Source organism: Barbus barbus, assembly GCF_936440315.1.
Source record: "Barbus barbus genome assembly, chromosome: 25".
NCBI classification, from domain to species: domain Eukaryota; kingdom Metazoa; phylum Chordata; class Actinopteri; order Cypriniformes; family Cyprinidae; genus Barbus; species Barbus barbus.
The window spans coordinates 23,604,373-23,748,551 of record NC_136753.1 but is presented as its reverse complement, the minus strand read 5'-3'; the positions used below and the strand labels follow the sequence as shown (position 1 = coordinate 23,748,551).

General features: G+C 37.5%; 1 protein-coding gene across 3 annotated transcripts; it reads left to right on the top strand.

Annotated features, from left to right (window-relative positions):
- Window positions 1–49,511: 49,511 nt before the first annotated feature.
- LOC306845330 (E3 ubiquitin-protein ligase PDZRN3-B-like) lies at window positions 49,512–137,612 on the top strand. 3 transcript variants are annotated; one of them, XM_079378052.1, is made up of 10 exons: window positions 49,512–50,374; window positions 52,839–52,925; window positions 55,389–55,496; window positions 130,603–130,856; window positions 131,761–131,848; window positions 133,686–133,784; window positions 133,931–133,993; window positions 134,070–134,171; window positions 134,267–134,383; window positions 135,391–137,612. In XM_079378052.1, exons 1-10 carry the CDS (start codon window positions 49,661–49,663, stop codon window positions 136,924–136,926), a joined length of 3,168 nt encoding a protein of 1,055 aa, XP_079234178.1. In that variant the 5' UTR covers window positions 49,512–49,660; the 3' UTR covers window positions 136,927–137,612. The 3 variants fall into 3 exon arrangements, with proteins under 3 accessions (XP_079234178.1, XP_079234180.1, XP_079234179.1); XM_079378054.1 differs by lacking the exons at window positions 49,512–50,374; window positions 52,839–52,925; window positions 55,389–55,496 and adding an exon at window positions 80,751–82,536; XM_079378053.1 differs by lacking the exons at window positions 49,512–50,374; window positions 52,839–52,925; window positions 55,389–55,496 and adding an exon at window positions 118,113–118,426.
- The last annotated feature ends 6,567 nt before the right edge of the window (window positions 137,613–144,179 follow it).

Here is a 144,179-nt window from a genome sequence, read left to right as displayed (position 1 = left end):
TTTAATGTCTGAATAACTGTGTTGACCAGTTTTAAAGTAATACTTTTTGCTTTAACATCTGTAACTCAGTGATTTTTCTCTATTTATCTCTTGATTTAAAATAATTTTCCCACATCTGCTACAAAACAAAGTGGTTTAAAATCTATAATTTCCTAAACTGTTCAAATAATTGTGCATATAAACACTGTAAAAAAAAAAATCTGTAAAAAATACGGTAGCAACATTTTAGGTTTTAACTTAAATTTACAGTTAAATACCGTAATTTCATTAACTGATATAATGTTAATATACCAACCTATTGATGTACTGAAATCTGTTTTGTACCTTTGAAATACACTGATAACCAACAAATGCAGGTAATGATGAGAAAGTCACATGATGAACCAAAGTCCATCACAATCAGCTTTTAAATAATAACATATATAGACGGTACACAGTGTCATTCACACAAGCACTAAACGCCATCATGGTGTGACTCATTAAACAGAAATATGCAATAAACATTAATTTAACAACATTAGATGTAACATACATCAGAACATACATTCAAAAACTAAGAAGAAACATAGTTATTTCAAAGAAAAAACATAAAATTCAAACAAAATTTGAAATACAACGCAGGGAAATCTGGGAACGTCAGTTTACGGTTTTTCCCTGTAAATTTTACAGGAACTTACCGTTAACCATTTAACAAGTTTTTACTGTAGCATTTTCACATTATTTTACCGTTAAAATCAAGATTTTTTTTTACAGTGAAGTGTGTTGTTGTAACACAGTAGAAAACATAGATGTCAGTACCATTTTTGTACACGTTTTTATTTTGTTAATAATACTGTATTTATCAAAAAAAAACTTTTTACTAGTATTTTTTACTAGCAACTCCCATTAACCCTTCGCTCAACTCACATTTCAAGCATTTTAATTTAAAAAGGTAGAAAAAAAGAGCAAACAAATATTGAATAAATACATAAAATAACAGTTAACAACAAAAATAAATAAATAAAAAATAAATAACAGAGAAATTAAGTATTACAACCCTCCTCAAGTTAACATTAAATATCAAATTAAACAAGATAACCTGCTGATTCATATAATACCAGTTTTGTCTTTTAAGTGTTTACAGATACATACAGATCAAATTATAATCTAGATCTAAAATGATAATTTTTTTCTCATATTTTTAATTAATTAATTTTTTTTACTATAAATCCATAAAATAATGTATGATGTACCCTATTTCTAACTGATCGTAACCGCATGGTACAATCATACCAGTCTCCCTTTATTCAGTATTCAGTGAGGCCTTCAGCAGTGATGCGAACTCCTGCAAAAAAAGTTTTCCTAAACAGAGTGTGTTGTTAATTAGTCAAATCAAACTTCGGATTTATGGCAACGTCTGTAGATGATGTCCTAGAGATTAATCTAGTGCCACGCCGATCATGATAGATGTTAATATCAGGCAATTATCGTTCATATAATTCAAATACAGCTCCTGAGAAATGCTGACTGTGTGAATCAATCCCTGTGATGAATGATAATGCCTCTTTATTCAACATAACATCTGCCATTGTTCTCTTTATGAGCTATGAGTTATACCTACGGCTGGGAAAATTTTGTACATGCTTAACAGTTTAATCATGCTTTGTTGTACTCTTCTGAAAATTTATCATACCCCATTTGTACATTATGGAAAGTGTTTGTGAGTAAATTCAGTGCAACTGCCCCATATACATTATACGAAGTGGATTTCCACCGTCACTGAAAAAGCCAATTTCTCAGTGTTTTATGAATAGGCCCCTCCCTCAGTCGATATATTATTATTTCTCATTACCAACAAAGTTAACCACCATGGGATTATGTTTGGAAGAGCAGTGCACTTAGGTGATTGGCTTCCCTCTCTCTCTCTTTCACTCTCTTGCTAGAATTGATTACGTTTGTTCTCCCACCGTTTCTATTTAATCTCAAACTCAAAATTCATTGACCCCAATTTCCATGAGAAATGCTCTGTTAATGAATGTGGCCATGTGGCAGGTTTGGGCCACTTTTAACACAAATGAATACTTAATTTGCAAATTACACCTGCAAAGAGATCATGTGGATATTGCGTAACACAACAGCAATAACAGTGGATTGTGCTGCAATACAAAAATGTAGCTCCAGTGAATGAATTCATATTACTGATCTCCTACATATCTGATTGTGACTGGGAAATGAGGCATGCTGTTAGATTTTAAAAGATGAAAATTACCTATAAAAAAAGTGATATTCTCACTATGGTGCAAAAATGCAAGTTCTGTTTTATATTTAAGCAACGTAGTACCTGTGTGAAGCAAGCAGTGTGCAATAGTGTGAGTGATTTTGCTTTTATACACCAGTCCAATAGTCACTTAGTTGACTTGCATGTTAGATGCAACATTTCACGGCTGAATAAGTGTTGTGTATCTCTGAGCAACACAAAGTCTGTAAAAATTAGTTTTTTTAAATGAATAGGTTCAGTGAATAATTCAGTGACTCACTCAATCGCCAGTTTCGTTCCTGAATGAATCAGTGCTTTGAACAAATAGGCTGAATAAATGATTCAATGGCTCACTCATAAAGACAGTCATTGTCATCACAGTATATCAATAACCAGGTATCCATCCAAAGCTGTGAATTTAACTTATGCGCAAACTTATGAGCATAAAAAAACGTTTTTGTGAATTAAGTCATTTTTATTTGAAACTCAGCATTTCTTCATTTCTGATGCGATATTTCAAAATGTGCATAAAAGCAGGGGGATGGAAACATAGCTAATGTAACCTGCAGGAAGTCATTGAAGAAACCCCTACCGCTAATAGACAGAATGAAAGTCGGCTTCAGACTATAATATGCCATTGATGTTGTACATATCTGTAATAGGCTGAGACTTTCTTGAAATCTTTCTTGAAAGAAAAAATGGCAAAAGAAATAGAGTTAGATGGAAATATAAATAGCTTTTCTACCTGAAATAGATATCACAGTCACTATTGATGTCAATAGCAGCTGATTCATCATATTGTATGCAGTTTTTTGTTTGAGACGTTCAGTACTACACATACTTAATGTTTTTCACATATAGAACAGGTTAGAGTTTACTGATTAATATCTTGATCCAGGTAATATTTTTCCTGAAGTGGCACAAAGCAAGCTTTTATGAAGTCACAAAGCTACTGATCAGGAAAATGTTGATTACATTAACAGAAGGAGATCGCCTGGAGGGAAACTGAGAAGAGTATGGAAAGCGGTCTGTTGCATGATTAGAAACCAGGCATTATTGACGTCAGACGGAATATCAAAGTCTGACATAGAAATATAGTAGGTCTATTCCACCAGTACTCTTGCACGTAGAGAAGCATTTGGAAATGTAATCCACACTTAAAGGAATTTCACTGCATTAGATAACAAAAACCCAAACCAAATGGGATCTGCAAACAAATTATGTTTGACCTTTTCTTAGAACCAAATTCACTATTCTTAGCCTTTTTTGCAATTACTTTTAACCTCATCCCAATGTCATTTATAGTGGATGTGTAAGAATAATAAAAGCGTGAAATATATTAAGCTTTCTGACCACAATGCTCCCAATTACAGTATCTAGGGCAGGAGACACAGTAACAATTAGGCTCTAAGTTTTTTTGCAAACCGTCAAGACTACAGTATAGGGATTTAGTCTTATAGTAATTTAGAGCCTTTAAGCAATAACTTATGGTAAAGTATTAAAAGTGTCTTATGTGCTGAACTTTAAAGACCATGTCAAAGCTATAGCTAAAACTCATTGCAACCAAGTTCAACAGCATAACAAGCAGCACTAGGTGGCACAGCATGGTGTCTGCAGCAGTGAGTATCAAAACTACACCTTTAAAAGGGCAATGTAGCACCAATAACTAAAAACCTCTTAAAAGGAGTCAAGCACCACCATTAAAGTGGCATTAAGGATAAAGAAAGTTGAAATACAAGACTTTGGAGAAATGCACATCAACATGCTGTGTCAAAGACGAAGGAAGAAGACGGTAGTTACAAATGCAGCAAATGAGAGAGTGCAATTGAGCATGTTCACAAAGTAATATGCAAATTGGATAATTTATAATCATATCAGATTATAGTTAGTAACTCAAAGCCAAAAAGCCACCTACAGTGAACAAAATAATCCCCAAAACACTATATAAAATTACCACAGAATACCTCTTAATCCACACATGCATGCTATCCTTTTTTACATAAATGCCCTTTCACTGTAAAAAAAAGAAAGTTGAGCCAACTTAAAATTTTAAGGAAACAAAGAGTTTTCTCAACTTGTTGTTTTAAGTTTATACAACAAAAAGTTGAGAATCTCCTACAAAAATAAATTGAGAGAACTCAAAAATCTGCAAAAAAAGATGGTTGCCTTAAAATTTTAAATACAATGAAATACAATGACATTCATAATTTTTTTAAGTGTGGTTTGTTTACACTGCACACAAATCCAGTTTCAAATACAGTCTTTAGGATTGACTGTCATTTTGCAAGTGAAAGATTTTGAACATCAGCTGCTATACTAATGATGTAAGCATCAGCACAATGATAAGAGACTTTCTCATACCAGGACAAAACTGGACATTTGCTGAACTCTGCTTACATTCATCATGTCACGGCTGTGCTGAACTCACAAGATGCGCGAGGGAACATAAGCGGCAGAGACATTTTACCCATTCATGCATATATTTTGTCCAATACTGCTGACTCATGCAGTCTTTCACTATTTGCTACATAGCGGATGTCATATGAAATATGATGTGGAATAAAATAAAATATAAAAAATGAGAACATCTTGTGCACATTGTATGCCGTTACATGTGGACTTGATATTTCTATTTATTTAGAGTTATGAAAAAGCCTACAGACAGTGAGAGGCCAGTGTTTAGGCAGAGCCTGCAGGTTTGTGTGAGTGAGCTGACAGAGAAACCATGAAAGAGAGAACAGAAAAGAAGTGGGTGAATATGGACTTTTCCTCTAAAAGGTAACAGCAGTAGTGTACGACTAAAGTGGCAGGGGGTGAGCGAGCAAAGGTCGACAGTATGTTCAGGGGCATTACGTCTCCTGAAGAACCAGGTCAAGTTTGTGTGCCAGCCTTGTGAGGCGAGAGCTTTCAGCAAGATCAAAGACATGTGAGAGAATACTTGTAGAGCAGAACACTAACATCTCCTTGAGGAGTAAGTGTGGAGTAATCATTGGGGAGTGGCTGAGAAGCACGACTTCATCCAGATAATTGCCCAGTGGACCTGAACGAGGACACAAAACTACAATATTTTAGCTTAGAAAGGTGGGCTGGTAATTGAAAAGAGAGAATCGAAAGTTCAGATGAGTGTGAGATGAGTAAACCAGTGTTCTCTCGTGACTAGAAGGGCGTGAATGCAGTGAAGAATCTGTAAAGTAATTGAAGTCTCTGTGAGTGGCTGAAGATGAAGCTATCAACCTGGGCTGTGAGTGATTCTGTTTTCTTTAAGAGACATCCAATGACGTGACCTGTGATCGGATCACTAGCGCACAGAAAGGATGTCTGGACTATGGTTGAAAGATAGCAAGAGAACAACGAATACATACTGTGTTTTGAGCAGTTAATTAAATAAAGAAATTTCTTGGAACAAAGTTTTTTTTTTTTGATTGACAGCTTCAAATGCATCTTTTGTCCAACAAGGAGACAAAAGGAAAGGCAACTGCTATAAAGCACGCTTACCACTAGCAGTACTAATTAGTTATTTTAAAGGCAGATGTGAGTCTTTTTAACTTCTTTTTTTTTTTTTTTTTTTTACAGTGCTCAGCTCTTACCGAGAAAGCTTACAGAGAAAAATGACTTTTCATTAAAAATAAAAGATTTTAAGCAAAAATGTTAGCAAATAAAGCTAACCTAGCATGTTCAAAAATTCTAAACAGAGGTTTTTGATATCAAGACCACATCACAATGTAAAATGATATGAGAAACCTGAAAAAGTAATCTTCATCTTATTAAATGCAGTGATCACTATGTTTTTAAGATGTTGAAACACTTTTCAAACAAAGAGCATTCATTTAAAAATAATAATTTTATTGAGTCATGGAGTACTCATTTGAATTAAACACTCAATATGTGATGGTGGTTTTGTTTTCTCAGAACATCAAAAGATTTAGAAGAGCTTCTTTCATTTTCTGCAAGACATGCTTAAAATCTATTGTGTGTTGTGCCTTCTCTCAACCTAAACTTCTGAACAATCTTGAACAGTGTAGGAATATTCGAAAAGCACTGACATTTGCATTCTGCTCTTTTTAATCTATAGGCTAATTAAAAATAATATTTATATAATATTATGTTGTCTTGATCACACTTTGGAGGATAACGTTATTTGACTCAAGGCTAAACATTCAGGATTAAAACTAAATTCTGTCCTCATTTATTCACCCCAATGGCTTTTCAAACCTTTACGATTTTCTGTGTTCAGTGGAATGAACACTGAATTTTACTGTCATGCTCCAAAATGCCCAAGAGCATAATTTTTGTAGTGAAAGATAAAAATTGCAATGTTGAGTTTTCCTTGAGATGGCCTTGCCCTGGTCAGAGATACTATAAGTGGGGTATTTGATCTCAATCTAGCGTGAGTCTGCGTAGTGCGAGTGGGGTTAATGGAGTTCACGTTAATGATACATGCAGTTCCATCTGAAAAGACACCATGTCACATTCTGCAGGAAAAAAATACATTATGCAGTTTATTGACTAAAACCAAAGCAAGAGACATGTCACAAATTTAAAAGGATGAGCAGGCAAGGAAAGTGTAGTATCAGTTTCACTTTACATTTTAAGAATGTTTAAAGCATCATTGGCATGCTTTTGAACCGAAAGATCTAAACTATTTTGCCTTCTAAAATGCTAAATTATGAAGCAGTTAAGCATGCATACTTATAAACATATAGAGAGAGAGAGAGAGAGAGAGAGAAAAGAGAGAGATAAGATGGTGGATGAAAGACAGGGAAGACCTAAAGATATATTATGTATTTGACTCATTGACAAATATTGATATACCCTATATGTGTGTGCTATGCATTTTTTATTATTGTTAAAGTACTATATTTTTAATTATTAAAGATTAGCAGCATGTTAACATTTGTGTGGTGCACAGAGTTGCCAGCTATGTTGAGTGTTAAAAATGGGGCACTTATGAGGTTCCATGACAGTGACATGACTATGTAGACAGCAGGCGATGTGGCAGCTCACTAGGTTTTGGAACAGATCTAGCTTGAGATGCATGATTGGATGATTTAATTGGTGGTAAAACAGTGGAAAAAAACACTAACAACTGGCATTAAAATTACTCTTTATGTGTCTACCAAGTAATAACACAATCAGGCAAAACATAGTTTGCTCAAGTTGGCTAATGAGGTCAGAAATCTCAGCAAGACCACCCTGCTACCCCAAATTTGTCATGGAAATTAAAAAACACGAAGCAACATTCGGTTTCTGCCAACCGAATCAGGTTTGAGAAATTAGAGCATTAAATGACTTGATTAAGTTCATTCCAATACTCCGTGTGGGACGGCAGCCATCAAATTGATTCTAACGACACAGAACATTAAACATCATGCATAACAAGCAATGGGTATGATGTGTTGCATTAGCATTTAATTACTTCTGATTACAATTAAACAGAAACATTGCGACCAAAATGAATTCTCAGGACATTTTTCTAAACCTTTTCAGTTTTCCTATTAAGTACACCGGAAAAGAAAAAAAACATGGACTAAGAGGTAACTCACTTACCCAACAACGTGTAGACGACGTAGCGGAAACCGTGTAAAATTGATCATCCCATCTGTGTGGCACCCTCAGGAATAGGACTTCTCTATCAGTGTCGCTGGCAGGCTGCAAGTGCTAAAATATGATGTGTGCCCAGAAGAGTGTTCCATATGGTGTGTGTATTTTGACAGAACTGTGAACTTAAACAGATGTGTCAGTTTTTCAGGTGTGCATGCTGGGTGGGTGTCACACCTGTTTTCCATGACAATGCAAGCACAAGAACAGCAGTTTGTGTTCAATCTCAAACAATCACTGGCTTGCAACTGGTTTTGCTAAAGGACCCAGATTTTATGATGCAACACAGAACAAAAGCTTTTTATCTTACAAATGTGACAAAAAATCCTCAAACTCAAACATTAGGTTTAGTAATGATACTTTAAACTGTATAGGCCCAACAGCAATAGTTCAGCCAAAAGTTTGCTGTAATTTACTTCCCTTCAGCCCATCAAAGATGTACATGAGTTCGTTTTTTCATTGGAAAAGACTTGGAGAAATTTAGCATTATTTCACTTGCTGACCAATGGATCCTCCGCAGTGAATGAGAATTCAAACAGCTGATAAAAACATTAGAACATTCGACAATGATTTTAATGTGAGATGACTCAATTATGGACTTTCTCATGGGGGAAGTGTTGTTATAGCTTATGGACACTGTTTAAAGTTAAAACGCCTTGATGGATTTGTTTCTTTCAAACATGTAGCTTTTCGCTTCACAAATCATTAAAGGGTTAGTTCACCCAAAAATAAAAATTCTGTCATTAATTACTCACCCTCATGTCGTTGAGGACCTTCGTTCATCTTTGGAACACAAATTAAGATATTTTTGATGGAATCTGAGAGCTCCCTGACCCTCCATAGACAGAAACACAAAAAGTATTCTCATAACTTCGTAAAATTACGGTTGAACCCCTGATGTCACATGGCCTGTTTTACCGATATCCTTGCTACGTTTCTGTGCATTGATCGTGGTAATATCATTGCTGTCTAAGGAGGGTCAGAGAGCACTCAGATTCCATCAAAAACATCTTAATTTGTGTTCCGAAGATGAACGAAGGTCCTCAACGACATGAGGGTGAGTAATTAATGACAGAATTTTTATTTTTGGGTGAATTAACCCTTTAACTGATAGACTGGAATCATGTGGATTGCTTGTGGATTACTGTGATGTTTTTGTCAGCCATTTAGACTCTCTGGTGGCACCCATTCACTGCAGACGATCCATTGGTAAGCAATACTGAATTTCTTCAAATCCTATATATTTGTTTCATTTTAATTTATTAATAAACAACAGAATTGTGATTTACCAAATGGAACAGAGATTGAGCCAAATATTGTTTTTACATATTTCAGTGTAAACTCATGTTTTTTTTTTTTTAATTTTATCATCTGCCAGGGGAATTTTTTTAAGTCTGATCATATAAAAGTAATAGTACGCTACTCTTAATAAGCTACATAGTTTGGTTTAGCGGTTCAAGTCCCTAATCCTATGAGCAGCAGTACTAGTAATTCTACCCACCACTAATAATACTGAATGATCATAACATTCACCACAGGGAGCCTTTTTCCAACATTTATGGCTTGTGTATCAGTGATTTTGGTTCATGACTGCAGTATATTCTCCAGTAGACTAATGCTGTAAATTATTAAGCCTGTCAGTCTTGATTTAGTGCATTATCTCCATTTCTAACATAAGCAGGTTAAAAATTCATTGGACTGCATATGACACTTTATCGATATTATACTGTGAAAGCGCACAACAGCGTGACTAGTATACTAATTTCTAGTAGATTTTTTTTTTTTTGTAGTTCTTGACTGCATTAGGTATTTGATGCTAACCACAGGATGAAAATGAGGAACCGTTACATATGGTTTTGGCCAATATTTGCCATAAAGGCCAAAAGCAACCCTGAGAAAATGTGTAGAGCTAAATTTACATAAAGCAAACTTAAAAGCAGGATGAAGACAAACAACATTGAATCCAATTCAGGAGAACTATTTAGGAGAATAATCCTGCATTTATGCAAACGAATAGCCATTTAATGTGCAACTGACCATTTTAATTGTTTAAATTATTTTTTTTAATAATTTTTTTAACTTGACACAGCATGTTAAATCCATAGTGCTCATGACCTGCAAAACAACCAAAGACATTTATCTAGTGCATGTTTACATCGACAAACAATTAAATAACAGCACAAGAATGTATTCTATGTAAAAGACCCCTAGGAAGATTGCCTAGCAATGTCAGTGCAGGCTAATTAATATTCATGAGCTCAACCAAACCGCCTACCTTTGGCTCCCCCACACTGAATCTCCTTCAAACACCATGGTTGTACCAAGGAAAATATGATTTCCATTCTCACCTACACTATATGAAACCATACTGACAACTGTTCACAGCACACAAACATTTCTCAAGGATTTAAAAGGCTTTCTGAAGTAGCAGCTAACCTGCTCACAGGCTTTTAATCCAGACCCATTTGAAAGATGTATACTTGCGAAGGACACCGATTGTCACTTTAGAGGTGAAGAACAGTATCCTTTCCAGGCTGTTGTGTGAATACTAGGAGCTCAAGTAGCATGCTTAAAACAAAGCTTTCCAGTTTGATACATCCACCATGTGAAGTACCATCAGACAGGAGACACTGTGATGTGGATTCTACGGATCCATTGTGTATTCTGCGCACAAGTGTTGAGCGTTGTGAACAGGTGTGAAGTACTCCGGGCTTCACAGCATAATTTGTCTCAATGACACATCTGTCATCCGCAGCTCTTTATTGAGGTGTGTCCGTTATACCTCAGAGTGCATCCAACAATTTTCCTAAAAAACGGAGACAGAATCTGGAACCAGTTATGTGTGACGAAAACATGGGAGGTAGATTGATAGCTCATTGAGAAGTGAAGAAAAGGGGAAATTAGGGAGAGCAGATACAGTTTTGTGCTCGGACAAAAAAAGAAAAAAAAATCTAATCAGTATTTGATATCTAAACATCTTTACAACAAGATACATTTACTTGATTTGTATATATTTTAAAGGAATTATAAAAAAAAATGCAACCATAACATAAATAAAAAACTATAAATATGCACTTTCCAAAGTTTGAGGTCAGTAAGATTTTTTTAAGAATGTAATACTTTTATTTAGCAAGGACACATTGCATTTATCAAAAGATACAATAAATGCTGTTCTTTTGAAATTTCTCATCAAATAAGCCTGAAAAAACATAAAAATGTACCCCAGTTTCCACAAAAGTATTAAGCAGCACAACTGTTATAATTATGTTCATCATCATAATTATTTTAGTACAGGGTTTTGGCCATTTTTATGGAGTCAGTTTTAAGACTTTTAAAGTCTTTTTACGAAATTAAGAAAATTTAAGAAATGAATTGAATGGAGCAGAATACATCAATATGGTTTCTAAATTACAAGTCGTCTTCTGAGAAATCAGAAATCTACCAAAATAAAGTGCTTAAACAAGAACAAACATCTGCCAATGGAATCAGAAAAATCTAACAAGGACATTCTGCGCTGATTTTTAAGACCTTTTTGGCCTTCCAGTAATGGCACAAATACAAATGCATATGAACTAAGAATCAACATGGCCTGAGACCTACAGAGGGAATCTTATTTGAAGAATGAGGTATATCACATGTTGGTGATCAGGGATAATGCCTTCAATTTGTGCTGTATCCAATTTTTAAAAGAAGTAATGGAAATGACTGATGCTGCCTTTAGATCAGATAGCTGTTCATCATATAACACTCTCCAGTGTATTCCTCAACTTTTTTGAAATTAGGTGCATTCTACACTTTCTATATATGAGGAGGGGTTCCATATTTAAATCTTGTAATTAAAGTACAATTAAGGTCCACTAATAAAACCTCATCCGATTCCTTGATGATCGGCAAAGTCAATTACTTTGTATCTATGCATTTTATTTTCTCATTACAATTTCCAGCGCTCCCCTATTTGCCACTTTTAAATTAAAGCAAGCACTCAGTGCATCAAGCTCGGGTTTAATCAAGTGGAAACCTCCAAAGCCCCTCTGACTCTGCGGCATGCAATCAAATCCAGCCTCTCAACCTATCACCAGGAGCCCGAGCCTCATCAGGATCAGCCACACTGTGGCATATCTGCATTACGGCGGGCGGAAATATCAGCGACTTGCTGAAAAGGCCCTCGCTGTGACTAATGTCCAAAAGTGAGCTGAAATCTTGCCTGACTTTCAGAAGAATATGAGGTGGGGGAGAGGAGATGACCTCTCAACATTGTTTGAAAGCTATAATAACTTAAATGATGGCAGGCTGAAGTCTCATTGAATGATTTATGGCTGGCAAAGAGTAACATCTGTGGCGGGATGTCAGCTGTCAGCTGTCAAGAGATGAAAGCTTTCAGACAAGATTTGCAGCATTTGCCAATATGCCACAGTATCCTGCAGCCCCAGGATAGAGTGAGGGGCATGGGGTGTCTCGAGCAGATGTCATGCTTGAACGCAGCCTCCGTAACACATTATGATGTGGGACGTGGGAGGGAAAATGCTGGAGGACGCTAGCCAGACATGCTCTTGTAGAACATATCGCTTTTCCCAAAGGTGTGGTAATCCCATACTCACAGGAGAGTCTGCAGGTCATAAAATCGCTAAATGTGATAACAATGTTATGTATACACATTGGGGTGCAAAAACGCCAACTCTCCACATGCACATGTGATTAAAAGTCAGAGATAATGATCTTCAGATAATCCTGGTCATAACCAAAACTTCTTTATTACTTAATACTGATGTTTTTGCAACAGTTTTTCTTCAAGGGTCTTCATCTTTTAAAAGTACTAAGCTAAAATGTGCTCTAACTAATTCATTAATGCTTATTCATCTTCCTAAACAACAAATGCAATGTCATTAGGCTCTCTGCTGCCCCCATCAGCTCATCATGTCATTGCAGATAGGCTGTTGGCTGCTGGCTACTGTTCTACGGAAAATGAGTATAAGTTCATCTGAAGCTTGTATGCCTTAACTCTTTCCCCACCATTGACGGAGTTTTCCAGCTTTCCATGTTTTCACTGGTCTATGGTAGGAGGCGTTATTACGCATCTTCTGAAAGAGTATTGAATGTCTGGATCAAGACATGGCAAAGAAGCAGAAACAAGTTATCCGTATGCAAGCAGATGCATATGTAAAATAACACAATCATCATACATTAATCATTATATAAATCAAAACTGCTTAACGTTACAGAATGAAAAGCTAAGGATCCTTAGCTTCCGATAAGCTAAGGATCCAATTCTCTTCCAGTGACACGGCTTCAGTGTGGAAAGGTCTTAAAGACATCACCAATTACAAGACACCATCCCCCACCACTGTGGAGAATCAACAACTGATAGACGATCTTAATGAGTTCTATTGCAGCTTTGAAAAAACACCATTCACACCTCCTGCAACCCCCCTTTCCCCCACACCTACTCTGCAGATAAGAGAAGATGATGTGTGCCAGGTCTTCAAAAAGAACAAGAGAAGGAAGGCACCAGGCCCAGACGGTGTGACACCAGCCTGTCTGAAATCCTGTGCTGACCAGCTGGCCTCCATCTTCACACAGATCTTCAACAGATCACTGGAGCTGTGTGAAGTCCCCACATGCTTCAAACACTCCACCATAATCCCCATCCCAAAGAAACCCAAGATTACAGGATTTAACGACTACAGACCTGTGGCTCTAACATCTGTGGTCATGAAGTCATTTGAAAAACTGGTTTTGGCTTATCTGAAGGACATCACTGGACCCTTACTGGACCCCCTGCAGATTGCCTACAGAGCAAACAGGTCTGTGGTTGATGCAGTCAATATGGGACTGCATTACATACTGCAACACCTGGAAAGACCAGGGATTTATGTGAGGATCCTGTTTGTGGACTTCAGCTCGGCCTTTAACACTATTATTCCAAACCTCCTCCTGCCTAAACTAACTAGCTCTCCATCCCCACCTCCGTCTGTCAGTGGATCAACAGCTTCCTGGCAGACAGGCAGCAGCTAGTGAGGCTGGGAAAATACATATCCAGCACCCGTACGATCAGCACTGGAGCTCCTCATAGCATGCATTCTCTCCCCACTGCTCTTCTCCCTCTACACGAACGACTGCACATCTAAAGACCCCTCTGTCAAGCTCCTGAAGTTTGCAGACGACACCACACTAATCGGCCTCATCCAGGATAGTGACGAGTCTGCTTACAGGCAGGAGGTTAAGGAGCTGGCTGTCTGGTGCAGTCTTAACAACCTGGAGCTCAACACGCTCAAAACAGTGGAGATGATCGTGGACTTCAGGAGAAACCCCCCTGCACTCCCCCCACTCACCGTCATGAACAGCACTGTGACTGCAGTGGAGTCATTCAGATTCCTGGGCACCACCATCTCTCAGGACCTGAAGTGAAACATTCACATGGACTCTATTCTGAAAAAGGCCCAGCAGAGGTTGTACTTCCTTCGCCAGCTGAGGAAGTTAAACCTGCCACAGGACTTGCTGAAACAGTTCTACTCTGCCATCACTGAATCTGTCCTCTGCATTTCAATAACTGTCTGGTTCAGCTCAGCTACCAAATCTGACCACAGAAGACTACAGAAGGTAGTCCGGACTGCTGAGCGAATCATTGGTACAACCCTACTCAGTCTCCAAGAACTGTAGTCATCCAGAGTGAGCAAAAGGGCTGGTAAAATCATTCTGGACCCCTCACACCCAGCACACTCCCTCTTGTACTGTTGCTGTCTGGTCGACGCTACAGAGCTCTGAGCACCAGAACGACCAGACATAGGAACAGTTTCTTCCCTCAGGCAATCCATCTCATGAACACTTGAATTCTTAACAATAAACATGAAACACACAAAACTATCTTATTTACTATCTTATTTATTTTTTATTTATCACACATACTTATTTCAAATTTGCACCTAACACACCTGTACATACTGAATTGTCTGTTTTGTATATTCTATTTTCTGCCAATATATTTTCAGCCATTTTATTTTATATTTATTTTTTAGTATTAAAATGTATTTTGCACTATAAATTTCAATCATTCATTAATGTCACATTCGAAGAAAAACAAATAACTTACTTTACAATGTTCAAATGTAGGTATACTGTAAACTCTTTGGAAAAAAGACAAGGTTCTTAATAGGCATCTATAGTTCGATGAAGAACGTTTAACCTCCATGGTCTTTATTAAATGATCATCTGCTTCCTGTAATCATTATTTGTTTGATAAGGAATAACTGGCACTAGTGTCCATTTCAGATGGAAATTGCAATGAAATTAATGTATAGGTACGTTGAGTAAATATCATCTCATGTTTTCTGTATGTAAATCTTTTTGAATTGTACCTTTTGATGTCAGTGATATCTTATGTGTATACCTGAGCTGCATCCCGAATTAAGTTTTTCCTTGAGTCTCATTTAAAAGATTCATCTGTCACTCTAAAGTCACAGTTTATATGTATTTCACACCACCGCATTAATGACTTGTATTTGTGGCTTGTGTAATGTCAGTATTCGGTAAAATTTTTGAATAGGAGATGGAGGACAACCACAATAAGACAGCACACATACAAAATAAAAGGCTTTTATACACTGACGAGTGAACATCAGATCAATATGACTGCAGACTGTCATTTCAACCCAGACATTAATTGTGCCTTACATGAGACTCACAAAGACATATTGCAATAGCATCAAAATATCAGCACTCCAACAGCTAAATTAAAAAGAGAATATATACATTTACACACATTTATATATGATCTTAGTGTGAGACTGGCTAGTGTTGCAGTTTTTATACAAAAGACCTTCTTGCCCAAAGCAGCTCTGGCACTGGAAATCAGTAATAGCATAGCAAGGTCGGTATTATCCAAAGGTTGAGAGGAGGTCAGGATGTGCACTACACACTGAAACTACAGAGCATGTTGCCGATGCTATTTTTATAGAAGAAAATAACGGATTTTTAATTGTGAAGAGTCATTGCCTGGAGAGTTCTGTTCAAAAGGGGGCAAGCTGCTGAGGTCAGTTTATCAGATGCAGAATGCACAATATGTTAATTTCGAGTGAGCGGTTTGCATGAAAATGTCATGGCAGTGTTCCTCTCATATTGCGCATTAATCTGTACGCTCTTGAATGTGAACAAGGAATATTTTTACATTTTAAGGAGAGTGTGCCAGTGTTGGGAAACTACTCAAAATGTGTAGCTAACTATGATACCAACTATGCCACAAATTAGTTGATGTTAGCTGAAAGCTAGCATTTAGAGGACTACAACTACAAGCTAGAAAAAGAAGCCAGCACTTAAAAACATTATAAAAAAAAAACTAATTACTATGCACTACACACTACATGGAAATGTGTATGTATATACACTCACCTAAAGGATTATTAGGAACACCTGTTCAATTTCTCATTAATGCAATTATCAAATCAACCAATCACATGGCAGTTGCTTCAATGCATTTAGGGGTGTGGTCCTGGTCAAGACAATCTCCTGAACTCCAAACTGAATGTCAGAATGGGAAAGAAAGGTGATTTAAGCAATTTTGAGCGTGGCATGGTTGTTGGTGCCAGACGGGCCGGTCTGAGTATTTCACAATCTGCTCAGTTACTGGGATTTTCACGCACAACCATTTCTAGGGTTTACAAAGAATGGTGTGAAAAGGGAAAAACATCCAGTATGCGGCAGTCCTGTGGGCGAAAATGCCTTGTTGATGCTAGAGGTCAGAGGAGAATGGGCCGACTGATTCAAGCTGATAGAAGAGCACCACTCGTTACAACCGAGGTATTTAGCAAAGCATTTGTGAAGCCACAACACGCACAACCTTGAGGCGGATGGGCTACAACAGCAGAAGACCCCACCGGGTACCACTACAAATAGGAAAAAGAAGCTACAATTTGCACGAGCTCACCAAAATTGGACAGTTGAAGACTGGAAAAATGTTGCCTGGTCTGATGAGTCTCGATTTCTGTTGAGACATTCAGATGGTAGAGTCAGAATTTGGCGTAAACAGAATGAGAACATGGATCCATCATGCCTTGTTACCACTGTGCAGGCTGGTGGTGGTGGTGTAATGGTGTGGGGGATGTTTTCTTGGCACACTTTAGGCCCCTTAATGCCAATTGGGCATCGTTTAAATGCCACGGCCTACCTGAGCATTGTTTCTGACCATGTCCATCCCTTTATGACCACCATGTACCCATCCTCTGATGGCTACTTCCAGCAGGATAATGCACCATGTCACAAAGCTCAAATCATTTCAAATTGGTTTCTTGAACATGACAATGAGTTCACTGTACTAAATTGGTCCCCACAGTCACCAGATCTCAACCCAATAGAGCATCTTTGGGATGTGGTGGAACGGGAGCTTCGTGCCCTGGATGTGCATCCCACAAATCTCCATCAACTGCAAGATATCAATATGGGCCAACATTTCTAAAGAATGCTTTCAGCACCTTGTTGAATCAATGCCACGTAGAATTAAAGCAGTTCTGAAGGCGAAAGGGGGTCAAACACAGTATTAGTATGGTGTTCCTAATAATCCTTTAGGTGAGTGTACACTGTAAAAAAAATAGTTGTTTCAACTTAAAATAATTTGGAATATTGTTTTGCCTTAAAATTTTTAGTTTAGTCAACTAAAATATTCCAGTTGTCCCTTAAATTATCATTGAGTAACTTAAAATTTCAAGTTGACTAAACTAAAAATTTTAAGTCAGCGGGTAACAAATTATTTTAAGCTGTAAGAACTATTTGAAACAATTTTTTTTACAGCATATATAATTTGTTGATAATTTCTGAATTTTGCAACATCTATATTTTTATTGAACTGAACTGAATCAACATTGAGCTGATGAGCTAAACAACACTGCTGCAACGAACTTTGCTCAAATCCAGTGTTATTTTAGTATTATTGATATACTATTATCATTATTAATATTTCAAACTAGCTTTAATTTTTTTATATTTTGAATTTTTTATTTTAATTTTATGTGGTTTTAGTAATTTTGCTGTGCACTTTTGTCATTTTTATTGGTTTTTGATTGATGTCTTTTTTTTTTTTATTTACCTTTATTTAATTTATTAACAGTTATTGAACAGAACTGAACCAACACTAAACTGACTGGAACTGAATTAAAATAATGCCTTGCTACAGCTGTAGAATTTGGATTTCTCTCATTTGTGAAGTTTGCATAATTTATTCTGTTACTTTCCTGTTGTGTTGACTGTAAAGAAACTTTGAAACAATCTCTATTGTATAAAGCACTATACAAATAAATGTGTCTTGATTTGACTTAAAATGCAGGCATAGAAATTATTACTTTATAATAATATTCATATTTCTAGGGAAGTCGTGGCCTAATGGTTAGAGAGTTGGACTCGTGATCCAAAGGTTGTGGGTTCGAGTCTCGGGCCGGCAGGAATTGTGGGGGGAGTGAATGTACAGCGCTCTCTCCACCCTCAATACCACGACTGAGGTGCCCTTGAGCAAGGCACCGAACCCCCAACTGCTCCCTGGGCGCTGCAGCATAAAATGGCTGCCCACTGCTCCGGGTGTGTGTTCACGGTGTGTGTGTGTTCACTGCTGTGTGTGTGCACGTTGGATGGGTTAAATGCAGAGCACGAATTCTGAGTATGGGTCACCATACTTGGCTGAATGTCACTTCACTTGAAAAGCTATGCAATTTATTATAGTGTTGCTGCTAAGAAATTCATTTAAATTATAATAAATGTGACCCTGGACCACAAAACCAATTTTTCGAAATTCAGATATCTACATCATATGAAAGCTGAATAAATAAGCATTCCATTGATGTATGGCTTGTTAGGATAGGACAATATTTGGCTGAGATACAACTATTTGAAAATCTGGAATCTGAGAGTGCAAAAAAATCGCCTTTAAAGTTGTCCAAATTAAGTTCTTAGCTATGCATATTACTAATCAAAAATGAAGTTTTGATATATTTACAGTAGGAAATTCACTAAATATCTTCATGGAACATGATCTTTACTTAATATCCTAATGATTTTTGGCATAAAAGAAGAATGGATCATTTTTCCCATACAAAGTGTTTATGGCTATTGCTACAAATATACCCCAGCGACTTAAGACTTAAGGTCCAGGGTCACAAATATTTTTGCTATATGTTGCAACAATACCACTACTATGTACAGAAAGTCCTTCGAAAGTAATGTCTTGTGTCTAACATCTTCAGTGGACTCAAGCTCCTTTCTAGGGCTTCTATAGATGGACGATTTTTAAGGGCCAGACCTGAGTATTCCTTCAGAAAAAAAATCCCAACCTTTGGAAGTGTCTCTCACGAGTCTGGCATCAGGTTCACTCTCCCATATAGAAGCATCTGCAGAAATGTTTGATGCAAGCAGACATCCTGGTGCATAATTTAGTGGTCTGATGCAAAACGTCCAGCTATTCCTTCTCATCAGTTTTCTCCCCACTCCAACTCACCAGATGAACTAATACTTTCATGATCTTCTCAAACCAAAACTAATATCAATATGCAAACCATACAAGACTAGAGTAAATAAGCTTACATACTGGTAACATTTTGATTATTCTTTCAAATATTTCGAAATAAAAAAAGTAAATTTTAATTCATAATAATATTTCACAGTATTACTGTTTTTACTAATTGTAATCAAATAAATACAGTAATGATGAGCATAGGAGACTCCTTTCAACATTTTAAAAAGAACTGTGCCACACTTCCTACAGAACAATTTGTAGAAACATTTCTTGGCCTAGCATTTAATTCAGATGCCTGTTTTATCCTCGTACTGAATTTTCAAGATCACACAACTTAATAAGCACTCATGCTTTATAAACCTGTCTGGGAGAAAACGTCCTCTGGTCCAATAAAAGAGGAAGACTTGAGGTGTGTTCTTCCAGCTGACATTAATATTCCATATTAAATACTTCAAAACCAGTGCTAGATATCAGACGCCTTTTTAACACCTCTGAGAGATGTACTGGATAGGGACCCAAGCCATCCGACCAAGAAACATGAAAAATACTGCCTGGTAGAAAATTGAAGGATTTAGCAAGGATTTTAAAATGAATCTTTGGTTCTGTTATCAGGCAAGATCAGCCGCAGCAGAGAGATGGAGAATCTCATCCTTCCCCTGTAACATGAGCCCTCACATTCTCTCGGCTCTTCTCTTGATCTGACGACACACGTGTCTACTCAGCAGTGTGTAGGGAACGTGTTCCGCAGAACAGTGTGCCTGAAGAAATATATTGATCTGAAGAGAGGGGAATAAAACAGAGGAGCCCATCCACTAATTAGCTCCACTAATCTATCTATCTATCTATCTAAAACCAACCAAACGTTGCTCAAATCCAGTCTTATTTTAGTATAATTTATATACTATTATCATTATTAATATTTCAAACTAGCTTTTAATTTTGTATTTTGAGACCAGTCTGACCATCAGAAAGCAGGGTGGTGATGTTTTTGTAACATTTTCATGACTTTGTTTGATGTTTTGTCTCAGATCTGCCCATATTCGTTTTTTTTATGTATTATTCATTTGCTGATTGTGTAATAACAGGCATTTATTTAACGTTATCATGTTAAACAAGTTACATATTGTATAAAATATACAGCCTCTGTATTTGAACTTTGATTTGCTTGACAGTTTTGATGTAAGGGCAGCAGACATAAAGACAAGGCTAGGGTTTACATAGGCGTACATAACCTTTCTCCTCAAATATCCATTATTAGTATGCACCAATAATCTCCAAAAATATAACATGATGTGCCATCTAGAGTGTAATCACTAACATTAGAACATTGAGGAATCATATCACCCTCATTATCCTGATTAAAATGATGGTGCAATTTATGTGAGCTGTGAATGTCCTCTTGAGCCCTGTTAAGTTGCATTGTTGTATTTTTACAGCAGTGATCTTACCCCAGCTTTGAATCTACAAGGTCGAGCAATACGTATGAAATGTTGTCAAAATTCAGTATGATTAAAAATATCAGAGCAACACTTGGCCTCATAACATAACCTTCTAGTTTCGATTGAATGTCTATCACAGGCTAAAAACAAACAAACATGTAGACCTTCACCAATGTTCATAAACAACTTCATAAGAATTTGCAGGCATATACTTCTTGCTGGATACCTGGAGTCTTATCCTTGTGTTATTGTGGGCCAAGTAAGAACTAATAAATCAAACAATCCCATTTGGAGACCCCAAAGCTGGAAAGGAACTAAATTGGATCTTCAGTGAGATAAGAATGACCAGCTATCTAAAACAGCACCTTACAAAGATTAACAGAGGTGCTCTTTTGGGGCGAGTAACTAGAGACACTTGTAGTTCAAGTTGTGTTTTCTTGGCCACAGATCACAGTCTGTTAAAGTTTCTAATAAGAAAAAATAGCATCCATTACATACAAACCAATCAGCCTAACAAGAAGACAAACACTGCAAAGAGACTGATATAAATACTGCAGTTCTCTTGAGGTCATTTCTACTAACTGATAATCACAGTGCAAGAATGAGTTTGTGTTATAAGAGATGTGAAGCATGATTATCTGGATGAATGGATTGGTACACAGGTACAGCAGTGCCGTGGATGATAATTTGTAAATATCTGACTGCTGAATATCATCGACCAATCAGGATTAAAGCAATAGTTCACCCAAAAATAATTAAATAAATTAGCATTAAATAATTTGGATCCTCTGCAGTGAATGGGTACCGTCAGATTTAGTGAGAATAATGTCTTGCAAAGTGAAAACCTGCTTGTTTGTAAGAAACAAATTCATCATTAAGGCAAATTAAATATAGATTGTTGCATCTAGCCAAAATATGAGTCCATAACCCATAATAATTATGCAGAAACTACTCATCTCTTGAATTGCCTGAGGATAGGGACATTTTCAGCTAATTTTAATTTCTGGGTGAATTATTGCTTTATACATTTTAGACAGTGATAATTATAAAACAACAGTTCAAATGTACATTCAGGTTCATGTTTGGTATGTTGTGCTTTGTTTAGTAAAATAATTATAAATGTGGAAATAAACAATAATTTTAACATCTACAAATATAGAATTTAAATTATAAATACACTTATTTACGGATAAACAGAAATATTTAGTAATGTACATCAAGTTTGACACCTGCCCTGATGGCAGATTTAGTCAGTTTTACAAACAGTATTAATATCCTTGATGTTTCAGTAAGCTTTTATGATAATGGGGGTGGTAAATAATGAATTAAATATTCATTGATGCATGCCTGGCAGATACATAAGGTCCTGCGTCTTTGTCTAGAATAATTTGATTCAATATAACACCATTTTGGTTGCTTGTGAAGTGCTATAATAGTATACCAATCAGCACATTACTCATATTTAATGTAACCTTTCAGTTTTACATGTCAACCCAACCTTGAGCAAAAACAGCGTTCTGCATTTGAATGAAAGTTTAACATCCTTGATTTTTTTCCTGAGCTTTCACACATTTGCCCTTGCATATGTTCAGCTCTTTCATGCCTGTGGTTTTTTCACAAAAAAAGTGTGCGGTTCCCATTTGATGAAGAAAGTTAAAGGGTAGCCTAGTCCCTCATACAACTTCACCTGACAGGCTTTAATCCCTGCAACTCTTTAATCCCTGCAAATCTTCTTTTTTTTTCACCCCTCAACTAGAATTTCCCTTCTGCACCTGACTCTCTGACTTGAAACGGAATTTCGTCTCGTCAGCCTTGAATGTATAATACAAAGGGATACCTTTGTCCTCTCTGTAAGTGCTGGGTAATGAACTGTGTGGAATGCAATCTGGCACTAACTAAAAACCTCTTTTCAGCCCCATTTTAGAAGGACAGCGCTTTAGACTGAAGAGCCTGACTGGCTCCCAGCCCCCTATTTTTTTTTTTGTTTTATCGTCTTTACACTGAGAAATTCTTACCAACATGAACGTCACTATAGGCATTCATAGAAACATTCATGATACTTTTTCATGATTCTCATGAGGATATTTGAACAATCATCTGCCCTTGAGACTTGAGAATATTATACAATGGCTCAAGTAAAGGAGAAATAATTATTTGCTGGTGTCTTTTCAGAGTTTTCATGCCAAGTATGCCAAAGTTTTTAATTTAAACAAATTTATTCAACTGGAGGCAGTTTTTAGAGTTTTACTTTAGCTTTTAATGCTAAAATGATGACACATGAAATAAAAAATTTTGCATTTACAGATTAAAAAAATGTTGGGCCTTGACTGGACTGCGAAATATATGTTCTTGTAGAGGAGGGGCTTAAAAATATTAGGCCTTAATGATGTCACCCAAAAAGGAAAGTCGTTTCAGAGGTGAACCAAAATTACATTTTGATTAAATATTACTGCACAAAGGTGAATATTTTCTTCAACTTTAATCATATACACTAATAAAAAGTCAAATTAGTAATCCTCTGATCATGCTTACCAAGCTAAAGAGATGAGGCTCTTTCAGCACAAGGCTTTATCCTCCGAATACAGGCTGGAACAGGACTGCTAGGAGAAGGAAAGGACAGAGAGGGCGCTCCCTGATGAGTGATGCATGATTCTTCTTTGACAACCTGCTGATTACCCTCCCAGGGAACAAGCACATAAATCTAAAGCAACTGCCTGGAAGAGCAGATCAAGTGTTCTTATACTGCCCCCTTGTGGTTGCAATAAATACTTCTGGCCAATGGTTTGCATGGCTGGGATTCATTGAATATGTTTTGAACAATTGTTGAATTGCTAATTCAGTTCCTGAATTTGAACTGATGTGGCATAGAGGATACACAATTTAATTATTTAATTAAGAATTTAAAATAGAATTGATATGTTGAACAGCTATAGTTAATGGTTTTTTAAACATTAAACTAATAATAGCAATGGATAATTTTATTCAAATTACAACTCATGAATTTACCAATATCCAAATCTTAAATTCTGATTTGCTCCCAACCTCAGTAAGGAAGGACACAAGCCTCAACCAAACCTAACTAATCTAATCCCATCAGCAAAACCATATATATTTAATCCCGGTTTGCCACATTACAACGGTAAATCAGATTCATCACACAAATATGGAAATGGTCAGTTATGGTCTTGTATAATTTTGAAGACTGCAACTCAAATAAATAGACCTAACCTTCATTTATAGTGTAGAAACGAATTTTAACTGAAAGTGTAGGGATTTGGGATTTCTTAAACCAGTCCCAGATGTGCTCGAGCAGCCCTGTCCAAACCAAACGCTGCTGGAATGCATACAGTAGATGGTTACAGAGAGGTTCTGCAGCACAGTGCAGTTCAGCTGAGGTTGAGAAGACTGTAAAAGGGGTTTCTTGAGGTGGCCAGATCTAAATGCTGAAAGGTCAAACATGATTCTGGAAGTGACCAGACACAAGAGTGCTGTGAGTAGTTCACCAGAAGGGGGCGATATAACACTGTAGCTGTTTTCATGTCTAATTCACGTGTTGGCCCTTTTTGCCTCATACTCAGGACAAAAGTGCCCTCCAACATGGCCTTTAAGGGTTTAGGTTAAAGGCTCAATCAATTTGCAAGGGAACTTTTGCCAGTGGGCTTTTGCCTTTTCTATCTAGACCAACCAAATGAGACGGGGGCAATGAGCACTTCTAATAGTGATTTAGTACTTGCTTTCATTTGTTTGTTCTAATTTAGCTTTTTAAATTACACCAGGCTTGAACAGAGCAAATCCGCCTTGATGTTTGAGGCATGAGAGACAAAAAACATGGTGAGTTTGGATACGGAACAGAGGAGCAAAAGTCTCCGTCAGCTTAACCATATCCTCTACACGTCTAAATTTAACAATCTTGCACATTGATTATATATGTCATCTCTTTTTTAATGAGGGCGGTTTAACACACACGCACACAAGCACGATCCCTCAGATACACAAATATACCAATACACACACACACTCACACACACACACACACATTCTGACTCAGTAATAACCACCTTATAAATCTGAATGAGGTTGAGCATTCAGATGTCTTGGCCAAGGACACAATCCTAGCATAGACATTCAGCTGACCCATGTGCTGATTAAAAGATTCATACTCTACAATCTGGGCTGTCCCACAAAACTAAACATGCCAGCCCATTTTCATTAACTTCCAGAGGCCTATCAAAACACATTTGTGGCCAAAATATACTTAAAGGAGAGGAGAATTAAATCAAACTGCCTTCTTTCCATGGTCTTTTTGAAAGAGAATCTGGAACTAAATTTGTTGGGTGATTTATCTTATTGGCTCCTTAAAATGTTGAAAGGCGGCCATACAGTGAACACTCTCTGTTTCCCTTTTTCTCTCCTCTTTTCCACTCTTATGCGTTCAACAGGTGTTGTTTTGCTGACCTAGAATCCGGTACAGCCCTTTACATTGCGACTTTCCTCACACATATACAGAGAGAAGTGTATATTTACAACCACTCATTCATGGCTATATCTGAAGCTTTTGGCACCAAGCAATAATCTTTGATGTTTTATTTTGAGGTTAAATGTCAAAATGTGTTCAGTTAAATTGAGAGCACGTTAAAAAAAAAGTTCAAATCCACTCTTGCAAATGTGCCATAAACATTAGTAAACTGTTCGAAGAAAAAAATAATAAAAATAAAACAACAACAACAAAGCTAGGATTTTTGGGACCAATTTCAAACAATTACTTCAACTGTTATTGATTCCTAAAAGTTGATATGCACTGTGTCTACTGACACCTAGTTGTGTGAACACACATGTACTAACACAGTGAGTATTCAGCCCGGTTAAGAGATGCTGTGTGGATTTTCAAGAAGTCAGAGAGCGGAGGTCTGGATAAGATCAGTCATTAGTGCATTTAGTATTTTCTCTTGATGAGAAGGATCAACTAATCCATTGCCACCCAATAATGTTTATGACAAAGCTGAAGATATCAAATGCTCAAATTATGATAGTATTAAATTATTTAAATACATTTCAAAGTCAGAGTATTTCTTATTCCTTCTTAAAGAAGCTGTTTGATTTAGTTTACCCATAAATGTTAATTAATGCATTAACTATCATATATGTACTAACATGTAGTTAAGACTGCCTTTATTCATGCATGAATCCATATGACTCCAGGCTTAGTTAAGTAGATAGAAGATAGTTCATAATTAGTTAACTCCTTTAATAATCATTAGTATGTGATTGAATTAAGTATTAATTTAGGCATTAGTACATGATTATTCATGAACCCTTATTGTAAAGTGTTACCGAAATCTTTTGTAACAAATCCATATCCATGCATTTCATAAACATTACAAAACTTTACAACAGAAATTTCCAACTACGTTTTAATTTGGGGCGTTTTAATTTCAGTTTCTCTGACATTCAATATTTCATGGGTCAAACTGAAGCTTCACTCTGTTTCAGCTAAGTCCAACACATGCACATGCACACACACACACACACACCTCATAGATGAATGTACTGCACCTGGTCTCCATCATCCAAAACCGACACAAAAGGCCACATGACGCTTATCCTTTTAAGGGGTCATGTTTTAAGATATCTTTCCACCCTCTGCTTTTTTCCCTCCGCCTGTGCATGTGGAGAGGTGCTCTAACACTTATGAAAAAAGTGGCAGTTAAGTGTTTGGGAGACAAAAGCGGTTGCTGCATTTGAAGGGGTGGGTGGGGTGAGTTAGGACTCTATTCACAGTAGGTGCGGTGTGAAAAGTGGGATGAGCAAGGAAAGAGAATGAGAGAGAGTTTAGCTGCGGTAAATGGAGCGGCGGTTCAGTGAGGCTTAAACGTTATCTCTTTGGAGTTATTCATGCATGCATGTAGAGAGACGCGAGGTGGAGAGCTGTGGCGTCAAGTGTTCAGTTGATTACAGGAGTGGATGCGCTAAAAAAGGACTGTATGCACTCCACATACTTCTTTTAGAATTTGCTTAGATATTGCTTTGATAACCTAACAGCAATAAGCTTTTTAAAATGTAATCAAAATTGAACACAATCTATAAGGGTTTAATGAATTTAAATTGATGGATGGATGTTGGATGGATCTACAGCATTAATTGATGGCTTTTAGTGATCATTTAAAAAGTAAAATATTCACTAAAACTAAACTAAAAATTCATGAAACTTTAAAAGTAGCACACAAATATTAGCTCTAAAATGTCATGCACTTCATGTCACTATGGCACGTATTTGATCTATATTAGATGTCTCACATCTCTCAAATAGGGAAATCTGTGTGACTTAAAATATATTTGGTCGAGCTGAATGCTAACTGTAGCTTCTGAACTTTTCTGAAAATCTTCTGATACCTTCTTAAGTAAACAACATACTTAAGTAATTACAGAGCATGGCCCTGTGGCTAACCATTTCCCATGTGTTTTATTTTGTTTGTTAGTCTTTAATATTCAGCATATAAATTATATCATTATAGGTCAGACCCTGAAGCTACTGGGGAGTGACACTCAAACCATGTACTTATTGGCTGGATGCTTCTTCCTACTTCTGTTCAGACATGCTTCCATTTCCTACTCAGATCTGAATCTGTGTATTCAACCACATTCTTTTCACTCCAAAACCTGTGAAATCCCAGCATTCCACACAGTCATTTCTTTCCATCTCTATCTGTCTCTCCAGGATTGTTCATGCCGGTTTTAACACTGCAGAACAACTTTAGCCATACCTTAAGCATCTCCTATGGTTTTATGAGGTGAAATGTGTGCTTTGCAACTATGAAATCCGTCTTAGATTGTTCTTTAAGGCAGAAATATTGTGTGTTCAATACAAGATAAGCTCATTTTGCATCATGTTGATTACCAACATTTTAAAAGTATATTAATATATAACAAACATTTTCAACCCTACATTTCTTAAAATCTGGGCCACAGTGATGCATTTCAAATGGAAGCTACTAAAGCCAATCTGTAAACATAAAATGATTATACATTAGCCACAAGACATTAACTTTACAACTTTGTAGCCATAACAATGCAATGCCATAAACCTAAAATGACTGTAAAAATGGCAAGAACAACTTTATAGTTCAAAATAATGCTTAGCACACAAATATAAAATGATAAATTCCACATTTCTGCTTTCAGATCCAACAAAAAATTCCGCATTCTCTTCCATTGATAATACCTCACCATAACATTTTTTTTTTTTCCAAAAGTAGAGACACTTTAAAATGAATTTTTATTGTAATCAACTATCAATTTCGCTTAGATTGTAACCCAACATCAACACAACGTCTTTTACTAAGGGATTTATCCACCTAGCAGAGAATCAGGGCGAAGACATGGTATCCAGCCCACATTTATAAGATTCAGTTTTGTTCATTTTGTTACTCTTTATCTACATTACAACACAGACTTGTTTCCGAATCCTCCCGCTGTCATTTCGCAATTACAGTTCTCAAAATTCCTCAACGCTAGCCGATATCATTCATCAGGAATACTTAGGCAGATTTTCAATGTTAAATAATTTATATATATTTAGAAAGGAATAGCTTTGTCAGGATAAGCCTGGCTACCGCAAGCCACCTAGACAAATAAGAGGACATCTTTCTACCAGATGTGTGTTCATTTCCCCATTTTGACATTATTGTTGTTTCATTTTGAACCTAACTGACAGGTCTTGCTCATTCAATTGCATCTTAACGTTCAATTATTTGGTGCCGGAATGTCTCAGGCCTGCTTCTTTTCGCTGATTTTCACATTTAGTCATATCGAGCCGCCTGGTGGATGGAGTATTAGCTGTATAATTTTGTGGTCTGTAGACTGATGGATTGAGTTATCTGATATCTCCAGAAAAGAAAGAGAATTTTTCAGGTCAATAAATGTTTATTTTGAGAAACATCCAGATGGGATGAGAATAGAGAATGGTTGTGATGGAAAAGGATGATAAAGTGATCTTCGTTATTGAGAACGCTCGGTCTCTCTTCAAGTCTACGTCTCCTCGCTTCACCTCTCTCATATCAAGTCAAGTCAAGTTGAGCTTTATTGTCATTCCGCTACATGTGGGGACATACAGTGGAATGAAATGTCGTGCCTCGCAGGACCACAGAGCTACATAAATACAGACATACAACAATGAAGTAAAAAACACTATAAACCTATACACAACTAATATCTCTCTGGTTTCCTTCACCCTACACCTCTCGGCTGCTTAGCTTACTGTTTGAGCTTCTGTCTCCCTCTCAGATGAATGTTTTATCTGATAACTTGTTTCATATACTTGTAAATCTTCTATAGGCATTGTCAGACTCTCGCCACGGGGCCAAAGTGCCCACCCTCAGAAAGTGCACTCTTTGAACTTGGTCCGCCTGCTTGTTCGGCAGTGTGACTGCCGACTTTACGAGACAGAAATATTTGCAGCGCATGACGGCGAGAGACAGAGAGACTCTTGTAGGTTATGATTTTGGTCACTCCGTCAATACCTTCTTGGTAACATCATGTAAGAAGCCAGGAGGTTGGAAACGATCTAGTTAGAAACTGTTAAACGCATTAACTGTTCAAATCAACTGCACTGGCTATGTTGACCTCTGCGCCACTCATTTGCGTCCAAGCTAACCACCAACTCCTCATTGCTCTTTCTCTGTTGGAGAGGGAAAGTCCCCTCAATGATCTTTCAGTACGGCCTCAATGTTATCTGAAGTTTCTAATTAGTCTCAATGCAGTCCAGAGAGACGTTGGCGTCAAACAGACTTGGCTTGAATGTCTCTAAATGGCCTTTCAACATCAGAACACCAAAGCTTCTTTTAGTAAGCTTCTTTTTATTCTAAAACCTCTACAAAGGTTTCTTATACTTATTTGAGTAGAATGTAAAGAATGCAGCTGGTCTCACCAAACTTTATATGTTGCCAGCTATGCATGTTACATGCATGGGCTGCGCAGCTGTAAACGGACCCTAAACTTTCATCAGCTGCTCGGTTTCAAAGTCATTGGGTCCAAGAGCTTTGTGGTAACTTCTGAGCAGGAGCGCCATGAGTCATTTAGCCCAGCTTTACCTCAATCTTGTAATCCTCAGGGTACTTTAGTTTAGGTTTTTGATGTGGACTTTAAAGGATGGACATTTTTTCAAAGTCCAAGTCATTGTAATACTGTTCCATGTTATGCAGTCTCTAATAGGAAAAAAAATAATAATAATAATAATTACAAAACAAAAACATTTCAGATACAGAGTATTTCACTAGGCTTATTCAAGCAAAAAAAAAAAAAAAAAAACAGGGTGGGCATATTAAAAATATATGCCTGAAATCTTTTTTTTTTTTTTTTTTTTTTGATAAAATTAGGAAAAAAGTGGTAGTGTTTTGGCAACCAAAAAAAATGAAAGTGATGATAACAATAATGAAATTAATTAAATAAATGACAGATAACAACAATTTGTAGCGTTACTTAATGCAACTAACAGTATAAACAATCATTTTGGAGCATTTATATATAGGTTCATAATCTAACATTTATTTTACAACATATACAGTACCAATATATTTTTAACCTTTTCAGTTATTTCACATTTATATATGATGAAAATGTTAAGTTACTTAACAGTAATATGACGAATGTACACAAATATTACAAATTGACATTAACAGATCAAAATAAGATGTAAAAATAGTTTGTTAATCACCAATACTGATGTAAATTGTTACCAAATGTTTTAGGATTTTAATATAATGAAGAAAGTAGGTGGAATAGGGCATAGGATAATAATGTTACAGAAAACCAAAGCCTTAACCTACATAAAGAAAAAAATTATAATAATAACTTGCCTAAATATGATTACTAAGATCTTGATATTAAATGAACAAATGCTTCTTGAAATAATCCAAGGATTAGTTTTACTGCAGTCAAATGTTCAAGGTCAGTTCATTGCAGTCAGCTCAGTGAGGTGGACAGCTGCTCGACTGTGTTTTCACTCACCCTGCACCAGGAAGCAGATGTGTTCTGAGGTTAATCTGAGGGAAAACAGGACCTAACAACAGTCAACCAATACCTGTGCTCTGTCTGTATCCATCTGGTCCTTCAGTTCAGCCTAGCATTGTTCAAATGCAACCCCTGAATGGAACAGAACACATGCTTTTATAAAAAGTGTCGTCACCATACTCAAACACGTGTGGAACGCCATGCATTGGACTTTAACACAAGCATCTGTAAAGGGTTATCACCTCAGGCTGCTGATTATAAATGGCACTTTTTCAAAATAGAAAGTGTGATCAAAAGGAACAGGGACGCCCACGTGTTTACATTTAAAGTCTGGCTAGTGTGTCACGGTTCCCTTGTTGCTCAAGAGAGCCATCCAGCTGTTTCGGATCAGTTTGTATCACTCATTCTCTTTTGAAGGACACATAGAGTCCTCTCCGTGCTGAGGAGCTGTGTTTCAGTGCGTTTATTGTGGGTAAAGAGCGTAGGCTTTTTCTCTTTGCTTATCTAACCTAGCAGTCAACCTGAAGATGAAGTGGTGACATGTATAATAAAGGTTTATGACTCATCGTAGTGGTGGGAGATCCTTATTTTATCTTTTTTTTTCATAAACAAAACTATGTAATAATTCATATGTAAAGGTTCAAAGAGCTGCAATTATTCAAGTGAAATTTTATCAATTGCTTTGATTTACAGTATACTCTTATGCAGGGCAAAGATGTGTAGCGCTGTGGATATTTCTCATGAGACAAGGGAGGGTTTCATACTTAAAACAAGAATTTGCCCTATTGACTTCCATGATTATGATTATAGGCTTTGTTTTATTATATGAAGTGTCAATAAAATCTTTTTCTAAGAGCAATTCTAAATCCTAATTGATCAAATTGCATGCAACAGCAAAAATCATAAACTTTGGCACATTAAATGTTCTAAATGTTTTTGTTACAGACATGAATTAGACCTTGAATAATGAGTTAAGGAGAGATATAATAGTACTTTTTTATAAGTGATTGTATTTCACCCACTGGATGAAAAACAGGCAAAAAATCTCATAATCTTACAATAGCGGAGGGAATCATAGACCGCAGATACTAACTCTTCTAAATTGGGTCAAAAAGTAAGCAATAATGCATGAAAACCCTTAGCACCTTTGCAACCAGTTTTGAAAAGGGAAGCACCATAAAGTAAAAAAGTAAATATCTACTTCACAAATTAATATTGTATTGTTAGAACTGTACTTTTAGTTCCATTTAATGCATTCCATTTATAATTCTAATCAACAGGATTTCCTCTAAAATCATGCAGAAAAAGTCTGCAGATTATGTGGTGATGGGTGAGAAATCTGTGCCACCTGTCTGATTAAACCATCTGCAACGAGCTTCAACCTGACAGACTTTTTGTCTTCTCAATCTCCTAGCTCCCTGATACAAGAGCGGGCATGAGCACATCCCCGTTCCCCCGCATGCATCCCTGCATCTGTGTGCTTTTTTTATGTGCTGCATTAAATATGAAGATAGGACGTTTGATTTCTGCACAAAGAACAAGAGATCACTGATGCTTCTCATAACTCAGGCCTGATGGGGACCGACGATAACGTCTTCTCATTCCTGGACTTCTTCCCAAAGCTCACTCTGAATTCTTCCACGTCTGCTGCTCCACTTTGCATTTTTCTGTGATTACATTCTATGATAGCATCACTGTCATCAATTCATATAAGCCTTATGACCAGAGTTTGTTTTTGAGGTCATTTAAAATGACAAAACCACTTTGGAAATATACCACCACTTCTAACCAGATAAAGAATGAGCGTTTGGATTGTGGTTACATCTTGAAACTAAAAATTCAAAATTAAACTAAAAAACTAAAATATTTTACTATTTACTTTTTTTTAATTGTAAGTATGCTTGCCTTTAAAAAAATAAAAATAAAAAAATAAAAAAATAAATAAAATAGAAAATAATTTAAAAAAAATACATTTATTATTAAACATCATCCACCAGGCAAAAATCCAATATTTTATCATCTACCAGATAAAAATCACAAATCTAATCAGTTAGAAATGTAATAGCACAACTCTCCTCAACAAGCCACATATTTTGGGGTATTAGTCATGCAAGTAGCAAAACGGTGCATGCCTTAGTTTAACATTTAGAACAAACCTCTAATTGTAAGCAACAAAAATAGTGATACTTGCCTCAGCAAACAACTATAATAAACATACAAAATATGATGCCCATAATGCCTCTCACACTGAAACTCTCCATAAAAATACCACACTTAAAGTTTACATTCCACTATGCATGCTTTCTCTCTGTCTTCACTTTAGTTTACATATCCCATGGTTGTTCCAGATGTTGCAGATGATTAGAAGTATGCATTCTGATAAATTACTTAAAAAGCATATGTGTTGAAAGCTTTCATCAGTGGCACACAACATTACAGATGATGTCTACAACTGTGTCAACATCAAGTCATTCTCCATGGGATGCCGTAAACAGAAACAGCTAACTGCTGTGGAAAGTTTTACAAATGCAGTTGCTTTCATTTGTTAGTAATTTGCTATCAAAACAGTGGTGTCACAGTGCATTAATCCATGACCGAAATTTCCTGTCACATCGAACATCGCTGTGTGTTACAGAATGTCAGAATACTCATGTTAGCATTTTAACTCTCAGTAGTTTAACCACAAAGTCATAACGGGGGCCAAAATAAGAACTATTTATCATCTAAAGGAATTAAAAATCCTCCACAAATTGTTAATCATAGGTAGAAAGTGTTGCATGAAATAAAGAAGCTGTTTGGGGCATTTGCAAGCACATTACTCGGCAGAAAAGGATGCCTGGCATCTGCCACGTATTTAAAGATTCCAAGCTTATTTAAGACACAAATAATGATAATCGGACCACCCGTAGTTTGGCGTGCTCTGTTTGTTGATATGCCTGATGCGGGACAGACTAAAAGTCCTTACCAGATTTGGAAGGAGGCCACTTTGGTTGAAATGTCCTGATATGTTTGTCTGCTGCTGAAATGTATGTTACAGATATGCTACTCTTTTCATATGGGGGAGGAGAAGTGTGATAAATTAAATGACAACTATTCAATAAACATTCAAACTTTATGTGACTTGAAAATCTTTTCCTGACTGAAGCTATCCAATCATACATTTAAAATTTGTATTTCTTGTGCTGTTAATAGAAGGTTAGAGGAGATTTATAAGCCAAAAGAGAAGAAAAAGGCACTGAAAAATCAAAATTTACAGTAAATGGCTATGTCTTTAGAACAAAAATTGCTTAGCCTCTTCTGGAATTGGTTTAAGATGCACGTGTAATTTGAGACCATGTGGTACCTCAGCCTTAACCAAGACGTTTCAACTGCTTCTTTTGAAAATGTTCACTTTGGTGGTAAATGATGATGGCTCCCTTTTTCTCTCTTCCTTCCACTGACAACTTTGATGGTCTATTATATTTAATAAACAGTTTTAGTGCTGAAATGAATCAATTTCAGGAGTGCCTAATCCTCAGATCAAGCTGACTGTAAAGCCACAAGTTCTGGAGAAATGTTTGAGATGTGTAATGGAACACATGTGTCACAAGAAGAGGGCCTTTGGGAACCTTGTATCTACCAATATATAACTTCAGATGGTGGGGCTTTAAAAAAAAAAAAAACATTCAAAGTGTCTTAGATGTGAAGGAAGCCTCAAACAGACATCCCCTAGAAAAAAAGAAAAAAAAAAGTAATTGAACCAATTGGTCTAGAGATGGCATATGGTAATACAGTGGAAATTAGTACCATATTCATAAATTAATGCATTATTATGCCCATTCAATTAATAAAATATATGCCAATGAAATAAATCAATAAAATACAGTTACATAATGTCTGTATTTGAATCTTGGTTCCAGGGGTGGACTGGGACAAAATTTCAGGCCAGGAAATCTCACACTCGTCCAGGCCATCCCATACACCCACAACAAATTCTGAAATAGGACAACTCATACACTGTAAAAAAAAAAAAAAAAAAAAAAAAGTTGGTCAAACTTAAAAGTTGAAGGCAACCAGCTTCAGCAGAATTTTGAGTTTTCTGAAGTTTATACAACAAAAAGTTGAGACATTTCCTAAATAATAAGTTGGCTCTTTTTTTTTAACAGTGTATGCCCATCACATAAAAAAGGTTTAAATCCTTAGGTTGGGGATATGAAGAATAATTTTAAGTTCTCTCCTGAACTGCATCTTCACTTACATTTTCCTTTTCAGTCTTAATTTCCCCTGATATCTCTATGTATCTCACATGACTTTAATACTCGAGATTTAGCAAAACTATATTTTCTAAACTGTCCAATATCAAAATGTGTACAATAATAGCTACATAATGACAATATCTTTATAGAAAATCTATATTTAAATCTATAATTAAATTTGATTGCATTATCAAAATTAGCCATGTTTTTATTATTATAAAAGTACAGTAACCATGGGGGTGGGGGGGTTGGCAAATATATTACCATTTGTAACCATCATTTTACTAAAAGAAAATCCATGGTTAAGCTATGGTTAGTGTAACAACTCCATGGTTCATTTGTGGTTACCTTGGTTTAACTATAGTAACCATTGTTTTAGAAATTTTTTTTTTATTATTTTTTTTTTATAGTAAAACCATGCTAATTTTCGTAAGGGTTGTGTTGTTGTCTGCCCTAGCTCTTACTAAACCTATTATAAAATATTTGTCTGCTAAATTACTACTGTAATTTTACAGTAGATAATAATGATATCCTTTAGCATACAGTATTTTGAGTGATGAGTAATGGGCTGCTGCTACTACTAACAGCTGCTAGCAATTTAATACTTAACCAAGTAAACAAAGACAAAACTACAATAACCTATTTAGAGATGAAACAGACCTCCACTTGAAGTACTGAACAGGTCAGTATTTTTGCCTATGCTCCACCTGGACGCTTCCACTCCATTCTTGACTCTCCTGCATTGATTATTTAGATCGAATCCATTTGGCGGAGGCACGGAGCCAGTAACAACTAACTGATTCAATAGAGATTTATTATCGAATGGCGGAATTGGAAATAATCACTTGAGTACATTCGACAGGCAATTATATATTAATAATATTAATAAAAAAAAAAGAAAAACGGGGGGGGGCGGGCCAAATTGGCTGCTAGGCCACCAGGAATTATCCCAGTTCGCCCGATGTCCAGTCTGTGTCTGCTTGCTTCCCTTGCATGCTAAACAAGATATAAGACAAAGAAAAATTAAAAATACATGTCTAGAAAAACCACAGCAATAGGGTCATATTCCATTTCAGGCCTGTTGTATGTACAGTAAGCATTGGGATTTCTGATTAACCAGTCATCTCCTCAGCCACCATTGTGTTCCAGCAGCAAGTCTGAACTCATGTGGCAAGGACAGTTTACAAACTATTGGGTCAGAGGTTTACTCCTCACTGCCGCTTGGTTTAGCTGGAAAAACCCAAAGCTTCTTCTGGCACTAGCTCAATCGACAGCAGAGTCACTTTGAAGAGTCTCAGTAGTTTCTCAGTACAGAGAGTGTAGGATAAATACAGTAGGAAGGTCATCCAGACTTACTATATGATCATATTTGGGACTTTCTTTTGTTACTGCTGAATGACATCTTCCTCAGCTCATGATTACAGAAAACCAAGAGTATAACAAACTTTAGTATAACAAACTGTACTCAATGATGCCAATGGTTTCTATGATCTACTCACAATGCTTTCGGGAAACATAGCACATGATGATTGGTTGTACTGTAAATAGCTGTTTTGTCTGCAAATCTGCAGATACTTGCAGAATTAGTTAAAGTGTCCAGTAGAATGCAATATATTTGACTTATATCTGTTCCTTCACCAAGAGATGATACATTTCTTCTGTAATTAAATGCATAGAAATTATATGTGAGCACAGCCACTTCCTGAACTGGCCTCATCCTCCTCCCAAATGACTTAATGATTTGACTGCTCTGTTTTGTATGGTTGGTTTTGCTTTATTAAGCAACCATGGAAATGTTAAGTTATTGCTGGGGAGGATCCAGGAGGTTAATGAGAAAGGGGTTGACCACTGGGCTTTGCAATCTTTCCTGCTTATCCTTTGTGGTTTACTGTCAAATGTCTTTAGCATGCTAAAAATGGTGGAGGAGTGGGAATAAGATAATACTACTGCCAAACTGGAAGACACTAAGGATTTTCCTTCTACTGTACCAATCCTGGATAAATTATGATTATAATTGGAAAATTGTGCTGTAACAAAAAAAAAAGGCAAATTACAGATAGACAAGCCTAATTGGAAAATAATAATTAAACCTTCCTGGAATCAAAGCTACAAAAACCAAGATTAACTACTACATAGAGCCCTGGCCAAATGTTTGCTTACCAAATGTGTAATCCATAAAAACACAGCTAGTCCTGCTTAAACATTTTGGGCTCTCTGAAGTGTCCTAAAAAAAGGTATTTCTTTTTAATCTGGAAAATATTTTTCTATCTGTTTGTACAGAATACAAAGAAGCTGCCGTCAGCATCCATGTAATTTGTGGACAAGTGTGTGGCAATATGGAGAGTCAGTCGGCCATTATTGTAAAGTAAAGCTCTTATTTCTTATTATTTGTCACTTGGCAAATAAATGAGCAAATAAATGAATGAATGGACATGTTTACTGCTTTTGGGTTTACATGCCTTAAAGGGTTAGTTCACCCAAAAATGAAAATTCTGTCATTACTTACCCTCATGTCGTTCCAAACCCAGACCTTCGTTCATCTTCGGAACACAAATTAAGATTTTTTTGATAAAATCGGAGAGCTCTCAGACCCTGCATAGTCTGCAAGGTTACTACCACGATCAAGGTCCAGAAATGTAGACATCAGTAAAATAGTCCATGTGTCCATGGGCTGCTTAAGTTAACATGCACATGCGTCAGCACGAGCATGCATCGATTACATGAAGCGGAAGTAAGCGCATGCGTCGTGATACTCTCTTCACAATGGTGGCCCGCCACAGCATTAGGCAGGGGTCTCCAACCCTGCTCCTGGAGAGCTACCGTCCTACAGATTTTAGCTCCAACCCCAATCAAACACCCGAAAAAGCTAATCAAGGTCTTCAAGGCTACTTGTTAATTTCAGACAGGTGTGTTGGAGTATCTGAAATCTGCGGGATGGTAGCTCTCCAGGAGCAGGGTTGGAGATCCCTGGCATAAGGGATGAGGAGGAGAAGAATTGTTGAATAAAGTAGTTATTTTTGTTTTCTTTGCGCACAAAAAGTATTCTTATAGCTTCGTAAAATTACGGTTGAACACCTGATGTCACATGGACTATTTTACAGATGTCCTTGCTTCCTTTCTTGACCTTGATCGTGGTAGTAACCTCGCTGTCTATGGGAGGGTCAAAGAGCTCTTGGATTTTATCAAAAATATCTTAATTTGTGTTCCAAAGATGAAAAAAGGTCTTACGGGTTTGGAACGACATGAGGGTGCATGTGTAATTAATGACAGCATTTTTGGGTGAACTATCCCTTTAAAGGGAAAGTAAAAAAAAAAGTGTCATTTAATTTTAATTATTTTAAAACATATATGCACTTATATCTTCTGTAAAAAAAAATTAAAAAAAAGATGATATTTTGAAGACCCCCTTTTACTGTATGTACTTATTAGATATTTAAAATTTTTTAAAAATGTCTGTTCTTGTGTTTCACAGAAGAAATATTTATGCAAGTTTGGAATGACATAAATGGTAATTGATGACAGAATTTTCATATTTGGCTAAACTATTACCGTTACTCATAACATCAGTGGCAGATGGATAACTGGATGGATAATAAGACATAGATCAATGTAAGTAGAATTTCCCCCACTATAGAATCATAGTTCATTCTTATGGCCCACTGCATGCAGCAAGAAACACTTATTTACACTCATTGACCATATGATCCCTTCTTTCAGCAGCGAGTCAAGAATTTTTGTGGTCTGCCATGTTAGCTGATTAGTGCAGCTTTTATCCTTGTTGCTAAACTCCAAGCCTTTGATGTTTCATGCCCCACATATTATGTCCCTAACCCCTGGCATAAATACTTTAGCTAGGAGCTCAGCTGTTTTGCTTTTATTTTTATTTTCATCGTGAGGAAGACTTTAATTGAAGATTTCTTTAAAACCGTAAAACAGTGGTATTTAATTCTTAAACTATTTATTGTGGTCTCCGTTTTACGTGCAGACAATACAATATTTTGCAATATCACACCCTACGACTTAATTAGCGCAGATCTTAAAAAGCCTTTAATCTCTTAATTAGTCTTATTTAATCACTTGCGTTCACTCACAGCTGATGCTGTAGCAATTTTAATCCACCGCAGATGTTATGCTTGAGTTACTTTACCATATGTTGGTATGTTTACATTTAAAAGCATATGAGGCACATTAGTGGACAGAACTGTACGGGAGGAAAGCTTCCTGTAAGTATGAACACACTAAACCATATACCTGGCTGTCTTTAGTAAAACGTTTTTAACCTCATGTCACAGAATTATTAGTTTGTATTGCTACAATGTAGCCTTACCATAAACATTTAATAGCCGTTCATCCTTATAGCAACTGGCAGGAATGGCATTTCGCTACTCTCTAAAATGAGTAAATAAAACTAGAAAATAAGACATCAAGCAGGGAGGACATGCTTACATGCTGTTAATGTTTCCTGTTTATGTGGTCTGGAAAGGATGAACCACTTTCAATGAGCCCATATGCTCACTAGTGCTTCGTAAAAGGTGATGAGATGTCTGCCACATATGATTACAATATAAGTGTGCTTGTGCACCAGTGCATGCCAAGTCCATAAGTCAGTCTAATTATCTGGAGGGGACATGAAGCTGTGTGACAGTCTCACACTTACAGACAAGTGTAAAGTTCAGATAGGCCTACAGGTGAAATCTTCAAGCTGGGTTAAATGTGCAAAGAGCTATAAATATATTTAATATATAAACATTACATATTTTTCTTAAATATTTACATGCATGGGTTTGCATTTATATATACATAATAAATATACACAGAACACACATATATATTATGTGAACAAAAACTTTTATTTTGGATGTGATTAGTCGCGATTAGTCGTTTGACAGCACTAATAAATATACATCAAGCGATTTTTGCATGCAGACAGCAAATGGAAATTCTCTTCATGTCTGGTATGTTGTTTGTTTTTGTACTTTGTGCTGCACATAGAGGAAAGTATCACTATCTCTACTCTCATCTGGTTTAAAAGAAAAGGGCAGAGATATGGCAAGAGGAAACCAGAAGATGGAGTCCAGGTATTTGCTTCGGAGGCATCTTCCTGTCAGGAACCATCCACTCACAGAGCTGATAGCTACTCCAAGCCACAATAGACCAGAAGTACCCAGAATGCACCGCGGTGGTCATGAACTTGCAGTGTACCCTAATTTTTACAGAGTGTAGAGGACACTGACCACACCTAAAAAGGAAAAGATTTACTTAAAGCGTGCTTTGAGAAAATAGAAATGTGACCCTGGACAACAAAAACAGTCTGAAGTCACTGGGGTATATTTGTAGCAATAGCCAAAAATACATCGTATGAGTCAAAATGAACAATTTTCCTTTTATGCCAAAAATCATTAGCAAATTAGGTAAAGATCATGTGCCATGAAGATATTTTGTAAATTTCTTACCATAAATATATCAAAACTTAATTTTTGATTAGTAAAATGCATGGCTAAGAACATCATTTGGACAACTTTAAAGGCAATTTTCTCAATATTTTGATTTTTTTGCACCCTCAGATTCCAGATTTTCAAATAGTTGTATCTCGGCCAAATATTGCCAGTTTTGAAAAATTGACACTTATGACTGGTTTTGTGGTCCAGGGTCACAAATGTAGAGTTCAGATAATGACTATAAAGGAAGAAAGTGGTAACCTGTGATGTGGTGTATGATACATACATTGCATAGGTCATTCTATGGAACAAGTGTTTTTAATTTGTTTTTTGTTTTTTTAATTGAATAAGCTTTTAGACATCCAGAAGTTTTTAGGCATTTTATCAGAAAAAGGGTAGGCATTAATCAGTTTAATATATTTGAAAATAACTATTCCTTTATAATAAATTAAAATGGACTTTTTCAAATATACATGACAATTCTGTTTTAGCAACACATCTGTCAACCCCAAAAAGTTTTTTCAGGTATCCTTATTACAAACAGATAGACATATTGTAAAAATACAGTGACATTTATTTGTTGCTATAGCCAATTTATATTTAGCCTGACCTGCCAAAGAATTTCCCGCAAGGGACAGTAACAATGGTCATGACTTCAGCTCGTTATTTTTGTAATGGATAATTAGAGCAGGGTTGTTTCCGATTAGATCCTCATGTTACTCAGGCAGACTGTTTCCGTGCTGATTAAATTATACTGCTGTGAGCAACTACAACAGCACTGCAGCTGAGCATTACGCTTAATATTGCCCACTAGAACTTTACTTAACTGCATGCTTTTGTTTTCATGCACTCTGAAGCCTTTGAGCCAGATTGTTTATTCATGTTTGCTAACAGAATTTGTCTAAATTGTATAAATATGACATTTATCTAAGCACTAAAAAATAAAGGAAAATATTCTCTTTTGTGAATAGTTGTTAAAGATTCTTTGAGATGCTCCACCAGTCCTGAGCTATGTAAACATGATGAAAGAAGCTTTATGGCTCCTCAGAGCCGAATCACTTGTAAATACACATGCTCTTCGACATCTCATTCCCTCCAGCACAAAACCAAGGACAACAAAGACAATGTTTGTGTTGTTTACATAAGATTGTTCTCGAATGCTCAATGTCCTTTAGGCAGTGGTCCAAGGCCCGTTGTGGAAAACTGGTTCTACTTGACGCTGATCCTGTTCTTCCCTTTAACCCCCTTTGTGATTTAAGATTGAGCAATATTTGGACATACTTCACAGGAAGATGTTCAGGGTTTGTACTCCCTGGATCTGTCTACCACAATATTTAAACCTGGAATTCTGGTTGGATTCTTATATTTCATTTATATGTAATTTAATGTAAATCTGGCCTGTTAAATGCATGAACTTTAACCACTATAAGTAAAAAATACTAAATACAAAGGTGCACAAAAAGATGCATGAGTCTGTGAATAGGTCATTCCATCTGTTTCATAGATTATGTTACAAGCCTTGGAGACACAGTGAATATATGCCAAACTATTTAATATCAGAACTAATTGTTTTTACATATAGATGAAGGTAGCCTTCCTGCCTTTAACAAATGTGATCCCAAAGGGCAAAAAATAAAAATCTATGAAGACAAAATATAATGTTAGCTGATGAATGCTTTATGAAGGTGCTTTAAGAAGGTGTTGTGTCCCATAAGCGCATTTAAGTATAATGGTTTCCTCCAATTCAACACAAGCTCGCAGCACAATGCTTGAATGCTTTCCTGTTGACTCCTCATCAGTTTGAAAAGATCAGCTACTTACTTTCACCGCTATTCTCATCAGGAAGAGACACATGTCTAGTTCCAATGGTGTTATCACCTCCTCTCAGGTCTCTGCTGTAGCCACCAAACATCAGGATCAACTTCCAACTCACAAATCTGAGAGATGATAATAAGAAACCAGAGGGCCAGATCTGAAGGCTAAATGGTTAAATAAAACAATAAAAAATGAGAATTTGTGAATTAGTGATTTTGTCAGATTAAAGGGTTGGTTTAATGTATGAAGTGCAATACAGTCTGTCGTGGTTTATTGATTTTATCAAATGCACTGTAAAAAAAAAAAAAAGTTGAGCCAACTTAAAATTTTAAGGCAAGCAGCCTCAGCAGATTTTTTAGTTTTCTCAATTTTTTTTTTTTTTCATAGTGTGGCAATAATATTTTTCACCCATTGAAATAGTTACCATTAATATATATATATATATATATATATATATATATATATATATATATATATATATATTGCATTATTTTTGAACAATTTACATTACAAATTGTATTAATCAACATAACTTGAAGTTCAGAATCTAATATGCTTCTTATTCATGTTAAGCCATAACCTTTATTTGTTTTAAATTTTTCAAAACCCTAAAACTTTTTAAACTCTGTTTATTTCCAGGTTTAAATGAAAAGTACCACATTTTCAATGTGGTCTCAGACTTTCGGAGCCCTTTAAATTTAAATCATGTGCAGTCACCGGCTATTTTATGACGCCATCAAATGTGGCTTGTCTAATCAGTTTTTAGAGTCAGAACTGTACTTTTTATAAAGATTTTTATCAGCTGACTTCCAAAAAAGCATTGGAACATTACTGTAAACTTTTGTAAAAACCTTATTTTGATTCAGGGTTAGCCTAGTGTTTTGAATAATGAGCTGAATTTTGAAATCAGTTCAATCAAAAAGAAGCAGATGGAAGACCACACTAAAACAAGCCTAATCAATTCTTCCTGTTTCGTGTCTCAGGGATGTACCAAAACAGTGTTGTTTAACACCACAGTATTTAGTTGTTTTTCATATTTTGCTCTGTTTTAAGCACTTGGGGTCGTCCGCTTTGTAAAAGAAGTCATCTGTTTCTAATATTACACACTTGTTATTTGGGAACCTCTATGGCTAATGCACTACGCTAGCTCAGTTGCCAAAAGCATTTAATACAAGATCTCATGCAGACCCACTCCGCCGATGAAAGATATTGTGGAGGAGGTCCCAGAGTTCCAGGACCTATTGTGTTCCTGCATTACATCAACACTGAAGTCGATCAATGTAAGACTTATGTCATCTCTGTGTCTGACTTGAAGTTCATCACTAATCTCTCTAAGGAATAAAGGATGCTATTCATCTTTTCCCCTCATTCTTATTCTCTAAAACACAGCTGTCTCCTAACCACCCTCTCTATCTGGTTAGTTTTGGATCAGGATTGGTCTTTCCACAAAGAATGTATTTTGAATTTAATTTCCCTATAGACTTAAATTTGCACTGTCAGCAGAGTCCGTCAGCAAGTGCTTTGCCCAAAAAGCAACGCCACGTGTTTTGATTCTTTCTATACAAAGTGGAAATTATTGTACCTGATCGTTCACATTACTAATGTTCTCAGCTATCCCCACATTGTTATTAGTGTTGACTGGTTCCTAAAACTAAATTAAGATATCCACAATATTTTGTAATGTGGAAGTAATATTTTCTGTGAATGTGCAATACTTCCAGTTAATTTGCTGCTATGTAAATAACTACAAGAATAACAAATACCAATTTGTAGTATCAAGCAGCTAAAATAACTGAAAGCAAGTGACACCAGTAGCCTCGTACATTCAAGTTACAAATGGCCGCACACACTCTTACGTTAAAAATAAGGTGGACAAATATACTGCCTTTTCCTAAGAGAGTGTTTTTGAAAGTCAATTTATGTATACAATAATTTGTTGGCCAACCACTCGTTAATATAAACTAAGAAAAACAGTTTCATCTGCAGTATTAAAAAAAGTAAAAGTATTACGCTTGAAAGCTGTGTGTAGTGTAATGTCACCCAACAGTACACTCCCCCATCTCCCATTGGTTACACAATCAGACTCAGGTCATTGGTTACACCACTGTTGGCAACAAACAGAGCAATATTTTGAAAACACCAAGGAATAACAGTGTTTACACTTTTTGGGCAAATCAATCTTTGGCTTATTTATATATCCCAGCTTAATGTGCAGAGACAAGTATAAGTATTTTTAAACACTGAAAAAAAAAAGTAAAACTATTTTTCCTGGCATTGCATTTATGTGATGATTTTCCACATTGCTCCATATATAAACACAGAAATATAAAGGTGAGCACTTTGCTGTCATAAGTTTTGCTTACATCATCTGTCATCGACATCTTCCAGGAGACAAGTGTGGCCTTGCATGTGTTGCATCAAGGCCCGTTCCCTTACCAGTTCACAAGAACAAGATCACAAGGTCACCATAAGATCCGCACAGACTTGTCTAACTCCCACTGCAAAACAGAGTACACAACCTAAGCATAAAGACCCTAAAAAGGTCCATGAAGAATGCAGGAACAGTGCTTCATTTTTAAGCCAGTTACTGTACTGGTTCATCTCAACTGATTCTACGATGACCCGGGTGACTGAAAAACTTCACAAACAATTGCCAGACATTTTATAATAAACTTCAACTGGTACGAGAATATCAAGGAAAGTCAAAGAAAAAGCAGCAGACTATAGGAAACATCTGTGTTTCAACTTCAGGTGGACACAACATGGGCTCACCGCTAACAGTCTCTGATTGGGGTCAATGGCAGAGGGCTACAGACCTAATAAAATAAAACAAATGGATAATGAAGTCCAGTTGCTTTCAACTAAATTTAACTGACTCATATGCATGTAGTGTAACAATGTGTACAAGAGAGCAAATAAATTCAAAGAAAATCTGAAAATGCATCAGTGCATATATAGTATAAGCAGATGCATTTCTTAGCCCAGTTTTTACAACTGACTGCAATAAAGGTATGATGATAAAGAAAAAATAGCTTCAATGTCTCATTTCACTCATTGCCTTTTATAGCAACTCTGTCACAATGCAGGATGAAAACGTATATCCAGAAAAGCAATTAGTCTTTACAAGATCATGCAATCCCACATCGCCCTCATGTTCTTGACATATCGTCACTATAGCAGAGTGGTGATGACTACAGTATGGCTGGCATCCAAGCTCCAAATGAACCCCTCATCTAAAGAAAGGTAGACATTTCTGTATCCCTCTACATTAGGTAAAGCCTTCAGCAATTACAAGCCTATAACTTTCTACATAGGGAATCCACTATATGGATTTAAGTTCATTAGGTCCAAAAGGGTGGGGTGAAAGACTCTAGACATGTGAGCTAAGATGGAAGAAATGTAGAGCATGAGAAATGGTTCAGTAACATCCAATACAGCCCGGAGTCTAAGAGCTAGATCAAATCTTATCACAAATGATCTTTATTTTTAACCTTGCATTACTTGATCTAAGTCATCTGAGTTCTCTGCCACGGCCAACAAATAAACAAGACTCAAGTTCTTTCCTAATTTACAAGGATTATGTTTTTGGTAAGTGCACTTCAGTGACTATTATTTATTTTGAATGTTTCGTATTACAACGTAATGATGTGTATCCAAACTGCATCTGTAATGTAATTATCTGGTTGCACATGATCATTTGAATAATAGCTTGGCAGGTGGTTAAATCAAGGCTGAGACTTTAATGATACTACATCAAGGTCAACATTATACTGACTTTGGAAAAAAAAATTCCAAACTCGTATTAAAGATTTATGTGTTTTTCTATCATTATGATACTTGACAATTTACCAAAAAAAATGGAAGATAATATAATTAGTGTTGGCTGTACATTTTGGAACGTAATATTCAATATCTTTGACTTCTTTGAAGTAATGATTGGATCAGTTCTATCAGTGCCAATATTAAATGCCACTCCCCTGACATTTGTTTTTATGAGCTACAGACCAGAAAAAGACACAAATGTATGAGTGATTGCAAATGTTACTTTTTTCCTTTAATTTTTCCCCCATACCCTGGAGTCGGTAATGAACTTGGGAGTTGTTATTTAATAATGCACATGTGGATTGAATCGCTATGTCACGGCACAGCAATGATATTTGATTTCACAGAATATTGATGAAAAGAATTTCCCATCTTCAGATCAGTCGGAGAGATGCACGCTGTTCACAAAGGATAGTTAAGCTGCAAAAGTAAAGGCCTTTCTTGTCCCCTCACTGCACATAGCTGCCAGTGACCCTGTCTGTGGCTCTCAGTCATTTACAATTCAAATGCTTTTATGACCATGCTACTTCCTACCGAGATGGAAAATGTCTTTATTTAAATTAGCTGTATTTAAACTCCAGGTTTCTCTATACACAAAACACACTGAACACAAATACACATTTTTAAGCAAATCATACGCTCACAAGCTCCCATTCACTTATCAGAAAACAGTTTGGACAGATGATTATTTTCCGCCTAAGAGGCATCACTGGCCACTCATGCAAACCGAGAGGATGTGAAGCAGCATCTTTAGCTTTGGGGCTTTTAGAATTTGAAATCTGTAATCTTGCTTGAGCTTCTCAGCTGCTCTGCATAAGCACACAAAACATGTTTCTAATGGCAGGTTTATTTAGTTATTTATGTGTGTGTGTGTGTGTGTGTGTGTGTGTGTGTGTGTGTGTGTGTGTGTGTGCGTGCGTGTGTGTGTTTCTTTAGTTACATTTCTGAATTATATCTGAAAGGTATGTCTGATACGGTCCAAAAAAAGTATTTAGATACTTAAGCCACATTTAAAATGCATGAATACACTGCATTAAATAACAAAACATCAAACCAAGTGGCATCTGCATACAAATAATGCTAAATATTTCACAAAACAAGAATAACAAGGGTGCAAACAATTTATATAGTAAATGGTATAGTATAATACAATATAATACAAAATATAATATTTGGTTCTTTTTAAATCATGTAAAAACAGAGTATAAATGTAATTATTTATAATTTAAAAAAATATAAAAACATCATTAACGTTAATTTAATGACTTTCAAAAATAAAAAACCCGCTAATATATATATATATATATATATATATATAAGACAACTGTGACAACTAGCCCTGTGGCCCGTTTCAGAAAGGAGGTTAAGTGAAAACTCTGAGTATATGTTAACACTGACATCAGGGAAACTCTGGGTTTTCCGTTTCAAAATGGGAGGGTTGTCAAACCCAGGAAAGCAGGGTAAGTCAAGCCCGTTTCTGAAAGAGAGGCAACTTATACTCGGAGTTACTGTGGTAACTTACTCTGTGAACCTAACCTGGCAGGTTTTCTTTGGTAAACCCAGTTTCTTTCCGTCTCCTCCCCCTTTTTAAAGTGTAAGTGATGTTTTAATACCTCATTCATTCATTCACGCTGCAAAATTGCTTTTCTTATTGAGTATTTTTGTCTTATTTCAAGTACAAACGTTTAAAAATTCTTAAGTTAAGATGCATTTTCTATAGATGAAAAATTATCTAGATATTTAGTCTTGTTAAAATATAAAATTGTTCTCCATAGGGTAAGAAAAATAATCTTAATGCAAACGGAAACAAGGCTATTTTTAATTTCTTACCCCATTGCCATATAATTTGGAAAATAAAATAAAAAATCACTTAAATATATATTTTTTTCCCTTCATGGAAACAAGACTAAATACCTTAATATAGCCTATTATTTATGTTATTATAAATTTTTTTTTACACCGTATTCATGTGCGTATTTATTTCAGCGGTACCATTTTAAATGGTAGTTTTCTTTAAAACATCGGAGATGCAGAGCACATTATAAGTCCTGTATGCAGATTTTAAGGAAAGTGTGCATCGCTCTCACGCTCTTTCTGAGAAATTTTCCTGGGCACAAATACGTCAAAGAGGAGTTTTCACAGGACTGTAGGTCAGTGGGGTAGCAATGGGTTTAAATTAGGCTAATCTGATAAACAATGCTCATTTGGTAACATCTTTCTTTGACCTGTGGAAGTAACCCGAAATAATCTGAATTTCCTTCAGGATTTCCAGTGTGGTTGGATGCATTGATGACAAGCATATCCCCACCATCGCACCTTATGAAACTGATTACTGTATGAAATGGAAGGATGCCAGATGGAGGAGTAGTAGCCTACGAGCCATAATCACCACCACAGCTGTTAAATAAACAAATTATTCACAATTTTTTGGTCATCTTTATTTTCTAATACAAAAGCAAAAGTTATTCTTTTACTTTTGGATTTTTAGAAATCTTCCAATACTTGACCATCTCTTCATCTGTCAGTGGTGCAGGTTCTCCCTCTGCCTTCTTGCTGTCGACAAATCAGTAGTTAATTTTATTACTCTAATTAAGAAATGTAACAGGTTGGATTAGAGAATATTTAATTATGTGAAAAGAGTGTTAGACTATGTGGAAAAAGCTGCAGCGCATTGAAATAGACATTGAATGATATTTAATGTCAAATGTCTCTAAAGTCATTTAGCCCACACCCATGAACCTTTCATGTTTAAAGCTTTACCTTGATTGAATTGTGTTTTTATACTTCATTTTTAGCTGCTGCCACGTTCTTGTTTCTTTTTCAGTCTTTTTTCTTTTTTTTGTGGCCATGAGATACCATTAAAATGATTATTAGTTCAATAATTTACAGTTTTCACCTCTGATATTAAAACTTCAGTTATCAGTTATCAAGTTATTAAGTTATCAGTTATTAAGAATTAATGTTAGGCATTAATGGAAGTATGCGTGTGGGAGGCAGCTGTTGCCATGTGCTCTGCTGATCATGACTTTTCATAGTCGTGGTGCACGCGCTTAACTCAGAGTCAACCTACTTAGAGTTGAGTAAACTAACTCAGTTCAGCTGTTCTGTAACCGAAAACTCAGAGTTAGTCAACTCAGAGTTCAAGTTTAAACTCCGAGTTGGTTGAACGTCCTTTATTGAAACGGGCCCCTGATCTCTGTGTATATCTACTGTTTTATAATTTAAAACACAAAACTTTTTCTAAAGCGTTTCACTTGAAAAGTGTGCTTGCACTATATTTCTTTGTATGAATGTTTTTTTAGTGAACAACTTTCATACATTTTAAGTTTGGCTTAACTTTTTAGGCTAGTCTAAGCCACCTTGTTGAGTGCGCAGTTATTCAGATCGTTACGGTACCCAAATCTGCAACACTTCTCTCCCCCATAGGAAGTCTCAGGCAATTAGTTCAGTCAGTAGAAGTGCTCGTACTAGTCTACTCAGTTTCTCTGAGCTCTTCTAATGACTTAGTCCGAAGAGCGATTACCCCTGTGCTATTCTGTGGGAGTCCCGGTTCCGTTTTGGATTTTCCCTTTTTTTTTAAAAATATGGGATTTGAGTTGGATCGTTTCAAGGGGGCTGTGGACCCAGACTTCAAATGCAACCTGTGTAATAAAGTTTTGGAGGATCCGCTCACTACCCCGTGCGGTCACGTCTTCTGCGCCGGCTGCGTGCTGCCGTGGGTCGTCCAGCAGAGCAGCTGCCCGGTCAAATGTCAAAGGATCTCCACCAAAGAGCTCAACCACGTCCTCCCTCTGAAAAATTTAATATTAAAGTTAGACATTAAATGTGACAACCACGCGCGGGGCTGCGAGAAGATCGTCAAACTCCAGCATCTGGCGGAGCACGCGGAGATGTGCGATTATTCCCCTGCCAAATGTAGGAATAAGGGCTGCAGCGAAGTGCTCAACCTTAAAGATATGGATGCTCACATGCGTGAATCGTGTGATTACAGAGCGGTCGGGATATGCGAGAGTGGATGCGGATTGATGCTCACTCACAAGGAGCAGAAGTTGGACAACCACTGCTGTTTGAAAGCCCTCAAAGCGCACAACGGCGCGCTGCAAGGGAAAGTTGTCAGCTTGGATAAGGAGCTGAAGAAACAAGCTCTCAAATCGACTAAAAGAGAGAAATCACTTTTGGCTCAACTGTCGGCGGTTCACAACGAGCTTCAGATGACAGCGCTGAAGTATCAGAAGAAATTCACTGAATACAGCGCCAGGATTGACTCGCTGTCCAAGAGCCTCTCTCCACCGTGTAAGGTAAGAGAACAATATTCACAACAGCTTAGTACTCTTACAAACATTTACCATGGCAACCATAGTTTATTACTACAGTAAACCTGTGGTAAAGCGTAGCATTGGCCACCACTGTAATCAAATTACAATTTGAAAATACAAGTATTTTGCTGTTTTTGTTTTTTGCTCTAATTTTCCCTCAGAATAAAAGCTGTAATGTCATTTTGTTCTTTCTCTTTATTTAATTAGACGTTTATAGTCAGTTGTTAAGCTTCAAACTCTGCATTCAATTTCATTTAGACTTTCGAAGCGATGCCTAAGGCCTGCCATTCATCGAGGATTCCTGCGGGAATCGGTTGTGATTGGGCGGTAGGCTGCAGGTAATCGCAGCCCTGTTGACATAACTTGTCGATTGCACATGATGATATTGCTTTTTGTAGTTCTAGAAACAGGCTTGGACAAGTAATTAATATCCAGTGACTTACATTTAAGGCAAAATTTGGATAGTGACTTCTCCGCCAACGAAAATATTTCGGCCAAACCATGTTGTTATTATTATTAGACCTGTATGCTTTCTTGTTTATTTGTTGGTATTAATGTCAGATTTCTATTTGTTGCAAGTTGCAAAAACAAGTTTTTTTTTTGATTGATCAGACTTTTTATGTCAGAATTTCCTCCAGCCCCAAAATACACTTTGCTTAAGCTGGCTTGAAGTATAGACTTCACTGGTTTTAATGCAAACCTTCTAGTTTAGAGTGGGTTTCAGTGAAGAAAACGTTACATAGTGTGAGACATTTTAGGCGTTTGAAAAGCTTCATTAAATTTGGTTACATTTAGAGACCAAAGCTGCTTGAGGCCTTGTCGCTGACGGAAAACTCAAGAAAATTTATAAAGTAGGTATTATTAATTTGGATATTGCCTTAAAATGGTAGCATATTTAAACCATGACGAGATTATACAATTTAACAAAAGTACAGTATTTTATTTAGTACATCAGTACATGTAGTGTATATTTCAAACTCCATGTGCTAAAAAGAATACTTTGGCACATGGCCAGATTTGAAGGAAAAAAAAAATAACTTTACTATGGCACATTTTTCTTAGTGCAGTATGTCCTTACATCAAGTGCTATGACATCTTCTGGCATGTGTGATGCCCTTCAGATTAACCATAATATATTCTCACCTCAGGACACCATCGGAGCATGGAAAAATGTCAGTGAGTTACAGTTGTGACAGATAACCTCCCTTGACCACTCTATGAAGGAGCACAAGATGCTAAAGCAACCTCCCAGTGAGTGAACATGTTTACGGGCTCTGAATGATGTCTTAGTGCCAGCGACTGCCTTCCTGCTGGGGAATGTAGTCTCTCTTGCTATTCCCATCACATGGTTCATCAGTCAAGTGAGTTGAAGCAACGCAGGACTGGGAAAAGGAGGGCGATGATGGGGAGCTGACATTTGCAGGATTGGGCCTGTCTGCTGAACACTGGGCTGTTGATCCAGCTGCTCCAGAAGAAGAAAAAAAAGATATCACATGAGTTTTCAAATCATCACTGGAGCATTTCAGCATGTATTATTCAGTATATATATGTATATGTTTGTTTTTGCAATTCAAGATAATTTATTCTTTAGATGAGTCATGCTCTGACATCATTCCACACTTGTATTATTTACCAAACTGACCTGTTCTTATACAGTAATCAAACTGAAACAGCAGAAATCCACTGACAAAACCAAACAACAGTGATGTGCAGTTATTTGAAGTGGAGTCACTGTCTTCTACGGACGTTGTTTCCCATGGAATTATGGGACTTGTTCCCATGACCTGGTCCAGTGGGGTGCATTCCTAACTAGGAGGCATACATTGCATACACTCAGCAAAGATAGTAAAGAGGACACTGTACATGCATGCCATTGATGTCTGTATTATATTTAGACACTGTATTCTGTGGTCCACAGAAATGACAGCTGCTTTAGTCGCTGATCCTATGCAGTGCCACCCCAAGCAGGGAATAAAATGCTGACACTACACGTTTCTCCATGTTCCGTCGTTCATCTGTTGAGAGAGCCGTTTGCTGCAAATGTATTAATATACTCGACTGAATGAGCAGGGAACAAGGCATTGACCCTTAAAGCCTCCAGCCAGTTGACAGCTCCTTTTCCAAGATGCTTTAAGCTTAGAAGAATTATGTAGATTGCAGAACATAATGTTTAATGACTCTAACAGGTGTACCTCTTTACTTGTTTGGTCACACACCACTTTTGGTCACAGTCAAATGTAAACCGTGATACCTGCAGATGATTTAAGAGCTTGTACTATAAAAACACACCATGAAGGGTTATATTTGACATATTACGTTTGGAAGCTCAAATGTTGCTACTTCCCAAATGGAAACGCTCAGTAATTTCATTGGTGTTCTTCACTTTTCAAAGGTTTTAAATAAAATTATGTGTGAATTAATGGTTCATGGTTTCCTCTTTTAACAGGGTGGAGAGACCAAAAGTGTCACAGCTATACTCCATCGTGAGTCTGGATCTTTAGGCTTCAATATCGTTGGGGGACGGCCATGTGCGGTAAGTTTAGAAATATTTGGACCTTCATCTTATGTCATTAGCTATGTTTCTCTCACCCTGTTTTTTATGCGCATTTAATTGAAGTATCGCATCAGAAACGAGTATTGGAAACCCCAAATTTCTCAAATTTAATTTGCAAAAAATTTTTTATTTGGCTTGCTTGAGGTGGTTTTTGACTCGTTCCGAAAAATTGTTAATGCAAATAATGGGAGATGGAAACACATTTTATGAACAAATTCCTCATTTGAATCATGTGACTTTGCGCTATGGGACTGTATAACCTGACTAACCGGCGGACTGATCTCATTGCACCGCATTTGAAATGTTTTGATCATTAATAAATGGCCGAGCAAAGTCTGTCGTCAAAGAGGTTCTCTATAATTGCCTCCTACAACTGTTCCCAAACAGGAGGCATCCACCTCCAAAACCAATGACCACATTTATTGTGTTTCAGCTGGTCACTGAGGCGCAAGTAATTTATTATAAAAAATATTATATTTAGTGGCTTCTCCTACTTGGTGATATTTGGTGCCAGTTTATCAGGAAGTGACGATTTTGTTCTCTTTTGACTCGAAAAATGAAATGAAATGAAATTTCAAATGAAAATGGTGTTTAATCACAAATGTTTTATGTGATATTCCAATTTTGCGCTTAAGTTACATTCGCAACTTTGGGTGGAAACCTAGCTGTTGGCTCATTCTATTTCCTGTTTCAGCCCCAGGTCTACTCCAGGGTTTCCCAAACTGGGGTTTGTGAGTTTATGAAAAGCTAATAATTAATTAAATCCTAAAAAAAAAAAAAAAAAAAAAAAAAAAAAAAACTTTGTTTACCTGCATGTCATGTGACATTAACTGACAACAAGGAACCATGAACATGCAGATGTGTATAAATTATTAAAATAAGGAATTTAGCTCAGAGATGTTTGTCTAATGTAAAAAATTAGGAATCTCAGATCACACATTTTAATAAACATATTTTAAGTCCCTAGATTATCTCATGCCATACATACATTATCAGATTTTGAGCTAGTCTTAACCAAGCATCAATTATGATGATAAACAGCAAAATATGATTATTTCAGATTCTCAATGTATCACTGGATAACTAAGTTTTAAGTGGAAATGGCAACTGGGGAAATACAGACATAAATTATATCTAACATATAAAGTGCCAGTTTGGTACGTCGGTCCACCCTGAAGTGGTGGTTGTGGTATCCATATCAGTGTGAATAAGCACCAAACCCTTTAAGAAGTGTTTGTTTGTGGTTCGTCTGAAATAGAAGTGTGACGCACTTTGGTCTGAACTGGACTTTTGCAGCAAAACCTTCCAAAGGGGAAAACTACTACTACAGCCAAGTTTCCAAGGCTTCTTCTAAAACCCAGATGTTGCCTCATCACAAAGACAAGGCGTTATTTATTTATAAAAATTCACGACTGTTATAGCATATAGCACAAATTGCTATGGCCGAGTTTATGCTAAAGGGGAAGAGGTCAGTCACTAATGAGTGACACAAATGGCTGTGTCTCTTAGCAACTGTACAGCTACTTCAACGTGGCCATGACCCCTCCCTAGCAAATGTTTGACATGCCAGCCATCCTGTCTGCTTGTAAGTCTTTAGATCTGTTCCTAAAACTTCATGAGCTACCTATTTAGAAAGCATTTTAAATGTCAAAGGTGCCAAGAATTGTAGGAAGCAATGTTTATTTTTCTCTCTGGAATACTTTATTCTGATTAGTCAGTCACAGCATTGAGTGGGCAAATATTTTTGTATGTTATGCTTATTTAATTTTGTACATTTTCTATTTTTTAGAGTACTGCATCTTTAGTTTAGGACATCAGGTCACTTGATTTTATTAACAGAGTTCATGTAGCCTAATGTTATTCTACAACATATCTAAATCAGTTGGGAAAGGTAAATAAGGATGTTGTTGTTGTTGTTGCAGCGGGAAAGAGGGAAGGGCTTACAGTAATTAACTGCAGAGTTCACAGTTTGACTTCCTGCGGTTTCTCAAGTATTCCATTAAAAATTACAGCACAGTGTCATACAACATGGCACAGAGTTAATGTGGTTTGATGTGGCTGGGGGGTGGGTTTAGCAATATTTTGGCAGAGGTTTTGCTATAACCTTCCAGTCCAGGTTATAGTTTCATATAATGAATGGCAATCATCTTTTTTAGTCACTCCAATCCTCCTACGAACACAATATGCCTTTCATTTGACAGTGCATTTGCAGAGAAGCTAAACAATGGAGCACATTGCTTGTACACCTGCAAACAATTATTTGTGTTTTGGATGTGTCTTAAAGGGAGTGTGTATGTCTTTGTTATTTATTTAGTTTTTTTTATTTTGCAATTATTAAAATTACTTTGCCTATAACCAAAGTTTAAGAGGTTTATTGGCTGGTAATTCAGATCTATTGATCTTTTTTTAGCTAAATATTGCTGCCTTGTTGTTGAATTGCAGGATAATAAAGATGGCACTTCGAATGAAGGAATCTTTGTGTCGAAGATTGTGGAAAATGGACCGGCGGATAAAGAAGGGGGTTTGCTGATCCATGACAGGATAATGGAGGTAAATGCCTCTGTTTTATGCCAGATACTCTGGCCTAACCAAGATTCACTGCAACAACTTGAGAGATTTATTTAAGATTTCCTTTCCATGCTAAAAATGAAATTGTTGTGCATAGTGGCGCAAATAGAGCCAATCATAACGTATATGATATGCATTCACAGTTATGGAGATTTTGGACCAATTAGATGTGTAGTGCAATGTCAGTCATGGCTGGTTGGGACAGAAACTTTAAACGTGTTGCATCATGTCAGGACAAAGTTTTTGCCAATTACAGCTCATCCTGAAAGGAACAGTTGTACAAGCCGGTGTTGAACATAAATACCTGTAAATAAAATATTTAATGAATGTTATACCCTAAAAATGGCTTGGAGGTAAATGCTTTTACAAAATTCCTGTTAAAAACGTCCTGTTAAAAATTTTCCAGCCCTGACTATTTCAGAGTATCTCCATTTGGTTGTTCATTGAAATTTATTAGATGTTGTTTACTGACTTGTAAAGGAATCCTTCCTGGCTGGCTTCGGGTCAGAAGACTCTCTCTTACCTTGGAACAATCATCTGGACTGTTTACAAAGGCCAAAAGTTCCCAGTGGTCACTTTTAAGGGTGCATAGAAAGTCAGCCCTACAAAGGATGCTTTTATAGCAGCATGAAACTCAAGTGTGGTACAACGATTGCATTGAGTTCTCTGTAGCATGTTATAAATATGGCCTGGGTCTGTGCAATTGTTTAGCTAAGTTAATGTAAATATTTTCACTTTGTGTAGTCGAATCATCATTCAACGAAATGGTAGCTTTCACCGCAAGATTTTTTTCTCCTCGAGTTAGTTGAAAACATCACTTTTTGGTTGCGAGATTTGTTAATTTGTGCTTGACGTCAGTATATGCAGTATGTAGGATGAGGAAGTCATGCCTACTCTTATACTAACCTTTAAGTGCAGCCACATGCAGTGTGCTAACCGTAAGTGTCTTAAACTCTCCTGTTCGTTTAGATATGCCGTAAGCTCTTGAGACAATGGATAGATTGAGCCACCTAAGGCGACAGTAATGCACTCGGCGCCTGGTGACTTAAGACCACTAAACTGGGGGACGCTTGAGTCCCAGATTGGTTAATGCATTGGGCGGAAATTTGCTAGTATGTCTTACTTGGAGGAAGGGGCCAGAGTGAGGGGAAAAGCTTTGGATTGTGCTTAGCCAGCCAACTGCTGCTTTGCCGTGATATCCGAGAGTGTTCCTTGTGGTTTTTGCGGATGTCACCTACATCTCTGCTTTTTCTTTTTTTTAAAAAAAGGACATTAACTTAACAATACATAGATATTTGAGAAGGGTTATCGGTGACTGGTTTAGTATTTTCATTGTAGTGTAAGCTTTTTCAAGATATTTTGCTCTAGGATGGCACTAGACCTAGAAAGTCACTTTTTGTCTTTGTCTTTTGAATAATTAAGGTGAGTCAGCATGCGTGCCAGAGGATGTAAATGCATGAGGAACATGAAGCACAGAGCCCTAGGTCAGTCTATTGAGTAGACCCTTAAAATTTATAGTCAGAAACTCTCTCCCACAATGCAAAGCTGTTCCCACCCTGTGCAGTCAGTTTGGATCATGTGTACATGAGAATAACATTTTCTGCTTCCTTCAGGAGATTTATCGGCGATTTTGAAATTACTTTAATAATGTTTCCGCCATTCGAAAAGGATGCAATAATGCTTTTCTTGCTATCGTTGACACCTGAGATAATGTGGTATCTGAGATCCAAATATGGATTCTAGCGTTACTTTAGTGCCTCAGGTGGTATCGCATATTTAATTATATTGACTTGAGAAATGACTTTCTGTAGAAATACAATCACAGGGGAAGAATTAAAGCAAAACTGCTTACAGCACTTTTGTTTCCATTGAAATTTCACTTGTACATTTTTAAACCAACACCCTGTAGTCCTATCCTTCATAGCCCATGAGAGTTAGACTCAGCTGGAGTTTGCTGTTTAAAATATCTTCCTCCAGGCCCCAGCACTCCTCAGTCTCTCTTGCTACATCAACATTTTTTCATCCATCATACGGATTCTCCATTTATTTCCTTTTTTTCCCCCTCAGCTCATTTGGATACACATGTATTCCTTGGCAATTGTGTATAGATGTCAAAAATGTTACTGTCATGTTGAGGTTTAGCACCTTGCTGCATGTTGTTGATGTAAAATTATGATATCCTTTTAAGTTTCTTTAAAGTCAATTTTCCTTTTTTTTTTCAAAAGGTTTAATTAATGCCCAATATATAAGTTTCATCGTAGTGGCCAAAATTCATCAAGTAATTTTTTTTAAAAATCCATCAGTATTGTGAAGGCCATTTTATCCAAATTTTTACCATTATTTGCTGTAACGTCATCTTTTAGTAACGCTGTTAAATTTTAATCTCTAGCAAATCTAAAAATTTAATTTCACTTTATACTATAATGTTGTGATTCCTCAATTGACTTGTAACATCTAAACAACTAATTTTGTACTGCATTTTAATTGTTCAGAAGTAGTGCTGAAGTCCAACTAAAATATACTGAATATATATGATTGTGCTAAAGTGGAACTATCGCAAGTATACTTCCGGTACACTTTAAATAGTTTGCATTTAAAGTATGATATTTATCAAAGATCATACTATCCTCATCAATAGTGAAATTAAAACACATTTTAGGCTTAATATTAAGAAATGTGCATTGTATATAAGTGGTACTCCCAAAAATGTTTAATCATACTTTTTATATTGAGCGATATGTCCATAAGTTTGTTAATAGATTTGAACTATACTTAGTTTGAAATAAGTGTATTTTAAATATATTACTTAGCATTACATGAAAATAAGTATCAGCATATTATCAGGACCCATTTTTTAAACAACCAGCAACATCATAGAACACGTTAACAAATTGCATCGTAACAGTCGTGGCTCATTTAAACCTACTTTAATAATGTTTCTGCTGTTTGAAAGGGGTGTTATAATGCTATCTTGTTATCAAATATATGCCAGAGCCTCTTTGAGTTTATTTTATGCTGTTTACCATTCAAGCGAGAGACTGTTGGGTGATTGGTATTCACTGATCAGTACAATGCATTCTGGAGTTGCGACAGCATCTATGCTGAGAGCATCCAGGCGGAGCGTGTGAATTTTTGTCATAGGGTGAGCAGGGCCATCACGGTATTCAGTGGGCTTTGTGCACATGTTCTTGACAGCAGTAGTGATGGGTGACTCACTGAGCGAACATGAGAAATTTCAGTCAGGAACACACTTCACCGATCATCTGGCCCTTATGAACGAGCCCAAATTAATTTCACTGCCCGACTTTATAGAAAGTGAAGGAATGTTTAATTGCTCATATCTTATAGGGAGGGTATTGGGAAAGTCATGAGAAATCCCCTTATTCTTCATCTTCTTTTGGCCTCAGAGATGTTATGTGCACATACATGACATGACCATAAAGATCTAGAAGCTCCCACGGCTGTTCGATGGAGGAGTATCATGGCAGATGTCCCTGTTAAGCACCAGAGAGGCAGGCTCAGATAATTCAGCGGATGAATAGCGCCTTGTTCGCTGTAGACATTTATTTTCTCATAAAAAAAAGATGTAAAAAGGGAAGGAAAGAAACAGTGCTGTGTTTGCGCTCCACACTGTTCGAAAAGCTTCACACATAGTAGTTGTGTTTGCCTGCGACAGTTTTATGCATGATTGGATTTAACACAGCGCTTGTGTTTTGAAAAACATCTTTATTCCAGAGCTCAACTTTAAATTGTGATTGTTTGTATATCACAGGGATGCCTAGAAAAAGATTGCAGTCAGTTGTCCTCACATTAGAATAAAAAATGATGTACTTGTTAACATTTTTTAAACTAATTTGTGCTATTCTACATTTTTAACAGTAAAAAAAAGATTTTAAATTTTAAAAATGATGTGCACTAGCATCACCAAATGAAGTAGTTTTCCAAACATGGACCCCAGTCTGCCATTGTACGGTAAAACAGGTAGTCTTACACCATTCGCAATTGGTTGAGCCATAAGTTTACATTTCAGACCTCTCAAATAAACAGAGCAATGTTAAAGTGCTGCCGAGTTACAGTGTTTACACTTGTCTGGGAAATCAACCCACAAATGGCTTAGTCATAGTTGTCTCTAAACATCTAGCTGGGATAGAAAGTATTTTAACCACAACAAAATGGCACACACCACCTTTAAGTATACTGTTCGGTGCAGCTAACGCACATTTTCAATTTCATTTCCACCTAAGGGGTGTTGGGAGTACAGTACATGGCTATAGTACCTTTAGCTGCTTGTTTTAATGTGTTTTTGTCATAAAACCATGTCTTTTTTGATATCCAAGTGTAGGTCAGGGCTATTTTAAGGAGCATTGGATGTGTTGGGGTAGAAAGAGGTCATGGAGATAGACTAGGTTGTAAATGTCACCTTGTAAAAGCCTGCAAACAGACCAAGGTCAGAGGTTGAACAACAACTAGACTTTAAAAAGCAGCTCCACTGAGAAGCCAGTGTTTGCCATCTGAAAGAAGCAAGATCCCCAACATAACAGAAGATTGGTTGTTATCAAACAAGAGTTGAGTATGGCTGGGAATATTTGAGAAACATTTGCCATGATTTTGTCATTATAGTATATATTGATTATTGCTTTTAATTAGCATTTTATTTGGCCAATTACATTTCCTAAAGATCATGCCATGCTAGTTTTGCATCCTCCTCAAATACAAGAGCGCTTGGACAGATGTTTTAATAGCAAAATAACTGTCTTGTTTAAAATTTGTTTCAAATACATATAACGCATGTGCAGCCTTCTAGTAACACCAGTGGTTCTTTATCTTTTTCTGACTCTATATAGCTGTAAGGTTACCCACAGTGCACCACTTAACACCCAATGGTGCTTTCAGTTATTTTAGTGTGTGCTCGCTGTCAGATGTGGCGTTAAATGGCGTGAGGGGTGAGTGGCAACATGAAAAGAGTGGCAGCTTGAATAGATATGTTAAGAGTCTGGAGAGGATGGGGCCCATTGCTAGCATGCAGATGAGGCCTCAGTCCTTTGAACTCAGGTTGTTAGCATTCTTGTCCACTGATGATTAAGAAGAACCTTGTAGATCACCGCTGTAATGAAGGACAGAGCAGGAAAATATGAATAAAATGTGCAGTTGGTTTTATAGAAAGGGAGATTCGGGATGCACTGAGTCTTTGAGGGAAATGTATTTAAACTTCAGATGATATAGGCTTGGTAGTCCCTTAGGATCTTTCTTTGGTTTTGTTTTGGGTGGAGTGGTTTAGAATGGGCTTGGATTCAAAATGTTCCTAATTCACCTGTCAATCTTTGATCACAATTCTTAGTGAACACTAAGACTAAATTAGCAAAACACTAATGCAAATTTTCCAACACGTTTGTCATTATACTGCATCTGGAGTCTACACACTGATTTATGTATTTGTTCTTAATGACAATTCTTGGTAATATTAATACAAAATTTATAATTGTATTAGAGTACTGTTCATTTTTTTTACTCTAACTCATCCAGTATACTCTCCACTGAAACCGATATTAACCTTAATCTCTCCCACTCTGGACTTTATGACCAGTACATTTTTGAATCAGGAAAACGTGTTCTTAGTTTCCTCAGGGACACAAAGTCAGGTCAACCCAGCATGGGGCCGCCCTGCAGTGTCCAGTCTCCACCCTTCTTCCTTGACAACTAAGATATCACAGCACATGTCATCTTTAGCGTGGAATGTGCCACAAGGTTCTCTCGTGTTATTTCTGACCTAGTCCAACAGAGCTAATCAGAGGTGGCAGCTAGTTCACTGGGCAGTATCACATGTTATTTGGCATCTGATGGCAAGAAGAAAGCCTTTGTCAAAGACTCTATTGGATTTGTGCCTCTGTCTTTTTTCTAGATGGAAGTTAGCAGGGAGAAGGAGAATAGGCAAGTAAGACTGTTAGTCCCAGCGGAGAGCTGCTTTCCAGTTGACTGGAATGGCTGACTTAGCTTATTACAGGACATTAAATCCATTGGAAGTCTTAAAAGGGATATAATAGGCTTCTGGTCTTGGCTTCTTCTATAGCAGAGCATGTGTGAATGAAATGGACAGTGCTGTGGTGTATGTATGATTTTGTGTATACAGTGGTGGCCAAAATTATTAGAACAGTAGTATTTTCTCCAGTTAAAAAATGGTTTTAAGTCAGTTATTTCTATCTTTTGCTGTAGTGTGTCAGTAGGAAATATCAGTTTACATTTCCAAACATTCATAATACAGTAAGATTTTTGTTTGCACACGTTTTAGGCACTTGCATAAAAATGCTGTAAAATGAGGATCCTGTCAAAAATAATGTCATAAATAGATTTTATTTGTCAATTAACTTCTATTAACTAAATTAAATCAACATTTGGTGTGACCATCCTTTGCGTTTAAAGTGCCCTTGGAGCACTTGCGCATAGTTTTTCAGGTAGCTTTGCAAGTAGGTTTCTTAAAGCATCTTGGAGACGTTGCCACAGTTCTTCTGGATTTAGTCTGTCTCAGTTTGTTCTGTTTCTTCATGTCACTGAAGATGATGATGAGATCAGATCTTTATGTGGAGCTCTGGCTGTTGCCAGACTCCTTGTGCAAACAAAAAATCTCCCTAGATTATTACAATTAATGGCAAAACAAATGTTTGGAAATGTAAACTGATATTTCCTACTGACACACCACAGCAAAAGACAGAAATAACTGACTGAAAACCATTTTTTAGCTGGTAAAAAATACTAGTGTTCTAATCATTTTAGCCACCACTGGTGAAGACAATGGGCATTGCTAGAGAAACAGAGCATGTCATGTCTTTTAATTTTATAATGCTTAATAGCTTGCATTAATTGTAAGAAGAAGAAGAATGATGATTAAAATAACATTTTTGTTGTTAGTAGTAGTAGTTGCATTGTAACAATTTCTACAGCATTTGTCAACTGGCCACGTAAATTTTATCATGGGCCAATGCTGTTAATCTCAGATTAGCCAAGAAATTGCCAGATAAAAAAGCCATACAAGTTATATATCTGGATATCAAATATTATCACTATTCCTTTCAGACCAATATAGAACTTCTTGAAACTGCCTATCAAGGAGTCGCTAAATATGGCTTAGTCTACTGTAAATGTGAATTCTGTTCAGCAGGCTTTTTCTCTATTTTAAGAAGTTGTGGGTATAATTTATAGCTTCTAAAAGGTTTAGAGAGGGGGGATATGTAGGTATAATTAAGGCTAATTGTCTTTCCAATCAATCACCAGGCTTGTGTAAACATATCAGTAACAATAGTCTCAGGTTGCCTTCCCAGCTGCTTTCACAGTCAGACCCCGTCAACCACCCACCCTCCATGCAAGCCCCCCACCCCCATAGCCTCTCTAATTAACTACCCTCAATTAAACACTAATAGGCTGATTAACAGGCCCTCAGTTGTGAAGTAATAGGCAGTCGTTTCCTTCTTGTTGCCCTCAGTAATGCAGGCCAGGCCCCAGGCCTGTTAATTACAGCCCACATTGAATACCCTCAGCAGGACCTGAGAAATGTAGCCTGTCCAAGTCAGGAAAGTGTGGTAGATGTTGAAAAAGAACATGTCTGCATTATGGATTGTTTCAGCCATCTGTAATGCACAAGAAGAAGAGAAGGCTTCCACAAACTGCTCTCTGCGGTAAGGCCACTTGTTGACTTTCGCTGGGCTTTCAACTCGTGGCTCTGTATATCACAGTAAATCAATAGGAATGGACAAATCATTATTTTATTTTGTTCATATAAGGAAACTCGTAATTTTTTGGTGGCTGGGTATCTGAGTTGAGACGTCTTATCGTCTGTGATTTTCACCAAATATGGTATCAAGGAGTCAGATCATTTATGAATCCATCAACTTTTATGAGAACACATGAACACAGTCTTCCTGTTTTAAGACTTGGACATAAAGGTAATTTTCTGCTCACTCCCTCTTTTTATGGACGCGCAGCCACAGTGATCTTGTAAATGTACTTATTGAATGTCTGTTCTATAATTTAAGCTTGGTTTTCACCATATTTCAGCAGCTAGCTCATGATTAAAGTAAGCACGTTGCAGCCCAAGCTGAGAACTGAAGTCCTATTTCCTGTCATAACTCACCAAAGTACAAGACTACACTTATCTGTCCTTCCTCCCAACAGATGTATAGTTTTGCTGTACTTAACATGACTATTGCAATGCCAGAAGCATATGCAGACTTGAATACTTGCCCAGTGCAATGCAAACATGTGGCCCAGCTGTTGTTGTTGCATTACTGCACAAGTAACATTCACTAGTAGGGGGATATATATTTAATTTCCAATGTCTTAGTCTTTAAACCAGGTGTGTTACTATTCTGGTAGCTAGCATAGAAGAGAAATGCAGCAATGCTGAAAATGTAGTGGGTAACCTACTTGCTTTACATTGTAAATTGCATTTTTACACGTTTTGTTAAACCTAACTGGCATAGCTAAAACACTCTTACTTGCATAGTATGTTTTGGACTTAAGAAGACTATTGCATTTGTTGTATGTCTCACATCTGGTTACCCATCATAACCTACTACTACAAGATTTCTTGTCATTTTTGGGTGTTCCTGGTCTAGTGTTTCAGCTCAGGGACAAGTGAAGTCAATAATAGTTCAGTTGAGTCTTCCATTTGACTACAATTTAAACATAGCTGGTCTGAGTTCGATGGTTTAAGTCTTTGTGTTGGCAGGCCTCAATAATCAAACTCCTTTTAAATCCAGACAACATGAGTTGGTGGAGAATTCCTTCATTCCTAGCCTGACAAGCTTTCTTTTCAAGAGCCGTTTAAGAAAGCAGTCTTTCACACCCCAAACAAAGTGGAACCAGCAACCGCTGTGCACCCTTCTCATGTAAATGAGTGAAAGCAGTATTCCCAAGTCATGTTATTGTCCTGGTGGACCTACCGTGTGCGTCCCTGTTCCACTGAAAGAGATGTACTCCTTTCACACGTACCTTCTCCATTTGATTGTAGACTTCCTGCGTCTTTCAGTTTAGCAACAGAGAAATTTGTTTGACTTAATGTGACAAAGTGGGAACTGGATAGTCCAATATATTGTCCTGTTGTATCAGTAGGTACTTTTGTGTGCTTTGTAAATGCCCTATGTTCTCAATTCTCAATAGCTGTTCAAATTTTGCTTGAATTCCCCAACAAGAGAGTTGCAATGGACTACCAGTTGAGTTTCTAATGTCAAGAGCAACTATCAAATGTATAATAATTTTAACACTCAGATTTTGACCAGGGTTCAGCCTGAAACTAGGCAAGTAATCGGATGCTTGGGCAACTGCATGGTCCTGTTGTGTATTATTCTTGATGTGCGTTCTTTTGTTACTTCCATACACCTTCAGATGCAGGGGTGTCCTGTTCCTGGATGGCTACCGTGCTGCAGAGGACCGGCTAATCCAGGTTTGCTGGACTCTAGAAGCTTTCAGGCAGTTATATTGGAGCAGAAGCTGAACTGAGGAAGATGGCCATTCAGGAGCAGGATTGACATTTGATTCAGTTAGCTAGCTGTAGTCATGTTGACAGTTACTTTGTATTGATGGCAGTTGTCCTGGCAATGAAAACTGGCTGAAGAATACACTAAGTATACATTAATGCCTCCCGTATTGGCCCAGATTGTAAAACTTGCTTGCAAATTGTGTTGTGATGTTTTTTCGAAATGCAACAATCCATGTAGTTGCTAAGAGTGTTTCTCAATACTTAGGCTTTTAAGACTGTTGAAGACTTTTATGTGGTTAGCTGGTTGAATCCTGGATACTTTGCTTTATTGTGATGTACAGCCTGGTGACAGAGTGCATGTTTCTTGTGAACTGGTTATTTTAACTGTTTTTGATTGTTCTGGAAATTAAAACATGGTGCAACCGAAGTGCAATACTGTCCTCCAAGACCTTTTCAGACAATGAGTCACTGTGGACCACAGTTTAAACTTTCACCTGACCGCAGGCGAGTTTTAATTTATTGGTTTTCCGACAGAAATCTAGCCAAATTATTTCACTTTTATTCATACTTTTCCATTTGTCATCAACCTCGTCTGTTACTCTTACTGTGTGAAAATAATCATTGCCGTGTTTGAGTTGGCAGCACCTTAGAGCAATGTGGAACTGGATAAAGCACAGGAGAATTTCTGGACACACTGTGACTGGTTTGTGAGGGTCAAAAAGAGGCAAACAACAGAGGCTTGGGTCAAAGTCTTACACTCTTGGGGCAAAGCTTTCTGACTTCACACGGAGACTGCAGATGGGCCTTTGCAATGCGGAGTTCGGCAGCATTACGGGGAGTCATATTGAGGGCTAGACCTTGGAGATGTCGAGGAAATGTTGGGTCAGACATGAAACAGATGGATGGATAGCATGGCCGTAGATCACCATGGTGGGTTTAGTAGCTATAGAAGAGGCGGTTTAGGGTGGAGTATTATGAGAATGGATATAGTGGGCCCTTTTGGACTTGGTAGGTGGTGTTAAATAAACCTGGCCACATCTGCAGTGAGGCATCAGGTTTCTCACACGCCGGGCAGCTTGACAAACACTCCTTTGTAGACTCTCTCCCTTCAACTCAAACTCTCTCCGCACCACTGTCCTTTTCTTCCTCACTTTCTCCTGCACTGTCCCTCTCTCCTCCTTACCTCTCTTTTTATCCTCAGTTTCCTAATCCAACTTGAGAGATGCCCACCTTAAATTCAGAATGAGACAGTGTGGAACTAAGCCATGAACACCATAAACATGAATAGAAGAAATGGAGGCAAAATCCCTTTTTTATGAAATGGTGAGAGGAGACATGCCAAAATTGTCTTGCAAGGTGAATGTATATGTTGATGTGTTCTTATAATGTCAATATTGTTATATGGTGTGAGATATCTTATAATAGATACAGTCGGACTTATGTAAAACTTTGACTCTAAAATCAATAATTTCTGGGTTTTTAGTGTTAATAATCTTGTTTTAGATGAGTTGAACATTATAAAAAATTTGTTACCAAACTATGTGATACTGCTTCTAAATTCCTTGGTTTGGTGCCAGAAATACATAAATCCTCTTCCAGCTGTCTTCCGGCTCTACGTCTGCTCTGGATCTAAGACAGAGCCGAAAAGCACAGGAAACAGGACCATGAATGTTTTTCTAATGGCGTGAGAAAGATTAGAATCTACTATTGTTGGTCTTAATGTGCTTAACCTTACTGTTAAGGTGCTAGTTCACTACACATTTCTTCAGTTTGCACTTCATGGTTACGAGCCATTTGATTTGTTAGCGATGTTAATATAACAAATTTTTGTCCATGCTTTGCCCTCACATTTAATTCCCCTTAAATTTCCTGTTTTATTTTTAAAGCGATTTGAATCCATCACTGTTATATTTTTGAACATTATCACTTTAACTAAGCTTAGAAAATGAGAACCACATGTTTGGCCACATTCTGAAGGTAAAAGGTATGTGTTTTAAAGAAAAAAGAGAGACCAAGACCGTCGTTCTTCACAAACTCGTTCTTTTCCTAAGCAGATGTGTCCACATTCCTCTCTGAAGGCCCATGTTTTTGGTGTGATGTTTTTTAATTTGTACAACTGAGGATTAAATAATCTGTTTGTGTCTATGCTTAGACTTTCATGTCTTGACACGGAAATCACATTTTTAATCCATAAGCAGTGACCTCGGGTGAATGTCAGGGCTTTGATTTCTTTCTTTTTTTTTTGCGTATGTATTTGCAGTACACAAACCATGGTTAAGACGATTTCTGACTGGCTGTACACTCCGCTGTGATGTGACCCTGTTCCCCTCACACACACACGCACACACACACACACACACACGATGCGTTGCTCACAAAACTCTGCATTTGAACAGTCAATAGCAAATACTTGAACTAATAGCGAAACATACTTGCAGTCGCTGATTCAGGAGCGCCAGATTGTCATAGAAAAGTCAGAATTGACCCTTTTTTTTTATTTTTAGAAATAGCCTTCATGTATAGCCAGCCTTGTACTCTACTAGGTTCACGAAACTGTCGTACACTAAATACTTTGTACAAATTCGAACTTTTGGGTTGTGCTGTTGTGTTGTAAACATCTTAACCAATGATTCCTAATTGCATTTACTTTCGGAAGGACAAATAAAGTGCTTTTGCTTTGGCATAGAAACACACAGTGTCTCCCTGACATGGCTGCATCAAAACTACCGCGGTTACTGCAACCACGTCTTCTTACTTTGCGTGAACATTTTGGCAGCATTACGGCATTACGCCACATTGTGACGTAGACGTGGGGGGGAAGCTGTAGGAGGGCGTGGACGAGTCATAACTTTTATAAAGTATATCTCTTTGGGTTTGAGACTTTAGTTGCAACTTTAGGGATCTCATCTGTGCGCTAACAGCTTGAAAGACTCCAAAGAGAAAGGAAAACTTGAAATCGCATCATATGACCCCTTTAAGAGTTAACCATCTCCCCACTTAATGCATTCCTCTCACTTAATCATAATTATTAATATTTTAACATTGTGCATTAGAAAATAGACATTTTAAATGTTACCAAAGTGCATTTGAAAACATTTATACATCCAGCTTTTCCCATATTTAGGTTAGACAGGATGACATAGGTGCTTAAAAATTGGCAAAACATTTGGAAACATTTGCTCTATTTGATAATGTTGATAGTTAATGATTTATTTACCATTATTACAAAACATTTGTGTACTATAGACTACCTCAAATAGGCAAGTACGTTTTGGATGCAGTCCAGACATTCTCCAAGATTCATTGTCAACATTTTCAAAGACCATAACATCTTGCATGTTCTGACTATCTCCATCGCTTGTGTTTTGGGAACAATTTGCACGGTCCTTGGAACGTTGGTCAATATTTTTGTAAGCATTTGTAGTACGAATGAGCAGACTGCTCTGTGATCAAATGGCGCTTTCATGCGTGACCTTCGGACGACTCTGCTCTACAGGAAACCCTAACGAAGCTGAGGGTAATCAGATGACAAGGCGGGTGGCTGGCCTCCGAATCACCAGCCTTTCAGATGGAGCTCTGGTTGAATGGGACAAACAACAATTTTTAGTCTCGCCTGTATGCCAGGTTTCTGGAGGCTATGTAGAAACATGTCCCAAATGTTGGCTTATGCTTGATGTCCTTAAATGGGTTTATTTAATTTTTTGTACTTTTCTCTATTTTTTTTTAGCCAGATATTCACTTTATAGTAGAGAACATGCTAAGTAGAAATGTGTTATATAAATGTGCATATTTTTGTAAATTCATACTCAAAGGGTCCTTCGGTTTTGTACTCCATATGAGCATATCAAACTTGGACCATGGTTTGTTTAAAGCCACAGGTTGGTTTGCGAATTTTGTGGTGTTTCTGCGAGTTTCACTTATTCCACTGTGGCAAAGTCGCTCTCCAAGACGTGTAATCCACCAGGTCATATATTTTCAGAGAATGGCTTAGGAGGACCACTGAAGTCCTTTAGAAATGTTTGGCAACCATAAGGAGGGTGAAACATGCTCTTGCAACTCCTGGAAATGTTTTGCTTGTGGTTGGATGGGTTCATTTATCATGAAGTCAATTAGATAGAAGGCCACAGACTGGCTTGGTAAGTAGAAGAGACTGTAATTTAGGAATATGAGAGGCAGTTCTTTGTCAAATGCTTGCGTTTAAGTAATGCTAGTCTAACTCTCTGGCCGCACAGTAGTATGTGGGTGCTGGTGGTGACGTGTGGTAGATGAATGAGATGACGTGATTCACGAGCTGTGGGGATCCAGACTCCTGACTCCAGTTTGGCCCTAGTTCAGTCATATGCTGTGCGTTGCAATCATAAAAGTGGCCAGTGCATATTTCATTTTGCTATACATTTTTGTTTTTGTGTCTTTGCATTCCAGCCTCTGATATGGCCAGAGAATTCACTGACTTGAAATGTCTTTCTTTCTCTCTCTCGCTCTTTCTTTTTTTCATTTTTGGAAACTGTACTTTTGATTAATGAGGTATGATTCTGGAAGGAAATGTGCAACCTTGGGGTTCTCAGAATGAAAAGACCAAAACAGAACAACCTAAATGCTAAGTCTACAGAAATGGCTGCCAGAAACCTTAAGGACCTCTAAAGTGTTTTGACGAACACAGTTTTCGTTCCTGTGATGTCTTTTCTTTTCAACCAAGAAGTTGGGTACCAACCCAAAATCCTTTTTTAAATAGCCAGTAGCTTTTAGTAGACATTATCCAATGAGATTTTTTATAAACAAAAATCAGTCTGCGTTTTTATATTCATGAGTTTAATTTATTCCCTCATTAATGTTAAGCACATTGTCTTTTTCCTGATTTCCATATACTTTTTAACAAAACAGTTTATAATGTCATGTTTCATCTCAGAGCTGTTTGGGCAGTTATCCCAGAATAGAAAGATTCTAGATTTTAAATGAGTATATCTGCTAAAAGTTTGTATTGAAGGGTTGCAAAGAGGTAGAACATTTCTGGAAAAGTTTTTCCAAAAGTTCTCTAAAATTCAAAGTTTTATGATTGTGACTGTTTTAATGAATATATTAAGAACTTTAATAATGAATCATAATGTGAAAAAAAAAAAATAATAATAATTAATATCGGCCTATTATGATTCCAAACGCTTAGGAGAATACAATCATAGCCAATGGACATGAACTAAAAACCTAAAAACTTCAAACTGGTTCCATGAGGCATCTGTTCACTGCAGAACGTGCATCCAGAACACTCCATTTATCTAAATTATTTGATTACATGGAAGACTTACTCCCAAAATACTAACCTCTACGTCCTGACCTAGTACAGGGCTCAGCACGCAGCATCCCACAAGGATGAACATGTTGCAGTGTAAATGCACATTACTTACGCTTACACGTGCTCATTGAGTTGTTACATGATGAATTTCACATGTGGCTGCACTTCTGATGTGAACAGATCTACTCCGGATCAGACTGGGCATTTCTGTCATAACTGGACTTTTGTGGAAGGAAGGATTATTAGGCTGTTCTCAGGTCGCCTTGTAGTGAGATGTTTGTGAATGCTTGTTTGTGTTCTCGCCACAGCTGTGTACAGCCTATATGTGCTTGTCGGTGTTGGCACGGGGCAGTTGTGTAACTTCTGAGCAGGACTGCAAGTGGATTAGCCGCGTTTGACAGTTCTGTTTGTGTTGGCGCTGCTGTTGTTTTGGTGAAATTAGGTGGCACTTTGCGTTCCCTGGTGACTGTACATCTCTTCCTTATTCACTTACAGACTTCCGTTTTATGGCTTTTCTTAAAGGTCCCATGACTTGCTGTTTTTTGGATTCTTTTATATAGGCCTAAGTGGTCCCTAGTTCTTTATCTGAAGTCTTGTTCCCGACATTCAGCCTTGGTGCAGAATTTTAGCCACTATAAGCCAGTCCCACAATGAGCTTTCCTTAGGACGTGCCATTTCTGTGTCTGTAGCTTTAAATGATAATGAGGAGGAGGGTGGGTGTGTGGCCTTAACCAGCTTGCGGCCACGGTACCATGCGCTAATGTTGACAGTGGATGTAACGCAATGGCTCGTAGACACGCAGTCCTTCAAGCTTTTCAGTTTGACCCAGAATCTGATCCGGATGGAGAAGCACCGGATGAAGAAGTTGCAACTCAGCGGCTCTCCGAATAGTTTAAAATAATGTGTCTGGATACGGTCAGTGTTTCCCACACATAGACCGCAACAATATCCAACACCCGCTGCCATCAGCTCCCACGTCTCACACACACGAGCGCAACTTTAGAACAATATTTAGTAACTTTCAGACCCCTTTGGCGGCTTTTTTCCCATAACGGGTACATAATAGCAAACCTAGCGACCTTAAAAAAAAAAAAAAAAAAAAAAAAAACCTTAGCTATGATTCAGTTGGAAGATGTCTCCAGTACTGCCCCGCGAGCGCGAGGTCTCTCTCCCGGCACAGTGTCGCCTCTCTCGGCGTCTGTTCTGAGCAGTGAGCGGCAGAGAAGCAGCGCTTTCAGTTTGCCTTAAAGCAGCAGACTCATCAATAAATCATTTACAAAACAGCGTTTCCAAGCACTTGTCGCTTACTGGCTGTTTGGACTTTTAAATATGAACATAATTTGTCTGTTAATATGCTCAGTTTATTACTCAGACGCAAAACAGTAATATAGCCAAAACCACTGCATATAGTCGCTTTTTAGTGCAAGTTAGATGTATATTGATTTTATCAGACGATGTTGCAATTATAAATCAGGATTTAAGGAGTAAAGTGTGAGTGATTCAGGGTTAACATGTATTATTAATTGGTTTAGTTTTTATACTTATTTTATGAATGACAACAGAAAATATGTAAATGTGAACAGCTTTATTGGGCATTCAGTTGTATTACAGTATGTGACAGTTCATAGAGTAGAACAGATCTGAAGTGCCAAAAAACAATGCTTCGCTCGTTTGCAAGCCATGATGTCTCTCGAGGAAAAAGAAAATATTGCCCTCGCCTCGCACGGTCGTAGCTCATTTTCTCATGGGTGGACAAAGCAAAGAAAGGGGAGGTAACCTTTCCCCGTATGACGACATAAGATTTTTTTTTAGAAAATTAATATTTATATTTAGAAATTAATATTCAATTTTACATTTTTAAAAGTAAAGTAAGTTTTTTTTTTTTTTTTTTTTTTTTTTTTCTTACATTTTTCATACTGCACTTTATAATTCTTTTCATGTCAATATTCACTAGTAGCGTTGAACGACTCATTTTTGGTGCTTTATTTTTTATATATTAGGCCATAAATTTAAAATAAAAACCTTAATAAAGATATTGATTGACAATATAAATTATTAATTTACATATACAATGTTTGAGTATCATATTGGTTATCAGCTGATATAGACCTAAGAGTTTTTTCATCCATTGTTTTTATATTCCTTCTGTCTCTCAGTAGATGTCGTTATACTGCCCAGCACAACCATTTATGCATAGTTTTTTTTCCCCTTTTACTCTATATTATTCACTTTATGTTAGCATAGAAATGGTGTAGAGTTTAGCAGCAGCTGGTCAGAAAACACATGACGCTCTGACTCAATTAAGCCCTTATAAGTGCTTCTTTTTATATCCCTCCCCATGATGCCTTCATTCCTCATTCATACCAGAGACAAGCTAATAGACAGGGCTGATGAACACACAGGTCCCAAGGCTGCTGATCTCTGGGTACACACGAGTGGAAATAGAGGAGAGATGAGTTAGGAACAAGCAAAGATGGAGCAAACAAACCCTTGGGGTAGAAGTTCCAGTGAACCAGTTACAACATCCTGACATCGGGATCATTTGGAGGGAGTTAATTAATTAAACACATTTACAATACATCACACACATACACATACACACAAACACAATTAGAGTTTCTCTCCATTATGAAGTACCGAAGGCATAGACTTGTACCTAATGAGGCAGAATATTCCCCAGCGTCAACAGTGAGATGAAACAAAGCTTCTTAAAGCCCTTGAACTGCTGCTGGTGATTAGCTCAGTACATTAAACGTAATCAGAAATTTGTCCTGTGCTTTCCCCATGGTGGCAGAAGGTGAAATCATGTGTAGTAGATTTATTTAAAGACATTATAAGAGAGGAACGTGCACTAGTAAATCAGAGGATGTTTATCCGCTTCTTTTATGGGATTTTAAACAGAGGATTGGATTCCCTTTCTCTGAATGTTATTCAACAACAAATAATCAAAATAATTATTCATAGAAATTTATATTAAATTTACATGTACTGTAGGCCAGCACAAATTAACGTAGAGCTTGTGGTCTGCACCATTTTCTAATTTAATTTTTTTTTAATTGTTCAAAAGTTTTGCACATTGATAATAATTAGGAATGTTTCACGAGTACCAAATCTGTATATTAGAATGATTTCTGAAGGATCGCGTCACACTGAAGACTAGAGTAACAATGGAAGTGCATCACAGAAATAAAAGACATTTTAAAATATACTAAAATAGAAAACAGTTAAGTTAAATTGTAATAGTCTTTCTCAGTTATTAGCATTTTACTGCATTTTAATCAAATACATGAAGCTGTGGTGAGAATTCTTTCAAAAACATAAAAAAAAATGTTACCACAGATGGATACGTCTAGTATTGCAAGACCCTTTCATATCATTCTATGCTCTCCAGCTCTCTGAATGCAAGAAAATCTCCTGTGTGTATGACAGTGTTGAGCACTGATCCAAACTGAAAGTCATCAAGTACAGTTTCTGTCCTGATGCTAACCAGACCAAAAGTTACTGCCCAAAATGCCATTGTAACTAATAACAAAATTAAAAATGGATGTTTTAAATTAGAATAAAAGTCCATTTTTTGAGATTGATCAATGATGTCACTTGCTAATACATATTACCTTCCTACAGAATTGTGATGAAACCTTTTGGTTTGGTAAGGACTGTGAAACTGGTGGGAAAATCATTCAGGAATCCAAACTAAACACTGGAAAATTGACTGGAAAGTCTTTCTCATAGTTGGGTAAACGATGAGTCAAACTGCCAACAGGGCAACTTTTCTTTAAAGTGGATGGAGGAGAACCACAAGAATAGAGGAGAAAGAGACAAAAGGAAAAGCAAAAAGCAAGCATCATGGTTACTTTTCAAATCTTAGGCTTGAAGTTAAGAAAGAGGGGTGCAGGGTACGACCAAAGTCATTCCACTTGTTGGTGATCTTGTAGATGCTTCTGGGCATCTGATTTCTTTGTAGCTAATAGGTATTCATGTACAACTCATGTAAAAGTAAACCATTTGTTAGTATTTTATAATGCAGTAATGTAATTTTCTACTGGGTCTCTTTTAGAAACACGATTGGCTGTTTAAAATGAAAGGTGGGACTTCAATTCAAAGTCGCAATGCAAGTGTTATTTTTCCCATTTATTTTTATAATATCATGTGTTTGTTTTGTTGCGCAAAGCTGCCTGCTGCATAAAAAGTTTGAGCAAAAACTAAAACCTTTACAGTTTTCTTTTTACATTAACCGTCTCTCTCCCTCTGTCCTAGTTTCAACTGTTAATCATGTTCGAAATATGCCTTTGTCCTTCAGCTTTGAGTGAAGCACAAGAATTCCCTCCAGTTGTTTCACTGCTGTCAGATGTTTATCTCTAAAGACATCACCACACGCAAAAACCCACATCAAAATGTAGTATGTTGAACTTTATAATGGAACACAATGGGTGTGATTGAGTCACAGTGAGGGTTAAAGCTGCTCAGAGCTGGATAAATCATCATAATCACACCAGATGTCCCGCTCCAGCCTCTACTGAACTCCAACCCAGCATTCTCCTCAGCTGTTCCACTCAACCCGGCCAAACTCTTCGTGCTTTGCTTATCTGCTCATATCGGATTCAGTTTTGAATCACTGCTCACTTGAAGCCAAGCTCAGCTGCTATTCAGCTGGCTGTGTGGTCCACGGTTACCACACTGACACGCAGCACAATGAACCACCAGTGACAAGGAAAGATGCCCAATTTGCTGCCAGCTAGTTGATCCAACAAACAGAAGATGTAGTGTTTGTAGGATTGACTTTCTATTGGGATTTGCAGCATTTCTATTTGATAAGACATAGAATTGTAGTAAATTAACATTTGGTCGAGTGTTACGTCTATTTGACATTCAGCCATGCGGTGTAATGTGTGTTTGTGGTTTATAGGGATGTTTATTTATTTAGTTCATTAAATAGCTGTATTTTAGTGCACAAACTTAATTTTTCCATACTGAAATAACACGGAATAGTGAGTACTTTTCATTTTGTTGTGAACACGCTTATTTTATATATAAATTTTTGCCTTTTTCACAAATCTCGTTGCTATTTGCCTGGAGCAAGCAGGCATAGTTATATTTAAAAAATGTTTATGTGTGATGTTATGTAGTGATCATGGCAGTAGTAATTCATGAAATGATTATCAAATTATGGAGAAGACATGCATGGTATAGAAATTAATTTTTAACCATTTAATAAGAATTCAGGTGTCTAGATAGATTTCTTGATTTGCATAACCCCTATAGTCAGTCTTGTGTGTGTATGTGCAAACTTTAATGTGTATGTGCAAATAAATGGCACAATCAGCAAGGTACAATTAATTCTTAGGGAATTCTGTGGTTTGGATTTAGATATCACTAATTTATCTCTTACAAAGGAAAATGCTATTTTGCTGTTTTTTCCCACTACTCCAGCACAGAAACAGCTGGCACAGTGCTAACATTTCCCCACACAGCTGTGCTTCTCATATAACAAGGGTTTGTTTTTGAGTTGTTGTAAGGTAAAGTCAATAGAGAGTTTCTGCAAAATGAGTTTGTCATTTGGTGCCTTGATCACTGCACATGGAAAGTTAGGAGGAATTAATGCAAATATGCATGTGTATTATGTGTGTATAGATATACTGTTGGCCTATATGTATATATGTTCAGTGAACTGCTATCTTTCTTTTCCTTGAAAGTAGTAGTACTCAGAAGTACTCACCTTCAACACCCTAGCATTTTGCTGACAGGTTTTGCATGGGTAAGCACCACTCACCAGTTCCCTTAGTGTTACTAAATTATCTGGTTAATAATTCTAATTAGTAATGAGCAGGAGTTTTGGGTCAAAGCAGATACAAACTAAACAGCTTTTAGTCAGCTTATAGTCAGGCTACACAAGTTTTATTTTTCTGTCTGGTTTTTATTTTCTTTCCCTTGACTGAGATTTTAAATGATTTAATTGCTTTCCTTTGTTGTTTTGGATTTATTATTGTTTGTTGCCTTTGGTAGGATTAAAGGTTGCGAAATATGCTTACATAAATGGCTCAGACCGATGTGGAAAATTTGACGTCAGAAGTCTCTAACTGAACACTCCTCCACCTCTGTGGAAGATGATCGGCCCCTTAACACCACATCAGATGTCTTCAGCAGGTCAGACACATAACAGTTCAGACACTTAGGCCCTTGTGCCAGCCATGTGTTGATTCACAGATAGCCTTTCTGTCCGACAGCTCAAAAAAGGGTCATACTTTGCATTCTTGCCCAGAGCCTCTGTTCTCGGAGGATGACCTTCACGCTATCTGTCTATCAGAAGAGGCCTGAGTGCCAGTGACGGACGGGAGGGAGGTTGGGGGATGAAGGGGTAACTCGCTGACCTATGATTCTTGCACATATCTCAGCCATGAGCTTGTCACAGAGACTTGAAACAAAATAAGAAAGGCTAAATGTTATTGATGTAAGGCAAAATCCTGGGTGTAATGCATGGAGATTTCATTGAGTCTTGTCCCAATGGACTGGGCAGACGTTCTCCAAGCCAAAGAGGAAGTGGTTTGAGGGGAAGGGAAAGCCTAGTGGGGCTGGGTCCACTTCAGAGCCAAGCCTGGCCCCAATGGGACGTAGCAAGTCCGTTTGATGTGCTGCCACAAATGCAGGTTCTCATGATCTTCGCTGCAAGCGCACACTCATGCAAACAGCTGGATGGAAAATAAAGCAAACGAAAATGTTTTGAGCCATCAAGCGTAAAGCTTCCACATAAGTTGCTCAACATGTCAAGTCCGGTTTATTAAATCAGGCTCTTATAATCATGCAAATAAAACAAAAACTAGAGAGATTATGCTTCACTGTACGGTTATAAAGCCAAGGGGCTCGTCTCCAAATGATTTGATGTGACATTATCACATCTATACAGAAGGAGTAGGAACTGAGCTTTCAGTTTAGCTCCAACTCTAATCAATCACACCTGCCTTTAATTTTCATGGAATCCTGAGGACCTTAATTAGTTGCTTCAGGTGTGTTTGATTAGAGTTGGAGCTAAACTTTGCAGGACAGTCAATCACCAGGAACAGGGTCGGGCACTCCTGATGTAGACTGTCTATCTCTCTTAGGAAACAAACCTCATTCACTTTCAAGAGGTTTGAGCCTAGAGCATTGAAAACAACATGGGAATCAGACATAGGAGGGGAAAACATTTGTTAGTCACTATTTCAGCTTCATGATTTTGCAGATAGTCATCAGAAACTGATTCATCAGATCAGCAACAGCTTTTTTCTAGAAGATCATTAGTGTTCAGATTCTTCGAGTTTATTAAAACTCCTCTACCCCCATTATTCCCGCCAAAGCCTTAGGTGTTCCTGGAGGTCTTGTAAACCCTGATTTGCTAACATGCTGGAGCTAATTGAGAGGGGCTTCTCTCCTTGTACACAATAACAGCTGAGGTCCAGAGATGTCATGCCTGCACTAATCAACATCAACTGCCTGCAAATTACCAACACATGCTGCCCACTTAGTGCTGGAGGTGGGACCAGGCAAGTGGCTGTAGGACACCATAAAGTACTTGAACTGGAAAAGTGTGATTTCTGAGTTGGCTAGGCCCTGAATTAGGCCTAGAAGTTTCCTTCATGTAGTTATTTGTGAGTTAACAAACATGGCCTTTTTAAAAATGTACTTGTGTCTAAAAGTGTGCGCTTCTCATTTTTATTTCAACTGTAGGCTAGTTTCCATCCACATTTTTAAAAGCACCGAAATGTGAATAAAAAAAAAAAGCACATCAAAAAGTCAAGAGACTGAATGATTTGTTCAGATAATTATTTATTTTTCATTTATTTATTTTTCAAAAAAAATTCAGGTTTCTAGTGCTATCAAACGATTAATCGCAATGAATCCCATCCAAAATAAAAGTTGTTGTTTATGTAATTATATGTGTGTGTACCGTGTATATGTATTATGTATATATAAATACACACACATACAGTATATATTTGGAAAATATTTACATGTATATATTTAGATTTATAGAATTTAGATTATATATAAATATATTTAATATACCAATATAACATATTTTTATTAAATATGTACATGCATGTGAGTGTATTTATATGTACATAATAAATATACACAGTGCACACACATTTTATGTAAACAAAAACTTTCATCTTGGATGTGATTAATCGTTTGACAGCACTAATTAATACATTTTGAAACGTTTATAAATGTAATATTTAATATTATATAATTTGTTTATTATTTAGCTCACTATTACTGTATTTGGCTCTGATCATGGACCAGATGAGAATAGTCCAGTCATCTTCAATACGTAATTCCTCCACATTTGGCCAAATGTTTGGGACCTTCAGCCTACATTAGTGGCCGCAAAGCTGTACACAGTTAGAAAAAATAACATACATTTCTGTTTTCCCAATTAGCAACTTACTGTTACAGACATGATTTAGATTCATGCAAAAATTCACCCATTCCCCCCTCAGGAACCCATAAATCTTGCTGAGGAATCAGCCCAGCCATCAGTGTGAGGAAAAGAACATGAAGCAGCGACTACTTCACACGCACAGATTACTGCCTTTAATTTTATTAGCAGACCAGCCTCCGCTCCGTCTGTTGCAGGCAGTCACAGCATGGACTGGAAACATAACATGTAAATGAAATATTCTGACTTATTTTCTTATTTAACAATTTTTACTTTTCTGATTTATGTATCTTCTGAGTTGACATCTCATGTGATCCGACTTTGCCAGGCTCAGTGGAAGGCCTGAATTATGACACCAGTAGTTTATGTCCAGCTGGAGCTAAGACAGCTCTTTGCTTAGAGGCCGAGTCATTTTTAATATAAGAAGCAGATGATCTTATTTTTGGCTTTGCTGTAGGTACATTAACATCATTTATTCCAGGCTGGTTTTAAGCCTTTTCTGGTGGGTGGCCTCTGTGTTTGAAGCCCAGTCATCTTGGACACTTAGAAACTGACCGACCACTCCACCCAGCAACATGATTTATATGAATTACATGCTAACCCGGGTCAGAGGATTCATTCCGTATTATCCATGAAATCATTTTTATGTTTACATTCTCTTGTGTTATTGTTGCTCTGTTTCTTGATCTACATTAAGGGACACTTACATCGGTTTGGTTGAGTTTACAGCTGTAGGGAAAATCAGATTTATTTTGTTTCCTTTTCTTCCTGTTTTTTTTTTTCTGTTCATATTGCAGTCACTTTTGCTAGCACATCCACATTGGTTGTCCTAAGGTTCACCATACATCACACTTCAGCAATGCATGTTGAGCCATTGATAATATTTCTCATGACCGCACTATGCAAAAACCAGACGCGAGCCATCCAGAATTGGTTTGAGAATGCCGCCGCAGCATAAATGGCTGCCCACTGCTAGTGTGTGTTCACGGTGTGTGTGTGTGTTCACTGCTGTGTGTGTGCACTTTGGATGGGTTAAATGCAGAGCACGAATTCCGAGTATGGGTCACCATACTTGGCCGTATGTCATGTCACTTTCACTTTAAAAGAAGGCAGCGGCTATTTGCGCTAAGTGTAAATAGCAATTAGATGCTATTTACACTATGTGCAAATAGCATATTTTCTTAGCGATAGATACTATTTACACTGTTAATATAGAAAGATTTTCTGCTATTTATATACTACTTATTGCAAATAGTGGCAATTACCTGCACCTCAGTAATGTAGTACATTATAAAACAGTACGCAATAATAACGTATTGAGAGTAAACTATAGTTTTAATTCAAATTATTAAATGCATGCCACCTTATTGGGACAATAAAGCCTTCCCTACACCTACCCGATACATTATTTTCAACGTTTTGATTATTTCCTTAATTTTTATTGAAAATAAATGCCTTTCTGATGCGATATGAGATTTGAAAAGGGAGAAAAAAATTCGGCAAAAGTCGGGTTCGAACTCATGTCAATAGCGTCAAAAGGCATGCGCCATACCATCTACGCCACTGAAACTGAGTGTCTTTTTTCAGTCTTGACTATCCTAATCACACGTTGGTGGGTGGAGTTAGTGTAAATAGCCTTTGCCAACAAGACAGGCTATTTGTCCTTAGTGTAAATAAACACTACGTTAAAAGAAATAGAAATTCATGAGGCTAATTTACAACTAGAAAGCAAAGTCTGTCAAAACTAACTAACAAAAATTACCTGAACATTGGCTTGACAAAGTTTTAATTGCAGTGTAATCAAAATTTGATGGTTTATAGGGAGTGGATTCATGGATGGATAGAAAGATGGATAAATAGATGGATGGGTCTTTTTTTTTTTTTTTTTTAAGTTTAGATGCTTTATCAGAGTAAATATATTAACTTTTGTAAACCATGGAGGAAGAACTTTTGGATCGGCCTTGTGAAATTCTCCTTTTTTTTTCTTTTGGGGTACTTTTTTTTTGCCTGTCTGAACAAGGCCTAACTATGTTGTCTGTCATGTTCTTGAGATGTTTGGGTAGAGATGACATTTGAACTGAGGTTACAAGGTCAGTGTTCAACAGACACTGATGTTTAGTTTCTTACTTTGCCTTTTCTCTTGTTGCTGTTGCATTTCAAACATTTGAACCCCCCACTGTCCATTGTAAATGGATGACAGAGTTAATTTGTCACTTACTAGTGTTGACATGAATACTCAACTCCCAAGAGTAGTGTTTCTGAACTTTAAAAACATCAATTATTATTATTTTTTATATCTATGAAATTTGATTGGCTAATTACATTCAACTGCTTTTTAGTCCAGACATTAATATCCTGTTCTTGACTAAAAGAGATTAACTGTGGTTTGATGAAAGGTTAGCTTGCTAGGACCAGTTCCCATGAGTATCAGTGTTCAAAATGAGCTTGATATTTGTTCGATCTAACCTATGATCCGTTGCACTAGATTTCTCAGTGCCGTCATGCACTTTGATTCTCCACCTGGCATGCATGCTATTTCATCCACATTAACATATCAAGGTTCTGAGATGTGTAATTTATCAGGCTTCAGGTCTTGTCATGGAAAACAAGCTACTTTATCTTCAAGTCTCCCAGTAGCAGTCACCAATGCTAGAAAGCCAATACGGTTGAAGAGGGCGCACTGGCATGCCGTGTAATTTTATCTACATGCATGCCTTACTTTGTAGATTTATGCTGATAACCACCAATGATACGGTTCAGTCTTTTGGCATGACTGACGCTCATGAACATCTGAGAAGCCTGCTGACTGCTCATTAACAGATTTTATTATTAGCCGACCTCGGTTACTGGCACATCTTCGGTGGGTCTGCGCTTCTGACATGTCTAACAAATCGCTATCCGTTGTTCTAGCGAATCCAATCGCTTTGACTTGGAACGCATCTGCACACATGCTTTACTACAGCTGTTTTCGGAAAGTTTAGAAAAGCGCAGTCTTCTGGGAAGGGCTTAACGACAGTATAATGCGAAGAGCAGAGCGTCCACATGTTGCGTCTGTCACTTTTCTGAACCCTGAGCTTCATTCTATGTGGTTAGCAGACCCTAGCTCAATGGCTTTTTGACTTGGGTTCTTGTTTGTTTACAACATGTGTTCTTCACCAACGGCAGGCTGCTGCAAACCCCCAGCCTGCTGCTTGTGACATGGGGTTTTAATTATGGCCAAGTCTGTGAATAGTTTTTTTTTTTTTTTTTTAAATGTCCACATTCATACTAGCCTTGAGCCTAGCAGACCTTAGCTCCTCGCAGAGGCCCCGAACAGAGACGCTCTTGTGCAGCCCCTGTGTGAGCACGTCAGCTCTCATGGGAAAAAATGTGAGAAATGTCTCAGATTCACAGTCAAGACTGTTTTCTGCAAAGGACGTCATGTTACACTGTCAGAAATGTGCAAAAATTGTACCTTGTCACTGGCGCAGGACCTTTGTACCTAAGGGTAGTGGTAAAGTTGGGTCTTTGAAAGGTGGTTCAATTGAAGTAATAAGTATTATCTTTTATTCCTGATGTTCAGCTACTGCATATCATATCTTTAAAAGCTCAAAAGACAAGCCAAATGACAGAACTCATGTGGACCAAATGTGTTAGACATTCCGTCCACAGGCATTCTGTCCTTTGGCTGGTCTTTATAGCTTTTCCAATGTTCAAAAAGCCAATATTGTCTGTCATATGCTGTGCGATGAGATATTTACAAGTGTCAACAGGATTCTTTCTGGGGACATTTGATCCGTTTCCTTTTGGACAGATGTCTTCTTCACCTGTGTCCTGTGTCGTGCTTTGGAATGGCGCTAATCGGAGGCAGGTTAGTTTTATAGCTCTATTTCTCTGTGGTCTGCAAAAGTGATCAGCCAGGGCTGGGCGATATGGCCTAAAAAAAAAAAATCCCAGATTTTTTTATTTTATTTTTTTACAAAAAATCAGATTTACGATTTTAAAATCAGTCTGCAGATGACAAAGAAATTGTTCAAAACAAGTTCTAACTTTAAAGAGTGTCTATTTACACTAACACCGCCCACCAACATGCGATTGAGTTAGACGCACGTATAGCATCAGTTTCAGTGGTGTAGATGGTATGGCGCATGCTTTTTGATGCAATCGACCTGAGTTCGAGCCTGCCCTTTTCAAATCTCATATCGCATCGGAAAGGCATTTATTTTTAATAAAAATTAAGGAAATAATCAAAAAGTTGAAAATAAAAGTGTTGGGTAGGGTTAGGGTAGGTGTAGGGAGGGCTTTATTGTCCCAATAAGGTGGCAACCATTTAATAATTTGAATTAAGTCAAATTTATTTATATAGCACCTTTCACAGACAAGGAGTCACAAAGTGCTTTACAACACTATCAGTAAAACAAATCAAACATACAATCAAAAATAAAATAAAAACATAAAAACAAAACAAATTAGAGACCGAATAAAAGCTTGTCCAAAGAGGTGCGTCTTTAGGTGTCTTTTAAAAGAGTCTACAGAGCCCATTGTTCTAAGTGGTTAGAGGGAGAGCGTTCCAGAGCCTTGGAGCCAAAGCACAAAAAGCATGATCACCTTTTATCTTAAGACGTGTTCTAGGAATATTTAGAAGGTCCAGGTCAGAAGACCTTAAAGACCGACCAGGAGAATGTGCATACAATAGTATAATGTCTTATAATAATTAAAACTATAATTTACACTCAATACGTTATTGTGTAAGGTTTTATAATGTACTACAATACTGAGGTACAGATAATTGCCACTATTTGCAATAAATAGCCTAGCATAAATAGCAGAAAATCTAGCAATTTTAACAGTGTAAATAGAATCCATCGCTATTTGCACTTAGTGTAAATAGTATCTATTGCTAAGAAAATATGCTATTTGCACTTATAGTATAAAATAGCTATAAAAATGGCTATAAATAGCTATTTGCACTTATTAGTATAAATAGAATCTAATTGTTATTTACACTCAGTGCTCACTGATAGCCGCTGCCCTAACTTTATTTTGTTTTCATTTTCCCTTCTGGGATTTGATCTGGATTTCCCCCCTTGGGGTTAAAGTGCATTCAGAAACAACAAGCCAAAAAGACAGTGAAAATGTAACACAAAATAACGTAACGTAACGTAACATAACATAAAATGTAATGTAGGCCTAACATAAGACATAAAATTATGTGACGCCCTTTGGCCTGAATCGTGAATCAGTATTCAGAAAGGCACAGAAAACAAATAACGATTGCTAAAGTTTGCCTGTTACATTACCAGTGTTTCCCACAGACTTGGACTTTATTTGTGGCTGCATAAATGCAAATTAATTCTCTGCCAGCAGAAGGTGCTTGTAGAGCACGGAGAAATAGAGGTTTCTTTGTTAACGGTGTACAGAAATTAGCTCTCTGCTCACAAACGCTGCTTTATCAGACATTATGCAAGATGAAATGAAAATGACATCCAAAATTTTCTGAAGACAGTCTGTTTCCTTCAGAAATGCAGTGATATAAAGACACACGCACCGCGATTCGATTCTGAAACGTGCAGCGCTTGCTTATTCAATGAAGTCAAGCAGTTTCAATGCCATGCATAATAGCGGCTCCATGATGCCCGCAATTTTATATACAGTATGATTTCCTAATGATATAACTGCGAAAGTATTGATATGTATCTCCTATCTCGTATTTATTGTAGTTCTGTAGTACACGTCTTTTTTTTTAGAAAAAACGATTTTCATTCAAACAAGTCGACATAAACTACACATTCGTGTTAATCGATAAAATCGATTTATCGCCCAGCCCTAGCATGATCCCTCCCCACCAAATCCACAGCTCCAGAGCACACATAATTCACCATAATGGCCGCATTTTACCCAAATCCTTAGTCCGAATAGGATATTTTGTTAACTGACTGCTTGGACAGACCTGAAAAGAGCAGGCAAGGACTGAACGGAAGAGATGGAGGGAGGAGTTTGGGGGGGGGGAATGAGAAGTATCAGCACAGCTGTATTTGCAGCTGAGCATTGTGCTGCAGAAGTCTACGGACTTGATTGGCTACATCTGGCATCATTACGACCACATTTAGTCCACAAAAAGCGGACATCCTTTTCAGATTGCTCCTGTAGCCAGTTTGTGAATCTAGCTCGCTTGTATCCATCCGAGCAGCTTGATGATTTCTGACCCTTCATTCTGTAGTCAACCGTGCTGGTTATGTGATCCAGATGGAGATAGTGGCCCTTTGCTTGCAATACTAGATTTAACCAACGCGACCTTCTCGTGACATGTGGGACCTGGTTTTCATTGCCTTTCACCCCTGTAGGCAAGCGCAAGTGTGAAATGTGATACCTCCCAGACAAAGCTTTTTTGGCCTGAACTCTAGACCTGGAAAGTCTGAGAAGATACAGAAACCGGCTGATGGACTGTGGTCCTGACCTGGAGAGAATGGGAATGAAGGAGATACATAGAGGTTTTTGAATGAGGAAGAAGTGGAGGTGTTTTGGGAGAGTAGATTTTGGGAGTGCGCCATGGCTGTGGATCTGCACCCCTCCCCCTGGAGGAGCGGCGTTTCCTGCTGCAGCTCTCGGCTGAAATCAGATTCCCAACCTTGCTCGGGCCTTGTTTTTCTTGGCACGAGCCAAACACAGACACTCACAGAGACTGCTGTCAGAGTCTTCATCCCTCATTTTCTCTTTCTCCCTTTCCTCTTTTTCATCGCCTTCTCCTCCTCACCCACCTCCGTTTTTCTCATTCGATTGAAAGAAACAGCATCCCCAGTACTGTCTCACCAGGGTTTTTTTTGGACGTAACCTGATCTGTCCTCACCCTGCACACATTTTAATAACATTTAAACATCTCCAGATGTAATTCGAAAATAAAGCGGCACGAACGTTTGCTGGAGGCTTTGCGGTTTCACGCTCTCATTTTTTTTTTTAACATTGACTGTTGAGCCATGTGAGATCTTTCCTCGTTCTCTGCTGGCAGTTATCTTGATGTGCTCCGTTATTTCGATACAGGACCCAAAGGAAAACACAGTTCGCTAACAAATATTCACCATAACCTAAACACATTGTAATGTTTTCATTCTCCTAGTTTACCTACCTCATTGTTAAGGTGATGTTGGATGTTACTTATGTAAGCATAGGAGCGTCTTAAGGTTATACCAAGGCAGTACTGGACCGTTTAGCACCTGCTGGTAGCTGCTGTAACTACACCATCTAGTTATAAAAGCAACTTTCACCATAGACTGCTATTCATAATTACCTTTGTTTGGTTCTATATTATATTTATTATATATTTAACAATATTATAATATTATTTTTATAATATTTACCATTTTTGTACAATTTTAATTTATTTTTATATTAATATTATAGTTCCACTATAAAACGGACTATGCTTTACCAGCAACTTTTTATTTTTTTTATTTAATTTTTTTACATTTTCTGTCTGCTGCAGAAGCTTAAGAACTTGGGACTATGAGCATTCTTGTGCTGCCTTCAGGCAAACTGCATTGTCAAGACTAAATTTTTCCATGGTTCCAGAGTGATTAGTCACATGGCCTTTTTTACGAATCAGATGATAGATTCAAAGTCATGTGGTTCCCATGAACACAGATGGCAGATCTGAGATGCATCGGAGTAGGTCTTCGTCAACAATGTCCTTTGAGATGAATGGAAATTACAGCTTTATCCTGAATTTGTGCCAGTATATTCGGCAAATCTGAATAATTTTTGCCAGTTTCATGCATATATGCATTACAAACTGCAGTTGGCATACCAATGGCTGCCTCTCAGCCCCTGGCTACAAAAAAATGACCACCTTTGTGTTTGAAGGGCTATAAAAAGGGTCTCTGTCTCTAGTTCCCTGTCAATGGCTCTGACACTGAGGGTGTCTTATTTATATTAAAGACTAATGCACAGTCCAGTCCTGCAAGTCTGTGTGTGTGTGAGAGACTCTTTCTCAAGGGGAGGGACTATTGAAACAGACTGAGCTCATCAGGACAGTTAAACAGTCCCACATTTGAGGGAGTCAGAAGAGAGAGAGAGACTTCTGGGCTACATTTAGTGTGTGCTTGAATGCAGCTAACATGCTGCCGAGCTCCTAAAAAGACTTGTATCACATCACTGGATATCTCTTCTTCTCTTACCTACAGCAGAGACTTAAATTAACTCCATATTATGTTAAATTTGCCATATGACGACATTACCGAATCACAAAATTACACCAGTGTTTGGCTTTCCGCATCATACACAAGAAAAGTTTCCCATTGTTTTCCAGCAGTTTGTGTTTAAATGGAGGGATGTTGTGGTGGGGGGGGGTGTTTAATATTACATCACATCGTCCATTTAACCACCCGACTGAGTGATTATACTATTATGGCTGTTTATAAATAGACAACAAAACCTTGTTAAACTATTGGCAGACCACATTACCAATCCCAAAGAATAGTCAGAAAACTAAGACATTTTGGATGGATAGAAAACCAGAATCAGTCGCTGCATGCGCAGCTGTCTGGTTTGGCTTTAACAGCACTCGTTTTAAAATCCCTATACAGCACAATTATTAACCACTGCACCGGTTGAGATTGTTGCTGTTTTGTTGTGCATGACTGCTATAACTAGTATGCGTAGGGTAGGGGGTCTCAAGGCTTTGTGGGGGGTTGTAGTGAGTTATATGGGAAGGTACGACAGTAACAAAACAAAACATCCACACACAGCAAGCAGAGTGCGTGTCTCTACAGCCCTGTCCAAATTGAAAGCCTCTGTCCCTGCATTCAGTACCAATTAAATGCTCCCCTTTGTGGCCGGGCCGAAACAGCTGCAATGACTCCACTGAGTCTGTTAAGACCAGGCTAGAGCCAGGCCCCCTCTGCGCTCCAAAACACACACGCTGCGAGACCATGAGAGAGAGCAAAAAGAGAGCAAACAGCAAAGGTTAGATAAGAGGCAAAAATCACATCCAAATGTTTACGCAAGAGGCAGCGTCGCTACTTCCCTCACCTTTATCTCGTCTATATAATAACGCACAATTATAGAAGAGATAGCGGCGCACTGACAACAGGACGGTGCCGCAGGAAATGAGAAATGGCTAGTAAACAAACACTTCGGAGAGTGTGCTTTGATGTAAAACACGAGCCTCATCAAGGCTGGGAGACGTCTATCGTTTAAAATGACTTGGATTTCTCATGTAAAAAGATGTTATCACTTGGTGGGCGTCTTGGCATGATTCTACACATTTTTTAAATTTTACTTGAAGCTTTCTTTGCAATTTAAAGTGTTCATATCTGGACGACATAACTGCATTTCTTCTCTTTTGCAGAGGCGATGTTTGAAGTATAATTTGTCCAGTAGCGTCTCGTCCAGTAGAGATGATAATACTCCTTTCAAAAGTCTGAGATAGACTGATCCAGGCTAAATTTAAACCCGTGGACAGACATGGCGCGCCAGTGGTGCATGTCTCCATTCCACTCTCAGCTTGCTATGTGACTCTGTACATTTCTATAGGCTTATGGTACACTGCTCCCTGTAATATTACAGCAAGTTAAAGGTTCTTTTGGTGCATTTCAACACAGTTATGTAATACACTTAGAATTTGGGAAAAGAGGCAAAGACTTTTCACATTTCCAGATCTTTGCAGCAAGTAATTGAAGTAGTAGATGGCAACAAATGAAGTAAGGGGAAAAGTCTGAAAAGAGGGATGTAGAAAATAAATATTATATTACATTACATTATATTGTAATTGCAATTAATATATTTTCTATAGTGGTTATGTTTTTGTAGTTAAAGTTTTTTGAGAGCAGTTTCTATAAAGTTGTATCAATATATATTAATTTTAAAAATAGTTTAAATTATTTTTTTCAAAAAAATAAGTATTCTATTCTATTCTCTGTACTCTATTTACTAATAAATGATTTTTACATATTATTGTATTTAAAGTGAAAATTATTTAATATATGTAGTCGATATCCATCTAGCTATATTTTACTTTTAAAAAATTAAATTGGCTGGAAATAGTTTTTTAGTATATACTGTGGTTAGTTGCATGTATTTATATAAGTACAATTTTGCATGTTTTTGTTCATATGTGATCTATGTTCTCATGTGAGGAATAGTGTTGAAATGCAGCCAAAGAGTTCAGTCAGGTTAGTCATAGTATAACTAGAGAACATAAACTGCTCATCAGCTTTTCTGTCTGTCTTTGCCTCTGTCTCTATATCTCTCTATCTCTGTTTCTTCGTTACGAGACCCCTAATCTGTCTTTGAAGATGACGGCAGGGATTAAAACAGAACCCTGTGGTTATAACATCAGTCACTTGTGTGTGTGTGTGTCTGCGTTTTTGTGACAAATGAGGACATAAATATGTATAATGACACAGGTATATGACACAGGTATTACAAGGTGAAGGTGACTTTTCAGGACATTGGCCCATGTCCCCACTTTTCAAAACGCTTATAAATCATACAGAGTGAGTTTTTTGGGGGGAAATTAGAAATGCACAGTCTCCTGTGAGGGCTAAGTTTAGGTGTAGGGCAATAGCACATGCAGTTTGTACAGTATAAAAACCATTATGCCTATGGGATGTCCCCACTTTTCACAAAAGCAAACGTGTGTGTGTGCGCGTGCATAGATGGGGTGAACGGGAGCGAAATCCAGACAGACAGTACATGTCACATTTATTGGGCACAATTTGTTCTCAGGTTTGTTCTCTGGTTTTATGTTTTTAGTAATACACCTAGAAATAAAAGTGTTATTTTGTCCATATTAAAATACTTTTATTGTACTCTGTCACTAACTATCCTATGTCTTCCACTGTGTGTGTGTGTGTGCAGAAGCATGATTTGGGGAAAAATCAGTTCCTTTTGGTAAAGCAATTGCACACGTCACTTTTACGAAAGTCCTACACATTCTCTTTCTACATTATTTGACTATGGGAAAAAATATATTTTACTAACAGAGAAAACAACAGTTTAAGAGAGTACTGATAACCTTAATGTCTGTTAAACAAAAATCTCAATGTAATCTGCAGTCACCGAATTAACCTGAACGCAGAGTGTTACAGTGCCTTTATCGTCCTCATAGAGTTAGCTGTTAATGTGACATCTGCTGACATGCTCCATTGCATGTGCAGTCACCTGCCTCAGTGTGTGTGTATGCACTGGAATGCTAATAGTAGATCTGCAAATTAATATAAGACTCTACATTGTCTGTTGTTAAACAGTGTTGATTCCCAGAGCAAAGTTTTGTGGCTCAGAAAAAAACAATGAGAATTCCACTGTCTCCTGAGTCTTAAAAGAGCAACATCAAAGTATCATATTTTCCTCAGATGTTTTTTTCTTCAATTCTTCAAGAGAAATAAAAATACACACAGTTAAGACATTTGTTGACATGCAGTATGAGTATAGAGCTAGAAATTAAATGTAGACAACATAGATTAGATTATTTGGTCTTTTATATATTAAATATATAAATTGCACACTTTGAGATCTCCTGTGAAACTATAAAGGGTTTTTTACTCAGGAGAAATGTCTGAGTAACAGGACACTTGATTAAAGCCTCTACTTGCTCTCTGTTGTTTTATTGCTGTGTAAGAGAAATAGTTGAGACATTAAAGAGATCTCTTGAGATTTTTTTTCTTTTCTGTGGGATGTTGCGTGGCATGCATATGTTATATTTTACTGTGAGAGCAAAAGAATTTCAGTATAAGATTTAGAGTTGACAAATAAAAAACCTAAAAACCTCGGTGTATGCGCATGCCTTTCAGTGTAGTTTCCCCCAGCCAACTCTGGAAAGGCCAGTGTCCTTCATTAAACACAGCCAGTCATCCCCAAATAAGGCAAACACTGTGCCCTTCATACACTTCCAGCCCCCTGCTGTACTGCCAACAAGCTTGCATTTAACACTAGCATAAAACCAGACCCTCCAAATACTGCAGCACACTAATGCTTTACAGTCAAACTTCATCAAGAGAAAAGTGCTATTGTTAGTAGCATTTGCCAAAGCAAGATTTGCTATTAGTATTGCTAATATCTTAGAGAAACTCCTCTCCCTAAGAAGTCGGTATGCTTTTTTAAGTGTTTTTTAAACTGAATATATTTTTCCTTAGCAGGTTTGAGCACGGAGACAAAACAAAAAACAAAGAAAGGGAAAAAAAATCACTCCAGTCAAATGAATAAATAAAAGAATGAATTGAGACTACAAGATGTTTTCAGCTCCATTTAATGATTGTAATCATCAGATTGAAACAATTCTGGTTTTGAAAATATTAATATTTTGCCATATGGGGCCAACAGTCTTGGAACTATTACAGACTGTCAGCCAATCAGAATCAGGCATTCAACTGCACTGTGATATAATATGCAGTAATGCTTTGTCACTTGTTTATTAATCTCTTTATTTTTCTCTCTCCTTCTGTTTTTCTCTCCCCAGGTAAGACTTGAAATCTGAATCTTCTCACCTATAAAGTATGCAGTCCTTCATGTAAGTAGCTGTGGTGTTTCTGTTGTGCTTTATTCATCCTGCAGACGTGTAATATACCCTGCATAATGTTGTTTTGACAAACCCTTGGGCAGTTGTGTCTTTTGAAACATCGGGAGCTAAGCTTTCCCTCCCACCTCTCCACTATCTTGTAATCCCGCTGTCAGGCAAACAAAGCCCCTTTGCGGACGTGAGTTGATACCATCTTTTCTCTCTGTTCCTCTGCTTTCTGCAAAGAGGAGCCATTTAACCATCTTTAATCTTTCCTGACCACCACTGGCATAGCCATAATAGATCCTTAACCTGGGTTGCCCATCTCGTTAGCATAATCAGCAGTTAAAAAGCAACTTCCCATGGTTTTTTTGTAATTGCTGTCAAAGCGATACGGTGGAGGTAAACCATCAGGGGAATACTCAGGCTCGGTGAAAACGATGTGTCAGGATTTGCGGGATAAAAGAAAGAGAGTGGGCCTTTTAGCCAGGGCTTTGAGAAGGTAAGTGCGCTTCTCGTTTCTAGGGCCAAAAGGGAGAGAGTGAAAGCCGTAGTTGTGTGAATCTGAGAGGCAGGCGAGCAACAGGTCACGAGGAGCATTATGTTGAGCACTTAACCTCAGACTCAGAGACCCTCGCCTCTGCACGCAGCTGCACACGCGCTCACGGCCTGGCTAGCGTTATCTTGACCAGACTCTACCTGGGAAGACATGCTTGGCTGGGAAACAAGACGGATAAGAAGCCTGCAGAACAGGGAGGACAAAAAACACACCGTTCTGATGTCTGGAGGGGGACAGGAGAAAGACAGGAAGGAGATGAAACTTAAAGATCCTGGGTCTTTTTGCTCTTTGTTACTAACTAGTGCACCTTTAATTTTTGGTCACCATGAAATGTTAACGTTTTAATGGAGATTTCCGTTGATAGGTTTATCTGTGTTATTTTTTCCTGTATATTTAGAAGGAATATTTTTCATCTTGAGTCTGCATTTGAAACTAATTTTTGTCTATCTGAATCACACAATGGAAATATGGGGTCTTCCATTTCATGTTGATTTTAACAGTATAATCTAATTTAGCTTTCTTCAGTAGTGTTAAATTGTATTTTAGGAAAGTTAATTTTGCCAAGCAGGATGTGTTCCTGAATCAACAACTTTTGCAGTTTCTGGAACTACATTCTTGTCAAACAAACATAGTCCTAACCATAACCAATAACTAGGCCTACTCTTTATACCAAATGATAGGTTGATAAGAATGTTGTTGAATCCCAAACCTCAGCCTTAACCCTAACCCCAACCATAAAACCTAACCCTAAAATCTGATTGAATAATGTTGTTCCAGGAACAACAAAGATGTTGATCCAGGAATATGTCCTACTTGGCAAAGCTACTGTAAGCTTCGGGAAAGTTCCACCTCTTTGTCTATTTTTCTGCTTAATTAGTTGATATGAAATTAGCTACAATTAGACTGTTAGTGAAATCCACCTATATATATGTATATATACGTGTGTGTGTGTGTGTATATATATATAGATAGATAGATAGATAGATAGATAGATAGATAGATAGATAGATAGATAGATAGATAGTTTTGTGGCATTATGATGTTGATGAACAGGAAAGCTGCCTTTTCTAATCCAAGATTCAAATATTAAGTTCCAAGTGGCTCACTGATGTGGCTGGCTTTTGTATTGTTTTACTGACAAAAGCCAGCCACATCAGTGAGCCACTTGGAACTTAATATTTGAATCTTGAATTAGAAAAGGCAGCTTTCCTGTTTATCAACATCATAATGCCACAAAACTATCACTATATCACGCCTCGCCCTGGATTTATTTTTCTTTCCAAACCTAAATGCGTCTAGTCCAGACCAAAAATGCCTTAATTGCTGTGCTTTTTCATTTTTGTTCCATCGTATCAACAGATTGTTTTTTTGTTTTTTATTAGTGTAGAATTTAATGCAGTTTTCTCAAACTGAGCAATTCACCCCACAAAATTTACAGACATTTTAGATTATATTTGTTTAAATAAAAGTTCTGAGAATAGTCATGGTCAACCAGTTTGGCATAAACATCCCTTATGCAGAAAAAAAAACAGAACATACAGTCGCCTCACCTAATTGTGTTTATAAGGTTTGGTCTGGGCCGTGACACTGAGAATTCTGGGTAACGACATGAAATGGCCGAGCAAGATGATGTAAGATAACTAGTGGCAACTGAGCAGTAGTTTTTGGAACTGTTCTTGTTTTCTCAGAGAGCAGGGGTTGATGGGAGAGTGCATGAGTGACATACGTGTCAGGCAGCATGTGGACTTCCTGCTTCCACGCTTCTCTAGATGTAGCGTTGAACTTCCAGTACTCGGGGTCGGGACAGACATAAAGACATGTCTGAAGCTGTGTGTAGAATTATGATTGATTGGGTTGGGTTTATTAAGAGGAGAATTCAAAGAACTCCAGAGTGAAAATAACAATTCATGGGGCGACCCTGCAAACTTCAGAGGAGTTTCAAAGCATCAGGCAAACAGCCAAAGAACATGAAGAGTCAGCAGGGTGGAAGTTGTGAGACAGTATTTGTATGTAGTGAGACGAGATTGAATAATAGGCTAAGTGGTGCACATTGTGACGATAATTAACTCGCTCTGTCCAAAGCCATCTGCTGCCATATTGTCCTCACATGAACTTTTTTTTATCTTTTTATATAGTCAATGTAGTGCAATTATAATATATAAATTCTTACATATATAGAGTCATGTAAAGCGTTTATTTCAGTCTTCCCTTGAAAAAATCTTAGACCTCTTAGAAGTAAGTATATGTCTCAGCTCAGGTAATATTTTTACTCTTTTACTGTAGCTGGCTTGGGCAGCTTTCACGGACAGTTTCTTCTCTGATTGACATGAAACTTAAGATTTTCCTTGCATGTTTTTCCACTGGGCCCTCAATCTAGCTCTGCTCAGACCAGCACTTCTGATTTCCAAGAACAAGTCCATAGCATCCATCCTGTTCTATTTCTGTACAAAGATGGTAATTTACAGTGTACAGGAGCGTGTGGATTGAAGATCGTAAATGCAAAGGGAAACACAGAAACCGAGCAAGGCGTCAGTGGAGTGGAACGGCATTGGAGAGGCTCTCGATGTCTTTGGCTGGGCTTTAGTAGCTCCCTATCTCTGCTTTATCTTTCTTCTGTCGTGTTGAAACAAATTCATATTTAGCTTTTTTCATGCATTTTAAACCATCTTTGTTAGGAAAAAAAATAGTTTGAAGTTTCTTCAAAATTCTCTCTTTGTTCTATAGAATGAAAAAGAACTTATGGGTTTGTAATAACATGAAACGAATAAATAATAACAGAAATTGTTTAAATTTGGGAGGGGGGTGAAATGTTCCTTGTAGAGATGTATGTGAGTTTAGGTTGATGTTAATATGGTTGTTCAGTTGAGAGAAGGAGAAAAAGTAAAACTGCAGAGATCAGCTAAGGGCAATTTAGACAAGCATGCAGTGAATGAGATGATGTTTTAGGTGGCAGATGTTATGCTTGACCTCTTCTACAGACCAAGCGGTCGAGACATATGGCTAATGCAGTCATTTGTGCATTAATACAGCACACATATGTCTGTGTGTGTAGTGAGTCCAAGTCAAGTAATGCTTTGTTGGGAACGAGAACTTAGGACGGAATTTTCCAAGTTTTCTTTAGAATCTCTGGTGGACTGTTTAAGGTTATTTAAGATGATGAGCTAGTGTTACAATTTACATTTCCAGTGATATACTTCTGATTATGGGGTCTGTTCTATTACGGTGGTCTCTGTAGGGTCTTGGGTTTCCTTCTGTTTTTGTACTATTATGACCTTCTGTGCCAGCTCTGGGTTTCTCGTTGGCTTTCTGATATTTCCCTTCTCTTTAGATATTCTTTCTCTACTTTAGCCTTTCTTCTTCTCGCTGAACTTTATAAAAGAAGTTGGATGTCATCCAAGAAATAGTCTTCATTCAGAAATATGAGCACATCAAAGATCTTGAGATGTTAATTCAATTAAAAGCCAAGAGACAAGCAAACCGAGACGGCGAAATTAAGAGTTGCAGGGGGTGCAAAAGGATCTGCTAATCCCAGACGTGCCTTATCAGCCCTTGAGTCAGGTCTAGAGTCAGGCTCCAGCCCCCCTGGATCTCCTCCATCAGTGGGAATGCCTTTTATTCCACCCCACTGGTCTGACTTCAAAGGCGGTATGGGGCCCGTGGTCCACCCCTGCTGTATACCCCAGCTTTCATTAGAAAGCAGATTACCGCTAATCTGCTGGAGCACACCTGATGTTCACCCAGCACTGCCGGATGGGAAGCGGCTGTAGTATGGGTGTAAAGGGGGATTACTGTGATTGCGGAGGTCGCGGCATTAACTGTGCACTAGACCCGATCAGAGATCAAGGTGCCTAGTGGCTAATTTGTTAATTGGACACATGGGAAATTAGAGAAGGGATAAGTAGCATAGTAAGATGCTGATAAGTACAGTATTAAGGTATCATTTTTAACAGCTATCTTTTGAGCATTACACAGAAGTATTACCTCACTTATTCTTTCACATTGCAGTAGGTCTTTGCAGGAATGCATGATGTTACAGACATATTGATATTGGTAGATAAATGTGACTTTATTATTTTATTTTATTTATTTGTTTCTTTGTTCAGAGCCTGTAAGATTATTTTTTAACTGTGGCACATAGTGCTGGGCAAAAAAAATTAGATTGTTCGATTTTTTTTTTTTTTTTTTTTAAATGACTTCTATCCGATATTGATTCTCAAAAGCCATGAATCAATCTTTTCCGGTATTTATTTCAGCAAACATTTAAAACAAGATTTGATTCACGTGAATCTTATCATTAGTCTTCTCCACTAGATGTCACCCTCTTATTTACCTTGCGCAGTGTTACAACGGAAAGCCTGTCATTCATTCAGTTCTTATCATAGCAGAGATACTGTTTACAAGAATCAAGAACAAAGCAATGTGTGCAATTTGCAAAGCTCAGGTAAAAATCTTAAGTAATACTACAAATCTGCAAAAGCATTTGACATCACGCATAAGTCGCCATGATTTCCGCAATGAATGAATGGCGGATGGCGCGATGCACTGTTTTGTTTACTACACATACTAAAGCGTGGACGATGCTCGCAGTGTTCTCAGCTTCTGCCGTCTCTGTTTGATGGTATGAACACACGAATATCATCTCCAGCTGCTCTGGGTCTCACTTCATTAGCATTTTACCATTTAATTTGATAACTCTAACGTTATATCACATACACAGCAGCTGCAAATTCCTCACAGCAACCCGTCAAAATAAAAGTTTAGTTTAATGTGGAGAAACTGTGTCAGAAATAGTTTACTATTTAGCAGTCTTAAGACTCAATGTAACAACAATGCTACTACTAATAATAAATATTAATAAATCTTTGTTTTTAACAGTAAACCTCTGTTGTGCAGCACTTTGTTAGCCAAAAAAATAAAAGGGTTTAATTTTCATTTGATTAGGATAAATTAAATTAATGTTTTATGACTTCATCTGATTACCAGAAAAATTAAGAAATAATTTTATAGGGCCCCATTATCATTTAAGAAAGGACCCTATACAAAAAAGACTAGGTTTAAAATACAGGCCTGTGGCTCTTAATTTCTTTTTATTAATTCACCATTTGTAAACTGATGTTTACTGTTAATTTTTTTGAAATATCGGTAGCATTCATATTAAAACTCTATTCACTGAATGTAATGAAAAAAAGGGAATTGAACCTAGAATCGAATCAAATCAAGAGCTTTCTAAACAAAATCGGATCGAATCGGGACATCTGAATCGATACCCAGCCCTACCTTTATTTATTTATTTCTGCCATTTATATTTTTTATGTGCTTCTAAATATCATTAATTATCATTTATTTTTCATTTTGCAAATAATTCATTTATTTATTTTTTAGCGTACATGTTCACAAAGGTTGCATTTATCTCACGTGACCGAACATTTGGCCTGCATGACTAGAATCATTAGTGTCCACACATTTCCTGTTTCATGTCTCTGGGGTGATTTAGACCTGCGTTGTCCTTCACCGCAGCAGGCACACTGGGCGTAATCTTGTGTTAAGACTTAACAGACTGATCTGGATCAGACATTGATCTTTGCCTCTTGCTCGTTACACTCATATGTGATCCACACCGACCTTTGACCCATGTCAGCGAGGGGCGATATAATCACTCGCAGCTGATGGACATGTATATAAGGTGACTGCTGGAAGAGCTGAAGTTTTGTGATTATTGCACTATCCAATGTTAATCAATCATCGCAGCAAGTAAAAAGCGTTTCCCTTTGGCTCACAAATTCTTGAGTCTTACTGAACTCAATTTTTCCACAATGAAGTGGACAGAATTGGGATGTTTTAATTGTGATTATCCAAATAAAAATCCATTGCACTCATCAACCATTGGTCGATGTCTAGGATTTTATGGCTCTCTTCAGGTTTAGAGGGAGGTCTGTTGTCAGGTTACTGCATGTCCTGGCCGTATTAACCTCCATCACTGCGAGGAATGACTAACATCAGAGCCTTTCTAGTTAGAGAAGTTATTATTCCAAGTTAAAATGTAACCTAGTCCAAAGCAAAACATATAGGTAAACTGCAGGGAATTACAATGTAAAACATATGACGTATGCAGCCTTGTTTAGGCTAAAATATTGAAGTAGATCTTTATATTTTATGACGATAATGTGTTTTTTCCCATGCAAATGTCCAGATTTTGCAGTTTGGATGTGAGGTTTTTTCCGGAGTCTTCATGATATTGTCATCTCCTTCCTTTAATGTCTATAAGATTGATTTGGCTTTTGTTTTTAATGTTAATGAGGTGAAAGTATAATTGCTTATAAAAGTAATAGCATACCTCTTTCACACAAGCTGGCTAATTTAAGGCATCATTCATGTCTAAAGCACAAAAGTGAAACATTAAAGTCAGCATGAAATGGAAATTCACCCCATGTATTTTCTAAATGTGTCTTAATGATTTTATTTTGAATGATTCATCCATGCATATGGTTCTTTTTTTATTGACAAAAAAACAGAATTTTTAATCAAGTTGTCATAACTTGATATTCCGGTAAAACAAAACTTCTATCTAATTGATGTATGCCAGACTTCTCAAATAATATAGTTCTGCTTAAACCTTGTCTCTTTTGTAAAATTGACTGCAGACTCACGGTTGCCTCCATCTAGTCCCACCCTACTTTTTTATCTTTGCAGATATGCAAGATATGATCTGTTGCTACTTCCTGTTCTTCGTAATTTTAATACTTATGCTTAGACGTATGTTTAGATCTTTAACCCTATGCATGAAGAATGGCAGTAGCAAGCGCTGCTAAAAAAAAATAGTTTCAAAGGAGGTAGTGATGTCACTGTGTGTGGACTTATAGTTAAAGAAAACATAGTTTTTCCGAACAGTCTTCATTGCACTTGGCTTCATCCTAGTGCCTCACACATGAGAGGTATTTTCGGTGTGTGGTACCGAATGTTCTTCCAAGAAAGAGAAGTTTAGCAAAGCTAAGTTATGTATACTTAGCCTCCCTCCTCATATAAGCATGGCGAAACACTCACACAGCTCCGGTTGTCGTTGTGGACGCTGTTTTTTTGTATGCCACAGATGGCCTGTCTTCGAGGTGGTGGGGATTACTGGTGTTTAGGCAGGCCGGTTTGGGAAAGAGCTGTTTACTGTAGGCTGCTGGACTCCGTGCTGCCACGGCCACATTCGGTTCCCTTTCCTGTCTCCGTGAGGCCAAGCCACACACCGTACAGCAAGTAGGACACACTTACGCACAGACCCACACTTGTGCAGCGGCTGAGTTCTAATGCCACACAGACAGAAGAAAAACAGATATTAAGGCTTTATTTATCCTATTAAAACAAATAGTTAATGCAGAAATGAACATTTTGTTATCATTAGTAATTACAGACCTGCATTCATTGTTTTTTTTTCCAAGTTATTTAACAGAACGTTAAGGCTGCTCTTCTCAAAGGTATTAAAAATTATTCTAAAGCTTACTTTGGCTGTTTTAAAGACTCATACACTGTGTTCCAAGTCTTTTTGGACAAATTAAATTAAATCATCATTTGCTGAAAGCTTCCCCTCCTTTATAGCTCTCAAATTTTTAAACTTGGTGTCTGAAACATTGTTGGTTCTGATGTGTTGTGATTGATATGTCTGAATGTTCTGAACTGAATGAAAGAATAAATGAGACTTTGAGAGCACCTCTTTGTTGGACTTTTCTCACTAATTGTATCGTTCTTCTGAGTATTTAGAAGTATCCCACTTTCACAAAAATGAAAACTCTCATCATTTACTCAATACTCAACCTTCTATTGTGGCAAAACTGTATGACTTCCTTCTATTGAACATTAAAGAAGATTTCGAGAAATGTATCTCTTATCTGTTATCAGCATTGTTCAACGTATCATCTTTTGTGTTTCGCAGATGAAAGAAAGTTATACAGGTTTGGTGAGTAAATGATTAAAGAATCTTCAGTTCTCGGTGTTGCCGCTGCCGACATGGGGACGTTTGCATAACACCGCCCAAATGTATACGCAAAGAAAGAAGGCGTAACTTTTGCGTGAACTATCTCTTTAAAAGGGTAATATGACGGTGCTAAAAAGAACATTATTTTGTGTTTTTGGTGTAATGCAATGTGTTTACGTGGTTTAAGGTACAAAAACACATTATATACCACATACTGTACATTATCATTGCTCCTCTCTGCCCTACCTTTCTGAAACGTGTCAATGTTTTACAAAGCTCATCGTTCTGAAAACCACGTTGTGCTCTGATTGGCCAGCTATCCAGTGCATTGTGATTGGCCGAATATCTCAAGCGTTTGATGGAAATGTTACGCCCCTTATCATATTTGGAACAGCGAGAATAAAAGTTACGCCTTTTTTCTTTGCGTATACATTTGGGCGGTGTTATGCAAATGTTCCCTCACAGTGACGTAGATTTTTGGAGGCGTGGTTGAATGAGGCATTTTACACTCTAATAAATGCTGGGTTGTTTCAACCCAACTTTGGGTCAAATGTGGACTAACCCAACTTTTGGGTTAAAAATTAAATGTAAAAAAATTAGCCCAACAGCTGGGTTAGTCCATATTTGTCCCAAAGTTGGGTTGAAACAACCCAGCATTTTAGGAAGGTGTGGATGAGTCTTAAATTTTAGAAAGAATATCTCTTTATTTTATATATATATATCTTTGCAACTTTACGGATCTTATATATGCACGAACAGCTTGCAACACTCCAAAGACAAAGGAAAACATATGACCCCTTTAATACCTTACAATGACTATACAGGCCAAGTTTTTGAACTCTGAATAGGTGTTGCTGATGTCTGAATGTGGGCGGACGTGTGAATGTTTTTATGTTGTGATGTCGTACTGAGATGTTTTTAAGTCGTGACGTATTGTCAAGTATGGTGACCCATACTCGAAATTGGTGCTCTGCGTTTAACCCATCCAAGTGCACACACACAGCAGTGAGTAGTGAACAAATGCACACACACACACACACGCACACACACACACACCATGAACACACACCCGGAGCAGTGGGCAGCCATGCTGCGGCGCCCGGGGAGCAGTTGGGGGTTCGGTGCCTTGCTCAAGGGCACCTCAGTCGTGGTATTGAGGGTGGAGAGAGCGCTGGACATTCACTCCCCCCACCTACAATCCCTGCCGGCCGGGGACTCGAACCCGCAACCTTTCTATTACGAGTCTGACTCTCTAACCATTAGGCCACGACTGCTACTTGGCTTCAATAAAATGATCTTTCTTCATTGGCTAGAAGGCTTTGAACTATAACCCAGTTTTTGTGGTACGGTATGTTTGCATAGTACTTCAAACTCTTTCAAAAGATGACAGAAAATGTCATGTTTTCATGTTTAAATTAGTTTTTTAGTTTGAGCTATTTCAGGGATACACATACAAACTTCCTGCAAATGCTAAGCTCCATTGGAGACAGAGGTGTGTCTGTGCTGCATGATGGGAGAGAGATGTCTGTGTGGCATGGCATGGTTGGGTAACTGTACACATACACACAAACATTCCAGCTGCACTCCGGCTAGAGCCTCTGCACCCAGGTGCTTCCTGTCTTTAGTTGGAGTCGTAAGAAAGAATGTAATAAACCTGAAATGAACTGAGATATAAGCTGGACACTCTTACACTCTCATAGTCTCTCATATGTCTTGGGTATATTTATAAGTAAGGGTGTATTTATAATTTTTTTGTTCCCAGTAAGAAAGCATTAAATTAATAAAAAAGTGACAATTAAAAACATTTATAATGATGATTAAAGATTTATATTTGTAATAAATGCTGGTCTTTTGAACATTCTATTCATCAAAGCATCCTGGGTGGGAAAATACTAGTTTCCAAAAAATATTATGTAGCACAAATGATTTCAACGTTGATAAAGAAATATTTCTTGAGCACCAAATCAGCATATTAGAATGATTTTTTAAGGATCATGTGACACTGAAGATTAGAGTAATGGCTGCTTGAAATTCAGCTTGCCATCACTGGAATAATGTAATATAATTACTTGTATATTATATAAATATGTAATATATGCAATTTCAGAATATTACTGTTTTTATAATATTTTTGATCAAATAATTGCAGTATTTTCTTTCAAAAGCAATACACATCTTTGAAACTCCAAACTTTTAAACAGTGTAAATATTTAATATTCTATCTATGCCATTGCTTAATGTTCTGAATCCATTTCACTGTTTTATATAGAATGGATAGAAGTCATTTATTAAATTGGTTTGGCATATACTTATAGTGTGCATTTCTTGCTTGCACTCTCGAATGTTGACAACCTGTTGTGAATTGAATTGTTTTGAATTGATTGAAGCATGAATGAGATTTGAGAGCTTCTCTCTCTCCTTCTCTCTCTCTCTCTCTCTCTCTCTCTCTCTCCTTCTCTCTCTCCCTCTCTCCCTCCCTCCATATGTTGTGTCAAATCATTGACATCAGACTTGTCACTCGTTTATGTGTCTAGGTTCATGGTCTTAAAATGCTTAAAGAATGTTTGTATCCTTGAACGCAGCCTACTTTTTCCGACCAACAGTGAAACTTGAAAGCTGAAAAGTGAAAACTGCTCATGCTTCCTTCATTCTAGATCTGTTTGCCTCATCTATGTCCAAACACAAACACTGTTAGTTCAAGCATTATGGTGGCAAATATTACATTACCATGTGTATTTTCCAGCAAAGTGCACCCAACTCTACATTGCACAACTGTTTCTGTCAGGGCGCGAGGATTTACGGGCTGTTAGGTGCCAGGTGTGCAGTTACTGTAAAATATTTATGTGCTCTCTGAAAAATGTGCTTTGGCGCTTGAGTTGGGCTGTTGTCTGTTGAAGCAGGTCTCTGTTGACCTGTTACAATGTCTTGTTTTTAAGAGACTGAGGGAATGTGATGTTGTTTGCCCAGCCTTCGGGACCAGCTGGATTCAACCATTGCAGTGGAGGTGAATTAGACAGGAGGAGAGGAGATCCCTCTAGTGGACAAGTCAGTGCAAATTATTTTTCAAAAGCATTCAGAGCACTCCTTCTTTGCAGAATGTATTATATTTTGGGTATAGATATTTCTGTGCCTGAATTGTGATTTAATGACTGATTCTTGCTTGAATAATCATATTGTAACAATTAATTAAAATGTTTAAAAAATTAAAAATAATAATATTATATTTTTTATTTTATATTCCAGTTAGTAAACATTTGCAAAAGTAAAATAAAACCTTTAGTACTTTTATTATTTTTATTAATTCATTCATTTATTTGAGTGAGAATTTGAAAGAGATGGGACCTTAAATTTGTACTTACATTTGCTAATTTGTCTTTTCGCCATTGAATGTATGCCATGTATGTCAACACTCATAATCACCTCCCAAAGAGTTACTGTGGTGTTGCCATGTTTCTCGGGGCAATACCATAATAGTAGTCTTTGAAGTACATTGAAGTGCCATATAAATAGCATGGATGCACAGTATAATGATCATTTTACCAGTGTTGTATTATGGTACCACTATGGTAAACATTAAAGTGGCAGAAAGATAGTGGAAGCTATTTGCAATTATTCTCTTTAATTTGGTCATGCATGAGCAATAATTGTATAAATGACGTAACTTCAGTTCAGTGATGAACAACAAAGCTCAGCATCAGTACATACTTGAGGAAAAAAGCAGAATTTTTTTTGTGCAGCTGTCATTGTAGTGGCTTTACGCTGTGTGATTCACAGGCTTTTATCTCTGTAGTTTCTGACTTTCTTTTCTGAGAGCCATTGTGTTTAATATAGGTTCTGTCTGTGTTTGAAGAGCTTGGATTGTAAGGCAGACTGTTGCGGTTTCTGACAGTGTTTGTTAAGTTGAAATGTACTATTGTATGGCTTAAGGAATCTGGGGGTCAAGCTCAGAGCAGACAGTGACATTTGTTGTGTATCCGACCCCAAACAACCAGCAGACATCACATAATGCTCTTTTGGTTGCCTCAAGGGCTGTTTAACTCAACAAACAGTTAATAGAAAGTTCAGCCGTGCTTTTGTGGAGATGAGCCCATCTGTCTTTGTCTAAAGATGAGAATAATGCAGTCAGAAGTGATAGAAAATGGTCTTACAGTTGTTTTTCCAACATGAAATTTTAGAACAAGTAAGTAATTTAATGATTTATTCCTGATATAATTTTAAAGGTTATCCTGTTTAAGGTGATTCAGTATAATTGACCACATACAGTGGCATTGCTTTTTCTTCACTCACAGTAGTGCAGATTTTGAATGCAAAAAGATGCTGTAAGGAGAAATTGTGGATAAACTAAAGATTTCATTGCATTTAGTAGAAATAATTTAGTTTCTTTAGGATACTGTGAGACAGATTCAGTACCAGCATGGTCAGACAGAGGGTTAATGGCCACACAATGCTTTATTTAATTTTATTTTTGTACATATAAATTAAAATGCATTAAAATAATTTATTTGTGGATTTTTTTATTATTAATATTATTTGTAGTAGTATCACTAAATGAAAATAAAAATGTATTCCTTTTTATGGCTAAGTGCTCTTGATGTTTTAAGACATGCTGTTTGGAAAAAGTTTGGAAACGCCCTAGAAAAGCGGGGTTTTGGACAATATTGGCATGAATCCTTTTTAATTTGTGATAATTTTGCACTGATAAGGGACAACACAAACTACGAAAACATATTTTATTACATAAACAGTTTATACAAGTTTAAACCAGTAACCAGGCATCACAGCTGGCAAAGGGGCATGTCTGACCTTGACATGTATATATTGCCATTATTGTGTTTTATTGCTGGTCTTCAATGATAATGTCAAGTTATTTAATGTATTTGCACCAAACAATTATAAGGATTTATGCTGATATCGTCCAAAACCACACTTTGCCAGGGGTGTTTCCAAACTTTTGGAGGGCAGTGTATAATATATAATAATAATAAACTTTATTTTCTATAGCGGCTTTAAAAGTAGCATCACAAAGTGCTTTACCAAGGCATACAGAAAAAATACATTGAGATTGACAATTAGAGAAACATATCACATATATGCTAACCGGAAAAAATATGTTTTAAGAGAAGATTTAAAAAGACTAAGGGATTCAGCCTGTCTAATTTCAGTAGGGAGAGAATTCCAGAGTTTTGGTGCCACAGAAGGGAAGGCCCGGTCACCCATAGAGCGTAAACGAGTTACAGGAATATGTCCAGATGGACTCAGAGGGGGTTCATGAGAATGAAATCTGAGAGAGATTCAGAGGGAGTGGAGTGGGTAGAGATGAGAAAAATCCACCTAGTGAGGGAAGAAAGCAGAACAGAAGAGCATAGAAAGAAAGAGTGTGAGAACGACAGAAGTTCACAGACTTAGAGACAGGTAAAGAAAGAACCTTCAACCGAAGATAAAGAGGAAATCGCATGGGAGAGCATGGAATAACAGAGACATCCTGAGGAGTGTTGTGTGTGTTGTGATGAGTTCCGGGAAGATTTATGAGATGCTGTTGAATGTAGCAAGCAAACAGTAGACCTCCTCCACCTTCTCTCTCTTTCTTTCCCTCTCTATCTGTCTTGCTATGTCTGGGATTTGCTCTCTTGTTGAAACTGTTTGCACAGATTCTCAGTTTGCTATAAACTCCCAGACACTGTCAACTTTCCACTCTGTTTTCACTCACATACATTTTTTCCCCCTTCTCTTGCCTTTTTCACACTCTCGACATATTCACACCCATGATTCACCTTGGTTTGAAGAGGTTTGTCAAATATCTAATTTCTTTTTTTTTTTTAAGAAGCAGGATGCCGTAAGATGATGAAAGTTCACAGTGATTCAACAGCATGTCTTAAAGCACCAAGAGCACAAAAATGTGTTTTAATTTAGTGGTACTACTACTAATAATAGGAATAATATATAGTAAAACTATTAACATTCTTTAAAGACTTTTATTATTATTTTATGTATAAAATAAAACATTATTCATTGTTATTTATTAAAGACAATGAATGATATGAGAAAGCAGCAGATACCAATAACATGATCACTTTTTTCCTGAAAAATATACAGAATTGATCATTCCTTTTTAGTTAAATTGTATAAATGTAAAATAATATAAATACAAATTCTAATATAAAATCTGATGTAATATTACTTCGTATTTAAAGTACATATTATTAACAAGGAAAACGTTTTTTTTTTCTTAGCTGTAACCTCCAGAGTCCATAGTTCCCCCTTCACGGTATTCAGAGCAGTGGGGTTTTTAATGGACCTTTACCCCCCCACCCCCCACCCCATCATGAATATGTTGTTACAGCACTCTATCTAAGCGTGTTACCAATAGGGGGAGCTAAAACTTAAAAAATCATTTCTCCTATCACTGCTTTCTCTAAAAATCTAGTCCCAATACTTTAAGTGAGATATTAATAATAGTTTGATTATATTCTCATGTACTCTGCAGTAGCTTCTGTGTGTATAGACATTTCATAGATAAGTATTAATGCCATGCTCATTCGTCTTTTTTTATATTACAGGTAATTCACAGTATGTGAAGTCTTGTAATTCCAAGATTTTTGTTAGGATGAGAGTATAACTGTGACATTTCAAGTCAAGTCGATTCTTGAGTTTTATGCAACCTGAAAACAAATTCTGAGATTACAGTGGACAGAGATCAATGCATAAGGTTTATGTAAATCTGTGCATTAAACCAGTTCACTGATTGGATTTGTGACATAACCTTAAACTAATCTCTCGTTTAGCTGCACTGAACCTCTTGTTTGCTGACGCACTGGTCAGTTTATGATGGCTGAAACTTCCATTCTGCCTAACCTGGTTCTACAGTGAAGCCTTTATAATAATCAATAATTAATTAATTAACTACTATATAATAATTAACTTAATAATAATCGCATTACAGAACAACAAAATACCCACTTCACTTGAGCTCTGTCTCTCTCCTCATATACCCAACGACATAAAGACTGCTCTGAGGGAATATCTAGACTTTAACTTGCATAACCACAGCAGCAATCACATTTTCTTTAGTTAGCTTAGAGGTACATGTTCTTTAGTGTGATTGATGCCCTTATCATGTTATTTCTTTGGTTCTACCTCACTGGGTTGTTAATTAACAGTTTTATATGATGAACAGGTTCACAAGCCAGTCTATAGCGCTTTTAGGTTTTTTGACATTATGCATTTGTAAATTGTTGGTGTGTGTGTGTGTGCGTGTGTGTGTGTGGCTCCCTGCTCACCTGTTTGCCTCATTAGGGTGGGGGGGTTCCCTGCTCACCTGTTTGCCTCATTAGGGTGCTGGTGTTTGGTGAGCTGTGAAGAAACATCAAAGTGGAGTTGTGGATAATGAATCTCCATCATCCTCGAGACACTAATAATACAGAACATAATAGCACTCTTCACTCCCCACTGGGAGAAAACGAGACAGAAAAACAAAGATAGGAAGAGAGGATGCGGGAATTTGAGGAAGCAAGTGAACTCCGTTAGTTTAGGAGATTATAAACACAATATCTTTTCCAAATTATTAGTCTGATGGACACCATATTCAATCAATCACCTAGTCTGCAGACTAAAATGCAGAATATAGATAGATATAGGTTTTGTTTGCTTGTTCATTGATCATTGATCACTTTTTATTTATATTCATGCACCATTCATGCTTTTTGGGGGTCACTTTATTTTAAGGTACAATTCTTGTTATATTAATGAACTATTAGCTATGACATTTGCCTCAATAAACAATTAATTACTGCTTAGTATGGTAGTATGGTAGTACAGGGAAGTCGTGGCCTAATGGTTAGAGAGTCGGACTCGTAATCCAAAGGTTGCGGGTTTGAGTCTCAGGCCGGCAGGGATTGTAGGTGGGGGGAGTGAATGTCCAGCGCTCTCTCCACCCTCAATACCACGACTGAGGTGCCCTTGAACAAGGCTCCGAACCCCCAACTGCTCCCCGGGCACCGCAGCATAAATGGCTGCCCACTGTTCCGGGTGTGTGTTCACGGTGTGTGTGTGTTCACTGCTGTGTGTGTGCACTATGGATGGGTTAAATGCAGAGCACGAATTCCGAGTATGGGTCACCATACTTGGCAGTATGTCACTTCACTTCACTTCACTAGTTATTGGTTAGGATTAGGGATATAGAATATGGTCATAGAATGTGTTTTATAAGTACTAATAAATAGTCAATATGTTAGCATGCTAATAATTTCTTTCCCCTCAAGACAATGTCCATCTGCTGATGATCTTGCTGATCAACCAGTTTAGATGAGCTAATGACTATAAAGGACCAAATGTGACCCATTAGAAACCATTAAACACCTTTGCCGGTTCTCCTTGCACACTGTGGTTTATTTCTGCACATTACATTCTGACTTAAAGGATTGGTTTAATAATAGCTTTAATTCATAAATGCACCCTGGAGCTAAATATACATGTAGGAGCAAATTTGATTTGGGCAATTTCACATGAAATACGAATGATTTCAAATGTAGAGCTTCATGTAATATTGCTGTTATACACCAATTATTGTTTTTGCCTTATTTTGTTTTGTGTGCTGTTCTGCTTCTATGTGAGAGCTGTGGATCAGCTGCCAAGTGTGTGCTTTTTTTTTTTTTTTCAAAAAGGTGGCTGTATTAGAGGGCCATGGTTGAAGACCCTTTCTCTCCGCCCCATCACATATCTGCACACACCCTCACATATAACACAACCCCTGAAGGCCCTGCGGGGTCCCCGTGTCAACATTTGAATGGCGGGTACAAAGTTAGAATTCATTGTTATGGTTTCTGGGGGAAAGATGCAGAACGGCCACTGTCACTCACCCGTTACGCTGACAATGAAGGGGGCTCCTCCTGCCCTCTTCCCTTTGTGTCCTCATTGAATTATGGCACTGGTTCTCTTTGTGTGTTCTGGCAATAGTAATTGAAAACATGTGACAGAAAAAGCAGTCAGGAGAGAGAGGATATGCCTCACTGAATATGACTCCATTAGAGAAACCAAAGTCAGAGAGAGAAGCAGTGATTAATATTACAGAGAGAGGCTGGGTTGCATGAGTATGGGGTGCAGTCATAAACCTGATGGCTTATGGGTAAAAGTTTTCTATCTTTCAGTATTAATTTCCATAATTTTAATTTTAGTGTGTTTTATATTAGTTAAAAAATTGCATTGCCAATATCAAATTGAAACTATATACTAGAAAAAGCATTGCAAAATCCAATCATTTGGAAAGTAACTTAAAATCACACTATACAATGATAATAATAAATTTTATTTCACTTATCATTATCCTTTAATAGGATGTTATTTAATTAACATTAAATAATGTTAAATATTATAATACATTACCTTATTATTAATATAATACTTTATAAGTATAATTACACAAGTAATTGTAAGTGGAATTTACATGCACACACACACACATTTATACATTTACTCAGAAATTGCTACTAAATTCTACTACAGTTTATTACATAGAAATGGCAAGTAACACATGCTCCAACATTTTTTTATGTACAACTTAGAAAAATCATGCCCCAATATTTTTTTTAACTATGTACAAATCACCTTTGTATGTGTTAAATAAAATACAAATAACAATGTAATAAATAGAATAGTCTCCTCCCTCTTGTGCTTATTATTATCATTATTTAACAGCTATTGTAGTCATCTACCCTCTTCTCTGGTGTTTGTTAAGAGGAGTTCAGGTTTTCATACAAGTGCCAAGTGTGCATATACCAGCATTTGACATAAACTGTTCCTTTTGATATCTTAGACAGCATGAAAACTATGAACTATAGATCTAGTTATAGTTTAATGCGTTAACACACTGATTAGGAAATATCAGCCCAGTAGCTCACAGACAGTAGGGGGTTTTCTCCCCTTAGGCATTGAAGTAGTTGTGTATGTTTTGTGCAATTGTGTAGCAAATATTGGTAGAGACTTTGGTTGAGATGCTCATTTTTCTATTTGCAAAACACTCTCTCACTCTTTTGCTCACTCACTCTCCCTCTTTCTTTGTCAGGCAGCCGACAATGGTTAAGACACTCCTTCGTTCCCCTGCTTAATGGAGTCTGATGCCCCTCTAACTGAGCCATAGTATTGTATGCCATAATGACAGCATTTGCAGAGTACTTCAGCACAAGTGACGTTTGAATTGGCTGAAAATTATAGGACCTGGGGTTTTTTAAAAGCTTCAGACAGCCCCCCCCCCCCAAATCTCAGCCCTGGAAGGAGGGGCTATGGGAAGACTAGGGTAAAATTATCTTCAAACAAACAGGCAGCTCGCTGTGGCTGTGTGGGGACAACGGCTCTTAGGGAATTAGAGCCACACTAATAACCCTGGAGTAAGAGAACACTGCGGCGTTCGCTAATGGGGAAACCGCCTCTTTGTGGCTGGCGGTTCTCTCTTAAAGACATTTGAAAGAAACAACAAATACACTCAAAAGCTCCCAAATGACAGTCTTGATTAGCATTTGTCGTTTTTCTTCTGCTTTTGAAAACCGTCTTCAAAGCGCTTGTTAGTTTTTACCACACACAATTTTGCGTCATTAGCACTGGTGTAGTAATAAGGCTGTTTAATCAAAATGTTTTTAACAAAAATCTAGCTGTGTTTGGTTTTGTTTCATCATTGTGTTTGATGGTATATTTGACTCGACAGAAATCCTTCCATGCACGAATCAACCAGAACCTTTTTATGCATGTTCTTAAAAAGTCAATATAAGATTGGATTTCCTTTTGGAAAATGAGGCGTTAAATGATGGCAATTGTTACAAATGAATTTTTCGTGCAAGCTAAAATGATTAGAGACTGCAGTCTGAACCCCAAGACAACCCAAGGTGTTTCAATAAGGAGAGGCAAAACCGAGGTGAAGATTTGATAAATTGCACTTTGATTGTTATCTGATTATACTTTGACATGTTATCCAATTTAAAACGTCTTGCTAACAAGATTTGTATTGTCTGGAGTGGATCTGTCTGGAGACAAACAGGCAGGTAGTAATGATGCCACAAAGTGAGCTGATGCAAATGAAATTTGGAATGTTCAGATTGGCTGCGATTGTCATATTGTGCGCATTTTTTATTTTCAATGTATTCTAATGCAACAGAACAGTTTTTTGTTTGTTTATTTGTTTTTTTTAATGCAAAAAAAAAAAATAGTCTCTCTAACACTAGTGTTCTCTATTGTTTTTCTATTCTATCTATTTGTTTTATTTTATTTATTATAAAAAAATAATTCTTAATACATGTACTGCGTTAGACTAAGCGGGACTTGTCACAACACTTACATATTATTGCTCTTTTGTTGGTTCTTTTGTCCTCATTTGTAAGTCGCTATACTTACATATATACACTCACCTAAAAGATTATTAGGAACACCTGTTCAATTTCTCATTAATGCAATTATCTAATCAACCAATCACATGGCAGTTGCTTCAATGCATTTAGGGGTGTGGTCCTGGTCAAGACAATCTCATGAACTCCAAACTGAATGTCAGAATGGGAAAGAAAGGGGATTTAAGCAATTTTGAGCGTGGCATGGTTGTTGGTGCCAGACGGGCCGGTCTGAGTATTTCACAATCTGCTCAGTTACTGGGATTTTCACGCACAACCATTTCTAGGGTTTACAAAGAATGGTGTGAAAAGGGAAAAACATCCAGTATGCGGCAGTCCTGTGGGCGAAAATGCCTTGTTGATGCTAGAGGTCAGAGGAGAATGGGCCGACTGATTCAAGCTGATAGAAGAGCAACTTTGACTGAAATAACCACTCGTTACAACCGAGGTATGCAGCAAAGCATTTGTGAAGCCACAACACGCACAACCTTGAGGCGGATGGGCTACAACAGCAGAAGACCCCACCGGGTACCACTCATCTCCACTACAAATAGGAAAAAGAGGCTACAATTTGCACGAGCTCACCAAAATTGGACGGTTGAAGACTGGAAAAATGTTGCCTGGTCTGATGAGTCTCGATTTCTGTTGAGACATTCAGATGGTAGAGTCAGAATTTGGCGTAAACAGAATGAGAACATGGATCCATCATGCCTTGTTACCACTGTGCAGGCTGGTGGTGGTGGTGTAATGGTGTGGGGGATGTTTTCTTGGCACACTTTAGGCCCCTTAGTGCCAATTGGGCATCGTTTAAATGCCACGGCCTACCTGAGCATTGTTTCTGACCATGTCCATCCCTTTATGACCACCATGTACCCATCCTCTGATGGCTACTTCCAGCAGGATAATGCAGCATGTCACAAAGCTCGAATAATTTCAAATTGGTTTCTTGAACATGACAATGAGTTCACTGTACTAAAATGGCCCCCACAGTCACCAGATCTCAACCCAATAGAGCATCTTTGGGATGTGGTGGAACGGGAGCTTCGTGCCCTGGATGTGCATCCCACAAATCTCCATCAACTGCAAGATGCTATCCTATCAATATGGGCCAACATTTCTAAAGAATGCTTTCAGCACCTTGTTGAATCAATGCCACGTAGAATAAAGGCAGTTCTGAAGGCGAAAGGGGGTCAAACACAGTATTAGTATGGTGTTCCTAATAATCCTTTAGGTGAGTGTATATATGCAGTATATGTTGGTTTACCACCAACACTTTTATGCTTAGGTAGAGATACTTCAGATTTGATTTCATGGTGCCCTCAAAGGCAAATAAAAGTGAAAACGGTTAAAGATACATAATTGTCATGGTTCAGCACCACTCCATACACACTCGTACAGCTCATATAGACAACATCTGGCATTTATTTTATTTTTTCAAATCCTATAAATAAGTAATCAGAGTAGAAATGTACAGGGTGTGTCAAAGGTAATCCCAAAAGCCTGTAGTAGAGAACGTATCTCCTACAAACTCCTTGATCGGCTTGCAGTGCATAAAATGCTTGGAAGACTAAACAGATTATTTTCTTCTTCTTTTTTCCATGTAATCATCTCTGACTGGGGTTGTTCAGATGTCGACAAGGTTTTTGTGTAACCTCTATGGCCCCTACTGTCCTGTTTGTGATATTTCAACCATTATCGATAGCTTGCTTGTGTTTCTGAATATTTGTAAGTCACTTTGCATATGCTAAATGAAGATAGCAAAATCTAATGAGGACTCCTGATTGGCACACCAGGGTCTAAATTGTAAATCACCTCATTCGACATCTACAAGTCTAAATCATGCTTGTACTAATTTAAGATCAGACGTTGTTGATTCTGCCGTATAATCAGATTAAGTGATTCTGAAACAGAGCAAAACTGATCGAGAAGCAGCTGTGCTTTTGTAAAATGCTTGATAAAACTCTTGCTCTGCGCATTAAGAGCCACGGGCTGAATATGAAATCTTTTAATATCCCATCTAATAGCAGTGGTGACAAGCATTGGGAGTTAGTTCCGTAAAGGAATGTCATGGCATTTAGATAATGAACCGTAAATATTGTTTTATTAGGCTTGGGTTTGCGAGTGAGGAGGTTTTATTGTGGCAAAGGTTAGGCCCTGATTTTAATGCCCTTATTATAGTCGTTAATTCCGCTTTGTACTGGCGAGGGCAGATGACTGCTCGCTGGAACCCAGCCAGGGCCGAAGACATATTAGATGTGCCAGTCAGAGGCTGAGAATGAATTTACCTCAGTTAAGACCCACCTCTGTCATCACCTCTGCCAATTTATTCACATCTAAATCCGTTTTTATCCTCTCAGCGTGGAGTCTGACAGCTTTTCACTATCAGTTGTTCATTTACTATGAGTCCCCGACCCCATTTCAGGACTCTTTCTGGCTTTGTCACTAGAAAAGTCCTTCCAAATGGTTGGTGGTGTCTAATAGTTTCAGGTGTGTACTTTTGTGGCCGTGTTGTGAGATTTTGTGATGGCTTTTGAAGACAGGATTTGCATTCTCTCTTTGTCTCTCTCTCTCGTTGCAAAGCATCAGCATCAGCAAGGATCACTTTTGCATTCCATGCCACTGTTTTTCAACAAACATTATGAATTTATGGAGTTACATTTATTGCACATATGCATAGTAGAAGTATCGGTTCAATGTCATATTAAATTAAATTTAATATTTTTTGTTTTTGCAATCATGAACTGACTTTACATTGATTGTATATTATCTCTCATTCCACATATTTATTTTGTAGCTCCATATTCTGGACGATTGAAGCACAAGCTCGTGTCATTTAAACTTTCAGAGACCGGTAAAAATGCTCCCAGAGTTTCCCCTCATCATCTGGTGTCTGTCCATCACTGCGGTGTCCTCTTCTCCCCCACCGTGTCTAACACTCTTGCTCTTTACCCTGCTATAAAAGTGTGATGAGCACCTTTGAATCTCTCACTCTCTTCCTTGCAGAGCTTAAACTGTCCGATAGAGAGAGTGATAGTGTGACATTTAGCCTAGCGGTACGTCAGAAATGCCGGGGCACGGCTCCATTAACTCCCAACCACACCTGGACTGAACTCTGATCTCCAGCGCAAGGTGCAAGAGATACAGCTTGTCATGTACAGTCACTGAGAAAAAAAGCGGGTGTTTCAGACTAGTTTATTATACTTTTTTAGTTTAAAAGATATAAATGACTTTGAATCCATGTAAAAACATGTTAGACCAAACTATATTCCCCCCAAAATGCAAACAGAGTGTGAACAGTTAGCCTACATATTGAATCTTGTTGCTAATTTGTTAAGGGTTTGAAAGTTCCCAGCATGAAATACATCATGAATAAGCTACGTGGTTACTGTTAAATGATAAATGTTTTGCTATTCGCTGACTTATTTATGACTTATTTATGCCCATGTTATTACTAATATTATTAATATTTTGTCACTTTCTGGTAGTTATTGAGGTTTGCATGGAAATCTGTGCAATCGTATACATTTATTGCCCATGTGTCTTGGCTTATAAGATAATTTCTCCTTCAGAGGTAAATATTGCAGAGCTCACTTCATATTAAGCAACATAAAAAAAGATATATATATATATATATATATATATATATATATATATATATATATATATATATAAAAGAATGCAACAACAACTTATTAGAATTACAATATATGTGTGTGTGTGTGTGTATCAACAATCAACAACATGAAATTCAGTCTGAAATGAAAGCAAGTACCTCCTTAGGGTTGGATTCAAAGTGTTGTTTTTAACAAAGAATTCAGACGACTGAGATCTCCTCTGCCCCCGTTGTGGCTGTTAAAACATCAACAGAGACAACTGTTAAACCGGTCCAATGGGGCCACGGTGAGACATCTGGAGGAGCAGGCGATGAATATGAATGTTTGCATCAGAGCTTAGACCCTGAGCAGGAGGACACTGCTCTCCCAGTGCCGGTGTTGTCTTAATTAAAGTGGGGATGATGTAGCCGCCCCTCCTGTCAGCTCACCTCCTCTCTGGCCCTTCCTCCACCTCCCATGTGGCTCGTGACACCCCAAGAAACATCATTATCTGTGACTTGGGCTGCTGCTTTTGTTTGGCTCAGGCAATAGGAGCCCTACATTCACTGATGGCCATTTTTATCATTTTCTTTTGTCCTTTTCTTTACTTAACTTTCTTTTTTTCTTTCTTTTTTCTTTTTCCAGAATTTAAAGATCAGTAGTCTGGAAAAAAAAAAATTCCCCAGGAAGGCGAGATACACTTTTGGCACAACAACAATTAATTACCATGACAAATATGTTTACAACATATTCATTTGTACATAGTTGTGTGGTCAGCAAATGATTAATGAAGACGTTTTGTTGGCATTAAAGCTATTAAATTCTGAATTTGCTGAAATTTGCATCTTAATGTAGCACACTGAGAATAAAAGATGTGAAGTAAAATTAGTAAATGTGTAAAGTAAAAGTAATTTAGCAATGTAAAATATATGGGTAATATTTTCATGGAAATATTTCATTTTTAACCTATTTAGCTTTATTATTATTATTAATATATATTAAATGTAATATTTTTTAAATATCAAAGTTATAAAAATAAATTACATTTATTCATTTAGCAGACCCTTTTATCCAAAGCGACAAATACAACATGCAATTCATCATAAAGAGCAAATAAGCACAGGGAGTGCTCGTCATACAAAGTTTCAGATATAAAAAAGAGGGATTAAGGAAAAGTGAAAGCAAATATTTTTCATTAGGATAATTGAAGAGTATATTAAAAATGAAAAAAATATATATTACTTTTATTGTCATTCTTCTTATTTTCATAAGAAAATATGAAAATATTTTATTATTATTCTGTTTGAGTGTGCAAGTGTTTGTAAAGTTTAAATGTATGAGAGTCGTGCCTGTATTGTAATCTTCAGGCTGGAGGTGAGATCAGTCGAGAGTCTGTAAATCTCTTCGATCATTTCAGCCTTAAGCAGGTCAGAGGCTAATCCATACACACATACACTCTCCTATCAAGGCCAAATAATACAATACCTCTAGGGACCGAAGATAGAAACATGAAGATGATGAAAAGAATGAAAGATGTCCAAATGATGATACCATGTCTTCAAATAAACCATACCCTCATCATCTCCTCGGCATGATGCCTCTTGCAGTCCTTTGTTTCCTCCAGGAGCTTTGATAACATATTTTGATCTCAGACATTCAGGGCTGTCAATCATTTCAAAAGCAGAGATGCCATTAAGGGATTATGCTTACATAGAGGACATCAGGACTGTCCAGGAATGATGTGAACATTGGAAGAGGAATGATCCTATAGAGCCATACTGGGAAATGGCAGGAAACTGGGACAGTTATATATCATATGGAAACATCTGGTCAGAGGAAATCCCTCCTCTGCCACCAGATTAAACGTAAACATGCATACAAATACACTTCAGTTCTCATCATAGCCTTTCTCACAGAGGCTGGTAGGAAAGGATGGTCCATGCCTATGCTGCTTCCTATGCTGCTCCCTGATGGCACATTCCCGGTCAATGAGATGATAGCTCATGCAGGGCAGAGGCAGCTTAAACACACGTCTGAAATAATATTTTCTCATCTGATAACCCTGAATATACAACAAGACAAGCCATTCACATTCCTCTGATATCTTTGGAGTGCAAAACGTGTTTATGAAAATACAGAGACGTGTATGGAATGTGTACAAACATTCAGCTGTCATGCCACAAAGAAATAACATACTCTATATTTTCAGACAGCATTTGAAATACTCATTTGATATCATCTCCTTTTGTGTAGTTGACATGTATGTTATATTTCCACTAGAGATGCATGATACATTGGCCAATGATACTCACTCAAAAATGAAAATGCTGTCATTAATTCATCACCCTCATGTCGTTCCAAACCCGTGAGACCTTTGTTCATCTTTGGAACACAAATTAAGATATTTTTGATGAAATCCGAGAGCTTTCTGACCCTGCATAGACAGCAAGGGATCTACCACGTTCAAGGCCCAGGAACATAGTAGAGACATTGTTAAAATAGTCATACATCAAAATATAATAAAATATATATTTAGTTATTTTTTGACTGGTTTGTATTTTTAAATGTGTATGTAATAAAAGGCACACATTGGCAGCAGTCATTAATTTCTGAGGTAGAATTATTGCTAAATTGTAGTTGTTTCACTTAATGCAAGTGATTCATTACAGTGGTTGAGTAAGAGTGCCTACTAGGAACCTGTTGTACAGCGATTTGCAAAATGCCCCGTTAGTTTATGAAATTATATCATAGTTCCCCTTGCGTGAATAAGAAACACTGCCCCAGCATGGTTTGACATCCTTCTAATTGGCACTTATGTTTGGTTGGCTGAGTGGCACCACAGTGGTGGACATGGTCGATGCCAGGTCTGCACTGCCCTATTGTCAGCTATGGTGCCGTAAAGGGCAACTCACGCATTAACGGGGAACCAAGAGCACAGTGTCGTTTTGCATCAGTCACCTCGGCCTGGTCCATGAGGCGAAAAAAGAAACGTTCGGTCTGTAGATTTGTTTGCTTGGCTGTCAGCCCACATATTAGTGGAGGAAAAAGCCCCAAGGATATCCCTGATTATTATTTTGTCATTTTGCATGCTATAAACCAAAGGTCAGAGAAATAAAGTCGAAACTAAATGTTATTTTTTAGAATTCTTTAAAATTCAATTATCCTTCATTATTAGTGGAGAAAAGAAAACATCTTTTGATGCATTAACAATTATTTGAATGACTTGTCACAAAAAATTGCAATTTGCATAATTATCAGACCCCATTCAGCAGTCACTGCTGTTGGTATTATGCTTTTGTGTTTACATGTCAGGTGGAACGAGTAATGAAGTCATCCTCAGCAGACTGAAATGCACCCAAGTCACCATGTACACACTGCAGCACTGTAGGACAACCCCCTAATGAATATGCAATGAGGCTGTGCTTAATATGCATAAGTGGGTGTGCATAAGTAGAGGGTTGCCCGTGTAAGCAGACAGATCCAGAGAGGCTCAGACCTTCATGCACATACTCATACTGAATGATAGTTCATGCTGCAGAGCTTGTGTGAAGCTTTCAGAAGAAAGAAAGTGAGAAACACTGAAGGAGGAGGAGGAAGAGAAAAGACAAGGGCATGTGAAGAGGGCATCCACATGTGAAGGAGCGAGAGAGAGACAGACAGAGGGAGGGAGCGCACTGAGTTCCTGCTCTCCTCCAAGAGTAAGACTAGATGGTGTGATCTGGCCATGATGGGGTGCAGAGTTTGTACTCTACAGAAGCCTCAAGAGCAATACAAACTCCTTTATGAAGTATGCCAGGTAACTGATCTCTTTTTTTATTTTCTTTCAGGAAGTTGTGTGTGTGTGTGTGTGTGTGTGTGTGTGTGTGTGTGTGTGTGTGTGTGTGTGTGTTTTTTTATATATATATATATATATATATATGTATATAACTTGCAGTTATCTATACAAATTCTTAGTCGTTGTAGTGTTGAGGTTGGGATATCTTATATTGAGTTTGACAGAGTTTATGATCATTGATTTTACAGGGTTGATGTGTGGACATATCTCAGTTCCTCTTCTCTCATTAGAACAGCTAACTTTTCCATTCTGAGTCTGATTGTCATTGTTGTGTGTTTATAGCTAACCATGAATTCGGCATGGCTAGATATTTAGTTTGACTCGACTGGTGGTTGGTAGAAAGGGAATTATTGAGAGGGAAAATCCTATTTTGATATTCAGAAATAATGCATTTGTATTTTTAATACATGCAACATTGTAAAAATTGTAGTTAAAGTAACTTTTTTAAACCTTTTGAAAATGAATCTATCTACATGTTTGTGTATGTATATGTTGTATTTATATATACATTAGAATTTTATAATAGTATGTGCTTTGGTTTATTTATTTCTATTTGTTTAACAAGCATTTTTGGTTCTAACCATCAGATATTTCTGAACTTATGCCCTGTCATGTAGCATGTTCTATATGAACCATGTCCTTGTGAGCAGTATGTATCGTCAGCTCTTTTGTCAGACATTGTTGTCAGCTCTGATTTAATTTCCTGTGGGTTTTGTGATCCTGATGCTTACGGCTTTAGGATGTCTGACTCAATATCGCTGGGAGACTGTAGATGAAAGCCAGTAGGGGGCCTCTGAGAACACGGCCAGAAACATGCTTGCATGTATATTTATGCAAATGTACATGTAAACACATTATCACAGATATCGACAGTTGTTAACATAAATTATCTGTTAATTGTTCCAGTGTGGGGGCTTTTTGTTGATTTGATAAGCTTACACAAACTAAACGATGCTAATTTATTCAATTCCTGATAAAAGGAATCACTATTTCTTGGCATGAATGCTTCTGGAAAGATTGTAAGACCACATTGTTAGCACTTCCTCAGCTACTAAGGGATGCATACTTCATGTTGTATAGTGTGCGGAGGGTGCTTTGAGTAAACCTAATGAGTGGCCACTTCGTCTGCTCCTTTCACTATATTCCATAGCGGCTGTTTCTCTGCATTAGCTCTTGATGGCAGTGCAGTCGCTATTGTGAAACACTCCGCTTTGATCGTACAGACTGTGTGAAAGCAGGACTAAAAGCTTTTTCTCCCTTCTATATATCTGTGTATTTGTGTGTGCACTACAACAGTAAATGGTCTCTGTTTGTTAACAACCCAACAGCCGATGTTGGGTTTCAAAGGAAGCATCAGCCTTTTCAAATCCCTCTCTTTTGGGGAAAAAAACTGAATGAAACAAGAAAAGAGACACAGACATATTGGCCCATCATATGAGCTCTTTTCCAACCCATTCCTCAGTCCAACAGCATCTGTCATGCTGCTGTCAATTACTTTTGATTGGCAGGCTGTTAGTAAAGGGAACCTTGCTGGTTTCTCTAACAGCGTGCTTATTTTGCCAGTTATTCGAAGCTGGGTCATTGCATGGTCAAGAAGAGATTTGGCAGACAAAGAAACTCATCCATGTTTAACATCAAATGGCATTCATCACATCTTGCGTGATATTCATATGTAGTTTGAGAAGCTTTGAAATTGCTGTTTTCTGTGGGGATTGCAGATGATGCAGCTGTTTGTACCATTTTTGTGTGGGGTAATAGATCATAGAGCGACACCATTCATCTGTGCTGAACGAGACAATGTGACATTGCCAAAATTAGACATGAGCAGTTGACTTTTACCAATAAAACAAGTTTCAAACAGAGCACTTTCAGAAGAGAAAAGGCATCCCTGCTGAAAACACCAGCTTAGAATGTGTTTTTCATTCCTAACACTTCATTCCGATAACTGTAATACAAAACTAATTTTCAGTGTTTACAATATATTTACACAAAATAAAAGCGTTGTGTATATATATATATATATATATATATATATATATATATATATATATATATGTGTATGATTACTTAATATTAATAAAAAAAATAATATTTATTAATGCTGTTATAGTTCATGATGTTATAGTTATACAAAGTTGTATTGCAGTCTAAATGACAACTTATTAATTAACTTATTTGATTTTTTTTATTTTATTTTGAGATCAGTTTCTAACTTGGAAATTACAGCATATTTCAAAAGTGTGCATTTTTCAGACATGTAACGGCCATGAAAATGTTTATAGACTATATATATATATATATATATATATATATATATATATGACAGAGAAATTGTTCAGAAAGTGCAGCAACCACAAACAGAAGGACATCATTAAATTGTATCATGTAAATAATCTGTATGTTATTATATTGTATATTATTATATGATATTATGTCTGTGTGTTAATAGATAGAATTATAAAATCATTAGTCATGATGGGAAAGTATTTTGTTCATGTATAGCGCAGGTTTAGATACCACAGACAGATAATGGAGTCTTTGTGATGTCCGATCGGTCCGGCTCACACATACAGTAGGTGCCTGGAGAAGTATGTGGCAGAGGGGGTTGTTGTTTCGTGGGGTAATGTTCAGAGTGCTTTTGGCTGTCGTCGGGTCACTCACAATTAAGGCCTGTGAGTGGCGGCAGGGCTTTAATGAATAGAGTGAAAGACTCGTTTGAAGTGTGAAAGTGATCTGTTGACTCATCCTTTCCCAGGCACCCGCTTACCCATGTGTACAGCTGGACCCTGCTCTTTAAAGCATGTGCGTAAACACACGTGTGTTGCAATTGCAATATGTAATTGCGTTATTGCAATGGATTGATATTGGTCTTGGGGATTTACAACTGAAATTGATGCGTTATTGGAAAGATCTGGAGGTCTGTCAGAATGCGTATGGGTTATTGGATGGCATATACAGGGGATCAGGCTTCCGACCGGGCCTGTCCCTAGATAATACACACACAGATCCTCTTCATTAGGGTGTCTGGCACTACTTCTTCCCCCTCTCTCTTTCTCTTCCTGTCCCTCTCTCTCTCTCTCTCTCTCTCTTTTAGAGCTCCCCAGAGACTGACTGATACAGAGAGATGCCTCCTCACATAAACTCACCTAGAGAGATTCATGGGCACAAAGAAATGTTTTCACAGGCCCATGTGCTGCAGGACACAATGCTTATACCTCTAGAATTAGAATATGAAATTAGTGCATTTAATCATGCTATTCGACTTTTGATATCATAGGACTGCCTTAATTGATATGGTTAATATATGGCTACATGTGACTTTTCACAGCACATGTGGATATATGTGAATCATGTGAATTCATTCAAAATAATAATTTCATCAGTCATTTATTTGTGACTCAGGTGACAGTGGTTGCTGTATTTTTATTATGTTATTTGTTGTATCAGTATGTGTTCCTTCTTCTGCTTCTTCTTCGGGGAAGAACTTTGGGGCCACCAGCAGTTCAAAAATTCTACATTAAAATGGTAATAGCTCTTGAACCCTTTGTTCTAGAAAAATAAAACTTAGTACACCTGATTACTCTCTTCATGTTGATCACATTCAATAGCTTACATTAAGACTCCACCCATTACAGTAGCGGCCATTTTGAAAAGTACAGTATTCTGTCTTTTTGCTACTTTTTCTTCACAATTGATCCAATTCTTCCCAAAATTGGCTCAGATGATCTTTGGACTGAGCCACACAGAAATGACTGAAGATAATGTTTTAACTACTGGTGGAAAAAAAGTTATGATGTGAACTTAACGAGGTTGACCCAAAATTGGTTCAGAGGCTGTGTCTTGGCTAAACTTTGATCAATCAAAACAAAACTTGGTACACTTCATCAACACCATGATCTGAGGGTCCATGCCAAAGTTGGGAACAGCGCCACCTATGGGTTGTGAGATACCAAAAATGTATCTTTGTCATAAAATTATGATCTTGGTGTCCTCATGTCATGCCGAATCTGAGGATATCAATTTTTCCAGCATCGACTGAACCATGTGTCCGCCATTTTGAAATTTGACAAATTGCAATATCTTTTGAACCATTTGACATATCCGCACAAAAATTTGTAGGGATAATCAACACCATTTTTGATCTTCCCGGTCTGCACTGCGCTACAGCCCCTTCAAGGTCTTGGTCCCGAATCGCTGCTTGCAGCTATATTTGTCATTGTTTTTGGCATTTGTATTTTATGTTTCTCCATTGATTGGAGGGACCTGTGATTGAGTATTTTATGATGTTCTGGCTTTTTTTGGAAGAAAAGTAAACCTTTAATTCAGCAAGGACACAATAAATTGATCAAAAGTGATAGCGAAGACGTTTATAATATTCTATTTCAAAAAATGTTTTTTTGAACTTTCTAAACATCAAAGAATCTTGAAAAAAAAAAAAAGTATCACAGTTTCCACAAAAACATTATGCAGGAAGAAGAAACATTGATCAGAAGACTGTTTCATGTTGGCACCAAAAAAATGGCTGCCCACTGCTCCGGGTGTGTGTGTGTTCACTGCTGTGTGTGTGCACTTTGGATGGGATAAATGCAGAGCACGAATTCCGAGTATGGGTCACAATACTTGGCCGTATGTCACTTTACTTTCACTTTCAAATCAGAATATTAGTACTGTAAAAGTAGAATATTATTCATTTTGATCACGTAAAGGCAGTCTTGCTCAGCATAAAATGCAAAAAACATAAAAAATCTGACCAACCCCAATAGTTTTTTAGTGCCAAGCATTCATCGTGGAAGAGCTGTTTAGCTTCCACTGTGCTTTTGTATTGCATTCTGGAAACATTTGCCAAAATCCTCTGTTTAAAACAGCGGTTCAGCTGGCCTATTGATTTCAATGTAGTAGCCCCATTTAACAAAACCGCTCACAGGAAAAGAGAATTAATCCCTGTAAAGCTACAGGTCGAGAGAAGGTCATTTTCCCCTTTAGTTTAGATAATTAGAATGGAGAGAGGACGCAGCGAACATGCCTCGCCATCCCAGAGTAAACTTGATCTCTCTCTAACTGTGCTGAACTCTGTGCTTCAAAGCAGGAAAGGTATGCACCATGTGGAGATCTAGTCTCTTTTGTCCCTGATGGGCCCATCTCGGCCAACTGGTGGAGACTGTGTTTGACAGCTTCGTGGCTCCTAATCTCACAAGAAGTGGCCTGTAATGGCCATGGCGCCTGTCTGCACCTCATGTAAGACCTTCATTTTAATTAGAGTATCAAAACAGTCAGGCTGTTGAAGCACAAACTCAGATTAGGTTTGTGCTGGATGAGTGTTAGCTTAATGCATTTTTGCTAGTATATTTACACACTTTGGCAGTCTTTTCACATTCTTTAATATGTTTGCAGAAATGAAATGTCCCCAAATTTTTTTATAAGTTTTTTTTTCCAGTATGACAATTATTTAGCATAGATAGATGGATAGATGGATAGATAGATAGATAGATAGATAGATGGATTGATTTCCGAACTGCTTCCACACTCACACTCTCGCTATCTCCCTCTTCCCCTAATTAGTCTTTACAGCGATGGGGAGCAAAAAGCAAACGGTTTGTGCATTACTGTTGGGAAATAGACTGAGCGCAGTCTAGTTAGCTTAATCAGGGACAGGTCCTCCCCACAGCGCCTCCACAGCTGCTTCACGCTGTAGCAGGTGGCCAGCAGCCATTCGGGAGAGATCGCTACCCACCAGTCTGTAACACTTTCCTCCACTGCCACTGATGGGTAGACAAAGCACAGAACATGACAAAGCCATGCACAAAGTGACATTATGCAGATGAAATGAGACAAATGGGCAGAAGAAATGCAGACACAACATGTCAATATTGACAGTGTTGTAGACATAATATTGATTTACCGGAGCAAATTAAAGACATAACCTGGTTATTAAGTTGCTCATAGACCCAGTTCGACTAAACATGTTAAGGTATAGACTAAGCATAGTGTCCATTTACAGCAAAAATATTCATGTCTATAAAAATATCCATGTTCATATTCTCAGTGGAGAATATGAATAGATTGCATTGTTTTGTCATTAGCCTCCATAAGTCTGGCGCAGATGTGATAGACAAACACAGGTGTGCCTGCGCGTTTTTATGGACAGCTTTATTTGCACAGATGCATCAGATTCTCTGCAATTAAAATGAAATAAGACCAGATTAAGTGTCCCAACTGTCTTTGTTTTTCACTCGTGATATAACGTCTGCCATTTGTTCTGTCTAATGATAGGGGTCAACTGTTTTTGCTGTCTGTTTCATAATTACGTACAAGGAAATAGCAAAACGCAAAGCATGCCAGCCTTTATCCATTCTAACCAAAGCGATGACTTGATTATGAATCATTTATATTAATAGACCCATTTCTGAGAAGCTAAACCATTATTAGCATTTCCACTCCAGAGACTTGTTAATCTTTAGAATGTGATAAGACACAATTGAACAGCATGAAGTATGGAGTGTATGCAGGTTGGGGGGGTGAATGGTGACATGCTTCCCTGGTGTCCATGCTGAGTCATGAATTAAACATGCTAACAGAGAAATTTGAACTCGCTAGGCTGGAGCAGTTGGCTGATTTTGAATGCTGATGATGAGCCTGTTATATCTCATTTATATTCAGAATGAACGCTCTTATAGTGGTTAAATACCGCTTGCTGTGCAGCTCACTTTAAAAATACTGAGCTGTTGTGTCTTAAAGAACTGCTTTAAACATTCATGGGTGCTAAAGGCTTTTTGTGCAAGTGTATGATGATGGTATTGTCAGCATTTCCAGTGGTAGCTGTCGTTGCCCAGATGGATTTTTATATGGTATGTCATCATTTCTCAAATATAAGTTTAGTAACTAATAGGCCTGGAACATGTGACTGGAACAATGAGTGTGTTTGAGGTAAAATGTCAGCAACTTTGCATGCATCTCATTTGCCTACATTATATACATTTTATTATTATTTTATTCCTTATGCCCATTATTAGGGTTGTGGTGATGCTGTAGGCAGGGAAAAACTGGATCTATAGCCAGTCCATATTTTTATTTTTATTTTTTTTGTCACTTAATAAAAAATGTTAGTTGCCATTGCTCTATATCACTACAACTTACTGTAAAAAGGTTAAACGGTTTCATTTTATGCAAATTTAATAAAATATTTTAATCCTTGGTTGTAACCTCCATAGACACTGAGTGGGACAAATTTTAATATTTGAATTTATTATTCAGTTTTCCTCACCAGTGGTATATATTTGGTTACAAATTTAACACTGTTTAATCTTAGACAAGGACGAACTTACAAGTTATGAAAAAAATGAAACAACTGTAAAATTGTTTTTAGAGGCAGTAACAGTATTAACAGGTGTCCTCTTTAAAAAATAATTCACTTGAAATGTGATCCATGCAGATGCCACTGAGACAGATGAATCAGAAGTTCTCACTACTCTTCATTCTCACATTCTGGATGCTAAAAAAACTAAACACTTTTATACTTTTTACTGTATTTTTCCTTAGGAATTCACCTCATGTTTACCAGACTAGTTTAAGACCAGGCCCAGATGGAATCTGCTGATTTTTCTTTCCAATGATTTTAGTGGGAATTTGAATACTTCTGCAAGCATATTAAAGTTAAAGTAACCCGAAATATGGCTTAAATTCTGTGTAACTCTACAGAGTTCTGTGAGCGCTGTACTTGTTTGGGCCTGGTTATAATCTCAAAAGCTGCTAGTAAGGTAAAAAAAACGAATACATCTTTTTATGTGGTGGAGTGTGGGAAACTGTACTTTCCTCAAACAGAAAGTAACGGACAACTCATTAATAGGAGGAAAGCAAGGACAGGGGAAGCTTGAAGGAAGTGATTTAGCCTCTCACTATTGATCCTCTGTGGATAACAGAAGGTCTCATGCTTAAACAGGATTAAGAGCAAGTAAACAGCGGCGTCTTTTAGCAGGCGTCCATGCTTATCAGAGGCATTAGTTTCCCTCTGTTTGCTGCTTAATCCACACTTAGATGGCATGCCGCAGCGTATAAAGTTTGCTGTGTTTCAAGTCAGCCAGAACTGTAAGGAGGTTTCCTGCTTCTGAATGAAATAACACACATACATACACATCGAAAGACTATATCCATCCGTGCCAAATTGTACCCATTTTTATTCTTCAGGACTGTTATGTTTTGAAGAAAAGAAGAATGAAGTCTCTAGATGGGACTCACACATAGTGAGAATTTTCTTTGAGGGATTCTGGGAATAAAGTCTTAAGCTTAACCTTCATCTGTCAAGTTTGAAAGATGCTTGTTTTTCATGTTTTTCTTAAACTTAAATGTTTGGAGTATAAAATATTTGCCTAACTGAAGACAATATATATAATGGGAAAGTTGGAGAAAATCAAGCTTCTGATATTTCTATTGTTGTGTCTCCCAATTCTGACTTTTTATTGAGTTTATTGATATTGACAAGTGGTGTGAAAAAGGTCCATTCCATCTCACATAAGAAAGGATTAAGAGGCAGATTTTTGCCTTGACTTCTGATCATTCTGATACAAACGAGTTGGACTAATGACTTTAAGGCTTTCAGAGCCATGCAGTTCTTAAAATGATCTATAATGGTCAAGATAGCATGCTAACTTCTGATTGAGGTGAATGTCACATTAACTGCGTTGGAAATAGATGGCAGACTTGTTGAAGGCCATAAACCATGTTTGTGTCACGGTTTTCACAAAAACGTTAAACAAAACTGTGTTCCACATTGATAATGAGAAGAAATGTTTTTGAGCACCAAATCAGCATATTAGAATGATTTCTGAAGGATCGTGTAACACTGAAGACTGGAGCAAAGGCTGCTAAAAAATCAGCTTTGCCGTCACATGAATAAATTACATTTGAAAATATATTAAAACAGAAAATAGTTTTTAAATTAGAATATATTATACAAATATTACTATATATTATGTATATAAATACATAAAACATACTGTATATATACTCTATATTGATTAAAATGTATTCTACTGATCATTCTCGCATGGAGTAGATTACCATTGAAATGACAGGATTTCGCCAAACAATGGTAAATGTGACTAGACCTTTAGTGTGAGGTATCTATATTAGAATTGATATTTCCTATTGTATGTATGAATATTGTTTCTGGACATTGGCTCAGTCAGCAGACGTCTAATGGAACAACATGTGTCAGCTGTGAATGGCCGTTCCAGCGGCTCTGTGTTAAACAGAGGGTGAAGAGGCTCAGTTTGCACCATTCTGCTGTGTGTACTCCTCAGAGAGATGTGTCAGAGGTGAGCAATGTGAATAGGGGTCTCGCCCCCCCCCCCCCCCCCCCCCCCCCCCTCCTCCTTGCTGGAGAGGCAGTGAGGCAGAACGTTTCCAGGGTTGAGGCTTTGTCTCGGGGTCATGGGCTAGGAGGAGGAGAGGGATTCCTATGCACTTAAGTCCTACTGAGAACCAGACAGACACACAGAATGGGATGATTGTGTTATTGACCTGGCTGACAGATAGAGAGAGGAAATTAAAATCTACACAGAATTTAATACAAGGAAGTAAAGGTAAAAATAAAGAAAAGAAAAAGAACTGTTATCTACAGTAATGGCAGAACTAGTACATTGGTATTTCATGTTTTTTATTCATATATTGTTATAATACTGTGATTTTAGAAACAGTACTACCTCCAGAGTACCACGGTTTTGGACCCTTGCCATGGTAATGCTGTGATTATCTAAAGGACATTTCAGTGTAAATACCATGATTTAAGCAATTAACTTTTGTTCAGTTTTAAATTATTACAGATTTGTTTGTTTATTTAATATCACCCTACCCTGTATACAAGGACTTTTGAGTACCATGTAAATACCCTGACAATGTCACAGTATTGTTTTGTAAGGACATATTTTTTGCACATGTGAAATGGTAACACCATGATATCATTGATGTACCATGGACTTATAGTAAAAAAAATAACATAGTGCTGCTACCATGTTGTTTTGGACACGCACCATGATTTCTGATGGTAATACTCTGGTACTTTGAAATAAGTGAAAGTGAAGTGACATACGGCCAAGTATAGTGACCCATACTCGGAATTCGTGCTCTGCATTTAACCCATCCAACGTGCACACACACAGCAGTGAACACACACACACCGTGAACACACACCTGGAGCATTGGGCAGCCATTTATGCTGCGGCGCCCGGGGAGCAGTTGGGGGTTCGGTGCCTTGCTCCAGGGCACCTCAGTCGTGGTACTGAGGGCGGAGAGAGCGCTGTACATTCACAAATATACCTTGGTACTAAAATTCATTAATTGTGGTAGTGTCATATTATCATCACATAAATACCAAGATATATAAATATTCAAGACCATACTATCTATAAAATGAACCATGGTTTTACCATCTTATACCATTACTGTACCATTAAACTGCAATTGAACATCAATTTGGCAAACATTCTCTAAAAGTCTTCCACAGTGTTCCATTATTCGAGATGGAGAATCTTTGTTTCGGTTTGAAAGTTACAGAATTTGGATTAATATTGGATATTCCATTTATCCTTCAGGCAAGGATTAGTTTTAATCCTCTTGGTTATTAGTTAACATATTCTCTCTTCAAAGCTGAAGTGCTCTGATCCTGCCTGTTTGGAAATCCGAGAATGGGATCCAGCAGCTTGTGAATTAGACTATATATATTTCTCACAAGTGATTTATTTATTTATGAAGAAAATATAGAATGCTCAAAGGATTTCAGTGGATGCATTTCTAAAAGCTGTGTGAGAAGTTCGATTCCATGATAAAGGTGTGGAAATGTTTGCCATAAAAAAATGGCATACAACTGAAGAAAATCATCAATGCTGCTCAGAAAATTAATTGCTAAACTATTATTTTCAGTATTTGTATGTAAAAAATGTGTGCACGCATTTGGATGTATTCTTTTTGTGTGCACTAATAAGGTGTTTGTGTGTTCTCAAGCGTTGCATCACCCAATTTCTTGTGTTTTTTCCATGAATTTCATCACACCCTTTCTACTGTAAGCCTGTGTGTGTGTGTGTGTGTGTGTGTGTGTGTGTGTGTGTGTGTGTGTGTGTGCGCACACGAGCAGGTTTGCATAAGTGGATTTGAGTGCCTCAAGCACAGGTCCTATCAAAGCTGTCTCTCGTCTAGAAATCAAAAATGAACAAATGGGGAATGCTTTGTTTGTTGAGACGAGCACATGGGGAAAAGCTCTATAAGCTCTGAGATGAGAGAGATGGTTCACTCAAGGTCAAACACCCTGTTAGCAGACACGCTAACAGAAACTGTCATACTTTTGCATCCTAATGAAAGTGTGTTAGCTGTTGGCTTTAGCTTGACATCAGCCTAACCAGAACCTTTGTAGGGAATATTTATTTTTTACAAATAATTTTACACGCCAATAAAAATTATTTGGATATTGTTTGACAATATTGTGCAATATGGGCAACCTCTCTTTGTTACCTCCATATTTGTTATTTTGTAAGTGTAGCAACCATTCTACTTTTATAAACCCAATTTGAGTACTGTACAAATCCATTTATTTAATTTTTTTTCTTAAAGCATGCAGCTCAGACCCCATCTGGCCTTGGTTCTCTCTGCACTAAAAGATTGCTTTGAACCTCCTCTTTCTCATTTCTTTCAGCACTCATCAGCAGAGCACTGCTCTTGATTGGTGTGTCATGCTTTGGCCCTGAAGCTCACATTCATTTCCTCATGTACAGCGCCCACATCGTCTTCCAGGGAGGCCCTCTTCAAATTACTTAGCTAAATATGTGTACCCGGTTCAGTTTGTTTCATGACCCTGATTAATTAGCAAGGGCGCGCTTTCTAATTTATGTAGTTGTTTTGCTGAGTCTAGCTTTGACCCCTGAAAGCAGCGAGAGGCACTACAGATGCTTTTTTTGTGTTGGTTGTTTTTGTAATGGTTGTTTTTAATGCTTTGCACCCTTGGTTTTCAATTTCAATGAATTTGTCATCTTGTTGCAGCTTTACAGTTTACAGTGGAGTAGTTTTTGTCTGCTCAGTTGTATGCAAAATTCCCCATGCATTAATGCAAATACCATTTTTAACGTTAGTGTTATGTTTGTGTGCCTCAACAGGTCAATGGAAAGGACTTGTCAAAGGCGACGCATGACCAGGCTGTGGAGGCTTTCCGTACGGCTAAAGAGCCCATTATGGTCCAGGTGCTACGCCGGGCTCCCAGGCCCAAACCTACGGGCCCAAGTGGGGAAGCACAGGTAGTGGACATCAGCACCCAGACGGATATCACCTTCCAGCATATCATGGCCCTCAGCAAGCTGCCTACGTCATCCCCGCCTGTGGATGTGCTTGAGCAGTACCTGCTGCCAGAGGGGTGAGTGATCGCTCCCTGGACCAATTACAATACATATCACAGATTTCAGTTATGAGTGACACCTAACCAGTGCAGATTGTGCTGGCATAGAGAGTAAAAACACATTCTAGCAATTACGTGCCATTGCTCATATTTCAATAGTTGCTCTACCAGACCATATAAGCTTGAATATACTTGTAAAATTAACAATGTTTTGGCCCGAGGCACAAGGTGAAATTAAGTTGCTTTCATTTATTTGGATTTGCATTTTCTCCTCTCACAATATCTGTCCTCTCACATCTCACTTCATGTATCCTCAGGGTTTGTCTCACACGTTATTGACAGGAACTTAGTAACCAAGAGAGAATAATTTAATTATTTTCATAACACACTAAAATTAAGTTTTGTAATATCTAATTCCTGCAGATGCTTGTTTTTACCTTAAGTCTTATACTTTCTAAAAGAGTTATTTAAATATATTATGACTTGCTCTGTTCAAGAATAAAAAATGGTCACATATATTTATAAAAATGGGAGTCATATAAATGTATAAAATTGATAGTTGCAGCTCTGAAATTGCTATTTCATTATATATATATTTATTTTTATCTCAAGATTTTAGATAATAATAATAATAGTAATTTAAAATATTTTTATTAAATATTCCTGTCGTTTATCATACAATTATTATGTCATCAATAAGAAAAGCATATATTTTAGCGATTATAAGAGTAAAATCTCTCTGACACATAAAGCATGTAAGATGTGGTAAAATTGGCAGTTCTGCCAAACTGGTAACATTTCATAGAATGTGTTATTTAATCAGTCCTCTAAAGCTTGAATACGGGGGTCATTTGTCAAGCACAGTTCCTCCTATAATCTTGTTCTTTATGGTATAATATGCTTTTGTTTTTATGTTTTCTAGACACTCTCCTGCTCATGAATACTTCGACCCCAATGATTTCCTAGAGGGCATGCAGCATGAAATAGAAAGAGAAGAGCTGGAATATGAGGTAATGCCACAGATTCTCTCTCTTTACTATGTCTTCCGTGATCCCTGAAATGGGAATTAAGACATGCTGACGCCAGGGCTGATGCAAACTGTCTCCACTGATCTATTGGTGAATTGACCAACCACACCATCCATAACCTCACATAGGCACTGAAGCAGTCAGCTATACTGATATCAAGTAGCCTTTTTTTAGACCTGTTCCCTAGAACAGATGCGAGATGGGGATATCATTATTTACTTTTGTCATTGACTTATATTGGTGAAAAGAGATAATTGGATAGGTTGGAATTAGACTAACAACTGGCGTGATGGATCTGAGTGTACAATAAGCGTAGACAGATTGCGCTGTAATGATAGTGGTAGGCAGTGAGTCATGAGGGGTCACCAACGAGTCCATAAAGAGATGAAGTTCAGAGACTTACAGCAGCAGATGCTCTGCACGCAGCACTCTCGATGACATCTCATTGGCCCCTGAGGGCCTCCAGGTGCCGCAGTGGGGGCCCTGCAGACAGAGATCAATGACCAGGATGGGGCCAATCTGAATGCCCAACAACTCCACCACCCTCCTGCCTTGTTTACCTTGATTAATGCTCTCCTTTGCACTTCTAGGACAAAGGAAAGAGAGTTTTAGATACTGCAAGGTAGAAATGCACTAATATGCAGTGTTTTCTTACCATAGGCAGACATGTCGTAATCGTATTATGTAAGAAACTAACCAGCGTATCAAATACTTCCTCAATATGGTCATAAGCAAATTCACACTCAAAGAAAGGATCAAGGTCTGAGACATTTATGAACTATTACTGCTTGGATCAATCTCATGAAAACTGTCAAGCATGTTACCATTTATATTTCACCCCAACATCAGAGGAAATAATAAGCAATAGTATTTTTCTGTTATATGTAAAAACAGTTGATTTTTATGTTTAGGGTCATTTAGATGTTATACATTTGGACATAATTGGTGTCACAATTAAGCACATTTCCCCCACCAGTTCTCTTTACCACAATACAAAACATTATTTCAAATCTCAATACTGTTATGCGAAAAAATGGCAAACATATATTATTTAATCATGTAGTATTTGTTGTAATGCCTTGAATTTATTCTGATTAAAATAAAAAAGTATCACAGTTTAAAAAAATATTATCCAGTACACCGGTCTTCAACTAAATATAAGAAATGTTACTTGAGCACCAAATCAGCATAAAATAATGATTTCTGAAGTGATACTGAAGATTTAAGATTGAAAATTCAAATTTGCCATCACAGGAATAAATTATATTTTAAAATTGTAAACATAGATTAAAATAGAAAACAGTTATTTTTAAATTCTAATTGTTTTACAATATTACTGTTTAAACAGATCCTAACATTTTAAATAGTATATATGTAATATTAAGTATTTCCTTACCCGGACATGTATTCATGAAATTCGCCTGTTTACATTGACTAAGATTGATGGCAGAGCATTTTTTGGTTGTTTTAGATTATGCCAGGTTTTTCAGTAAACTGTTTGATTGTTCAATAACAGCTTCATTCATGGCTGCTGTGATACCAGCCCCGTGAGAGCTGTGATCTCCATATGTATCTTGTAGATTACAGATGTTCAACTTCACAAGACTGAATGAGACTCGACTCATGTGCATGTTTGTGGCAGCACGTAACTCTGTCGCAGCACTCTTTAATCTGGGCGAATTATTCAAACATGTAGATCAAGACAACAGATTGTGTACATTGTTATGATTAAGCTGCTGTGTTTGCACTGTTCAGCAAGTCGACTTACAGATGACTTATAGTCAGTGCTGTGCATTAAAATATCACATTCTTCTTTCAGGAAGTGGATTTATACAGAACTAATATCCAGGATAAACTGGGGTTAACTGTGTGCTACAGGACCGACGATGACGATGAGACTGGGATCTATGTCAGTGAGGTGAGTTGTATTATAAAAGTAGCCATTTTTGTGCATTCTAATGTCCAAGGTATGTTCTTTAAAACCTTTGTGGTTTCAGTTATAAATTACAAGCCATTTAGATTCATTGTGTTTATTGTTGGTCACCAATTTTCCTCATTCTGCAGATTGATCCAAACAGCATTGCTGCAAAAGATGGACGAATTCGAGAGGGAGATCGAATCATCCAGGTTTGCTGCATATCATTGATGTCATTTGTGTCACATTTAGGCATTTTTCTAAACAAATCTCTATTTCATATCTTAGATCAATGGCATTGAGATTCAGAACCGTGAGGAAGCAGTGGCTCTTTTAACGAGTGAAGAACACCCAAATGTGTGCCTGCTATTGGCTCGACCAGAGATACAGGTGAGAGACCCAAGCCACAATCAAACCGTTCATGCTGTTCACCTGCTTTGAAGGACAGCTGATAGCTTTTCTCCTTTTTTCTCTGGTTGTTTTAGCTGGATGAAGGCTGGATGGATGATGACAGAAACGACTACCTGGATGACCTCCATATGGATATGTTAGAGCAACAACACCATCAGGCTATGCAGTTCACAGCAAGCATGCTCCAGCAGGTACAGCAAATCCATCAGAAAGTCACTCTTGGAGTCGGTCAGGAGGCATATCAGTCAATCATAGCTCAGCCTGTCATGGCTTGACATCCTACACATCAATCATAAATTCTGTGTCCATCACTGAGCAGGAGGTAAAGCAGTCAAGGTGGGACTTTAGTTTAAAAGAAAGCTTGACTTGTTGAGGTCCCATTTGCATCTGGTATTAACATGGTATTACATTAACATGCAATGTACATGTGTAAACAGGTTCCAATGCTTCTTGACATCTAATTGAACCATTTTGGAGGTGGTCAGATCTCATATGGCTGCTCTGAATTTATAATATAAATGCTAATTTGTTCAGATTCGTCCTAGACAGTATTGAATAATTGCTTACTTATTCATTATGCCAAAGCTAAAAACTTTGCCATCTAGTTTTCAAAAACATCCTCTATGGGCTCATCCATACGAAGCCAGAGCTTTCCAGCTCCAATCTTTTTTTTTTTTCTTATTCTAAAAACAAATTACGAAAACATGGCATCGTGACACGAAATATCTGCACACACACAAAACCACTGAAATCCAACTCAAAACGATGTAGTATACATGCCAGACCAGTATGTGGCACTATAATTCTGCCACAGCGATACACTACAATGGAGAAGAAGACTTGGAGCATGTGCATAAACCTTATGTGCTGTATACAAACCCAACACAACAAGAAGACAACTTTTGCTTTAGTAAAGCTAATTGGCTCAGTAGCTTCTGCACCACGAACACAAGCATGTAGTCTCTGTGTGTGCAGGCTCTAAGAAACTTTGGGAAAGCTTGTACAAATATCCACCCCCGCACCCTTAAACCAATGCACCTACACATGTGAGCTTGTGAGTGGCTTGCCTCTTTATTTAGTTGTCAAATAAACCTGTCATTGTATATTAAGAATATTGTTGACTCCTTGACGAATTGCTATTGTTCTTCTTTTGTAAGTCAGTTGTTGTTTTTTTTACGTTCCCTGACTTTTGTTCTAGAAAAAGCATGAGGAGGATGGAGGTACAACAGACGCAGCTACGCTGCTCTCCCACCACCATGAGAAGGACAGTGGAGTGGGCCGCACAGACGACAGCACTCGTAACGATGAGAGTTCTGAGCAGGAGAATCTTGCAGATGATCAGACCAGCGCCTCCACCACACTAGGCAGCCGGTGCAGACTCACCTATAGTCAGGACACCCTAGGCAGTGGTGACCTCCCCTTCAGCAGCGAATCCTTCATTTCTGCAGACTATGCGGATGCGGATTTCTTGGGTGACTTTCCTGCTGACGAATGCGAGCGGTTTCGTGAGCTTTTGGAGCTCAAGTGCCAGATGCGGAGCGCGGGCAGCAGTGGTACCCCAGAACAGAGCTTGTTCTGGCCAAGTGGCGGCATAGGTGGCGGACAGGGCAGCATTGGGGAAGAAGGCGTAGATAAAGAGCTGGAGCTTCTGAATGAGGAGCTCCGCAGCATTGAGCTTGAGTGCCTGAGCATAGTCCGAGCACATCGCATGCAGCAGTTGCGTGAGCAGTGCCGCGAACAGTCCTGGATGCTCCACAACAGTGGCTTCCGCAATTACAACACAAGTGTGGATGCAAGACGCCATGAGCTAGCAGACATCAGTGAACTCCCAGAAAAGTCAGACAAGGACAGCTCCAGCGCATACAACACGGGTGAAAGTTGTCGTAGCACGCCACTCACGCTAGAGCTCTCCCCAGACAACTCCTTGCGACGTGGAAATGAAAATCAGGGGGAAGCCGGGGCGAGTAGTGGTACCTCAGGTGCCAGCAGAATTCTCAAACCTCTGCTGTCTCCCGTCCAAGAGGTTTGCAGCCCCAACAGAGGTCGTCCGACCTTGTCGAAAGAGTCCGAGGCTGGAACCCAGCCTGAAATGCGAGAACGCAAACCTGGACGCCATGCCCAGCCCCAGTCGCCCTACAAACACGCCCACATCCCGGCCCACGCCCAGCACTACCAGAGCTACATGCAGCTGATCCAGCAAAAGTCGGTAGAGTACGCCCAAAGTCAAATGAGCCTAGTCAGCATGTGCCGGGACCCCATCGCTTCTGCCGAATTGGGACCCAAAATGGAATGGAAAGTGAAGATCCGCAGCGACGGTACACGCTACATTACCAAGCGGCCTGTCCGGGACAAGCTCCTGAAAGAGCGAGCCCTACGGATCCGAGAGGAGCGCAGCGGGATGACTACAGACGACGATGCCATCAGCGAGATGAAGATGGGACGCTACTGGAGCAAAGAGGAGCGCAAGCAACACGCCGTCCGTGCCAAAGAACAGCGTCAGCGCAGGGAATTTATGAAGCAGAGCCGTATGGACTGTCTGAAGGAGCAAGTGGGCAGCACTGAAGACAAAAAGGAGGTCAGTATCATTGAACTGAGTCACAAAAAGATGATGAAGAAGCGGAACAAGAAAATTTTTGACAACTGGATGACTATCCAGGAACTGTTGACCCATGGTACAAAGTCCCCCGATGGGACACGAGTGTACAACTCCCTACTGTCAGTGACCACGGTGTAGGCTCTGTAATGTTCTGTATATAGGACACTACCGATTGGGGTAGACAATCCTGCCTCGTTCAATGCGGCAACATTTGTAAATACAAAATATGAATGCCTTGTCTGAAGGAACTTTTCCATTCCACTTTTCCGCATATGTTGCGCTTGTGGTTTTGAATATTCTATTAAATAAATGATTCCTGACCAATCGGCCTCTTTACAAGGTTTTGGAAAACAATACAAAGACCATCAAGCATCACAACCATCAGCATTTTTATTTTCTTTCAAGTAACTAACAGTAAGTAGTATTGTACTTTTTATGCATCCATATTGCTTATTAAAGTAACAGATATTTAGCTTAATGTTCATCACACAGATGTTATTATATACTTTTCAGACAGGGTTTTACAACAAAAGTAACTTTGCTTTACAGACTTTAAAGAAAAGGTGCTGTTTTTCCTGAAGTTCATATTTCACACAGCTTGTTACATTAGACAAGCATCAAAGTGCATCCATTTATTGAAATCTAAATCTGTTTGTATTATTGTTGATATTAATGTCTGTTGTAGACAAAACGCCTTTTGTATAGGTCTCCATTGTATTACAGCAAGATAATACAGTTTAACAAATCATTAGCTAGAAACGCAATTTGATGTCTTGTAAAATGAGAGAAATAATAAATTATTGTTTTATATATGATGAGCTTTCAAAATTTTGTGGCGAGCTTTTATTTTCAGTACATTTTTACTAACAAGAAGTTTCAGCAACCGCAGTGGTTGGGAATTTCTTCAAACCAATTTAAAAGCACAAAGGGTTCTGCAGATATGTGTCTATCTGTTCGTGTCTAAGTCTGTTAGGGGGTTGTAGGTGGATAGTGTCCACACTTCAGTGACCACTCGACCTCAAGGCCACTGACCCAGCCAGGCCCCTGTTTCTACTTATCTGTCCCCAGCTGTGTGTAGCTCTGAAACATAGAGCTCAGGTCAGTGAACAGACCTTTATCTCATTACAATCACACTGAAAGGTCTGCAATGCCACAGCTGCAATGAGTGGCACAGCCAGCTGCATGCAGAAAAGACTTCTGTTCCCAACACACACACTAGCGCAGTATTATTCTGACAAACTTATTTTCTTTGCATTTGATGACAAACAAATGATGCTAGAACTTTTTTCTTAGTCATTTTGCAATTTGTTTTAAGCAACTGGTGTCTTTTTTAGTGGATGAATGAAGTTCACACAGGCTTCTTAGCAGAGTAATCCCAGTTGCAGTTCATCATATGCAGTTCAGCAATATGTGACCCTGGAGCACAAAACCAGTCATAAGTAGCACAAGTATATTTGTAACAGTAGCCAACGATACATTGTATGAGTCGAAATTATTTTTCTTTTATGCCAAAAATTATTAGGATATTAAGTAAAGATCATGTTCCAAGAAGATATTTTGTAAATTTCCTACCGTAAATATATCACAACTTAATTGTTGATTGGTAATGTAATATGCATTGCCAAGAACTTCATTTGGAAAACTTTAAACTTTTAAATGCTTTAAATTTTTCTCAATATTTTCAATATCAAACCATACATCAATGGAAAGCTTATTTATTCAGCTTTCAGATGATGTATAAATTGACCTTTATGACTGATTTTGTGGTCCAGGGTCACATATAAGAACATGTTCTACAAGGTTTGAAAACCAGATGGTGTCCAAATATTATTTTTTCCCTTCGTTTATGTAGCAAATCTTTTTTTTTTTTTTTTTTTGTGAAATATTTAGTTTGAAGTGTGTGCAATATTTGTTTAAAATACATGCCACTTGGTTTTATATTTTATTATCTAATGACCTTCATACATTTTTAAACATAAGGGTCCAGATATTTTGTGGGGTTTATGTAAATAAACTTTTTGGCCATTTATCACTGTATAATCTAAAGACTTTTTTAATACAAATATAACCATTTCACAAAGACCTGTTTAACACCTTGTCACCCCAAAAACAAAACAACCCTAGTAGGCTACCAAAGCTATCTGACTCTATGTAAAAAAAAAAAAATTGAGGAAGGAAAAAAAAACTATACCATTGTGTATCTTTGTACAAACGTTAAGGGAAAAATTATGTTAATAAGGGAGGAGAGGTAACATGCTGTCACCCTCCTCCTCTCTGTCTGCTTGTATGTAATTGATTACTTTTCTGCTTGCCTGAAGGAGGACTATTTGTGTGATTTATGTCCACTGAGATCTCTTCACACACACTCTTTTAATAGGAGATAACAGCATTCCATGCAAAGGCAAACAAAAAGAAGCAACAGCAATCAATTCTGAGTTGTTCCCTTTCCGAGCCAGGAAGAGAGGCGAAGTGGAGATTGCTTTGATCACACTCTCTGGTTTATTTTTATTTTGGTAATGAATGAAGGTGGGCAGCGTGTGATACGGCCTGCCGTCCTCCGGTGTTACTTTTGGAGCTCCTCTCATTTGTCTAAATGCCACAGCAGAAGAAAAGGAGAAGCTCTAGAGTAAATCGGCTGTTGACCGATAAGACCACTGTTTGCGTCCTTGGCTCTTGTTCAGCTTTGTGAGAGGAAATGGGCTGACGGGATGGTTTTATTGTTTAGAATGAGAATGAACTCCAGTGGGCCATCTTTGTGTGAGAAATGGGCAGTAGTGAGCATAGTTTTCAGTTGTTTTGTCATTTTTACCCCATTGTACCATTTTTCTTATGGATCCTGTGTCAATTGATTCAGCATTTTTTAAAACTCAAAACCCCCTTAACTGGTAAAATCACTGTGAGGCAGGTCTTTTGAGTGGCGTTTTGCTTAGGCCTATAAAAATATCCCCAACAGCAATATGATGAAAGTCATCGTTGTGTATGCTATATATTTACATTTAGACATTTAGCAGACTCTTTTATCCAAAGCCACTTACAAATTATGACTAGAAGCAATCAATAATAAATTATATACTATACAATTACATAACTATGTACAACAAAAATTAACGTTGTATTTCAAAACACACAAAGTCCAAAAGTAAACCCATAAAAACATGTTCTCTACTGCAGCATCACGGAAGTCATGAAAATATAAGGTAATGTATGAGTTTTACGTTCTTCAGATCATTGCCAGCGCTAGAGAGAAGTGTTCTGATTGGCTGTTTTATGATTGACTATGTCGCGCGCAGAGCCGTAGAGTCACGCCTACTTTTGCGCTCAACGTAACGTGGACATGAACAACGCCTGAGGTGGATCTTATCACTTCGCGGTTGGTTATTTACCAAGTAGCCTAACGTATATAGCAACTTGGTGCGTTAATATGTGACATGTGGAATGTTCCTCTGGAATGTGAGTTTGTTACTTTACAACGGCTTTATGGTTAATCAGCATGGTTGGTCCTGTCAGAAATTATATTCAGAACTATTTGTTTTAATGTTATAGGCTATATATCATAAGTAAAATATTCAGCTCTGAATAATTGGTCATTTTCACGTTCACGTTTCAAACCCTGAAGGGATTCTTGTTTCACACTTCTCCAAGTCCCGAAAAGGTCACAGTACAAGATGAAAACTTACTGAATGTTAATTAACTTAAGCCTACTCCTTTTTTTTAATTTGCTATAGGCAACTGCACTTATGTCATGTTTGGTTTCTTGTCTTGTGTTGTTAATTATTTGACATTTGCAAGCTTAAAGTACTTTGTGTGCAAATACCATACAACATCATTCATAACACTGCATCGATTCCAGCATGAGCAGTCAGCTTGATTACTAAAAATCACAGATTGCATTCATGTGCGTTGTATGATTGCGGTCTCTCCGATTAGCCATCTGCGTGATGACCTGTTATTAAGTCATGTGCACATGTTACATATAAGTGTTTCAAACAGCATAAACTGAATTCAGTCTCCCAACAAGCTGCTATAAATACAGTGTGGTTCAGATTTTGACATTTTGCAATGATAATATGGGAAACCAGGTTGCAATCCTTTATTCAGTATATTCATTTAATCAAAACAGCACAGTGGACCACCCATGGGGGTTGCTCTTGCCATTTACTTTAAGAAATATATGTCAGAATATATAAACCAGAATGTAAAACATGCTTGTAAATACAAGCTGCAATACTGACTGTATACATGTCTCATATTACACAGGTGAAATGGCATCAGACATAACAATGACTGATAGCAGGAAAATACACTCCTATCTGATCATCCACCATAAAAGACACCCACAGACCCTCCAACATGAAGACGTCAGGAAGAACATGAAGTATGCACTCAATTCAATTAAACCTCCTCTGCTGGGCTGTCGGTTTCCTAGACCCATGAATTCTGAATAGTGACATCTCATTATTTTTAAGATTGTGTAGTTTATAAAAAAAGCCCACTGTCAATGCACTGAAACGCTTCAATCAGCTGAAAAGTGGGACCGAGTTTATGTGCAATTTTCAGAGTGCGCTCAACTGCATAGCGTATAGCACTGCAGTGCAAAGGCATGGAAGACTCGCAATTTCACAGTCTCAATTCAAAGGAACGTAGAATAATAGCAGGTCACACGTTCAGATTTCTCTTTGGAGTATTTTTGATGTGTGCACCCATTCTTCCTTAGTTTTAATAGATTTCTAAAACAGATTTCTGTTTTGGTGTGCAAGGTGGTGGAAAACAAAAATGTTTATTTGATCAAAACCAAAGATTATTTGAATAACCAAGCACTGAAAAGTCTCTGTAGAAAGCAAAGACTTAGCTTTTTACATTTTCTGTAAACAGTGTGGCCTTTGCTGGTGCAAAAGTAATCCACATTGATAGGATACTGGCTATACAGTAGTGGCATTCAAGTAGTATCTGAAATATTGTATTCATGAGTATTAACGGACATGATCATCACTACAAAGTTGTAATTATGAATGGGAAACTGTGGATTTTCTTTAAGCCCTGAGTTTCTGAGTTGAGGGCATGTCAGTAAGAAAACGTCTACATAAGTATATAATGGATTTTAGCAGCTGTATTATATAAATTTGTTACATGAATGTTAAATTTGTTAATATATGAATGATTTTTTTTCCCCATTCATCCAAGTTGCATGTACAAAATACCATAGCATTATACAGTTTCAATAGAATAGCCTATATAAAGATTCACTACAGCGCATTTGAATAAAAACATAAAATGGCAAAAACAACTACCGGTATTATACACTCCTTATTCATAGTGTAGATGTAGAGCTAAAAATCTCGAGTTTTATGTTGGAAACATACATCAACCTTCTTTGAACACACCTGAAGTTGTAGTTACGACTTTACAACGTCTCAAGAGGACTTGAACGCACCTTATGGTTCTGTTTTCTAGATATACGATTCAAATGTTCTTGTGCTAACAGGTTCTACCAAACTGTGGAAATCTTTCAGTCTTCAAACACAGAGCTGTCACTGTCTCCCCAGCTGAAAAAGCCCACACTTCAGTCACACACTGACCTTTTCTTTATCCACACATCTCTCACAAAGCTCACTCTGTTATCTTTCAGGCTCCGGGCCGTAGATGCATTTGGACCAGTGAATTGAACTCTAGAAATGAAGTGTGGAGGACAGATCCACATTCCACAAAAAGTGAGATCTATTGTTTTGTTTATGTTTTAATGTGAAAATCTGATGACTGATGGCAGACTTTGAAATAGATGATAGAGTTGATGGTAATTGAACCATTTTGATTCTCATGCCTGCCATCTATTCATTCAGCTTTGTTTGAGACAAGTCCTTTGGGGAGTGACTCTGATGCATTGCATTTATTCAGTAATGTTTCAGCAGCCTGCTTGTCACAGAGAACTTTCTCTCATTTGACTACACAAAATGAATGGCAGTGTTCAAGCATTTCAAATTTTCACCTGGTTGATGGTTTTGTAGCAATATATTATCTCAAATGCTGACTTTCACATCAGTCCTAAATTAAAAAGAGGTTCTTTATTGATCCCTGCAGTGCAATTCAGGAAATGATGCAAGTCAGAAAATATGCATTCATGCATTTGTTTTGTGAACACTCGAATGCTAAAGAATGGTCTTGACCCTGTGCATGACCACAAGTAAAATATACCCCCACTAGTCATCTGACCCCTGAACTTAGCATGGACTTGATAGGTTCAAAGGTCTGTTAAGCCATGTTGTTTATGGCTTAGTATTGCAGTAACTCAAAGTGTGCTTTTCTCTTTAGCGCTGCGGAAGGGCTCTATTCCCATCATTTAAAAGGACAGAATAAAAAGTAGTACATCACTGTTAAAAAAAAAAAAAATCATGTTGGTTTCCTGCATTTTTGAAAAACTTTAATTCAATTTACAAATTTGCTTTTATGACTCTGAAAAAATTAAAAATAAAATATTTCCTTCCCTTTTTTACTGAAATACATGAGTGAATACCATGTAAATCATTATTCCAAAAATGTATGAATTTAATTTTTTGAATAATGAAGATTGGATTGGATTGGATTATTGTATTAGAACTGACCTTGCCAAATGAAAAACAAAACAAAATATTTAATTATTTTTCATTTTATTTATTTACTTTTTTTGGAAGGCCGTGATACAGTCATGAGAATTTGTGGGGTTTTGTTTGATTGTTTGATCTCATAAGTTTTACAAAAATACTTTAATGATGAACATGCTTGTAACTACAGAAGAGTCAAGTTTTAAATAGAAAAAAAAAATTATATTTAAACTTTTGGTCATTTTTGAGCGAGATGCTAATGGTCTAATCCGATTCAATGATCTATGCTAAGCTAAGCTAAGCTAAAAGTGCTACCGCCAGACCCGGAGATCGGCTGAATGGATTCAAAAACGATAAAACTCAACAGTTTAACTCTAGGGGAGTTGGAAAATGAGCCTATTTTCAAAAAAAGTGGAGTGTTCCTTTAAGAGATCAAACAAAAAGTCATGTCTTGTCTCTGACCCACTTATGATTAAATACTTACTATAAGAGGTCTACTGCCTAAAAATGTAGAATTGCAGCATTAGCTACATTTTCTCATTGCATTTACTTTTCCACACCTTTAGGTCAATGTCAAAATATTGGAAGTGAGAGCAGTGGTGAAAACAAGTGCTGTGCAATGTAAACATTACACTGAACCACATGAGGTTTCAGTCATGTTGGTTGCCGTAGGCACTGTTGTGTCGGATTTGTCATTGAGGTGTGAGTCACTCTGCTCTCCTCCGGCAGCAGCAACTGTACAGCATCGTTCCATTATGTTTTCCCTGAGCACCTAGAGGCCTGTTTCTTCAGCATTCACCCTCTCTTTGGGAAGCT

Excerpts from the sequence above, each read along its gene's own strand:
- LOC306845330 (XM_079378052.1), top strand. The coding sequence starts at position 49,661 with ATGGGATTTGAGTTGGATCGTTTCAAGGGGGCTGTGGACCCAGACTTC. Across the intron at positions 131,849-133,685 it reads GAGAAGAGCTGGAATATGAG|GAAGTGGATTTATACAGAAC; the intron begins GTAATGCCACAG and ends TTCTTCTTTCAG. Across the intron at positions 133,994-134,069 it reads AGGGAGATCGAATCATCCAG|ATCAATGGCATTGAGATTCA; the intron begins GTTTGCTGCATA and ends TTCATATCTTAG.